The 144,179-nt window shown below is 37.5% G+C and overlaps 2 protein-coding genes across 2 annotated transcripts; both read right to left on the bottom strand.

The window, feature by feature from the left end:
• Nucleotides 1-38,733: 38,733 nt before the first annotated feature.
• ublcp1 (ubiquitin-like domain containing CTD phosphatase 1) lies at nt 38,734-89,281 on the bottom strand. Its single transcript, XM_042719551.1, has 11 exons — nt 89,152-89,281; nt 88,443-88,609; nt 88,250-88,341; nt 88,044-88,129; nt 87,729-87,844; nt 51,886-51,984; nt 51,757-51,794; nt 51,437-51,535; nt 50,389-50,505; nt 39,763-39,890; nt 38,734-39,006 (listed from the first exon to the last, which is right to left on the bottom strand). Exons 2-11 carry the CDS (start codon nt 88,594-88,596, stop codon nt 38,979-38,981), a joined length of 957 nt encoding a protein of 318 aa, XP_042575485.1. The 5' UTR covers nt 88,597-88,609; nt 89,152-89,281; the 3' UTR covers nt 38,734-38,978.
• A 12,480-nt stretch (nt 89,282-101,761) lies between these two features.
• adrb2b (adrenoceptor beta 2, surface b) lies at nt 101,762-104,943 on the bottom strand. Its single transcript, XM_042719550.1, is given in 1 exon segment — nt 101,762-104,943. A coding segment is annotated over 1 exon segment (1,362 nt). The 3' UTR covers nt 101,762-103,581.
• Nucleotides 104,944-144,179: the final 39,236 nt, after the last annotated feature.

Raw genomic sequence — 144,179 nt, 5'->3', positions numbered from 1 at the left:
AAGACTCTTGGAGCAATATCCGAAACCCAACAGGAAGTCGGTTATTTTTAATTTTATGAGCAAATTTTGCATCATTTTTGTCATTTGGATGCCTTGTATTTTAACGAACTCCTCCTAGAGATTTTTTCAGATCAACACAAAATTTGGTATGCCTAATCTAAAGGCCTTTGCGATGTTAAATTGCGAAGATCTTGAGTTTTCGTTGAAGGGCGTGTCCGTGGCGGCCTGACGAATTTCGATGATTCGCCATGAAAAATGAAGTTGCTATAACTCAGACATACAATGTCCAATCTGCCACAAACTTCACATGTTTGATAAGACTCCTGACCTGCAAAGACTGACATGCCCATATTCAGTTATAGTCATAGCGCCACCTACTGGCAACAGGAAGTGACATATTTTACACTGTAACAAACTACCCCGAGAAATTTTATGACATCAATTTTTTTTTTTCAGTCACTCTATTCTAAAGGCCTGTGCGATGTTAAATTGTTGAAGATCTTGAGTTTTCGTTAAAGGGCGTGTCCATGGCACCGTCACAAAGTTCGATGTCTCGCCATGGGAAAAAAAGTTATTGTAACTCAGGCATAAAATGTCCGATCTTGCCCAAACTTCACATGTTCGATAAGAGTCCTGGCCTGAACAAATCTGAAGGCCAATATTCCATTGGGTGTGGAAAAATGGCTCGATAGCGCCACCTATACATTTTCAACGGAGTGCCCCTCGAGCTACGTTTCACGTACATGTACAAAAATCGGTACACACATGTAACACACCAATACCTACAAAAAAGTCTCTTGGTACGAAATTCGAATCCCAACAGGAAATCAGTTATTTTGAATTTTCTCTGCAAAATTTGTGTCGTTTTTTGCCATTTTCAGGGGTTGTACTTTAACGAACTCCTCCTAGAGATTTATTCAGATCAACACCAAACTTTGTCTGTGTAATCTAAATGCCTTTGCGATGTTAAATTGCGAAGATCTTGAGGTTTCGTTTAAGGGCGTGTCTGTGGCGGCCTTACAAATTTCGATGTTTCGCCATGAGAAAGGAAGTTGCTATAACTCAGACATACAATGTCCAATCTGCCCCAAACTTCACATGTTTGAGAAGACTCCTGACCTGAATATATCTACATGCCAATATTCAGATATCGCTATAGCGCCACCTGCTGGCAACAGGAAGTGACATGTTTTACGCCGTAACAAACTACTCCTAGATATTTTATGACATTTTATAATTTTTTTTTGGTCAGTCTAATCTAAAGGCCTTTGCGATGTTAAATTGTGAACATCTTGAGGGTTCATTAAAGGGTGTGGCCATGGCGCCGTGACAAAGTTTGATGTCTCGCCATGGGAATAAAAGTTGTTGTAACTCAGGCATAAGATGTCCGATCTTCCCCAAACTTCACATGTTCGAAAAGAGTCTTGGCCTGAACACATCTGAAGGTCATTATTCCACTATAATCATAGCACCACCTGCTGGCAACAGGAAATGTCTTGTTTTGCACTAACTTAAACATGCAATGTCCAATCTGCACCAAACTTCAAATATTTGGAAAGAGTCATGGCCTGAAGATATCTAAAGGCCATTATTCAGTTATAATCATAGCGCCACCTGTTGTCAATAGGACACCTCATGCCTTATACTAACCTCAAACATTCCATGTTCAATCTGCACTAAATTTCATATGCTTGATAAAAGTGCTGGACTGAAGAAATGTACATGTCGAAATCCAGTTATAGTCATAGCGCCACCAGCTGGCAGCTGGAAGATTGGCACATATAAATGACTTTGACATATTTCTCTTATATTTACCACATAAAACGCATATATCTTGCCGTTCGCTGTTTTACAAAAGCCACCCGCTGGCGGTGAGCCCGGGTGCGAGGGCCCGTTCATCGCTGCTTGCAGCTTTAATTATTCTTCTTCTTCTTCTTCTTCTCCGCAATGAGTCGCATTTTTGAGGGCCTAAACATGCTCCAAAACTCACGAAACTTTGCACACGCATCAGTACTGGCGAAAATTTACATCTGATATAGGTTTCAGAAGTGGGTGTAGCAAAATGGCTCGGTAGCGCCACCTAAAAAACCAAAACGGAGTGCGCCTCGAGCTACGTTTCACGTACATGCATGAAAATCGATACATATGTGTAACACACCATTACCTACAAAAAAGTCTCTTGGTACAAAATCCAAAACCCAACAGGAAGTAAGTTATTTTGAATTTCCTGTACGATTTTTGTGCAGTTTTTGCCATTTCCATGCCTCGTACTTTGACGAACTCCTCCTACAGTTTTAATCGGATTGTCTTCAAATTTGATGAGGGTCATCATAAGACCTTTGTGATGTTAAATTGCGAAGGTTTTGAGTTTTCGTCAAGGGGTGTGTCCCTGGCGGCCTGACAAAATTTGATGTTTGATGTTTCTCCGTGAAACAGGAAGTTGCTGTAACTCAGGCAAGCAATGTCCGATCTGCCCCAAACTTCACATGTGTGATAGGTGTTCTGTCCTGAACAAACACTCATGACCAAATTCAGTTATAGTCATAGCGCCACCTGCTGGCAACAGGAAGTGACATGGTTAAAACTGTTATGGACTCCTAGGAATATATTAAAAAGTGTCAACAAGTGTTAAATAGGCTGGCAACATGTTAAAAACATACTAAAACATGCTAGTAGCACTTAGCTAAGTGCTAAAGCATGCTACTAATGCAGTGAAAAAGGAAGTTGCTGTAACTCAGGCTAGCAATATCCAATCTGCCCCAAACTTCACACATTTCACAAGAGTCCTGTCCTGAACACATCAACATGCCTGTATTTGATCATAGTCATAGCGCCACCTGCTGGCAACAGTAAGTGTCATGTTTAACACTGTTATAAACTCCTTGCAAAATAATAAAAAGCATCAACAAGTGTTAAATAGGCTGGCAAAATTGTAGAAGCATGCTTAAACATGCTAGCAACACTTAGCTCAGTGTTAAAGCATGCTATTAATGCAGTGAAGTAGAACATTACTGTAACTCGTGCACACTATGTCCAATCTGCCTCAAGCTTTACAAGTTTGATTAGAGTCCTGGCCTGAAGATATCTACATGCTCATATTTGGTTATAGTTATAGTGCCACCTACTGACAACAGGAAGTGACATGTTTTAATACTTTTATGCACTATTCGCAAAACCGTAAAATATGCCATTGTGTGCTTATCATGCTAGAAATATTCTCAAACATGCTAGCAACACTTACTATGTGCTAAATGATGCTATTAATACTATGAAACAGGAAGTTGTTGTAACTCTTGCATACAATGCCCAGTCTGCCCCAAATTTCACACGTTTTATAAGAGTCCTGGCCTGAACACATCTAAAGGCAAATATTCAATTATAATTATAGCGCCACCTGCTGGCAACAGGAAATGGCTTATTTTAAACTAACTTAAACATGAAATGTCTGATCTGCCCTAAACTTCACATGTTTGATAAGATTCCTAGTCTCAACAGATTTTAAGGCCAATATTTCAGTTATAATCATACCGCCACCTGCTGCTGACAGGAAATTACTTGTTTTAAACTAACATAAACATGCAATATCTGGTCTGCCCAAAGTTCTTGTGTTTGATATGGGTCCTGGCCTGAACTCATCTTTAGGTCAATATTTGTTTATAGTCTTAGCGCCACCTGCTGGCAACAGGAAATTACTTCTTTTACACTAACTTAAACATGCAATGTCTGATCTGCCCGAAACTTTGCATGTTTGGTAAGAGTCCTGGCTTGAAGACATTTACATGCCGATATTCAGTTATAATCATAGCGCCACCAGTTGGCAGCAGGAAATGTGGCACAAATATTTACCTTTTTATAAGCATATGGCCCATCGTTCGCTGATCTCCTATGGCCACCGGTTGGTGGTGAGCCCGGGTGCGAGGGCCCTTTCATCGCTGCTTGCAGCTTTAATTAATGTTTATCATGCGATGTAGGCTTTAGTGTGAACGTTATGTTGTTCATATGCCCAGGCAGTCAGTAACAGTGGCAGAATTCAGGAAACGCTGTTTTGTTGAATATGTGCTGCTGTTTTCTGCCGGTTGCCACAGAGATAGACCAAGAGAAAAACGAGCTGCATCGGCAAAGCAAAATCTTACGCTCGCGGAGGCTGTACCGGTGTTCAAATTGTCCTACCCTGTCAGATTTTCCTACCGCAGGGCAACATTTATTATAATCTGAAATTAAACACTTGAACAATGTTTTGTGGTGTGGCAACCATGGTATAAGAGAAATAATTGGCTCCTGTCCGTTCAATTATACTTAAAATGCACACTCGATGTGCGTCGTGGCAGCATTACCTCGAGTGTGCATTATATGAGTATAATTGAATGGCTCGTCATCAATTATTCCTTACTTATGCCATGGTCTCTCTGAATACTCTATTCTAATTGGCTGGAAGAAGTCCACCAGCTTCCAGTGAGTCTACATTGACTTGCATTGTAGTTTCCTTTTCTACAATGGAGGTCAATGTAGACTCGCTGTCACCGGAAGCTGCTGATTTGTGTTTGTAACTTTTGAAATATGAATATTTTTATTCCAAAAACCCAACGATTCGCTTCGTCCTGCTTTCATGCTCATCCTCATCTGTGTAAGAGGAGAAACAACAGTATAATTACCATACATAGTATCACAACATATATTATGCTCCAGCACCAAAAACTAGGGCCCTGTCAAAATGAGCAAGTATTCTGTACCTAAAATAAACCCTGGGTATATTTTTGTCTTTGATACAGGACCACATTCTTCCTCACTGAGCTCTGCAGTACTTGTTTGGTCGAAGACTTCACACACTTCCTGATTATCTGAAGTAAATAGAAAACAAACAAGCTTTTAATACCTTCATTGATTTGATTAGTGGAAAAAACAATTTCGCTTTTAAAAATGGATGTTAACTCACTTGACTTGAATTTGATTTTCAGCAGTGGAAACATTTTCCAGCTACTTGTTGGTGTTCGCATCTCTTTAGCTGCTTTAGTTACATTAGCCCCTGGTGGCCAGTGTACCATGTTGTCCTTCACCCAAACCTCTGGGATGACTCCCTCATCTTCTCCATTTGGCTCTGTCCAAACCGCCCTGACCCACATCATGTACCTATACAAAAATCAAAACAAATCAGTAGTAAATGAGACAGTATATTGAGTAGTATATTACATTGCATTATCCTATACATTTATACATAGGTATGTGCAATCACCTGAGATTGAACCCACAACCTTTCGTTGTTAATGCAATGCTCTTACCACTAAGCTACAGGAAAGCTATATTATTGCATTTGTAACAACTGGTCAGCTTAACCATTCTCTGAAGATGCTGCATGCAATCTATATAAGGGCAGCATTTTCCCCTCCACTCTCAGAACAAGCATCATATACAACCTCCACAACCTCACAAAGATAATGGAAGAGCAGTTAAAAATATTAGTTGATACCAGTGATATACTTACAATTCAGTTACGTTCTATTTCATGCAACATGGGGAACAAAATGAATCCTGTGTCAGCTTCACCAGGGTTGGCTGGCAGACAGACAACTTTACGAATCAACTGCTGTTTGCTGATCAGTCTACGTGTAGTTCTACTGATATCTCTAACACGGACAATATTGAGCAGTTTAGAATCACAAGGATCAGTGAAGAAACTCTCTGTGTTGCAAAGCTCTCTTTGGTAAAAGGCCTAGATTTTGTAGAATTTTCTAGTTCTGCTAGATGCTTGGCAACTTGGGCTATAGGATTGCGAGATTGGCTGACCATTTTCTTTAGAGTCTGCAGGTAGTTCTCAAATGGAAAGCATGAAATCCTATTCAGTGAACAGTTGAAGTGTTCCACATCATCTGGTAAGTGAATTAGTGAATGAACATTGTATAAAGCGAAGGTGTTTCCATATATAGCCTCACACTTCTTCACATAGTACATGAGTAGCTCTCGGGCATAGTCTAAGTGTTCCTTACGGTCTGCATCATCCGAATTCAAAAGGACGGACACCGCAACCATCAAGGAAAGAAAGTGTTTGTATACAGCATGTGAAACCACTTTTCTTAGAACCACTGGTCCAGTATAAAGAAGAAACTGTCTAAGTTCTGTAGCCTTCCATCTGTCCAATTCCAGTAAAGTCCTAGGTTGCCGTGCAAACTCACTAGGTAGTTCTCCATTCAATACCTTTAGTTTATCTGAAATGTCACTCCTTTGCTGAAATGACAGTCTGCATGTGTGGGGTCCTCTCTGCATGTAGTGAAGCATTCTCCTAACTACACCCAAACACACCAAGTGCATGTAGTCCAATGCAAATTGCCGAACACATGGAATTCCAGCTAGTGTCAGTGGGGATTTCTCAATTTGATGGTCTTTGTAGGCAAGTCTACTGAAATCTGCTTCAGACCTTGCAACAACACCAGGCGATGTAGCACCAAGAACAACTCGTCCCACATAGGTGCCTTTAACTGTGCAGCGCTCACATTCGAAATAGCTATTGTGATTCTTTATGCATTTCAGGAATTATCGAGCTGGTGCATCACAAACAAAGGATTTTACAGTCACTTGCAGTGCTTTCTCTCCATGGACTATGCCATCTTGCATAAGTTGCTGCAACTCCTGTAGAAAATCAGAGAGGTAATCTTTAACTGGGCTCGGTTTTGCTTTTCCACAATAGAGTGCCACAATGAAGGGTGCAAAATCATAGAAACTGCACAGGATTGGACACATTTGCAGACTTGATGATTTTAATAATGGAATGCCATCAATGTTAAAGCACAGATCTATTCAGTCTTTATGGAAAACAGGATTCTGGGATAAAACCTTCAGTACTCCTGATGCAATACCAAAGTAGGCATATTGTCCACCACACAGATCAACTACTTCCACTCTTTTAGGGGTTTTCACCAGGGTTCTGGCATCCTTGGGGAGGCGATGTCCTTGGTGCCTTAGAATATCTAGTAGTTCATTTAGTCCAGATCGCTTGCATTTGTTGGTAGCTGCCCATGCTGCAATTTCCTCTCCCAGATCAGGAGCAGTTTCCTCTGCAGAATTATCACACAAATAGTCAGCAACCTCAGAGTCAGTGTCAGAAGACAGCACTAACGCATCAGAGTCATAATCTGAAATATTGCCATCGGCTGAAGGTGGCAAAGAGTCAGCTTCATCCTCACTGAACCGAGCCCTCAGTAACCCATCTGTATCACTGCTAATTGAAACCATCTGCAAGAGACAGCACTTCAGCATTATCTCCCCCACATTCTCTGCTATACCACAATATATAGCCACAAAAATATCCAAAAAAAAAGAAGACCACATATATATCTAAAAAATTTACAAAAAATAACAAAAAAGATGTTGAAGAATAATGACAATGCATGGGCCTTTGTTATATTTAACATCATTCATTAACAGACAAACAAATAATAAATAAAATCTATACTGAACTTTTTGCTTCAACCTCAGTCAAAACCAGATACTTCCTTGTTAGTATTTTAATACGTTAGTTGTATTATCCATCTATAGACACTTAAACGATAAATTTTAATTTAGCTTATAGAGGTTGCTAAAATAAATATTTTTATGATGCATTGCAATGCAAACATGGACACTTCAGCAGTAATAGACCATAATCGATTATAGCCTACTGCTGGTTTTCTGATGGCATTCATCAATATATTGCTGTTGTTTTTTGGTGTTTACAAAAAAATAATTTACATAAAAAAAAAAAATCTGAACGCACTGCCTATGTAGCTCTGCCCTAAGTCAAGAGCGGGACTCATGCATTACTTTGGTACATGTATTATTATCAAATATCAATATGTAATTAGTCACATAAAATAATGTAAGATCTGTTGCAGCCGCATTGTGAAATCGAATCGAATACATGAGAATCGTAATCGTATTTATGTTTTTGGTGAGGGGAAAGATGTGGAACTCGGTCCATTGTTACACCAAACAGCACATAGGCTATATAGGCTGATCACATTGGATCTGTGTTTTATGTGTTTTTATTTTTTGCGATAACTGTCTGTGCTGTTTAGCTTTTTGCGTTTTATGGGAAATAACAGTAGACATTATGAGGCGGAGGTGGTGTCATCCTGATCTTGACTTGTACACCGTACCTTTAAAGGAGCCATGTGTAATGTCTGGCAAAAATATCTAGTCATACTCCACATTCCATACCAGATGGGGGCAGTATGCCTCAATAAAGTGAAGTTGGTCTACTCTAGAGTAACAAACGAGAAACGGAATAGTCTCTATGCTCCGCCCCTACCTTCACAACAACCCTAGAGCCATACCCGAAGCCTAAGAGGACGTTGGGTGATGTCAAGTGATTTTTAAAACATGACATCTTCAAGCTACTCCCCTTCACCTTTACCAGTGAATATGTTCAATATTCGTTTTGTTCATATTAAATTTTGAGTTGTATATACACATTATTTGAATTAAATTAATTTGACAGACAGCATTCTGTCAACATCATTGGTCAACATCAGACAGCTGATGTTGACCAAGCTAGCGCCAACCAACGTAACCAGAGCTGCCAACTCTCAAGCATTCACCGTGAGACACGCAATTGACTCTTTTCACACGCTTTCAAAAACTTGACCGCTCTGAATATAGTGAGTGAGTGCGCGCGCGGGCCGGGGTGCTCTCTCGCTCTCTCTCGGGTTCATTATCATCGAAGACATTTCAAGCTTCTTAGGTAATGTTACATTTTAGCATCAGCTTGGTAGAGACGGGCTTTGGTAGATAACAGGTGAAAACCGGATCGGATCTGTGGGTAAGTTATAGCTAGCTAATTATCAAACGCAGCTACGGTTAGCCATCGCTAACATTAGCACGTTTATCGAACAGCCTTCGATACATTTCTATGTTATAACTTCCCGAAAAAAAAACAAAAAACAAACTTCTAGCGAAATACTAACAGCATCTTACTTACCAATCCAAAAGAAATGTTGCAAATTCGGAGTCGAACCTCATTTCTTTCAAGTCCATCAGTTGTCTCCAGCGATGGAAAGCAGTGCCTATGTTTACTCTGGTTCGGCTCCTTTTCTTATCGGATTTGATTTGTGATTCCGAGCGCGGTTGGTTCCCTGTGTTTTCCCATCCTTCCGCTCTCTTCCCTGAACTGAAATGAAGTAGTGGGCTGTACTTTCCACTCGATTGACATCAGGTTCAAGTACGCCCACAAGCCGTGCGAGTTATTCGTGTATTGCAGGTTGGCTGGTGGTTATGTTGCCCGCCATACCGCCTCCCATGGCTGAAACTGGTATTACGACACCTGTCGGGCCGTGGCTAGTAATGCTAATGCTAATTAAGGTTCATATCTCTGCAGCACTATAACTTGACATTTTTTTAATGACATCATCGCCCTTATTTCTTCTCATTCTTTTGATGCGTGTAGGTCATTTTTTGGATATTTTTACCTCAATTTTTACACATGGCACCTTTAAGTGGCTTAACCAAAGTGACTTCAACTTATTATTATATCTAATAAAATTAGATGAAAATTACTATTATTAAGTTATAAGTTATATAAAACATTACTTATTCAACCAAACAGGATTTTTTTTATTTTTTAATCAAATAAAGCTTTTATCATCTTCAACTAACTTTTCAGCCCACAATGGCCAACTGAATTAACCGGTCTTACTAATGATCAAAGCTCATTCACATCTTGCATTCTCTTTGGTTCATTTTAAATGATTCAATGATCTCTTATATTCCCCATAGTGACTGAAAAGTTCAACAGCTTAAATGAAGCGGTTCAAATGAGTTATTCGTGTGCAAGTCGTCGTTCTGAACGCAATGTGTTACTGGCGAACTCGTTGTGTACAGTATACGGACGATTCAACGATCCAACTGCACTGATAAAGACATAACAATGATGTACGTCATGTTAATTTCGCATATAGTTGACACAATTTTGAATGTCGAATCGCATCGGGAAAGAGATTCAAACGTTAGGGCATTTTTATAGTACGAACAAAAATTGTAAAACTAACAGTACTCGTGACATTTCAAAATAGACATTTTAAAAAAAACAATAGTTACCTGTGTAATGGATCTAACTCTGTTAAATTACGTTACCTCAGAATCCTTCACAGTAACAACTGGCGGGAAATTTAAATTCACCAAAAATAACAAAATACTCATTGCAACGTCAAATATTTAATCAAAACGCAATCTTCTAAGTTTTCAAAGTTACCCAATTATGTTTTTTTAATGAGATGTTTATTACTCACCTGATAAAAGCACCAACCTTGTCGAGCTGCTTCGACTTGACGACTTCACCGCACAGCGTGCACTGCCACTACCCTCTATGTTGTACGCAAGACGTGATGACGTACATTTCAACGGTCATCAACGTCGTAAATCCTCCAAATATTTTTTCTTGTCTTTTTTTTTCCGTGTATACATGTATAACATTATGTCATACTAGGTTTGCATCAAATTGTACACAAAAATAAATTAATTAATTGTAGTCCATTCTTCAGCTGCAGAACAACCCGAGAATGTGAAAAAGGTGCCATCTACAGGTGGTATTAGGAATAGAGAATATGAATGGGCATTGTAGGCCCTACATTTTTCATAAAAAAAAAGAAAATAGAATTTCTGAAAAATAAATATGATTTTTTTAAGAACCCTAGCATTGCATCTATCAGTTGAAGACAAGAAAATCGAAATAATTTTAAAATATGTAGCCTGTTCACTATGAAAAATTTTAATGAAAAATGTAAATTTTCCATAAATGAACATGTAGTTGTAATACTGTATATACTTGGTATTACAATTTCATTATCAATTATGAAAAATGTATTTTAATTATAAAGTATATAAAAAAATAAGGATATACACATACTTAATGTGGGGTTACAGCAAAAATGCTGCATATTATTTTTTTTTATTTGTAATTAAGCAAATCAGTATATTTTTTGTAAAATATTTATATTCACCTCTTTCATTATCAGTAATTTATACACTGTAAAAAATGACCGTGAAATTTACAGAAAAACTATGTAAATCCATACAGAAAAGTATTGTAAACCCCAAAACATATTTTTTTTGTTTAATTCACAGTGGAATTTTGTAAACTATTAAACATAATATTTTGTTATATTTACAATAACAATATGTGATTGTAATCAAAATTATTTGTTAAAATTACAAATTATTGGTATCAAAAACAGAGAAATACTGTAATACTCATAACAAAACAATTTTGTTAATTTGACATGCAAATATTGTAAAAACTAAAGTTTTTAGTCTGTTGTTTTTAAAAATAAAAATAAAGTATGTATGTCACTTTACAAGTTTATGCTGTAGACAAATTTTAGCATGATTGATGAAACGATGCAAATTGAGGTAATACATTGTTTTTCCACAAAAAAATAAAAATAATTGTGAACCTGAGAGGTTGCCCATCTATATATATAAAAATATGGCTACAATTATAATAATATTGTTTTTATAATTTAGGCTATTTGTTTGTAGCATATTGTACCACTGTAAAAAATAAGTGTCATTTTAACTGTACAATTTTGTAAAAAACGCTACAAAAAAAAGTGTTAATAGGTTAACAGTAAGTTCCTGTACTATATACAGGGAAAAACTGTAAAAGATCTAACCAGACATTTCATGTAATTTTACAGTAAAATGCTGTTAATTTTACAGTTTTTAGAAATAAAAAAAGAACAAATCAATGTATAATTTACAGTCAAAAACTGTAAACTGATATTCCCAGAATTCCCTGTGTGAAGCTCCTCATTTGAAAGTATTTTGTTTAAATAATCATGTTTTTTAATAGTTTTTTTGTTATCAGTTGTACATTTGGGCTTTATGTTACATCTTCTGCTGGTTTAATGAAAGTTTATTGAATTGTTTAAGTATCGTGTGTCACCATGATGGTGTTTTGTGTTTGCATGAATGACTTTGTGCACCTTCTATATATTAATATAAACTTCTGCTTGTGGCGAAGCTACTTGTGATGAACTTCGATTCTTCATGTGGCTTTCTCTTTTACCACCTGCATTATTATGGTGGTTGTCAGTATGTTAAAGGTACAAAGACAGATTTTAATAGCAGTGTGCGTTGTTGAATTTACTGGTTTACATTCAAATTTTCTTGTTTGTAAATAACAGTTTTATACTGTAAAATTTACAGTTTTTGGCCGTAATTGTGTTTACATTTTTTCTGTATTTTTTACAAAAAGTATTCTGGCAACCACAGCTGCCAAAATTATTTTGTAAAAACTACAGACTTTTTTTTACAGTGTACTGTAAAATTTACAGTTTTTGGCCGTAATTGTGTTTACAGTTTTTCTGTATTTTTTACAAAAGTATTCTGGCAACCACAGCTGCCAAAATTATTTTGTAAAAACTACAGACTTTTTTTTACAGTGTACCTACATGTTTATTTTATAAATTGTTTTTTGTTGTTGTTGTTTATATGTTTTTAACCACAGAAGTTACTGAAGTCCACTTTCATGCAGAAATCAAACAACATATGATTCAAAACATATGCCGAATGGATGCATTTTGAAAAAAAAAAAATGCTATTTACATTGATATCAATGTGATGTCAATATGACACCAACTGAACTCCTATAACACAACGTTGATTTGACGTCAACTGAATGTCAAACATGTTGGCCCATATACTTACATAATCAATTTCAGTATGGGATGAACCTAATATTTTCACCAATTAACCACTCAAAGGACTTGATGTATAATCTGACTTTGAAATTATGTTTTGCAGCATCTTGATCAAATCTTGTCTTGTCAGGACCTTCTCATTGTCGAAATCATACTCTAGATCTAATACTCTCACATGGAATTGATGTTGATGGTGTTGAAATTATGCAGCCAAGCGATGATATCTCAGATCATTATTTGGTGTTGAGCAAACTTCATATAGCTAAAAACTGTAAATTCTACTTCTTGTTACAAGTTCTACCACAAAAGACTGCTTTGTAAGTAGTCTTCCAGATTTATCCCAATTCCTTAGCATATCCAAAACCTCAGAACAACTTGATGATGTAACAGAAACTATGGATTCGCTCTTTTCTAGCATTTTAAATACAGTTGCTCCTTTACGCTTAAGGAAAATTAAGGAAAACATTCTGACACCATGGTATAATGAGCACACTCGCACCCTAAAGAGAGCAGCCCGGAAAAAAGGAGCACAGCTGGAGGAAAGCAAAACTAGAGGTATTTCATATTGCTTGGCGGGAAAGTAACCTGTCCTACAGAAAAGCATTAAAAACTGCTAGATCTGATTACTTTTCATCTCTTTTTAGAAGAAAACAAACATAACCCCAGGTATTTATTCAATACAGTGGCTAAATTAACAAAAAATAAAGCATCAACAAGTGTTGACATTCCCCAACAGTACAGCAGTAATGACATTATGAACTACTTCTAAGATTGATACTATTAGGGATTAAACTGTAATCATGCAGCGCCGTCAGCTATAGTATCGCATCAGATGCTATAGATAGCCTGAGGAACAATTCAACTCATTCTCTACTATAGTAGAGAAAGAATTGTATAAACTTGTTAAATCATCTAAACCAACAACATGCATGATAGACCCTATTCCATCTAAGCTCCTAAAAGAGGTGCTTCCTGAAGTCATAGATCCTCTTCTGGCTGTTATTAATTCATCATTGTCATTAGGATATGTCCCCAAAACCTTCAAAACTGGCTGTTGAGCCTCTCTCATCAAAAAAACCACAACTTGACCCCCAAAGAACTAGTTAATTACAGACGGATCTAGAATCTCCCTTTTCTGTCCAAGATACTAGAAAATGTAGTATCCTCACAATTATATTCCTTCTTAGAGAAAATGGTATCTGTGAGGATTTCCAGTCAGGATTTAGACCGTATCATAGTACTGAGACTGCTCTAATTAGAGTTACAAATGACCTGCTCTTATCATCTGATCGTGGTTGTATCTCTCTATTAGTGCTATTGGATCTTAGCACTGTGTTCGACACTATTGACCACAACATTCTTTTGTATAGACTAGAAACCTTTGTTGGTATTAATGGAAGTGCATTAGCATGGTTTAAATCATACTTTATATGACCACTATCAATTCATAGCAATGAATGAAGAAGTATCATATCGATCACAAGTGCAGTATGGAGTACCTCAAGGCTCAGTACTAGGGCCATTACACTTCACAATTTACATGTTACCCTTGGGAGATATCATCAGGAAAACATGGTGTTAGCTTTCACTGTTATGCTGATGATACTCAGCTCTATATTTCTTTGCGGCCTGGCGAAACATACCAATTTGAAAAACTAGCAGATGCATAGTCGATATAAAAAACTGGATGATGAGTTATTTTTTTCCTGCTAAATTCTGAAAAAACAACAGAGGTGTTAATTATAGGACCTAAAAACCCTGAACACAAAAGAATAAACAAAACCAAAACTTTACAAAATCCATCACAAATATTCCTCACCAGAAACAAAACTAGTTGTGCTATTTGATAGCAATCTTTCCCTAGAAAGCCATGTTTTTTTTCTTTTCCATTATCAAGTAATAAAAAAAAAAAAAAAAGCTACAATCAACCAAAAACCAAACAAAGAACAAACAACATATATATATAAAATTTATGACCTATGCTCTCAATGTCAAATGCAGAAATGTTAATCCATGCGTTTATGACCTCATACTGGAGAACCCGACAATACAATACTGCAATCTGTCCTTCCTCTCAGGTTAAAAGTTTGGGTGTCATCATGGATAGCACACTATCTTTTAAAGCTCAGATTAATAATATCACACGGATTGCATAGCAATATTAATCGTCTATGTCCATTTTCTTTCAAAATAATAATACTGCAGTTCTCATTCTCGCACTAGTCACCTCACGTATAGACTACTGCAATGCTGTTCTCACATGTATTCCCTCCAAATTGCTGCATAAGCTTCAATTGGTTCAGAATTCTGCAGCTCGTGTTCTCTCTAGAACACCGTATACTGAACACATTTCTCCGGTTCTCCAGCAATTGCACTGGCTTCCAGTAAAATATAGAGTTGAATTCAAAATCTTGCTACTCCCTTATAAGGCACTTCATAATCTTGCACCACAATACCTTACTCAACTTCTCCAGGTTTACACTCCTTCATGTGCACTTATATCTTCATCTTCAATTTCTCTTGCGGTACCTCGGATTGAGTGCTTGTTGACTTTTAAAACGCATCTTAAGACATAACTTCTTATACACTCTTAAAAATTCTTCCCCTTGATGTTCGCAATAGTGAGTGCTTGTTGACTTTTAAAACGCATCTTAAGACATATCTTTTTATACAGGCTTTTTTATAACATGTTTTATTGAGACTTAAATGCACTTTATATAGCTGTTTGTTTGTTGTTTGTGTTTTGTCTTATGCAGTGACCTGTATATTGCTTGTAAGGTGACCTTGGTTGTTCTGAAAGGCGCCATGAAATAAAATGCATTATTATTATTATTAGATTATTGTAATGCTTTATTGGGTGGTTGCTCTGCACACTTAATAAAACAAACTCCAGCTGGTTCAAAATGCAGCAGCTAGAGTTCTAACTAGGACCAGGAAGTATGACCATATTAGCCCGGTCCTGTCAACACTGCACTGGCTCCCTATCAAAACATTGCATAGATTTTAAAATCTTGCTTATTACTTATAAAGCCTTGAATGGTTTAGCACCTCAGTATTTGAACGAGCTCTTGTTACATTATAATCCTCCATGTCTGCTGCGTTCTCAAAACTCTGGCAATTTGATAATACCTAGAAAAAACAAAATCAACTGTGGGCGGCAGATCCTTTTCCTATTTAGCGCTTAAACTCTGGAATAACCTACCTAAAATTGTTCAGGAGGCAGACACACTCTTACAGTTTAAATCTAGATTAAAGACCCATCTCTTTAACCTGGCTTACACATAAAAAACTAATATGCTTCTACTACCCAAATCCATTAAAGGATTTTTAGGCTGCATTAATTAGGTAAACCGGAACCGGGAACACTTCCCCATAACACCCAGTGTACTTGTATGTTTTGGTACAATGTAATCCGTGAACCATTTGCCCTTCAATCCGGTAAAGTCGTCCTGTACCCTTAGCAGAAAACAGCCCCAAAGCATGTTTCCACCTCCGTGCTTGACTGTAGGGATGGTGTTCTTGGGGTCATAGTCAGCGTTTTTTTTTCCCTCCCTCCAACACGGCGAGTCAAGTGAATGCCAAAGAGCTAAATTTTGGTATCTGACCACAGCACTTTCTCCCAAGCATTCCTCTGAATCATTTAGATGTTCATTGGCAAATTTTAAATGGGCCTGTACATCTGCCTACTTCAGTCCTGGGACCTTCCACATAACACACAATGTACTTGCTACATCATTAGAAGAATGGCATCTACGCTAATATTATCTGTTTCTTTCTTATTCCGAGGTACACCATAGCCTGCAGATCCAGTCTATATCCAGATCAGATGTTCACTGCAGTCAACCGGATCCAGTACGTATCCAGCCTAGATGGTGGATCAGCACCTAGAGATGACCTCGACGGCCCTGAATGTCAGCGGAGACCAGGACAACTAGATGAGCCCCAGAGACAGATCCCCAGTAAAGACCTTGTCTCCTAGACGGCCACCGGGACAAGACCACAAGAACCAGTTGAGTTCTCTGCACAATATGACTTTGCTGGAGCCTGGAATTGAACAGCTGGTTTCGTCTGGCCAGAGGAGAACTGGCCCTCCGACTGAGCCTAGTTCCTCCCAAGGTTTTTTCTCCTCCATTCTGTCACCAATGGAGTTTTGGTTCCTTGCCCGCTATCGCCTCTGGCTTGCATAGTTGGGGACACATAATATCCAGCGATAGTGTCAACATGATTGCACAGACAGTATTTAAACTGAACTAATCCTTAAACCGGCAGATCCTTCTCCTATTTAGCGCCCAAACTCTGGAATAATCTACCTAACATTGTTCGGGAGGCAGACACACTCTTTGCAGTTTAAATCTAGATTAAAGACCCATCTCTTTAACCTGGTTTACACATATCATACTAATACACTTCTACTAATATCCAAATCCGTTAAAAGATTTTTAGGCTGCATTTTCTACCACATCTTTTCCTTCCCTTCGCCTCTCTATTAATGTGCTTTGGACACAGAGCTCTGTGAACAGCCAGCCTCTTTGCAATGACCTTTTGTGTCTTGCCCTCCTTGTGCAAGGTGTCAATGGTCGTCTTTTGGACAACTGTCAAGTCAGCAGTCTTCCCTATGATTGTGTAGCCTAGAGGACTAAACTGAGAGACCATTTAAAGGCCTTTGCAGGTGTTTTGAGTTAATTAGCTGATTAGAGTGTGGCACCAGGTGTCTTCAATACTGGACCTTTTCACAATATTCTAATTTTCTGAGATACCGAATTTGGGATTTTCCTTAGTTGTCAGTTATAATCATCAAAATTAAAAGAAATAAACATTTGAAATATATCAGTATGTGTGTAAAGAATTAATATAATATACAAGTTTCACTTTTTGAATAGAATTAGTGAAATAAATCAACTTTTTGATGATATTCTAATTATATGACCAGCACCTGTATATATCAGAAGAATGAGCTTTATTGCCAGGTATGTTTACACATATGAGGAATTTGTTTTCATGACAGAAGCTTCTGCAGTGCGTATGGTTAAAGTGTTCAACTGAATGACAGTGACAGGACAAAAAAATAGAAAATAAAAAATAGAACAAGTAAATAAGGAATAATAATATACAAATTGACAGTTGTATGTTGAGGTATATTACAATAGTTTTGTATGTACAGGTATATTATGTGCAAATTTAAAGTGTAGACTAAGTACAGTATGTGTGTTAGATAAATAAGTGTATTAGTGTATAAATAATGTTGTGTGTTCCACAGTTATTGTCAAGTGTTCATGAGATGGATTGCCAGGGGGAAGAAACTGTTCCTCTGTCTGACCGTTCTGGTGCTCAGAGCTCTGTAGCGTCAACCAGATGGCAACATTTCAAAGAGGGAGTGTGCTGGATGTGAGGGGTCCAGTGTGATTTTGCTAGTCCTTTTGCTCAATCTGGTTGAGTACAGTTCTTGGAGAGAAGGGAGGGTTGTACCAGTGATTCACTCAGGAGTCCGGTCTATCTTCTGTAGTCTTCTGAGATCAAATTTGGAGCTGAGCTGAACCAGGCAGTTATTGAAGTGCAGATGACGGATTCAATGATGGTGGAGTAGAACTGTTTCAGCAGCTCCTGTAGCAGGTTGAACTTCCTCAGCTGGCGAAGGTAGTACAACCTCTGCTGGGCCTTTTTAACAATGGACTCAATGTGATTGTCCCCCACTTCAGGTCCTGAGAGATAGTGGTGCCCAGGAACCTGAATGACTCCACTGCAGTCACAGTGCTGTTCATGATGGTGAGTTTAGGGGAGTGCAAGGTTTTTTTTTTTTGTGAAGTCCACGATCATCTCCACAGTTTTGAGCGTGTTAAGGTCCAGGTTGTTAAGACTGCACCAGACAGCCAGCTCTTTAACCTCCTGTCTGTAGGTAGACTCGTTGCCATCCTGAATGGGGCCAATGAATGTGGTGTTGTCTGCAAACCTCAGGAGCTTGACAGAGGGTCTTTAGATGTGCAGTTGTTTGTGTAGAGGGAGAAGAGCAGTGGGGAGAGAACACAACCCTGAGGAGCTCCTGTGCTGATTATATGGGTGCTGGATGTGAGTTTTCCCAGCCTCACTAGCTGCTGCCTCTCTGTCAGGAAGCTGTTGATCCACTGACAGACAAAGGTGGGCACGGAGAGCTGAGTTAGTTTGGGCAGGAGAAGGTTTGGGATAATAGTGTTGAAAGCTGAGCTGAATGACTTCATGACCAAAGACATTAGAGCCACAGGCCTGTAGTCATTAAGTCCTGTAATTTTGGATTTCTTTGGGATGGGGATGATGGTGGAGCATTTGAAGCAGGAAGGGACTTCGCACAGCTCCAGTGATCTGTTGAAGATCTGTGTGAAGATGGGGGCCAGCTGGTCAGCACAGGATTTCAGACAGGCTGGTGTAACACCGTAGTCCTGGTAGGAATGGACGTCTTCACAGAAACTGATATAAGATGTTACAGTCTCTGTGAGCTCGTCCAGATCGGTGGCAGCAGCTTCAAAAACACTCCAATCAGTGAGGTCAAAACAAGATTGTAAATCCTACTCTGCTTCATTAGTCCATCTTTTTACAGTCCTTAATACATGTTTAGCTGATTTCAGTTTCTGCCTGTAGGTCAGTATAAGATGAACCAAACAGTTATCAGAGAGCCCCAAAGCTGCCCGTGGAACAGAGTGATAAGCATTCTTAATTGTGGTGATCCAATATATTACTGTCTCTGGTGGGACATGTGATGTGCTGTCTGTATTTTGTCAGTTCATGGGAGAGATTCGCTTTATTAAAGTCCCCAAGAATGATTAAAACAAAGTCCGGTTATTGTAATTCTGTCTCTGTGAACTAATCAGCGAAATTCTGTAAAGCTGAGCTCACATGCGCTTCCGGAGGAATGTAAACACTAACGAGAATGAACGAGCAAAACTCCCGGAGTGAATAGAACGGCTTGTAGTTAACGAAGAGCGCATCTAGATCGGGACAGCACATCTTCTTGAACACTGTTACATCTGTACACCACCTTTCGTTGATGTAAAAACGTCCTGCCGCCGCGCGATTTCCCCGTTGATTCTGCATCGCGATCTGGAAACTTTGCAGATTTAACGCGCTGTTCAGTATGGCGTCATTCAGTCAGGTTTCCATGAAACACAGAGCAGCAGAGTGTGAGAAATCCTTATTTGTCCGGGAGAGCAGAAGTTTGTCCATTTTGTTGTATAGAGAGCGGAGGTTCGCCAGATGGATGCTAGGCAACGGCGTTTGAAATCTGCACTGCCTGAGCTTCATGAGGGCATTGGTTCGCTTCTCTCGTCTGCGCGTCCTGAAGCGCTTGATCAGCGCTGCTGCACCGCCAATTACTATGTCCAGCAAAAAACATCAGAATAGTCGAAAACTGGTAATATATCGGGTGATGTGTAGTGGCGAATGTCCAACAATTTGTCTCTGGTGAAACTAATTGCAGGGATATAACTAAAGACAGGACAAACTAATAAAAACCCCAAAACAACTGCGGAGCATGCCACGGACATCAACATTAGCACTATATTAATGATATATATATATATATATATATATATATATATATATATATATATATATTACTTTCAATAATTTTAAGAAGGTAACGATCATCCTTATCAGCCAAATTACATGAATTTAAAATGGGGTCTGATTAAACTGTGTGAAGGATTTGAGTGTTTAAAAAGATGAGTCAATCAACGTTAAAAGTGAAAATCAAATATGTATTTACAATGTTCACAAGAGGCTGTTAAAAGCACGGAGTCTTTCCTTTTCATACCATTAAAACATTCCAGCGTGCTGTAAATCCCAATGTGAATGTGAGAAGTGTCCACCAGTGTATATACAATCCAAAGATGGTGATAATCCAATAAAGTGAGATTCTGGAATGGTAAATCCACAACGGTAACTACTCAGTCCAGCCTTTGTTCAAAGACCCTGTCTGCTTGTCATGCCGCCTCCTTTATACTGTTCAGTTCCTATTTCCTGTCATGTGATGAGTCACATGACAGGCAGACCCAGAGTCACTTTAAGACATACACACAAAAAAATGGTTAAGAGGAATATAATATATTGAGCAGGTTAAAACATGTTTCCTGTGTGACTGTCACAAACTAAAAATATAGATTCTGTTATTTTAAGATTATATTATTAGTATTAGTAGTATTTTTTGTATATTATGTATATGTTAATATATTATTGTATATTATTCTTTCTTTTATATGCATTTTACCTTTGCTCTAACTTGTTTCCTTCTAATAAACATGGAACTCTATACTAAATGTTGTTGGCTCTGTGACAGATTGCATGTTTTGTTCCTATATACTTCAATGCTGATGGCCTGCTGCATGTTTCTTGAGCAGCAAATCAGGATATCAGAATGATTTCTGAAGGGTCATGTGACACTGAAGACTGGAGTAATAAACATTCAGCTTAGATCACAGGAATAAATTACATTTCACAATATATTCACACAGAAAACTGTTGTGTTAAATTGTAATAATATTTCACAATATTACTGTTTTTCCTTAATTTTGATCAAATAAATTTCTTGCTGAGCGGAATAGACTTCTTTCAAAGATATAAAAAACTTTTGAACGGTAGTGTAAATAATAGTTATGATGTTCCACTCACTTAAATGATACTGCCTGTTCCCCAAATAATGAGGACAAATTTACTAAGGGATCACATGAAACACTTCATCAATAAATTGATTTTTGAGAGCATAAGTGGCAGTGTGCCGTTTTTGTTTACTGATAGTCAAGTCATCTTTATTTATATAGCGCTTTATACAAAACAGATTGTGTCAAAGCAACTGAACAACATTAATTAGGAAAACTGTTAAAGTCAGTTCATCATTGAATTCAGTGATGTCATCATTCAGCTCAGTTCAGTTTAGTGAAAGTCATGACATTTCCCAAGTATAGTAACCCATACTCTGAATTGGTGCTCTGCATTTATCCCTCTGAAGTCGATTAACGCGTATACGCGTTATGAGGCATTTTCTCCTGATAAGCCCGAAAAGAACTTAAATTACACTTTCACTTTTGATTGTACAGATAAGAGCAATACATTAATCGAATCTGTAAAGGGTCTACTTTTTTTGTATACAGACATAATAACAACAAAACTTAGTGCACTTATAAAATAAAGATAACAAACAAGGTGTGCTGTCTGGAGCCTTTGTCTGCGCTGATCTTCATTTACAAACGCGTCATTAAAATGAACTCTAACTCCGTGAATACTCAACGAAGAGACATGAGAGATATAAGAGTAATAAGACAATTCACCCCAAGAAGATGCGCTGAGGATTACCTCAGGATTTGAGTTTTGGGTTTCCTCAGAAAAAAGAATGAAGCGCTTTATCCAGCAGAGATCATAAACATGAGTAAGTATTATATATATTTATATTCATATATATATATATATATATATATATATATATATATATATATATATATATATATATATATATATATATATACAGTAGGTAGACAACCAAACCGCCGCAGGGCCGCGAACGTTAACTGCAAGTCAGTCACGTGTTAAATTAATTCGCGAAACTACCGCCAGGTGGCGCAAAGGGACGGATTGCGAACTGAATGTAATTGTAAAATGAGATAAAAGGAGGAAGTAAAACAACAATAACATTATGATATAACATTGTAACATCTTTTAAAACCATTAAAAAATGTACAGTGAGTTAATTCCAAAATTTAGGATAGTCTTAGGCTACAGTCTACTCATCAAAAATTAAAAGAAAGACCTTTACACAAAGGATCTTATGCATGCTATTGTTATTAAGCAGTCATTAAATATAAGGCCTATATATACGGATAAAAGCTAAATGTTTTCATTTCGGTTCATTCTTTGTTTTAAAAAAAATCCTTCAGGTTCCATTTGCAGATAGAAATGAGAACGGTCCAGCATTTAGCAATAATTATTATTAATTCTGTTATTATTCTTGATTTTTCTAACTGCTAACACTTTGCATTTTTGAATTATGCCTTTACTGTGTGACCAAAAATTGAGTATTTTCTGTTTCAGCTGTTTGATCACGGTGGTGCCTCGCGCACATTCTTTGGAAACAGTAGCCGTTCACTGTGCCATTCGGTGCGAGCAGCGGTCCACTTTGGCATACTTTTGGTAATTATGATTTTTTTTTTTTTTGTCGATACTAAAACACGCGTGAACTACAAACCCTATTTTACCTAATGAATAATAGTTAAGCTTCAAATGGGAAACATCACGAATATGGAAACGTTTGGATTTCTCCTGAATGAGAGCCCAACCTTACCTTATGGTTCGCTTTAAATTATTATTCATTTATTTTTTTGTTTGTTTATAGCTAAGCCTATATTATTATATACTGCAATTTTATTTATCCATTAGAATGATATATTTTTAGTTCCTGTTGGCACATTATAACATTATTAGGCCAGCCGTTATTATTTCTGAATGTAATAAAATGCAACTTATCCATGACTTATATATTTTTTTTCCTCTCACAAACTTAATTTATTTTTTAGCCTGTTAAAAAAAAAAAAAAAAAAAAAAAAAAAAAAAAAAAAAAAAACATGCAGCAAACGAAAATAGGCGATTAATCGGTTAAAATTTGTTACTGTGGGGTAACAGTAATTATAATTATTATATACTTAGGAACAGAGTCTGGGCTTAATCTAGGCTATCCAGGGTTTTTTATTTTTATTTTCATTGCATCTGAAAATGACTTTGTGCAGCACATTCACTTCGTCTCGCGCATTGCTCAGCTGTGGACGATTTCAAAATGTTTGATATAAAGGTTGATGTCCCATTTTATACAGGAATCGTTCATTTAAAAAAAAAATCGAATTATATTGTTAGTTCTAATTATATTGTTAACACAAGTTCATTAGGCTATTTAACATGCACTGTGACATTTTACCCGTTTTAACTTATAAACTCCTTGAGATTTTAAAGTCAGTTTAATAGTATTGAAGTTCAAGTTAAAAAAAAAAAAAAAGTTTTAATTGCTTAAATTATTTCTATGAATTAATAATATGTTATCATGTTTATTCTTGTAGAAAATAAGTGTTTATTCTTTAAGAAAATAAGGGAAAAAATAAGGGGCGATCCAAATATTATTCATATTTGTTTTGCTTCACTTATTTATGTAGGCTACAATTATTCTAAAATAATAATAATAATAATAATAATAATAATAATAATGTCATTAATAGTGCCTTAGTAAATTTGACCATTATAGAATTGTGACTTTAAAGATTAATGATTTAGGAGGTGAAAATACTGTGAATTTACAAATGGCATGGGATTTTAAAGCATTACAACTGAAGGTCTATGAAACGTTAGCCAATAAAGCATTTTTTTAAACAATGGCACTTAAAGTTTTGAACTAAAATATTATTTCAACCATATAGCCTGTGAATAAATAAAAAACATACTTTTCAATAAAATAATACTGAGAGAGTAGGCTGCTTCTGGTGTTTGGATTTGTACTTCAATATAATGAGCTCCAAGTTTAGGAATAGCCTACACGTTTTTTTTTTTTTATTATTATTTCTCTCTCTCTCTCTCTCTCTCTCTCTATTTAACTGTCTATTTAACAGCATTAACTTGCAATGAAATACGTCTTCCTTCAGGTAGACTGAATGTTTTCCTGCCTTGCTAAATGTTGGGTCAGTGAGCGTGAGTCGTGCGCTGTGAAGCGGGAGCAGCTGATGGAGGACTCCGCTTGGTCTTAAAGCCTTCCGCAAACGCTACGTTCACAAATAATGATTTTCATAAAATAATGATTAATTATGAATTGATAATTTGTTATTATTATGGTCTTGTGAAAATAATAATATGGGCTGCGGGAAAATAATGAATAAAAAGAGTAGGGCTGCTTGTGAGTGCAGGCCTGTTTCAACCCAGTAACATGAGAACACACCGTTCCTCACAGTCCAAAAAACAGACTGAGTTCAGTTCAGCTGGAGGGGGTTGGGGGGTAGTTCTGTATAGCTTGTGGGGGTTGATAGAAATGTGTGAATCTCTTGGTCTTTCATATGGACAGTGTCTTATGAGGGTATCAAACTTTAGATAGGACGATTGCATTGTCATTTTGGTTTTAGGGCAACTTTGAAGAAAGGTTTTAATCCACTTCAAATGTTGACTAATGTATAGCGCAATATAATTTATTGGTTATTATAACTTAATTTCAGAGGTAGTTGCCTTAACTCAAAAAAAAAAAAAAAATTAAAAAAAAAATTTCGCAAACTGTTGCGTTAATTTTATTTTGTTTCGTCTAATATTTTTTAGACTATGAAAAATAAATTCTCACAGAATGTAGCCTTTTCATAACCAATATATTGAACCATCTCTTTATGTTTTTCTAAATCCCAAACAGAGTCCAGACATCAGTATGATCTGTCTATGATGTTTTATAGGCTTTTTTAGATTTGGGAATACACATGTGTTACAGATATGACAAAAAACATTTTGGAGTTTTTGGAGACATTATTATTATTATTATTATTATTATTTTTTGTTTTGTTTTGTTTGTTTGTTTTATTATATATATATATATATATATATATATATATATATATATATATATATATATATATATATATGTGTTAAAGCATCTATCCACAACACACAAACCAGAAACAACAATATCTGCAGAGAAGGGTTGGCCATTCTCAAAACATAAAATATCAATTTTATTTAAATTTTAATTTTTGTGTTTCAGAGGAAAAATCAGTGTTAAGCCATCTCTCCATTATAGACCGTTCTGAAAGCAGAATTTATGCAAATGCGTATAAAATGTTTTCAAAACTTTAACAGAGATGTCTAAAGGTTATTTAATAGATCTGCCTCCCATGTAAAATTTTTCTAGTTACTAGTCGTTCATTTGTCATTATTACTAATCAGAGGTTTATATGAAATTAATATCTATAATCCATAATGAGCTTTAATATATTCCGTGCTCAAGCACATGCATTAAGTTTGTCAAAAAGCACAGGCAGAAGTAGCCCAATAATTGTGAAAAAGGAGACATTTTAATTATTTATTAATAAACAAATGTTTTCTTGTCGGCTGCAAGATGAAATTCACGGTGCTGGCTCTCTCTCTAATTTTCGCACAAACACTTGAATATGAATAATAATTCACATTTTAAATATGCATTACAATGTAAATTATTTTTTACATGCAATTATCCAAAATAAAACCAAACAAGATTTGTAATGAAGATAAAACAAATATAAATACATCGTGCGTGTGCACTCAGCATCACTCGCGCCGCGCAAATCTTGCACGCAAACATTTTACACACCTGCATTTAAATGCGGCTGCAATTTTATTTTTTTACTTAAATTCTATGAAAGCAAGTAAAGAAGGCCCCCTTTAAAATCACTGAAGTTGTCTATTAATGAAGCTCTTTTTTTTTTTTTTTTTAACATAATTTGCTCTTTGTTGATTATAATGAGAGAACTTGAGTTTAATCATGAGGACGTTTTATTAATCAGTCCATTCTTTAGAGTTTCAATGATTTAGTTAAATCGTGCAGGTTTAATTTATTAGTTTCTTGTTTTAATTAGGCCTAAATAATGGGAACGAAATTATACAGTGCCTCACGTTTTACTACAAAATAATTTATAAAACATGCAACAATTTCTTAATCAGTGTACAGACAAATATATTTACCCAAGAAGTTGTCTGTCAAAATAAAGGACAGGTAACGAATAACAAAACGTAGAACCAACGTTGTGGATGGCCACCTACTGTATATATATATATATATATATATATATATATATATATATATATATATATATATATATATGTATATATATATAATATATATATATATATATATATATATATATATATATATATATATATATATATATATATATATATATATATAGTGACGCGTGTCCCGAGCTCTCATCAGTGTCGCCCTGGAAACAGAGCAGGCACACCTGCACCTGCTCATTATGGGCTGAGCGGTCACACGGGCTTTATAAGTGGCGCCGACGAACACAGAGGTGAGATATGTCTCCAGAAGACTCAGCTAACAGTTCTCTGTGTTTTCTCCGGACAGCAGCGTGTGACCGCCAGCCCTCACAGGACACGGACTTCACGGACCCAACCACAGCACTGCACCTTATAGGAGAAGATAAGGCCGAGCACTGAGCACCGGAAACCCCTCACGTTGGCTATTTCCCCTTCACGTCTGTCAATAAAAAATCCACCCTTCGGGGACCTTACCTTGATCCTCGTGTCATGTGCTTCTTCACCCCATAAAACTGGTGGAGAATGCGGGCATTGCAGTGAAGAAGTCACCGACCAGGATCCCACTACATCCACTATCACTGGGTTTGTTGACGGACTTTTTTTTCCAGATTGTTTTGCTCACGTCCCCTTCCTGTTTCCCCAGGTGGCGCTCCTCCCCCCCACGATGGAAGATCTGCTGAAGCACCTCACCGAGGTGAGCATCCGCCAGCAACAGATCATGGAGCACATGGCCTCCCCGACAAGGGGAAACGGAACGAGAGCTCGCCGCCCTCCGCATGGCTGCCACCTCGCGAACTCCGCTACCTGACCCCTTCCTTCAGATGTTCGAGGCGATCGCTGCCCGGGAGGCGTGGCCCAGGGACAAGTGGGCGCGGATCGTGGCGCCGTTGCTGACGGGAGAGGCGCAACGGGCATACTTTATGCTTGGCCTCGAGCGAAGCGGTTTGTATGAAGAGTTGAAAAAGGAGATCTTGGGACGGGTTGGACTGTCGCCCATTAGCGCCGCCCAACTGTTCCATGACTGGTCCTACAATCCAAGGCGGCCCGCCCGTGCGCAAGTGACCGACCTCTCCCGCCTTGCCCAACATTGGCTACTGGCTGGGGGTCCCACCGCACACCAGGTAGCGAAGCGCGTAGTAGTGGACCGCCTCCTTCGGGCCCTTCCCCGCCCTCTACGGCAGGCGGCCGGTATGCGGAACCCCACCAATGTCGACGAGCTGGTGGAGGCCATCGAGCTGGCGGAAGCCACCCAACACCGGGAGGCTGGGGAGCGAGCGCCACCCTTTCCCCGAAGGGTGGTCCAGGAGCGACGCGTGCCGGAGGGCACCCAGCGACCAGTCGGCAGGCCGGCGGTTCCCGGGCCACAGGATGAGCCCATGCCTACCGAAGCTCCCCATTCCCCTGGACGTGCTTGGCTGGCAGGCTGTACCGTACACGCGGAACCTCCAAAGCAGGCCCCACGAGCGGAAAAGTGACGGTAAATGGCCGACCGGTCCTCGCCCTCCTCGATTCTGGCAGCGGGGTCACCCTGATCAGGCCGACAGTCCTTCCTCCACGGCCGGAACCCAAACCCAGACTGTCCATCACCTGCGTCCACGGCGACACCAGGGAAGTACCGGCGCGTCACTATCACGGCACCCCCGGGTGCCTGGCCAGTGGAAGTTGGGATCGTCAAGGATCTGCCTGTACCGGTCCTCCTCGGCAGGGATTGGCCGGGGTTCGACCGCCTCTTCGCCTCCGCTAGCCAGCCTGTCAGCCCCGCCGGGAACCGCTCCCAGTGCCGGACGACTACGAAGCCCCGACGGCGCCCCGTGCTGCTGGCCTCGGACAGCCCCAGGGAGGGTGAGTCTTCCCGTCATAGCCCTAACCTCTTTTATGACCTCTTCCAGCAGGTGGCTGAGGCCTTTGCCCGGGAGCAGCACGAGGATGACCGCCTCAAACACTGCTGGGCCCAAGTGAGGGTCGCCAAAGGGAAGGATCTCCAACCGGCACCCCACCCAACACTGCACCTCGTGGTCAAAGATGGCCTGCTGTACTGTGTCGCACAGCGAAGGGGGGAGGAAAAAACCTTGCTGGTAGTCCCAAGGACCAAGACAGGAGCGGTGATGGAGCTGGCGCATGCCCATCCCATGGCCGGCCACTTGGGAGCTCAAAACACCATCCAACGCATCCGCGACCGTTTCCACTGTCCAGGCCTGGAGGCCGAAGTGAAGCGCTTCTGCATGGCCTGTCCCACCTGTCAACGGACGTCTCCACGCACCCCTCCCCCCAGCCCGCTGATTCCGCTGCCCATCATTGAGGTGCCCTTCGAGTGGATCGGAATGGACCTGGTAGGGCCGCTGCCGAAGTCCGCCCGGGGTCATGAACACATCCTGGTCATCCTGGACTACGCCAACCCGCTACCCTGAGGCCATTCCCCTTCGCAAAGCCACCGCAAAAGCCATCGCCCAGGAGCTCTTCCTGCTGAGTAGTTGGGTCGGCCTACCATCCCAGATACTGACTGACCAGGGCACCCCCTTCATGTCCCGGGTGATGGCTGACCTCTGCAAGCTCCTCAAAATCAAGCAGCTCCGCACCACCGTATACCATCCGCAGACGGACGGCCTGGTCGAACGCTTCAATCAAACACTGAAGCAGATGCTGCGGCGAGTGGCTGAGGAGGACAAGCGCGACTGGGACAAGATGCTGCCCTACGTGTTGTTCGGCATTCGGGAGGTGCCCCAGGCTTCCACGGGATTTACCCCCTTCGAGCTCCTCTTCGGCCTGCTAGATGTCGCCCGAGAAGCCTGGGAACAGCAGCCAGCCGTCCACAGCTCCACGATTGAGCATGTCCGGGAGATGCGGGAGAGGATCGACAGGGTCATGCCCATTGTCCGGGAGCACATGGCCAAAGCCCAGCAGGCCCAGCAACGACATTATAACAGGGCGGCCCAGCCACGGGAGTTTCAGCCAGGGAACACGTCATGGTCCTCGTCCCCACCGCCGCCTGTAAATTCTTGGCCAGCTGGCAAGGTCCCTACAGCATCACGGAAAAGATCGGCCCAGTCACCTACCGAGTCCGGCAGCCCGGAAGACGCAGAGAGGACCAACTGTACCACGTAAACCTTCTGAAGCGCTGGGTCGGGACTGGGCCTCAGCTGGCATCCCTTGCTCATCGACTTTCCGTGGCTGTGGACATGGACCCCCACCTCTCGGCCGCCCAAAAGTCGGAGCTGCAACACCTGGTCAGGCAGTTCACCGATGTGTTCTCTCCCCAGCCAGGGCGGACCCACGTACTTAAGCACGATATCCGCACAGCACCCGGAGTGATCGTCCGGCAGCGGCCCTATCGTGTTCCGGAGGTTTGGCGACACGCCATTGAGGAGGAGGTACAGGAGATGTTGAGGTTAGGGACCATCGAACCATCACGCAGCCCCTGGTCCAGCCCCATCGTCATGGTTCCAAAGCCCGATGGCACCTTCCGCTTTTGCAATGAATTCCGCCGCCTAAACGAAGTCTCGGAGTTTGATGGCTACCCCATGCCACGGGTCGATGAACTCTTGGACCGCCTTGGGAGGGCCCGGTACATTTCAACCCTCGACCTCACCAAGGGCTACTGGCAGGTCCCCCTAACCGAGCAGGCCAAGCCGAAGACGGCCTTCTCGACCCCCAGTGGCCACTGGCAGTACCGGGTCCTACCCTTCGGCCTGCATGGGGCTCCCGCCACCTTCCAGCGGCTCATGGACATCCTCCTGCGGCCCCACCAGGCCTACGCGGCCGCCTACCTGGACGATGTAGTCATATATTCCGAGACTTGGGAGGAGCACCTGGAGCGGCTGCGGAAGGTGCTATCGGAACTCCGCGGGGCTGGACTAACCGGCAACCCCCGTAAGTGTCACCTGGCCCTCACCGAAGCCAAGTACCTCGGCTACCGAGTGGGCCGCGGCCTCATTTGACCCCAGGAGAAGAAAGTGGCGGTGATCCTCTCCGCGCCGCGGCCCACCACCAAAACGCAGGTACGGGCCTTTTTGGGGTTGGCGGGATGTTACCGCTGTTTCATCCCTAACTTCTCCTCCTTAGCCTCTCCCCTGACAGACCTGACCAGGAAGGGGCAACCAGAGAAGGTCCCGTGGAACCCAGAGACGGAGAGCGCGTTCCATCGGGTGAAGGCCGCCCTCACCTCCGAGCCCGTGCTCAGGGCCCCCGACTTCAATCGCCCCTTCCTGGTGCAAACGGATGCATCCGATACCGGGTTGGGAGCCGTCCTCTCCCAGGTCATCAACAGCGAGGAACACCCGGTGATCTATATCAGCCGGAAGCTGACCTCAGCGGAACGACGGTATGCGGCCGTCGAGAAGGAGGCACTGGCCGTCAAGTGGGCAGTCCTGGAGCTCCGCTACTACCTTCTCGGCCGCCAGTTCACCCTGATCACGGACCACGCCCCCCTACAGATGGCCCGGGCGAAGGACACCAACGCCAGGGTGACTCGGTGGTTCCTCGCGCTCCAGGACTTCCACTTCACCGTACAACACCGGGCGGGGACGGCCAATGCAAATGCCGATGGACTCTCGAGGATATGGTCAGCTTTCGCAGGTCTGTCAGGCTCCACTCCCCGCCCTCCCCCAATCTCCCCACTTCTCCACAGGGACAGGACGACGCTTGGGGGGGGGAGTGTGACGTGTGTCCCGAGCTCTCATCAGCGTCGCCTTGGAAACAGAGCAGGCACACCTGCACCTGCTCATTATGGGCTGAGTGGTCACACTACACACTACCATTACAGACGGGCTTTATAAGCGGCGCCGAAGAACACAGAGGTGAGATATGTCTCCAGAAGACTCGGCTAACAGTTCTCTGTGTTTTCTCCAGACAGCAGCGTGTGACCGCCAGCCCTCACAGGACACGGACTTCACGGACCCACACAGCACTGCACCTTATAGGAGAAGAGAAGGCCGAGCACTGAGCACCGGAAACCCCTCACGTTGGCTATTTCCCCTTCACGTCTGTCAATAAAATTCCACCCTTCGGGGACCTTACCTTGATCCTCATGTCGTGTGCTTCTTCACCCCGTCAAAATATATATATATATATATATATATATATATATATATATATATATATATATATATATATATATATATATATACACTTGTATTAGTTTTCACATAATGTGTACACATTTTACTAGTTAGACTTTTTCCAAACTATAATTCTGACTAAATGTATAATCAAGTGAAATATTATGAAGCAATCCCCGAACCCGGTGGTGGACACCGGAAGTAAGGGATGCTGTCAAGCTGAAGAAGGAGTCCTAACAGGCCTGGCTGGCTTGCAGGACTCCTGAGGCAGCTGGCGGGTACCTGCAGGCCAAGCGGGCTGCAGCTCAGGTGGTTGTGGAGGCAAAAACTCGGGTCTGGGAGGAGATTGGTGAGGCCATGGAGAAAGACTATCAGTTGGCCTTGAAGAGATTCTGGCAAACTGTATGGCACCTCAGGAAGGGGAAGCAGTGCCCTGCCAACGCTGTTTACAGTGGAGGTGGGCAACTGTTGACCTCAACTGGGGATTTCGTTGGACAGTGGAAGGAATACTTTGAGGACCTCCTCAACCCCACCGACATGCCTTCCGTTGAGGAAGCAGATGCAGAGGGCTCAGAGGTGGACTTGTCTATCACCCAAGCTGAAGTCACCGAGGTAGTTAACAAGCTTCTTGGTGGCAAGGCACCAGGGGTGGATGAGATCCGCCCTGAGTACCTCAAGTCCCTGGATGTTGTGGGGCTGTCTTGGCTGACACGTCTCTGCAGCATCGCGTGGCGGTCGGGGACAGTGCCTCTGGAATGGCAGACCGGGGTGGTGGTCCCTCTTTTCAAGAAGGGGGAACAGAGGGTGTGTTTCAACTACAGGGGGATCACACTCTTCAACCTTCCTGGGAAAGTCTATGTCAGGGTACTGGAGAAGAGAATTCGGCCGATAGTCAAAACTTGGATTCAGGAGGAATAATGCGGTTTTCATCCCGGTCGTGGAACACTGGACCAGCTTTATACCCTCACTAGGGTGCTGGAGATGGGAGTTTGCCCAACCAATTCACATGTGTTTTGTGGATTTGGAGAAGGCATTCGACCGTGTCCCTCGCGGCCTGCTGTGGGGGGTGCTCCGGGAGTATGGGGTACGGGGCCCTCTGTTAAGGGCTGTCCGGTCCCTTTATGACCGGAGCAGGAGCTTGGTTTGCATTGCCGACAGTAAGTCAGACTTGTTCCCGGTACATGTTGGACTCCGGCAGGGCTGCCCTTTATCACTGGTCCTGTTCATTACTTTTATGGACAGGATTTCTAGGCACAGCCAGGGGCCGGAGTGTGTCCGGATTGGGGACCACATGATCCGCTGGGACGGTTTGCAGCTGAGTGTGAAGCGGCTGGGATGAGAATTAGCACCTCCAAGTCCGAGGCCATGGTTCCCAGCTGGAAAAGGGTGGCATGTCCCCTTCAGTTTGGTGGAGAGCTCCTGCCTCAAGTGGAGGAGTTCAAGTATCTTGCGGTCCTGTTCACGAGTGAGGGAAGGATGGAGCGGGAGATTGACAGGCGGATAGGTGCAGCTTCTGCAGTGAAGCGGTCGATGTACCTGTCTGTCGTGGTAAAGAGGGAGCTGAGCTGCAAGGTGAAGCTCTTTATTTACAGGTCGAGCTATGTTCCTAGTATCACCTATGGTCACAACCGAAAGGACAAGATCCCAGATACAGGCGGCAGAAATTAGCTTTCTCCGTAGGGTGGCTGGGCGCTCCCTTAGGGTGAGGAGCTCGGTCACTCGGGAAGAACTCAGAGTAGAGCTGCTGCTCCTCCACATCGAGATGAGCCAGCTGAGGTGGCTTGAGCATCTGTTCCGGATGCCTCCTAGACGCCTTCCTAGGGTGGTGTTCCGGGCAGATCCCACCGGGAGGAGGCCCCGGGGAAGACCGAGGACATGCTGGAGGGACTATGTCTCTCAGCTGGCCTGGGAACGCCTCGGTATCCCCCCGGAAGAGCTGGAGGAAGTGTCTGGGGAGAGGGAAGTCTGGGGGTCTCTGCTTAGACTGCTGCCCCCGCGACCCGGCCCCGGATAAGCAGAAGATGATGGATAGACTTTTCAAAAGCTTGGAGTCAGTATATATAGAAATTTAAACTTTTATTTAGCACACACGTGATGATAAATAAAAACAATTAATACAATAAATGTTACAAACAATGCTGTTCTTTCAATTTATCAAAAAAAAAAACTGAAAAAATATTCTCAGCTCTCTTCAACATTAGTAACAATAATAATAACAATAAAAAAATTGAGTAAAAAAAACTGAATATTAGAAGGATTTCTGAAGGATCGTGTGACTGGAGTAATGATGCTAAAAATTCAGCTTTGAAAGTCAGCTTTGATTGTTCCTAATAAAATGTTTAACCGCACTTGCAAGTGAATCTCAAATTATTTTGTGGGATAATTAAATAAATTATAAATAAACTACAAACATAAAAATATATACATTTATTTTGTCCTCAAATTCTTTATTGTAATTCTTCCCTCTTGGTCACACACCTGGCTGAAAGGCTCATTATGCAGCTCATTATGAGGGCCTTTGTCTTCTCAGGTGTGAATCACATAAATATTCACAGTCAAACACGCCTGCTCGCATATGCCCTTTCTTTTGAATTTACCTTTAATAATGTTGAAGGATAGTGTTTAACTAAACACATGTATAGAGACTTGTTTAGTAAGTTTTTATCTGAAGAGACTTTAGATTTTTTATCATGCAATTTAAAGCATTTTAACTGCTTAATTATTGTTTGTCTGGTTTTTATCTTGTGTTTATGTAACTCTATTACTGTAACTCAGTTTGCAACGATGAGCAAAATGCCAGTGAACCGTGCCCACACAGAGCGGCCGAGATTAACAGCTGCATCGTCCAAACATCGGCCGGAGAGCATTTGTGATTAGATGCAGACATCGCGGTGACATATTCCCAATTATACAACAGTTCGTTCTGGTTCTTAAATCTGATTGGTTGAGAACTGTGAGCCATACTGATATCGCCACAGGAACGCCCTTTCACCATTTGTTTCACTCCACTTCCAGTATTTCTCACAGCGTGTGTCATGGTGGACACCCAAACCCACTAAAATTTCACAGAATCTAGTTTTTTAATCACAGAATGTAGTTTTCAGAGTTTTTTTAGGCAAGGAATGTACTTGTTTAGTCTTAAAATATACAGTGTGTTAATAAAGAACATCTATTTGAAAATTTGCTTCAACGTTTTTGGAGACGTTAACTCTAGGGTGTCAGCTGCCGTTCAGCGCTCATGAACCGCCGAGAGCAGCCTCACCTCGTCCAGATCTTCTGGGGGGTATTCCAGAAAGCAGGTTATGTGACATACCCGGGTATGTTTAAGAGTAAGTAAGTGGATAACCTCAACTTTCGGTTCCAAAAACGGAGGTAACTTTCAGGGTATGTTAGAAGTCATAGCAACTCACTCTCTGAACCGCTCTGGAGCAGGTTATGTTCCAGGGTTAGTTCACTTCAGCGAGCATTATCTCACACATGGAGCGCCATTTTCTATAATGTCTAAATTCTAAATCAAAATACATATCTGATATGACTTAATATATAATTAGCATAAAACAAACAATATAATTCACATTCTCAAGGATTAAAGATTAAATGGAAAAAAATAAAAATGATTGCACAGCCATCAATTAGGTGGCGATATGCACTAAGCATGTAAACAACTAATGAACAAAAGAAGAAGAAAGAAACAGCTTGGCACGCTTTTTCTTAGCGTCCATTTCCATAGTGACTCATCGATTCGTCGCTCTGTTGAGAATGTCTTGAGTCTTAACCAGGAACATACTCTAAGTTGAATGAACTTACTCCCGGATGCGTTTTTGGAACCACATACCTCGAGTAAGCAAGGCTTGGGGTTAATCAACCGAGAGTTCAGGGTTTAGTTCACGGTAAGTTAACCCTGCTTTCTGGAATACACCCCTGGAATTTGCCACTGGCAATGATGCCTCTATAGTGGTTAAACATGAGATATAATTCATTTGGGGTAAATCTGTCAGGCAGTCTTTGGTCTCATTAATCTATTATTTGCTTCAGAGCAAATAGTTTTAGCTGAGGGCAAAATCTATATATCAATATATTTTATGTAACTTTAATGCTGTATATTAGAGCAGTGCTTCCCAAACCTGTCCTGGAGGCCCCCCTGCCCTGCACCTTTTGTATGTGTCTCTTATCTAACACACCCGATTCCACTCATCAGCTTGTTAGTAGAGACTGCATGAACTAAACTGGGTGTGTCTGATAAGGGAGACGTACAAAATGTGCAGGGCAGGGGGTCCTCCAGGAGAGGTTTGGGAAGCACTGTATTAGAGCATGGCTTTTATGATGGCTGTTGTTGTTGTTTATTATTCAATAAATAATATTATATATTAATATTATATACTTAGTATTGGGAAACAGTGTATGTATTCATGATGGTGATTTTTGTGACATTGTTCCACCATTAGATGGCAACAAGAGACTGTTTTATGAGTCAGCAGTAAAGACTTTTTAAAGACACTTCATTTCCAGCGATATTGTTGACTTGATTGCACAGTTACTAGGAACTAGTTCCGACTATTCTCAAGCTTGTGGTCATCCCTGTTGCTTGTGCACCTTTTCCTACCCAATTTCTTCCTTCCAGTCAACTTTGCATTTAATATGCTTTGGTACAGCACTCTGTAAACATATTTAAATGTTTTTTTCTTGTGACAAAAATTCTCATGCCTTAAAATAGCTTAAATGTCTCTACACCCTTGCCTCATTTACTATATGCCAGGGGTGTCAAACTCAGAGCCCTGCAGAGTTTTGTTCCAACCCTGCTCCAATACACATACCATGTAGTTTTCAAATAAGCCTGAATGACTTTGATTAGTTGGATCAGGTGTGATTAATTAGAGTTAATTAATTAATTAGAGTGGATACTGTAACAGTTGTTGAAGTTACTTACTTGACGATGTTGTGTCCTCAAAATGCCTTGAAAACTTGAATACAGCCAAGTTTGTGATTCTTATTCGTGCCCACGAGCAAATGCGAGTGAAGTGCGGCCGCCAATGCAGGAGAGGTGGGTCTGACTCCGGGCTACTTTTACACTGTTGCCGTGGGTTATTATTCAAGTTAATGTTTCTAAATTTATGTTAAACCATGGCTTCATGGGTGTTTTGCTCTATTTTATTTTTGGTTTTGTGCAGGTAATCCTATTGGGATATTTTAGATGTGATCTCTATGCTATGATTTCAATGCACGCAATGTTTGTGTAAATGGAGGGAGGGATATGCTAGGAATCGATCCCTTAATGTGATTGATTATTGAATTTTTTTTGAAAAAAAAAAAAAAACCTTACACGATATTCACATTTTTTGAGTTGTACCTGTAGATAACCTTAAAGCTAACATATTCATACTAAAAGCCAAAAAACTTTGAATTTCATTGGGACTTTAAATCACAACATGATGGTTCCATCTTCCAACTTTCAAACGTTAAGCATGTACCTTTCATTTAAAAGAAGAATTTAATGTTAATGTATGTAAGGATCAATGTCAAGGGCTGATGTGTAACAAACACACTACTGTAAAACCATTTTGTTTAAATTACAAATAGATTACATCCATAAATCTGATGCCCACATTTAAATACCGTCTGAAATGCAGTTAGACAAAATGCAATACTGTTCACATAAGTAATATCTACTGTCTTTGATGACAACACATATTTTCAAAAACTGAAGGGGGAGAAATATTAACAAGCTTGATGCTATGACCTGGGGGGTATTCCAGAAAGCAGGTTATGTGACATACCCGGGTATGTTTAAGAGTAAGTAAGTGGATAACCTCAACTTTCGGTTCCAAAAACGGAGGTAACTTTCAGGGTATGTTAGTAGTCATAGCAACTCACTCTCTGAACTTAAACTGCTCCGGAGCAGATTATGTTCCAGGGTTAGTTCACTTCAGCTAGCCTTCAGTGGGCGTGACAGATAGCGCACAGCATTATATAATATTACAATATGTAATATAGCTTATTATATATATATATTTTTTTTTTGATATGTTAATGAGGAAGCACTAATATAAGTAATAAATAAGGTAACATTATTCTAATATGATTATTTCTTTTATTGCCATATATAAGAGTTATCTGTATAAATTATAAAACATTATGACAAGGTAATGTTTAACTTATAAATATTTATTTATTTTATTTATTACATGTTATATTATCTCACACATGGAATTTCTATAATGTCTAAATTCTAAATCAAAATACATATCTGATATGACTTAATATATAATTAGCATAAAACAAAAAATATAATTCACATTCTCAAGGATTAAAGATTACATGGAAAAAAATAAAAATGATTGCACAGCCATCAATTAGGTGGCGATATGCACTAACCATGTAAACAACTAATGAACAAAAGAAGAAGAAAGAAACAGCTTGGCGCGCTTTTTCTTAGCGTCCATTTCCATAGTGACTCGTCGATTCGTCGCTCTGTTGAGAATGTCTTGAGTCTTAACCAGGAACATACTCTGAGTTGAATGAACTTACTCCCGGACGCATTTTTGGAACCACATACCTCGAGTAAGCAAGGTTTGGGGTTAATCAACCGAGAGTTCAGGGTTTAGTTCACTATAATTTAACCAAAATTTCTGGAATACACCCCTGGTAGATAAATAATTAATTAATAAATAATAATAATAATAATAATCATCTGCCAGGCTATTTTGATATGACTTCTATCTCCCTAAAATAATGTGACTGCTCTAGAGAAAGAGAGAGAGAAAGAGAGAGAAAACACCAAACTAACCATTTAACATTAGTTTTGTATTTAAAAAAAGTGCATGTAAACATGACAAATATTCATTGTTGTTCATTTGGAGAACTGTTTTTATCTGCTGCTAAAGATGCAAATGCATGTTCATCTATTTAAACCTCTTTTTTGGAATTTAGAGCCATTCAGTCAGAATCACGTTGTCCAGAATTATTGCTTCTTTCAGACAGACATGATCAGTTATACTGGTCATACTGAAAACACGGATCTATTACACCTTCCTTTAGCATTCAAGTTGTATGAGATCTCACTCACACACACACTCTCACAGCTTAGCATGGACTAAGATTTTGCAAAAACAATTACATACGCATCATATGCTCTTTCAATCAGATGTTACCAATCAAGTTACCACCTATTATAGTTGACATTAATTATAAGAAGTAGAATGTGTCAGACAGGAAGACAAATAAGAGAAGCATCATGCTTGTTTTAAATGTAGTCAGTGCTATTATTTTGTTGAATGCATTTATTGACCGGTTGAGGTAAACAGTGTTCTGAGAAATACTAGAATCACATTTGTCCTGCAGTAATGACCACTATAAAGAGATGCAAGATGAACAAACGCAAGTTACAGAGAAGCTGATCTTTGGGCCAGCAGTTGTTTCATAAGGATGGAATCTCCAGCACCAAATCTTTCTAGACAGCAGATTCTCCTCAGTGCTGAAGATGTTATTGATTCTGCTTCTTTGAAAGGTACCTATTTGACAAGGAGACAGAATTATTAGGGTTGTAAAAATAATTTATTACACATGTATTGAATTAATTACAACACATGCTTATTAGAATTAACCACAATTAGTCACATATCTTAATTTGGGAGACTTTTTCAAAAGAAAAGTTCTTGTGAGAGACAATGGTATTGAAGAGACAAAAAGTGTTAAGTGTTAATTCATTCATAGCTGCACACAGTTCATAACGGCGTTATTTTAGTACCACTGATATACCATTATAGTAGTTTTTGTTACTATATTGGCCTCTACAGTTCTCCTAAGGATTTTTTAATTTCAAAGTCTCAAAGCATTTTGGTGTCTTTAACATGCTTAAAAAACTCTTGAAACTTTGCACACATGTTGGAATTGTTGACCATTAGGGCTGGGAAAAAGCAGGAAGTGAGTCACAGTCGTAGTGCCACCAACTGACAGCAGAAATTGTGTACTTACAACTACTTTTAAAATTGTCCTCTTACATTTACCCAAACTGCTTCAAGCCAGATCAGAACAATTTCAAGACTGCTGCCTTGACATCTAGCTAAAGTAAAACCTTTATATATATATATATATATATATATATATATATATATATATATATATATATATATATATATATATATATATATATATATATATAATTCAGTTATTAATTGTTGTATTTCAAGAAGCTTTATAATCAGCACTCTACATCCCTCTTCATCTCTCCTCATATTAAAGTGAATATAGTATATTATTCACTTTACCTTTCCCAGTGCTTGTGGTTGAGACCTGAAAAGTCATCAAGTTTAGCAATCTCCTTCAGATACAGAGACAGCTTATGGAGTTCTTTGTCTTTCTCACGGTTTAAGTGTGCCTTCATGAACGGTCTGATCTATGACAAATACAGAATGACAGAAACAATTAACATGAGTGGAGGGAGAAGAGAGAACAAATGTTCTGAAGCATCATGATTTTTATGTCTTTAACAATTCTAAAATGGTTTGGAATAATCCATTTGTTAAGATCTTCACCACAGCTGGCACTTACATATGCACAATACTCTGCTTGCTGTCAATTATCTTGTGAACAAGAATTTAAACTTCCATAAAGTTAGGCAAGGTTGAAGCAAATTACTGTGGGTTCATTGCACAGGATACATAATGCGATAAACTTGTGGTTTTGCTCAATATCGCAATGATCGTCAATTTTGAAGCTACACTATCTACACTATCAAACAAAAGTATGGGGATAGTAAGATATATATATATATATATATATATATATATATATATATATATATATATATATATATATATATATATATATATCTCACACACACAGAGAGAGAGAGTGGGGAAAATATATTGATCCATTTATTTGATCCCCTGCTGATTTTGTAAGTTTGCCCACTTACAAAAAAAAGGGTCTGTAATTTTTATGGTAGGTTTATTTTAATGTATAGAGACAGAATACCAACCAAAAAATCCAGCAAAAACACATTATATAAAGGTTAGAAATTGATTTGCATTTGCCAAATTGCAAATCACATAACCAGTCTGTGTTTCCAGCTACGTGAGGGATCAGACCCGAACTACACGGGAGGAGCTTGTTAATGATTTTAAGGAAGTTGGGACCACAGTCACCAAGCAAAACTGAGCTCTTTGGCATTAACTCGACTTGCCATGTTTGGAGGGAGAGAAATGCTGACAAGAACACCATACCTACAGTCAAGCACAGAGGTGGAAGCATTATGCTTTGGGGCTGTTTTTCTGCTAAGGGTACAGGATGACTTCACCACATTGAGGGGCAAATGAACGGGCCCATGCACTGTAAAATCTTGGACGAGAACCTCTTTCCCTCAGCCAGAACACTGAAAATGGGTCATGGATAAGTCTTAAAGAATTACAATCCTTGTCCTTATGCACTTTATTCATTTGCTGCTTGAAAAAAAAAAAAAAAAAAAAAAAAAAAAGCTTTCTAATCTTTTTGTAATCTGTTTTCTTTTCATTTATTATACAATTAACAAAAATAAAAAGACCTCTAACACTAGCTTGCTCTATTCCTTTTTTTTTTTTTTTTTTTTTTGAAATTTTCTTCTGCGAGCAGTAATATAAAACAAAAAGCAACTGTGCAAATTTAGAACCCACCCCCGGGTAGACTTCAAAATAAAAAGAGAGAAAAAAGGAATAAATAAATACATACAATAAACAATAATAATAAAAATAAATTAAGTAATATTAATACATGACAATAAAATAATTTTTACAAAGATTTTAGAAAAGATGACAACATTAACAGCTGAAAGCCATAAATTTACAGTTTTTACATAAGAACCATGTATACGAGAAGTTGAGTGTTCCATCGAGATAATGTCCAACAAATACACAGTCCAGGTTTGTCTGTCCATTGTGTGAGGAGGATTCCAATGGTTGATTATCAACTTTTTTGCTGCCGTGAGTCATTTGGTGGTTAGGGTTTTAAGATTAAATTGTCTTCTAAAAACTCTAACGACCAAATGATTCATTGGATAAAACATGTACCTCCCCATTAAGATCCTTAGCCCAAACGGTTGTAATAGATAAAGGTTTGTATGAATGCTCAAGAAGAAAGAGATAGATAACTGAAGCAGAGGAGGGAGATTTCTCAAAAGGAAGGATTAGTTTGCGCAAAGGGTCAATAGGCAGTTGAGAGTTCCAGGGCACCCCATATGCCCGTAGGGCTGATCTAATGCCTCTCATCAAAAAACCATAACTTGACCCCAAAGAACTAGTTAACTACAGACCGATCTCAAATCTTTCTGTACTGATACTAGAAAATGTAGTATCCTCACAATTATATTCTTTCTTAGAAAAAAATGTTATCTGTGAGGATTTCTAGTCAGGATTTAGACCGTATCATAGTACTGAGACTGCTCTCCTTAGAGTTACAAATGAACTGCTCTTAACATCTGATCGTGGTTGTATCTCTCTATTAGTACTATTGGATCTAAGCGCTGCGTTCGACACTACTGACCACAACATTCTTTTGCAATGATTAGAAAACTTTGTTGTTATTAATGGAAGTGCATTAGCATGGTTTAAATCGTACCTATATGACTGCCATCAATTTGTAGCAGTGAATGAAGAGGTATCATATCGATCACAAGTGCAGTATGGAGTACCTCAAGGCTCAGTACTAGGGCCGTTACTCTTCACGCTTTACATGTTACCCTTGAGAGATATCATAAGGAAACATGGTGTTAGCTTTCACTGTTATGCTGATGATACTCAGCTCTATATTTCTTCACGGCCCGGCGAAACATACCAATTTGAAAAACTAACGGAACGCATAGTCGATATAAAAAAAAACTGGATGACGAGTAATTTCTTACTACCAAATTCTGAGGTGTTAATTATAAAGACCTAAAAACTCTGCATGTAACATCCGAGAACGCTGTCTAAGACTTGATGGCTGCTCTGTCAATTCTTCGTCATCAGTTAGGAACCTAGGTGTGCTATTTGACAGCAATCTTTCCTTAGAAAAACAAGTTTCTAGCATTTGTAAAACTGCATTTTTCCATCTCAAAAATATATCTAAATTACGACCTATGCTCTCAATGTCAAATGCAGAAATGTTAATTTATGACCTCAAGGTTAGATTATTGTAATGCTTTATTGGGTGGTTGTTCTGCACACTTAATAAACAAACTCCAGTTGGTCCAAAAAGCAGCAGCTAGAGTTCTTACCAGAACCAGGAAGTATGACCATATTAGCCCGGTTCTGTCAACACTGCACTGGCTACCTATTAAACATCGTAAAGATTTTAAAATCTTGCTTATTACTTAAAGCCCAGAATGGTTTAGCACCTCAGTATTTGAATGGGTTCTTGTTACATTATAGTCCTTCACGTCCGCTGCGTTCTCAAAACTCTGGCAATTTGATAATACCTTGAATATCAAAGTCAACTGCAGGCGTCAGATCCTTTTCCTATTTAGCGCCTAAACTCTGGAATAACCTACCTAACATTGTTCGGGAGGCAGACACACTCTTGCAGTTTAAATCTAGATTAAAGATCTATCTCTTAACACATAACACACTAATACGCTTTTTAATATCTAAATCTGTTAAAGGATTTTTAGGCTGCATTAATTAGGTAAACCGGAACCGGGAACACTTCCCATAACACCCGATGTACTTGCTACTTTGTTAGAAGAATGGCATCTACGCTAATGTTGTTCAGTTTCTTTGACACAATCTGTTTTGTATAAAGCGCTATATAAATAAAGGTGACTTGACTTGACAATGCGCATATACATAAAAATGGAGGTACCTGGCAGATTATATTGAGTTTTGAGATTCTGGAAGGATTGTAAACCACGATCATCATAGATATCTTCCAGAGTGTTTACTTTATTATGAGTCCACTGCGGACAATGAAATGGAGTACTGCCTGACAAAAGATTATTATTGTGGAAAATAGGCAAATGCCTATGCCATATTGTAACTAATTGTGAACGTCTTTCCACATCCCTCCATGTGGAGAGGAGGTGGGTTACAATGGGACCAAACTGAGATTTACACTAAGCAGAACCCCCGAAAAAATAAGATGCTTCAATTTATATGGATAAACAATTGATTCCTCAATTGCTCTCCAAGACACAGAAGCCTCAGGAACAAACCAAACTGATAAAGGTCGGAGGGAAAAGGCTTGAGCATACAGTCTAAAGATGGGAAAAGAAAGACCTCCATGTAATCTACTTCATTTTAGGGTAGTCAGTTTAATACGAGGGCGTTTCCCATCCCATATACCCTGAAACACATGCATCAAGTTTGTTCCAGTAGCCAACCGGTGGAGCAAGAGGAATCATGGAAGTAAAGAAATTAATTCGCTGGAGAACATTTATTTTAATCACCGATATATGAGCCTGAAGAGAAGTAGGAAGACTAGACCAATTTTCCAAATCTGTGGATACTTTGGCTAGAATACTATTATAGTTTTTTTTGAGGGAATTTCCTGCAAGTAAGGAAAAACATCTATCCCCAAGTACTTAAAGTTTTGAACCAATGGAATAGATACAGGAAGGGAAATGGGATGAATTTTAGAATTAAGGGGAAGTAGACATGACTTACTTCTATTGATTTTAAACCCAGAGAGAGATCCAAAATGGTCAAATAAATTCAACACATGAGGAATAGAATGTGACAGCTTCTCCAAAAACAATAAGATATCATCCACAAACAAATAAATGATGATGATGAGTATTCTGTATAATTATTGGAGAAATAGTTTCAGATTGTCGGACCACTTGAGCTAAGGGTTCCAAGGACAGGGCAAATAACAGAGGAGAAAGCGGGCAACCCTGACGAGTACCTCAATGTATAAAGAATGGGTTAGAGCAAACAGAACCTGTGAGAACACTGGCTGCTGGATTGGTGTACAGAACTTTTACCATATTTATGAAACTCGATCCTAGACCCAGATGCTTGTAGAACCGCCCATAAATAGTTTCATTCTAGCTTTCATCACATCTAGAGATAATACTGCGCAAGGGGAGGATGAACTATTCATGAATTAATAATACGATATAACCTGTGTAAGTTATCTGAAGCCGAGCGAGATTTGATTAATCCTGTTTGGTCATGATGAACTAGCCTGTTCATAAAGTTCTCTAATCGGCGAGATAGTACTTTAGCATATAATTTAACATCAGTCCCTATCAAAGAAAGTGGCCTGTAACTAGAACAAGAAGTCAGATCTTTATCTTTTTTAACAAAAAAGAAAGGACAGCTATATTAATAGATGGATGAAATGAGCCTTGAGTAACTAAAAAATGTATCATATCTAACATGAGGGGGCCTAAATCCGACCCAAAAAGTATTATACAATTTGATTGGAATACCATCTATGCCCGGGGACTTCCCCTTGTTCATAGATCGGATTGGTGACTCCAGCTCCTGAAGAGTGATCAGTTCAGCTAGGTAATCCAAATCTGAATCTGACAGCCTAGGTAAATCAAGGTTGGACAGAAAAGATGCAAAAGAGTCAGGGTCACCATCAGTAGAAGAGGTATAAAAGTTAGAATAAAAAGTGTGGAAGGGTATATTAATGTCTTTTGAGTCTGTCATAATGAAATAGTATTAGCAAAACTTTTCATTGTTGCGTAATCTTAGAGCAAAAAGGTGGCTTGGTCTACTTCCTTGAAAACAGTAATTCTGCCTGGATCTTTGAATCAGGATTCCTGCCCTGGATCTCTGTAACTAACAGAGTTCAGACCTAACCGCCATGTGTATTGTCTGAGAAACGACGTTGATTATCTCTAGTCAGATTCTGGAGCTGTGATTCCAGTTCAACTATCTTTTTGTGTCAGTTTTTCTGAAGTAAAGAGGCATCTGAAAAGGACTTATTCCTTATAAATCCTTTAACTGCATTCCAAAGTGTTTGCGGATCATTTACTGAACCTTGGTTAATTTCAATGAACTCAGCAAATTTATTTCTGAATTGACTGCAAAAGTTTTCACCCTGCAACAATATAGGGTTAAATCGCAATCTAGTGGCATGAGATATACCTGAGGGATCAATGATAATCTGTACAAATTTCCATCATGATCCGACAAAGATAAGGAACAGATATCGGCATCACAAACAGCTGAAGATAAAGAAGTAGAAATGAAAATATAGTCTTTTCGCGAATAGGATTTATGAATAGCAGAGAAAAAGGTGAAATACTTAGCAGAAGGATTTAATAAATGCAAACTATTCACCAATGAGGATGAGGTTATACATTGCCAAAGTTTGTCAGAACAAAAAGCTTGAGAGTGTTATTCTTTTAGTTCAGATCTATCTAGGATATGCAACATTACAGAATTCATATCTGTGCCCAATACAATTTCAAAATCCGAAAATTTCAAGAGATAGGTTGACAAAACAGCAAAAAGTAGGGTCAGGAGTGCAAGGGGCATAAACTGAAAGAAATACAACATTCCTATTCTCCACTATTGTTTTTATATGTGTTATTCTACCATCTGTATCACAACCTTTATCTAAAATAGTAATATTTAAAGTCCTCCACACCGATATTAGGACACCTTTGGTTTTAGTATCCGAAGATGAATGAGATACCACTTCATAAAACTTATTACACCTGTGTACATCCTCCTCTTTCAAATGGGATTCTTGAACTAACACTATATCAATCTTTCTTCTTCACCAAAACTCCAGAAAACCTGTACGTTTCTGCGGGCCATTTAGGCCATTAAAATTACAACTCAAAATATTAAGGTCAGTCATAGGTGTCAAACAGAATTACTACACAATAAAACAAAATACAAATTTGAAAATAAAACCAGTTGAGTCTACCAATAAACCCTATTCAAAAAAACAGAAACAAATTCCCATGAACTATGGCAGATCAAACCAAGAACAAACCTTGATCTGCCAGCACCCCTTAATATGATCTGTGGTGTCAACAAAAACCTGCACATTTCTGAGGCACCAACATTGGCCCCATTGTCACATATTGACTAGGTAGTATCTCTATTACAAAAAAAGGGGGGGGGGGTACTACTAAAACAAATAAAATAACAAAATCAGTAAGCGATACTGTATGCGCAATGAAAGCTTCTAGTAACTATGAATTTAGAAGTAAACATTAAAGTGAACAGAACGGTTAGACAGCAAATGTCCAACTGAAGTGGATAAATGGGATCTGAGAAAAACTCTTCTTCTGGGGAGTATAGCATTGTAGGTTCATCTTAAATGAGAATGACCTTCAGCGTTGCAGAATAAAGAAGAAAATTCTGGATGCCAGGTTCTCTCATTTCCTTCCTAACTGGCGCAAATGCACTACTTCTTTTTGCGGTGGCCGGAGAAAAATCTGGAAAGAAAGACTCTGCCGGATGTTTTCACCACGGCATGAAGTCTGGCCCATAGGGTTGTCCTTTTCAGAATCTTCAGGCAATCCAACCAAATGCAGATTGCAGCGCCTATTGTGATCTAAGTCCACAACCTGTTGCGTGAGTGCAGCTACTATCGCCTATCGTGATCTGCGACAACTTTCTTTTGTTCTCTCATCTACCCTGTAAGAAGATCCAATTTAGAGCATAGCGATTGAACAACTGACATGTGAGAAGCGAACTCGTTCTGCATTGCCGTTAACTCAGTTCTGAGAATGTCCTCAAAGTGCGCCACAGTGTTCGCAATCTTGTCCACCATATAGCCCGTGGTCGGTGGCTTGGATTTCTTCTTAATCGGAGTAGCTGACATGGACGACAACTGCTGTTTCCGTATAGAGCTCTACTCAAATACGACTAGGTTCATGAGCATGTCACGTGACTCCCTTGCTCTATTCTTTTTCTATTCTATCTGTTTTCTTTTTATTTATTATATCATTTAATTTATTTAATTTATTATAGCACAATTCTGCTATTCTTTATCACCCACCACACCTCATCCCCCCCCCCGGACCTCACTAATTTTCAAAGCCTGGCTATGCCCATGCTTGTGTCACTTGCAGTTAAAGTCTTTCCCTGATTTTATTGTTACTTGCAGCGTTACTTGGCAATACTTTAAAGACATTATTTTTGGTATATTGCACGGTCTGTCATTGGAGTAGTGTCACCCGAGTGAGAGTTTTAACTTCTATTCACTTGGAATAATAAATGCAGACACTTATATACCGGGGGAATCCCCCATCTCACCACCCCTCTGAATAATAATTACGTATCATAACATAACTTTGTGTAATCATTATTTGGCAGTTTTTACTTGGAAAAGGAGCTATACTTTTTTCTAGCATTCAAATAACAATGGATAAACCTGAAATGATAGAAGTAGTATTGGTGATGAATTTCATTGACAAATAAGGTAGGAAATGTGGATACTTTTAAATTGACAACCGGCCACGTTTTTTCCCTCTTTGAGTGTCGTAAAAGCCAATGAGAAGGGGGGTCTTAATCTTAGCACTCAGCATACCTGGTTAAAAAGTCACTGCTCGCCACTGATATAGTGCCATTATTACAATTTAAAACAACTCTTTTAATTTTTAATGTATTTTAAAATATTTAATTTATTCCTCTGATGAAAAGCTGAATTTTCAGCAACCATTACTTCAGTCTTTGGCATCCCAATGATAACTCAGAAATCATTCTAATATGCTCATTTTGTTTTCAAGTAACATTTCTTCTTTTCAATTTTAAAAGCAGTTTTGTTGCTTCATATTTTTTGTGAAAACTTTTTTGGATTCTCTGATTATTATAAAGTTCAAAAACAAACAAACAAAACAAAACAAATTAAAAACAGCAACATTTATTTGAAATACATTTTTTTAAAACAATGTTAAATGTACTGCCTCCTTGCTCAGTAAAAAATACTAATTTATTTAATATTTAATTCAGAATGAATAATAATAATAATAATAATATAATAATAATAATAATAATAATAATAATAATAAGTAGATTAAAGCTGCAAACTTTTTTGGGGTTAAAAATGATTCAAAAGAAATTTTTGAGTTCAAAACCATCTCCTTATCTTAGCCCAATTCACAACGGTAAGCTTATAATAATGTTTTCTAATTTGAGTGGTACTGGTAGGAATTTGCGGGACATTCAAGCATGCTATCGTGTCATTACATCATGTCTGTGAACAAAGGCGGTGTCCCAGCTAGTAGGCTATAATGCATGCGAGGATGCTGCAGGTGGCAGATCATTAATAGCCTTTTCTCACAGCAGCTAGAATAATGAAATTTATCATTTTGATGTCAGATTTTAGTTAATCCATAAAGGATTATGTGTTTATGAAACACATGTGACTGAAATTAGATTACATTCTAATTTTGCATGTATCTGATTACAGATAGAACAAGATTATACAAGATTTGTATTTTAAAGAGAACCAGTTCTAAGAAAGAATGATTAGCTTTTTGGGTTAAAAGAATTTCTTTATATGAAATTCGAATGGTATGATAATTAGAGATTATACTGTACAGAAATTGAAATCTACATGCTAATACACACCACATACCCATAGTAATGCAATGCTGATGTTGTGTTAATAAGGAGGTCTCCCTCAAAGCTGAGCATCAACCCAATGAACTGCCTCTCACACTCTCCACCTCAGATGTTTACTCCACTCTATGTAAGGTAAATGCAAGGAAGGCAGTTGGCCCTGACTGAATACCTGGTCGTGTGCTTAAAGCCTGTGCGGAACAGCTGGCTGAGGTCTTCACGGACATTTTCAATCTGTCCCTGGCCCAGACAACTGTCCCCACTAGTTTCCCTCCACTAGCTCGGCCCTTAACGACTTCCGTCCTGTCACACTCATCCCCATCATTGCCAAGTGCTTTGAGAGGCTGGTTGTAACCCATTTAAAATCCTGTCTCCCTGCTACACTAGACCCATACCAGTTTGCCTATCGCCGCAACAGGTCAACAGAGGATGCCATCTCTACGGCACTTCACTCTGCAATCCCCTCCAAGATGATTTCCAAGCTCAGCCAGCTTGGAATCAGCACATCCCTCTGCAACTTGATTCTAGATTTCCTGACTAACAGCCCTCGGTCTGTTAAGTTAGATAACCTATCCTCCTCCATCATCACCCTGAACACTGGTGTTCCACAGGGCTGCGTACTGAGCCCTCGTTTGTACTCCTTATTCACCCATGACTGTGTTCCTGTTTATGGCTCCAACACCATAATCAAATTCGCAGATGACACCACGGTGGTAGGTCTGATCAATGATGATGATGAGTCAGCCTACAGGGATGAAGTGCAGCACCTGGCTGTGTGGTGTGCCACCAACAAATACTGCATTTCATTAGCTCTGTACTTGTACTCTGCATAATGACAATAAAGTTGAATCTAATCTAATCTTAACATTAATAATTTGAGAACAGTATAAAGTATAACAATAATTATAATTTGCATGGTTTGATGTGATATGAGCTAACCGACAGTTAGATTTAATCACCATTGGTAGCACAATTTATTGTAATGCTTTTTTCCTTAGTTGGTCAGAACAAAAATGCCAAACTTGTTATTTGTTCAGATGACAATATCCGGTGAAAATTCTTATTTGGGTCATATACTCGAAGACACAGGATGGAATCTGATGAACAGTATCCACACCAGTGCAGTGACTGACATCCACACATACTCCTCAAAACTTTAGATTCATCTGCGCTAGAGCCATGCTGGTGCACAACCCACACAAAGAAGATAATTCCGCAAATAAATGCAATTGCAGGTTTCAAACAGAGATGGTGACAAAGAGGCAAAACTTACAGACTGCAGCTTTAAGAATCCATTTAAAATTGTATTGTGATTCCCAGAATCAGAACGGATTAGAGGCACCAAAAGATTCCCTATTAATTACCTATTAAATCAGATACTATGTGTAAACATCGACTCTAGCATACCTTCAGTCCATTCTGTGGATTCATGAGAAAGTTTCTTCCGATGTCATCAAACATAATTGTGTTCTTCCTGTTGTAGAACTCACTATATTTACCCCATATGACTCCTAAAGGCTTCACCTGAAACATTATAAGTACACATTATGCACTCGATGAGACTATTGCCTTCTGTAAAGCTGCTTATTGTTGAAATAAAATACATTTCATAATCAATTAATTTTGCAACATGGACGGTGTAAAAACTTAAAGGGATACTCCACCCCAAAATTAAAATTTTGTCATTAATCACTTACCTCCATGTCGTTCCAAACCCATAAAAGGTACGTTCATCTTCGGAACACAATTTAAGATATTTTGGATGAAAACCGGGAGGCTTGAGCCTGTCCCATAGATGGCCAAGTGAAATGACACTGTCAAAGTCCAGAAAAGTAAGAAAAGCATTGTCAGAATAGTCCATCTGCCATCAATGGTTCATCCGTGGCACTACGCTGATGTGGGGAGAGACAGAGGAGAGGAATTGTTGAATAAAGTTGTTGTTTTTGTTTTCTTCGTGTACAAAAAGTATTCTTGTCACTTTATAATGTTACAGTTGAACCACTGATGACAGACGGACTATTCTGACGATGCTTTACATACTTTTCTGGACCTTGACAGTGTATTTTACTTGGCAGTCTATGGGACAGTTTCAAGCCTCCCGGTTTTCATCCAAAATATCTTAAATTGTGTTCCGAAGACGAATGAAGCTTTTACGGGTTTGGAAAAATGTGGGGGTAGGTGATTTATGACAAAATTTTCATTTTGGGGTGGAGGTATCCCTTTAACTAAATTGAGCTGAATAATGACACTGTTAGGGTCTTTGTAGAGCTGCATTAGAGTTGAAATTGAATTTGTTTTATAATTGATGAATTTTATATCATTGTTATTTTCCTGTTTATTAATGTGATGTTTGAAACAACTTATACTTTATAAACATATATGCTATAACTCTAAATGAATATGACTTGGCAGAGACAATGATGCGTTGTTTTTTTATTACTAGAATATGTCTGACCTCTACGACTCCTCTTTTAGGTGTGTGCACAGTGATCATAGCTGCACTGTCCAACATGAAGGTGATCTTATAGTTTGGGTTGTCCATCACACCCAGTTCCTAAACAAAAACAAACAAACAACAACAAAAACAGATCCAGTATGTTAATGCAAGTAAAGGGGTCCTAAACAGTACCATCATAACCTGAGGCACATTTGAGGCTTGTGGGAAAACTGCACATTTCAGTGAAAAACTCTTTTAGCGCATCATAATATTTATATGAATTATGGTTAAAGCCTTCCATTATAATGCGGAAAAGAAAAATATATAATTTGACCTACTTTAATTTTAGCATCAATCCACTTCATACTTGTTGCAGCTGAAAAGACATGAAAGAGAAACAAAAGATCTGAGTTCTTGAGAATCAGGAAAAAATTCTGCAAACCTTGATCTTCTAGATAGATACTTACACCAGATGACAATATCATAGTCCTCATATGCTGATGTAAGAAATTCATGTAAGTATGGTCTCATCAGCTCCTGGCCTGTTTCTGCACATGACTTATGATCTACATTTAAATATAAAAAAAAAAAAAAAGAAACATTAACAATATACTTGGGATGCACCGATACCATTTAAAGACCGACTACGAGTACCGATATTTTTTTCCTGGTACTCGCGGATGCCTGTTTTTGGGATGTGGCAGTTTTCCAAGTACTGACACAGTGAGAGTAATAATTTTAGGACAGATTCTCTTCCTAACAATTTTTTTTTTCTGCTTGTCACAAGGTTGTCAAAGTACAATCAATTTCAACAATATCTAATAATTTCCACAACCAAACCAAGGGCATAATAAAATAATAATAATAATAATAAAACATCTATCAACCTGTCACAAAGTTGTCAAAAAGCTACAAACTAATTTCAATGAACAAATGTTTATAACACTTTGTAAATGTTCAGTGTTGTGAGACAATCAAAAGTGTACAGTGAAATATAATAGTGAAATGTCTAATCAAGTAAGCAACTTAATGATTGTAAGTGTAAGTGTTCATAAGCCATTACTTAAGGATGTTCCTCAGAGCATTTGCACAGTATGTTTTTTGCTTTTGCAATAATTTTTACAAGATGAAAAGTACAAAAGGCAGTCAACAGTTCGCATTTTTCTAGTGACAGTTTTATTTTTTTTTAAGGAACAGAAGCATCTCTGCATGATCAGCTACAAGCCTGCTTCTGTTGTTAGTCAGAATGTGTGACACTGAGCTGAACAGTCTTTCGGTTTCCACAATGCTGCATGGGGCTGAAAGATATTTTTGTGCCATTCGAACCAGAGCAGGAAATCACAGATTATTGACTGCCCAGTACATAAAGGGTTTCTCTGAACGATGCACAGTGGTCTCTCCAAGGTATGCTTCCAGTTGTATGGTAGTGGCTGTTGGAGGTCTGCTCTCAGATGTATATGCACATCCATCTGCAATTTCTTCAAAAACACTGTCCAGACTACTACATGCCTTGTCACTGTGAGACCTTTTATCAGCTGATGTGCCGTGTGTCTCAGGTGTGGCTGTCGCTCCCACAATTTTTTTGCAACCCCAGTATCAACATTTCTTGTGCCTGCCTGACAGTGTCTGTGTTGGAGAAAAATCAATCTTTATATTAAACAAAAAACAATGATGACATTTGCATTTGTTCTGTGCAGTTAATATAAGATGAAGAAATGTTAATTACTCTTGCATTTTTGAATCTATTTCCCTTTCACCCGAACATTTAATATTTTATATTTTATTATTATGAGTAAATTAATAAATTAATTAAAATTGAGCACAAAAATAGGCCTATTATTTACCTCAGATCAAGTAAACTTGCAATGCAGTAAAGCGGGTTTTGCTCCATGTTGGAAAAGCGCCTCTGCAAAGCATCAAGCGAAGTGCTCTTCATTGTTTTGATTCTGTGGTCCTCATCCATTTGTTTCAGCAACAGTCTTTGTAGCACAGTGACAGCAGGAATTATATCTGAGGCTAAAGCATCTGAAGAACTCACTTGACGAGTCATTTCCTCAAAGGGAGCCAAGGCATTTATCATCTTCTCGATAAGATCCCACTGCAGGGAGCTTGTTTTCAGACACATTTACTCCAATCACCCTTTTTTGCTCAGTCAGAGACTGCACCATGTAGAATGTGCTATTCCAACGAGTCTGCTCATCTTGCTGAAGCCTTTTTATTGGTTGACCGAGCTGTGTCTGAATATCCTGTAACAGAGAGTATGCCAAGTTTGAGTATTTAAAGTGGCAAACTATTTAGTGCCCGATTCCCACAGCCTGCGAAACACTGTGCTGTGATAACAGACCCTCTGTGACGATCAGCTGCAGGGTATGTGCCACACACAGAAGACTAGAAACTCTGGCCTCCTCCATGCATTTTACCATTGTCACGGACCACAACATGGACAGAACTTTTGGGAGTTGCCCAAGTTGCAAGCATTTTCCCAAATACGCCCACTGTTGGTCGACCTGGACGTGAGCCCCGAAAATGCTTTGCATGAAGCCTGATTTTTGGTAGAGTAAAACTGCCATCTATCCATTGTGCTGTTAAGCTGATGAGAGACACTGGATTTGCACTACAACTTCAAAGGTCAGTGGTAAAGCTAATTGCTTTTATGTCATGCAACATGCTCACAGCATGCTTTTTCACTGCGTCATGTATTTTTTTTTTTTAATGAATATTTGGGTTGAACTGTTCTGGAACAGTGTTGTAAATACAACTTAACCACTGATTTCTAGTCGTGTCCTCTTTTGGAAGGCCAAACAAAGTATTTTCGCTTTCACAACGAAACACACACGTCTCCATAACATGGTGGCAGCAACAGTATTACAGCGATTAAAAATAAAAGGGTAACACTTTATAATAATGTCCCCTTATAAGTAATTTATAAATTATTAGCTAATGATGAACTAATCATTTACAAAACATGACTATAAATTCATAAATGATTAATAAGTGATAAGTTAAAATTTTAGTAATGTTTTATTAATTCAGTTATTAAGTCACTTATAAATTATTAGTTAATTATGAACGAATCATTTACTAAAAACATGACTATGTTCATAAGTGATTAATGAGTGGTATGCTAACGATTTACAAATGTGTTGTAAGTTATCTTAAAAAAAAGTTTAAATCATGAAAATAATCAAACAGATAATTAGTAAATGTTTTATAAGTTATTAGATGCTACATTATTTATCAATTATAAATCACCAAAGTATTTATGTCAAAAATTGTTTTGTATAATTATCTCAATAAACACTTGTTAATCATGAACAAATGATGAATAAACCATTAGTAAATGATCAATATATGATTTATTGCCGAAGTTGTAAGCTGGTCTGTGTTCAAAAGCAAAAACATGCAGGTATGTGTCACAGGTTATACTGTGAGGAACACTGAGCGAGAAACGAGGAGACGCAGATTCCATGGCAAACTTAGTCTTTAATAATGTCCAAGGAAACAGGAAAACACACGTAGCAAGGAGTGAACATGAACAATTCCAGACAAGGGAGAACAGAACGGGCTAGAACTCAAATAGGGCAGATAACAAGTGGCAGACAGGTGATAAGGATAACTAATAACAAGGAACAGGTGATTACTAATAATGGGAAAAGGAACTGGAAGAACCAAATAAGGAAACAGGAGCTAAACAGGAACATACAAGTGACAGTATGCTATAAAGCACTATTTTAAGAAGAGTAATTCATATGTTTTGAAGTGGATAAACATTTATAAATGCCTTAGTCAGGTGATTCCAGTGGCTTGTGTTAAATCAATTCTCTCATCAGCACAGACTTGTGTTCTGTGTGGATCTAGTGATAAAGTGAACCTCTCAACCGCTTTTACCTTTCACTGAAGCTCACATTAGGTGCACATGATTGTGTTTTTGAGAAAACAACGTTTATGCATGGTTAGTAAAAAACTACAATTTTGAAGTCACTGAAGGTCATAAAACACCTAGAGCACATTTGTTCACAAGACTTTCAAACCTGGAGCTTGTAGCCTAGATTTTTTGCTTCCAAAATGATGTGAAAATCATCTTGTTTACTCACTCACAGAAAACAACAGATTAATTAAAAATTTCTAAGACACTTAATGTTTCAAAAGGGACCGAGAAGGAAGAGTTACAAGAAAGAATGTGAGGACAAAATAAATGTATATATTTTTAGGTTTGTAGTTTATTTAGAATATATTTAATTATCCTACAAAATAACTTGAGATTCACTTGCGAGTGCAGTTAAACAGTTTATTAGGAACAATCAAAGCTGAATTTTTAGCATTACTCCAGTCACACGATCCTTCAGAAATCATTCTAATATTCTGATTTGCTACTAAAAAAAAAAAACATTTATTATTATTATTATTATTAATAATAATTTTAAAAAGAGATTTTTTTTTATTAATTGAAAGAACAGCATCGTTTCGAACATGATTATTGTATTTATCATCACTTGTGTGCTAAATAAAGTTTATATATATATATATATATATATATATATATATATTTATATATATATATATATATATATATATATATATATATATATATATATATATATATATTTATACACACACACACACTCACACACAGACTCTAAGCTTTTAAATGGTATAGTGTATATTGTTACACTTGGAGTAAGACTGGAGTAAAGATGCTGAACATTTAGCTTTGATCACAGGAATAAATTAAATTTTTAAATATATTCAAATAGAAAGCAGTTATTTTAAATAGTAAAAATACTTCACAATATTACTGCTTTAGCAAATGCAACTTTCTGTATTTTGGATCAAATAAATGCAGTCTCATGTGTCATGTTGAAATATATAAATGAACATCACATACCTGGCATTTCCAAAATGTATATTGTTTATGTGCTCTTAAGGACATACTTTTTTGAAGAGACTTTGAAGAGATGGGAGTGTGTGCCTCGCTTGGTCTTAGCTGTGTTCCAGGTTCCTGAGTGGGCTGCTTATTTGCATTGGCTCGCTTTGCAACAGGTTATTACTTATCTGAAATAAAGTAAGCATGCTGTTTTACGCAAATAAACTGCATTATTAACATTATTGTGATGGTCACTGATACTATTAGTAATTTATAGGGAAAAAAAAAGAACACAATTACCACATAGCACATTTATTGTCAGTGATATTTACAGCTTACTTGATAACACCAGTGACGGGGTATAACACATTAAAAATATTTACACAAGAGCAGATATTGATGAACAGAAGCTTAGTTACATTCTTGAAAACACAAGCATGCTTTGTATGAAGGCCTTTACAATATATATAGTTATAAACATATGTGGCTATATTCGTGAACAGAGAATAGCCTATCACAGTTTAATCATTTTACTGACATTAAGCTAGCAATATTATAACTCATATTACTTTTATATTGTATTGGTGTCTATGTTATAGAACATTAAAAAACAAAACAAAAAAAAAAACATCCTGGCATCGTGAAACATTGAGATGATATAAATGAAACTTCATAATGTTTCACCTGATTATACATTTAGTCAGGAATTATAGTCTGGAAAAAGTCTAACTAGTAAAATGTGTACAAGTTATATGAAAACTAATACAAGTAGATTAATAATAAAAAAGACTTACTCATGTTTATCTCTTCTGGGTCAAGCCGCTTCGTTCTTCTTTCTGAGGTAATCGAAATCTTATTTCTCTCAGCGTTCTTATTAATGTGAATTATGTCTTATTCCTCTCAGTGCAAAGCGAACAGTAACATTTAAAAAACGTCAAGTTCAGTCTCGCTGCTTTGTTTGCTCTGATGAGGGCGGTTACTTGCTGCGAGCTTCACGTGGATGCTTATAATAACAATAGCGTGCTCGGCGCGTGGGCGTGGTCGCATTAGATATAATGAAGGGAGGCGTGAAAGACGAAAGACAGTCTTCATGTGGATTACTTCATCACAGAATATTTGTTTTTGGTAGCGCTTGCTTAGTTTAAAAGTAGACATGTCAAGCTTTCTATAGATATATCTCTCATGTCTCTGTGTTGAGTATTTGCTGAGTTACAATTCATTTTAATGACGCGTTTCTAAATAAAGATCACCCCAGGCCAAGGCTGCAGACAGCGCACTCTGTTTGTTTTCTTTATTTTATAAATGCACAAAGTTTTGTTGTTATCGTGTGTAAACAAATAAAAGTAGACCCTTTACAGATTCTATTTACGAACAAAACTTAAAATTAAAATCAAAACCAGAATATCAATATAATTTCCCTCAGGTCTTATCAGGAGAATTTGCCTCAAAACGCGTATCCGCGTTAGCCTACTTCAGAGGGTTAATCACAAGTCATTAACATAAAGCATATTGACAGCTTCTATAGACATGGAGATTATGGACAGACTGAGCTATAACTTGGTTAATAGCACATATCTGGGTAAGCGCCTGGGTAAAAGTATGTCTTATAAATAAAAAAAAGTAAACAAAAAAAACGTATTAAAAGCACGTTCTATATTTGAGTCTGACTGTAACACTGGAGCTGTTTTTGTTGTTTACCGTTCACACGTGAATCCACGTTTTAACAAATTTACTAGACTTCAAAACATTCAAGTTTATGACAGACCAACCTAAAGACAAATTTATAGTTGTCTTTGTAAAGGAATATGTAGCTTTGGAGCCGCTGCTGTAACGCTGTACTTCCGGTATCTTGTCAAACGCTTCCAGTGTGAATACTCTGGCACATCTGCAGCTGTAGTGACACTGTAGTTACACTCACGCGCCACTCAAGCTTGCAGTGTGAAACAAGCATTAGGCTATATGCATTATATGTAGCTTATTGTGAATATAAACCATCAGTTTCTGACATGGGAAAGCTAAACTGCACCTGTTTTTAGAGATTTGCATTTCGACATGTTCACGCAGACAGAGACTGCAGAAAGCGCATCCGGTTTATTTTCTCTGTTTTACAGAAGCACAACGTTTTGTTGATATTCATGTGAGTGTACACAAAAATAAGGGTACACCATTTACAGTCCGAATGAAATATTAGTCTTATCTGTATGAGCAAAAATGACGGCGTACTTCAAGTTGTTTCCACTGTTATGAAGAACAGATTGAAGGGATCGCACTGGTGCCTCCGCACATTAACTTCCACTCTCTGCACAAACACTTATATATACGCCATTATATCTGCACAACAATGCATGTTTAAACTAACATTGTTATATGCTTTAAGTGTTCTATATTTACAGAAGTCAAAATTATTTGAGAAGGCTAAATTGATCAAACGTGATCAACTCAGAATTAAAAATAAATAAAAAAGTTCCAAACATTTTTCAATTAATAATGAAACAATAAGAAATATAACTTTTCAATTAAAAACAAAATGGAACTATTTTAATGGCAAGAGAGATAAGAGACATGGGCTCCAGTTGGAATTGGGCCGAAAATGCTGGTAAGCTGTCAGCCAAGGGCTGCTACAGGGCTTAGGCTTGTGGCCCGTGCAGGGCTCTACCTGATTTCTGTGTTTGGAAACAGGGTTGTGAATCAGGGGTTGTTTTCTAATTAAATGAGAAAATTCTTAAGCTGTATTGTATTGTCTAATACATTTATTTAGTTATTTTTACATTTTATGGATTCCCCCAATCTCCTGCACGGTTAAATTCTGTATATGAAACTGTATTATTTACTTTTTTAAATGAATTATTATTTAAACATGTTTTAATTAATATAAAGGAACAATAAAGGACAGATAACAAATATATGTGATCTGCTGAAATAAATAAGCTAATTATTAAATGTAAGTTTCAAGCCTTTCATAATTTGTGACATTAATGTGACTATAGTGCCAAAAATATGTGTTAGAACTAGGCCTAGCCTATAACAATAAGCAACCTTTTCAATCATTTTATTTTTTATGGCATAGCCTAATGCACTTATCCTTAAATGTAATCTATATATTCCAAGTTAATATTCCATTTTTTGTACAATTTCTAGTTTTTCATGTCGCAGGTTTAGCCTATTATTCTTGATTTCTCACAACTTATTTTGTTCAAGTTTTTTTTTTATTATTATTATCATTTATTTATTTTTTAATGGTATGAGTCTGAAAAAATAGTGCCGCGAATAAAGTCTCATGAACGTGCAGCCTTGTACACATTGATATGTATGCTTGTACAGTGGACCAATGGCCAAGGTCAGGATTTTTCGTTCAAAAACTTTCATTAGCCTGTAGAGCGAAATGAAACCCCTTTATTCAACATAAGGAAATTGTGTAGTTTTAACATGCAGTAAGGGCCTTTGTGTAAATTACTTCTTTTTTTTTTTTTTTTGATTCATTAGGCTGCAGCCTATACGACTATCTCACGTTTTAAAATTAACTTTCTAAAAATAAATTATAAATGTTCTAATGAGTTTTAAGGATGTTATAATGTTATTATACCGAATATAACTTATAATATTAAACTGGTGGTAGTTTCGTGAACGACTTTAACACCCGACTGACCTGCAGTAAACGCCATGGCCCTGTGGCAGCGGTACATGCGGCGGTATTAGGCATTTTGGTTGGCCACCTACTGTATGGCTGTGTAAATCCAATTTAAAGGGTTAGTTCACCCCAAAATGAAATTTAGCCTGTGTTTTACTCACCCTCGAGGCATCCTAGGTGTATATGACTTTCTTCTTTCAGACGAATCCAGTCGGAGTTATATTAAAAATTGTCCTGGCTTTTCCAAGTTCTATCATTGCAGTCAGAGGGTGTTGTAGTTGAATAGTCCACAAATCGTCAAATAAAGCACACGCTTTATAATAAATCATGCCTCACATGGCTCCGGGGGGAGAAAAAAGGCCTCCTGTAGTGAATCCATGTGTTTTTGTATGCATGTTTTGTTTTTGATTAGTGACGAATGCGGAGAGAGAACAAAACACGGGTCACGAATTAGATGCACAAACCGAGGATTTGTAAAGAAAAATGTCTGAGGATTTCAACATAAAGTAAGGAAACTTTGCTTCATTTGCTCCTATAAACAAACTTGTGAGGCTAGCATATCTCAAGATGCCCGCTCTGCGCATACGTCCTGCATAGTCCACCGGAACACCTTCCACCTATGACAGATACCAGAAGTGATAGAAAAGTGTTTATTACGTTTGAAATATGGATATTTTTCTTACAAAAACACATGGATTCACCACAGGAGGCCCTTTTTCACACCCCGACCCATGTGAGGCAAATTTTATTATGGATACGCGCACTTTATTTGATGAGTTGTGGACTGTTGAACTGCAACACCCGCTGACTGCAATCATAGAGCTTGGGATAGCCAGTACAATTTTATATATAACTATGACTGAATTTGTCTGAAAGAAGAAAGTCATATACACCTAGGATGCTTCTAGGGTGAGTAAAATACAGTTTAATTTTCATTTTTGGGTGAACTAACCCTTTAAGCTGCTAGACTGAGAATCCTTTCAGGTTGTAGCGGTATTTGGCAGTTGAGAGAGTCAGCAGCTTTCCTGCGAATGGGCATGGTTTCACCACCGACAGTGAACAAGCCCCTAGTGCTTGAGAACAGAGAATACTGTTTTTTTTTTTTTTTTTTCAAGATTTTTATAACTTATTTTCTTTACTTGTTTATCATTAAAATTTGGCTGGGTGGTTAATAACAAATTTTCCTGAGTGTGACAAACTCAGAACACATTTAATATTGTTTTACACAGACTTTATAAATTATCAGACCACTGTGGGCAGTTTTGAAGAGAAGAGAAGCAGATTCCATTCTCAAACATCTCTGAAAGTACTGGCAGATGTTCTTATAGACAACATTCTGATAGACACAAACAGAAAAAGCTGAAGAGACCAAAAATGATGCTGGTTTACCAGAGGTGGACAGTAGTGAAGTATTTTTACTTTACTCAAGTAAATTTAAAAAGTATCTGTAGTTTATCAGAGTGTTTTTCTTTGGAAAACGTTACTTCACTACATTCCAAAGCATGTCATACTTTTTACTGCACTTCATTTCATAAATTAAAGTTGTTGTTGTTTACCTTTAATACTTAAGAACATTAAAAAATGTAGTACATTCTTGTACTCAAGTTAATCTTTGAATGACTTTTACTTGAGTAAAAGAAAGAAATTAATAGATTTATCATGTAATTAAGTATTAAATGATATTTAATATGACACATAGTGAAGTAAGAAGTACAATATTATGCTTTGAATTAAAGTTTTCTAAAGAAAAACACTGATAAATTACTGACACTTCAAAAGTACTTTTAATACAGAGTAAAAATACTTCACTACTGTCCGTCTCTGCTTTCTACAAACAGGTGCAGAATGTCATTTAGTGAAGTGCCTCATCATAATGTCACTGTGCTTTACGGAGATGTCAAAGCAAAAATCAGGGCCAGTCGGCAGGGAAATGTCTGCTTCTGTTCTGCAACACAAATGGCCTCTGCATTGGGAACCCTTTTTTTTGTATACAAACATAACACACAAGAAGACCTGGGGCCATTTTCAATAAGGAGGTTCAATAAATAAATGACAAGGTATTTAGTCTTGTTTCCATGGGGGAAAATATTGTTTAAGTGCATTTTTCTTATTTTGAAAATTATCTGCCAATGGGGTAAGAAATTAAAATAATCTTGTTTCCGTTTGCTAAGATTATTTGTCTTACCCTATATGGCAGACAGTTGTACATGTTTAACGTAAAATGCATTGGACTAAATGTCTTATATCATTTTTCATTAGATACATATAATTTTTCAATTATAGAAAATGCATGTTAACTTCAGAATTAATAATTAATAATTCATATTTGTACTTGAAATAAGACAAAAATACTCCGTAAGAAAAGCATTTTTGCAGCGTGAATGAATGAATTAGGTATTTAAACATCGCTTACGCTTTAAAAAGGAGGAGGACACTGAAATAAACTCTGGGTTTACCAAAGAAAACCTGCTCCCGACAAGGTTACATTCACAGAGTAAGTTACCACAGTAACTCGTCTCGTCTATTGTCTTATACTTTGAGAGATTCTCTCTGCACTGCTCTCCAAACTGAAATCATGGATCTGATCAACTGGTCTCTCAACGCAATTGACACCATCGACGAGAAGCTTGGGTTCGGGGGAACCTGACTGCCCTGCCGGAACGTTCGCAGCTGGCTACACAATGGACGCGTGGGATAGGTGGCGGGTCGTGTGTCTGGCGGCTCTTTCCGTGGAGGACATTGAAGATATCTACCTATTCGGAACCATGATAACAGGTCTTCTGCTGATTGGATTAGGCTTTGCCCTGGGTTATCGAAGAATTCAGAAAACGGGAACAGCTGTCCAAAGCCTCACAGGGCTGCCTGTTGTGATTGAAGCAGTGGGCAGAGCAGTCAGCACTGAGACTGAGACTATTAACTGCAATATGGATAACACCATGGAGAAGCTCACGGCTTTGCAAAGGCAAATGGATCGATTTGAAGACCAGAATGGACTAAGAGAGTAGCCGTGTTAATTGGAATGCGGCTAATTGCCCCAAGACCAAACAACCCCAATATCATATGCTTTAGGCTCCATAGACACCTGCTGATTGTTGACTCTGTCTGGGACCTGATCAAGGCTGTCTCCATGGCAACTTGCTGTGTATCGCTATAACAATCCTGCGGACTGAGGCACCTAGATTTGATGCCAGGAATAGCAACTCTCCAGGCCTACATACAAGAACTTTTACATACATACACTCACACATACGCACATATTGATTTACCCTGCTTTCTCGGGTTTGACAAACCTCCCATTCTGAAACAGAAAACCCAGAGAGGCCACTCATCTGTCCAAGCCGTGTAGGACCACCTAAGCTATCGCAGCACGCTCTTACACTTCAGCTGGACAGGCGGCTTCGGCTCTTCATTCTATGGTGGTCCTCCAGATCTTTCAGGCCAAGATCCTTGCATCCACTGACAAGTCTGGCTTAGACCACGCTAACCTCAGGGATCTGAGAAACGCTACTGACCTGGCTCTGTGTGCCACCCAGACCACCGCCCAGGCAATCGGGAGATCGATGGCCAGCCTTGTGGTGCTCGAGTGCCACTTGTGGCTGACTGTGATCAAGGACGCAGATAAGATCCCCTTCCTCGATGCTCCAATCTCTCCCAAGGGTCTCTTTGGCCCAGCGGTCGAAAAATTTGCAAAGCACTTCACTGAGGCACAAAAATAGTCCCAGGCTATGCGACATTTCTTGCCCAAGTGCTCCTGCTCTGCTGCTGCCCCTGCTCGAAAGTCTACACCGACTCAACAGCCCGCAAAGCCAGCACCTACTGCCCCCGTTGTTCAGCCCGTTGGCAGCAGACGGTGGACGCTCTCACTCGGCCAAGCGCTACCCTCTTCGAAGCACCAGGCACCCCGACCAAAGATTGTGTTGGACCCAGCACCTCAGACATCATCCTGATCTGCGGGACAGCAAGAGGACGGGGTCAGATCTCGATACGGTCGGACCATCCCTCAAGCAGCCTCTCTTAGACCTCTTGGCACAAAGGGGAAATGTGTTTTGTGTGAACAACAGGTCCGTTCATGCGCCCAAGCATTCAGCCACTGTGATAACAGGAAAAATAAAACAAACATTTTCAAAAAGAGAGCAAACTTCCTCTTCAATTACTCACAAATGTTCTGCCCCTATGCTGCCAGTCACTCGAGTTAATTCAACCCCTCTCCACACAGACTGAGGCCTGGCAGGCCATCCCCGGAGTGTTGGGCTAGGTTATGGGGATGATAAAACAAGGATATTCACTCCAATTTGCTCGAAGACCCCCGCATGGTCTTCACCTCAGTGCAAAGCAAGGATGCCCACGTCTTGCACTCAGAAGAACCTGCTGTCAAAGGGTGCTGTAGAAACAGTTCCTCCAGCACAGAGCGAGTCAGGCTTTTACAAAAAGGATGGTGGCCTCCAGCCCATCCTCGTTCTCAGACGCCTGAATCACGCCCTCATGAAAAGGTCGTTCAGGATGATCACACTGAAACAGATCCCTGAGCAAATATGCCCAGGAGACTGGTTCTGTTCTCTGGACCTGAAGGATGCATACTTTCACATCCAGATAGCCCCCCGTCACTGGCAATTCTTGAGAATTCGCCTTCAAGGGAGTGGCATATCAATACACGGTCCTTCCCTTTGGGCTGTCCCTGGCCCCCCACACTTTTACAAAGTGCATGGACCAGGCGATCTGTGAGGAGCATCTCATCAACGGCGGCTCTTTCCCCTCTGAGAAAAATGGGTATCCGCATTCTCAACTACCTCAACGACTGGCTCGTTATGGCCCAGTCAGAGACAGAATTAATTTCACACAAGACCCTCCTCCTCAGCCCCCTGGAGTGCCTCAGACTCAGGATGAATTTTGCCAAGAGCACGTTGTTCCCCAGCCAGCAAATATTGTTCCTGGGAATAATTTTTGACTCAGCCCATATGAGAGCTAAAGTCGCGCTGGATCGGGCTCTGGCTATACGGAGGCTGGTGACCTCCTTTAAGATCGCTTCCGCTTGCCCTCTCAAAGCTTTTCAGAGGATGCTGGGCCTTATGGCAGTTGGGTCTGCTTCGTATGCGCCCCTTTCAGCACTGGTTGAAACCACGAGTTCCATGACATGGTGTCACGGACTACTGCACATCAGGGTGAGTCAGGCCCCCAGACAAACTCCTGTTTGATGGAACAGGGCGTGGCCATGGGAATGGTTTACAGGAGAACAGTTGCCTTTCGGCCACTAGTCGAAAGCGGAAAAAGGCTGTGTTAGCCCACGATTGGCCCAATCTCCTCCTTTATGCTTTTCCTCTGATCTCCCTCATCCCACAGGTAATCAGGCGAGTAAGGGAACAGAAACACAGGGTTCTACTGGTAGCCCCCCTTTGGATGAACCAGCTGTGGCTATCAGAGCTATCTCAGCTATTGATAGCGGCCCCTTGGCCTGTTCCACTGAGAAGGAATCTCCTTTCACAAGTGAACGGGACAATATGGCACCTTCGGCACGACCTATGGGCCCTGCACCTCTGGCCGCTTGACGGGAGCCTTCCAGCCTCCCAGAGCGTGTTTTGAAGACAATTTCAGAGGCTAGAGCCCCGTCTATGAGATGCCTCTATGTCTTAAAGTGGTCTTTCTTCTCTGCATGGTGCCTAAACCGCGGCAAAGACCTCCAGACTACCAATTTGACAGAGATGTTGTCATTTTTGCAAGAGCTGTTGGATAAGCTGTAAGTCTATGTGGCGGCCATAGCGGCTTCTCACGCCCCTATCGAGGGCCAATTGCTGGGCAGACACAGTGCGGTCATCCACTTTTTAAGGGGTGCCAGGAGGCTGAATCGCTTCGTCCCCCTATTGTCCCTTCGTGGGATCTGCCCACGGTGCTGCATTCGAGCCGCTACAGTCTGCCAGCATTCGGTCGCTATCGCTGAAAACTGCCTTGCTCCTAGCACTGGCATCAGTAAAGCGAATAGGGGACCTGCAGGCGCTCTCTGTTAGCCCTGCCTGCCTGGAATATGGGTCTAAAAACATTAAAGTCGTCACATTAACATTACACACAACATTAAAGAATCTATATTGAGCACTCCGCTCCCTATAGGCAGTCGGAACAGCTCTTTGTCTGCTTCGGTAACCGCACCAAAGGGCTCCTGGTTACGAAGCAAAGACTTTATATATGTATAATACACCACATCACAATACCACACTCCCCCTTGCCCCCAAAACCCCACATTAGAACACGCCCACTACACTACAAGAATCACCTCCCCCCCCTGGGCATGGTTCAGTGGTGTGTCCATCCAATCGGCTGGGCCTCACAGTCCACATTTCAAGGTTTTATGACCTGGAAGTCCTTTCCTCTTGACGTGACATGCACTGCATAAACAAATCCGACAGGGATCCCTTGACCATATCTCGCTCAAGCTCTCTGGGATCAGGTCACCTGTTAGCTCTTAACCCCTTGGTGTTGAAGCTACAGGAGTACTTTGGAATGATTAACCAGGCCAGGTGTGACCTCAGGAAGCTCAACCCGTTTTAGCCTTGGATTGTTGTTAACTTCTTAGGGGCAATGATTGCTTATGGAAGTTGATATCTTAGTCGTTCCACTACATAGCATGGCGTGATTGTACTAAGTTCCCATATGCGTCTAGCAAGATGCAGTACGAGTGTAGCATTGAAAGGGAACGTACTCTGTTACTTAACATAGCAAGATGCAGTACGAGTGTAGTATCGAAAGGGAACGTACTCTGTTACTTAACTCTCTGAGGTCTGGGATTTTGGGGGCCTGGAGAAGTTTTGACACCCCCTGACTTTTGTGCTTTTTTAAGTTGCTTATGAATAGATACATGGCTAAAGTCTGAAACTGGGCTACAATAATATGTAAATAGCATGTATGTACATGATTGTGTTTTTGAGAAAACAATGTTTATGCGTGGTCAGTAAAAAAACTACAATTTTGAAGTCACTGAAATAAGGTCATAAAACACATACAAAACATTTGTTCACAAGACTGTCAAACCTGGAGCTTGTAGCCTAGAATTTTTACTTCATCTTGTTTACTCACTCACAGAAAACAATAGATTGATTTAAATTTTCTAAGACACTTTTTGTTTCAAAAGGGCATATGCAAGTAGGCGTCAACTATCATGAATATTAGTGTGATTCACACCTGAGAAGACAAAGACCCACATAATGAGCTGCATAATGAGCCTTTCAGCCAGGTGTGTGACAGAGGGAAGAGTTACAAGAAAGAATACAAAATACAAAATAAATGTATATATTTTTAGGTTTGTAGTTTATTTAGAATATTTAATTATCCCACAAAATAACTTGAGATTCACTTGCGAGTGCAGTTAAACAGTTTATTAGGAACAATCAAAGCTGACTTTCAAGGCTGAATTTTTAGCATCATTACTCCAGTCACACGATCCTTCAGAGATCATTCTAATATTCTGATTTGTTACTCAAAAAAAAATTATTATTATTATTAATAATTTTGAAAAGAGATGATTTATTTTTATTAATTGAAAGAACAGCATCGTTAGTAGTCTCTAACATACACCAAATGTCAAAATTGATTGATGGCTTTGACCTTTGTGAAACCATGTAGCACACCCACGTTGTGTTGACCCCGTGACCTATCCAAATGTGACCCCGTGACCTGTTAAGGATATCCAGATTTGAAAACCGGCATATGTGAAATTCCGATGTCAACCTTTGACCTCCTGGGATGACATATGATGTTTGTTCAGATGTTTGACTGTTTCAGAGAGGTGACAGGTGATGAATGAACTCCTGAGGAATGCTTTGGAGATTTTATGGTCCGTCCTGAGGAATGTTTTTGAAGATTTTAATGGTCTGTTCTGACATCCGGGGATTTGCCCCAATCTGGTGTCCGGTTGCGTTCCAAGTCACGCTTAGATAATAGACACAGGGTCTTCTGTGGAAAATCAGAAAAGCGCTTTCTCTCGCTCTATGGGAGATGTGAGGTCGATAATAAATAAACAATTCTATCAGATCATGAGATCACAATATGTGTGTACTCACATTTATAATCTAATGGTTGTAAAAAGTAATTTAAATAAAATATGTAACATGACAATTAATAAATTGGTGATAAAACAATAAATAAAATTACCCTTACATTTTTTCCTCCTAACATAGGTATGACAATTCTTCAAATCAAATGTTTAAGTTGGAAAAGCTCTCTTTCTCACCCTCTCTCTCTCTCTCTTATCACCCACGAATCCAATCCCATTCAATCGCAACCAAGAAAACAAATAAACTATTAATTTAAAAATAAATAAATTATGTGATCGCACATGATATAAAACCAATCAAAACAGTTTTTGTCATCACTAAAAATATAAAAAGTTTTACATTTTACCAGGATCGGGAAACAATATATATTTTAACAGGCCAAATGGTAAGGGTTATCCCCCGACATGTCCGGACATGTCAAATGTTTTATGGAGGCTTTACACTGACATAATTCAGTTTTTTTTTTTTTAATAACAGTTTTATATGAACATAAAATAAGACTCACAAAATGTATACATTGAGAAATATACACCTTAAACAAAGACATACCTAATCAAATACATACAAAACATTAAAGATTAAAGATGGAGTGAAGGAATAAAACAATAAAACAATGAGCAATCAATTCAACCCTTAAAAAGATAGCTAAGGAAGGGGCCCCAGATTTTATAAAATTTTTTAGAAGCATCAATCTTGGAAAAACGAATCCTTTCGAGCTTGAGGGCGGCAACCATCTCCGCCAACCATTTATGAAAACTGGGCGGTAAAGTGGACTTCCAATCCATCAAAATCACCCTTTTCGCTACCACCATACCAAACATAAGAGACAATTGCTGAGAATGTGTTAATGCTAATGTAGGGTCAGAACATCCAAGCAAAGCTAATTCAAGATCTGGACTAATATCTTCCCCAAAAACATTTGAATACCACCGAAAAATATTCTTCCAAAACTCAGAAATCTCAGGGCAAAACCAAAAAGAATGAGCATGTGTGCCATCTGAGCTTTTACATCTATCACATAATGGGGAAACTGAAGAGTAAAAATTTATTGAGTTTAGTTTTGGTATAGTGTAACCTATGCAATACTTTAAACTGTATAAGTTGTAATCTAGAATTAATAGAGCAGGTATGAATTCGTTTCAGTCCCTCTTCCCAAATCTCGTTTGAGATATTAATTCCGGTATCATTTTCCCATGCTACTTTAAGGTGATCTGAAGACACTTCAAAATGAGAAACAAACAAAGAAACAAACCGTGTCACCAAATGTTTGTCCATAGGAGGTTGACCCCAAAGATCATACATATCATGATCCTGAGGTAAATCCTGAAACTCGTTAAAATAATATTTTATGTAGTGACGCACCTGTAAATATCTGAAAAAATGTGATTGGGAAAGATCAAAGGTTTTATACAAGTGTTTAAAAGTGGCAAATTTTCCATCTATATAAAAGTCCTTGACTGTGGTTAGTCCTTTGCCTCTCCACAATGAAAATACCTTATCCGACTGGCCAGGCAAAAAATTTTGATTATTGCAAATGGGCAGGTGCACAGAAGGACATGTGATGTTCAACTCCATCTTCATTTGTTTTAAAATTCTAATGGAACTGAGCACAACAAAAATTATTACATTGTAACTTCCTTAAAGATACAGGATTAGAAAAAAGAATAGCAGCTAGGGAGCTACCAACAACCGACCGAGCCTCAATATATAGCCACTTTGGATGTGTATCCATCAAGTTATCGGCAGCTTGATCGCTAATCCTCCAGAACATCATAGTCCTGGCATTAGCAGCCCAATAATAGTGACGGAAAACAGGTAGCGCTAAACCACCAAACTCTTTCGGTTTTCTGCAAATGGGCCTTAGAAATTCTATGTGCTTTAAAGCCCCAAATGAATGGCAAAATGACAGAATCTAATTGTTTAAAAAAAGAATGTGGCAAATATATAGGTAAGTTCTGAAACAGATAGATAAAGCGAGGCAGAGAGACCATTTTAATGGCATTGACCCGACCAATTAAAGATAACGGAAGAACCCTCCATTTATCTATAGAGATTTTTAACTTATTTATGGCTTCAGTGAAATTTAAACTGAAAATATTTTTACAGTTTTTTGGGAATGACTAATCCTAAATAAGTAAAGTGATCCTCTGTTATTCTAAAGGGTAAAGACCTCAAAAAGTCAGCATCCAGCCCTTGACCCAAAGGCATGAATACACTCTTCTCCCAATTAACAGAATAACCAGAAAAAGAGCCAAAAGCCTCTAGTGATTCCATTAAAAGTGGCAAAGCAGAGGAAGGATCACTCAAATATAAAAGCAGATCGTCTGCATATAAGGACAGCTTAACCTCAGCATGACCACATGATATACCCCTAATCTCAGAATGATTGCGAAGATGGATGGCCAGGGGTTCTAAAGCTAAATCAAATAACAGTGGGCTTAAACAACAGCCCTGTCGTGTACCACGCTGAAGAGGAAAGAAAACAGACCTATCTGAATTAGTAAGTACTGCAGATTTGGGGGAAGAATAAAGGCATTTTTATCAATAGTTTAAAATTCTCACCAAAGCCAAACCGATCCAGAACTGAAAACATATAACTCCATTCAATACGGTCAAAGGCCTTTTCGGCGTCTAACGAAAGAACAGCCGCCTTGGAACTCTTACTCTGATTACTATACAAAATATTTAGCAGGCGACGTGAATTAAAAAAAGAAAATCTTCCTGGGACAAAGCCAGTTTGGTCTGTGTGAATTAACGAGGCCACATGTTTATTCAAGCGCGTGGCCAAAATTTTGGTAATCAATTTTTGATTGCAATTGAGAAGACTTATTGGCCTGTAACTAGAGGGCTCTGTAACATCTCTATCTTTTTTCTTCAAGAGGCATATATGTGCCTCATAAAAAGAATCAGGAAATTTGTTCTTTTCAATCGAATGATTTACCATTCTAAGCAACAAAGGAGCAACTGCATTTGCATTAGCCTTATAGAATTCCACACCAAACCCGTCAGGGCCTGTGGCTTTCCCATTAGAGAAGGAGTTAATTGCCTCCAAAATTTCACAGAGAGTAAACGGTTCCTCTAATTCCTCTCTGGCACAATCATTAAGTTTTGGAAAATCCACCGAATCAAGAAATCGATGCCCTATAGTGCTCAGCTCAGGACAGCTGGAGGAATAAAGATGCTTGTTGTAAAATTCAGCAAAACGATTATTAATTTCTTTAGGATGTGTTAATAAAGTACCATTCTGAGATTTTATTTGATGAATAGCCCTACTAGCCTGCACACCCCTTAATTGCGCGGCAAGAAGCTTATCTGCCTTGTCTCCCAATTCAAACTGTTTTTGTTTAAGTTTTATTAACAAATTAGAAACCTGATCACTCAAAATAGAGTTATATTCATATTTCAACTTAAGAATAGCGTTAAGGTCACTCTGAGCTTTAGAAGAACGAAACGTTTGTTCTAAAGATGGAAGTATGGATTCTATCTCAGACAAGCGTCTACGCTTCTCCCTCCTCAACGAAGATTCATATGCAATAATATGACCTCTTAACACTACTTTACAGGTTTCCCACAGACAAGAGTCTGAAACATCCCCCTTATCATTGGTCTCCAAAAATTGACTTAAACACTCAGACAGATAGGACTGAAACTGTTTATCCATTAATAATTGAGGATTGAAGCGCCAACAATACTGCACCTTTGGTAGCAAAATTTTTAAACCCATAGAAATAGGGCTATGATCAGAGATGAGAATATTGTGATATTTGGATTGAGTCACCCCCTCAATGAGTTTAGAATCAATTATAAAGTAATCAATACGTGTATAGGATTTATGAACACGAGAAAAAAAAGAATAATCACGAGCAGTCGGGTTAAGTAATCTCCATATATCCACAAGATTCATGGATTTTATCAAATTATTTAAAACACCTACAGACTGAATAGAAGGAGGAACTTGTGAGGAGTGACGATCGAGATGAGGATCCAAATAGCAATTAAAGTCTCCAGCAATTATCAGATTGGTTGAGTTAGTATCTGGAATGAACCTGAATAATTTCCTAAAAAAAACAGAATCATCTATATTTGGCCCATACACATTAACACATGTAATCGGGAAATTATTAATGAATCCGGATACAATAATATATCTTCCTGCAGGGTCGGACACCACAGAGTGCAATCGAAAAGGAACTGATTTCCGAAAAAGTATAGCCACACCTCTAGCTTTAGAGGAAAAAGTGGCTTGATAAACTTGCGAAATCCAATTTGCCCTAAGCCGCATCTGTTCATTTGGTCTAATATGCGTTTCCTGAAGAAAAATAATGTCAGCCAACAATGACTTTAAATGTGCAAACACTTTCCCCCTCTTAATCGGGTGCCCCATTCCTCTTACATTCCAACTAACAAATGTAATATTCACTCCAGCATTGCTATTATTATTAAGACTAGTGCCAATCATTCAGTATCTTCAAAAACATAGCAAACACAAAATCAATAGCAACGGCAGCAAGAATAAACATGATCTGGTGCAACAAAAAACAAAGAACAACTCACAAACTCCCCACAGCTGCCACATGAACCGAAGCAGCAAGTATTCCCCATCGTCTCGGAGACAACAAGAGTGCAGGACTAACTTAGCTTACCTTAGCCAAAAAAAAGGATCAGAAATAATGAAAAACACACAAGGAATAGAGAAAAAAAAAAACTTCTGTTCTCCACTGCACAAATAGTCAGTAATCTGAATCATGTACCACAGTGAGAAATAACAGAATGTTCCAAAAATAGTCCACTTCTATTAGTCAAGGTCCATACTCAGACCAAGCGGAGTAGGCTATGCTGAATCATTCGACAAGTTATCCACAAACGTCTTGGCCTCTACCGGAGATTCGAAAGAAAGCTTCCGACCGTTGTAATGCACCATCAATTTTGCCGGGAAACGCAGAGACCATTTCAACCCAGCCTCCCGTAGAGCTTTCGTGATCGAACTAAACGCACGTCGCCGCGCTGTCACCTCCGGTGTATAATCAGGGAAGATATGAATCCGCTTTCCTTTATATTCCAGAGGAAATTTATCCCGGCTCAGGCGAAGGATCAAGTCTTTATCCCGATCATTGTGGATCCGTGCGATAATGGTGCGCGGTCTCTGGCCTTCAGATGGCTTGGGTAATAGCGCCCGATGAGCTCGGTCAATCTTCACAGGTTTGGGGAAGTTGTCTCGGCCGAAAAGTTCGGTAATCAAGTCAGAAATGAACACCGAAGGGCGCGCCCCCGCTCCTCACCGTCGCTTATTCCCACAAATTTGAGATTCAGCCTTCGAGAACGTCCTTCCAAATCATTCAGTTTAGCCCAGAGAGATTTGTTTTCCGCACGCAAGTCTTCACACACCTTATTCAACCTCTCCGAGGCGTAAATCGGTACCGTTCAGAGCACATTCTATCTCCACCATTTTTTGTTTTAACGCCTGCCTGTTCTGACTGCAGGTTAACCCAGCGTAGCATCCAACGTATCCAAGCGAGCACTTAATGCTGTCATCTTGTCCTCTATCAGCTTTTTTCAAATCATCCCCTTGGGCACCGATTGCAGCAAGTATCGCATTCACATTTCCCTGTGAGATAGAGTCACCTGGATTGGCGTCCTCCTTAGTTGCAACAGTTTTTGAAGATTTCTTAGACGCCATTTTTTCGACGAGTCAGCGAAATAATGAAAATCGCCCTTAGCGCACTTAAATCTCGCTAAATACTCAAAACAACTGACTAAAGTTAACTCTCAACAAGTTATTATCGATTGTGAAGTGGATTGACGGTACTTAAATTAAAACAAATATTAAAAATGTATTGTCAGCGGAGAGCTCAGAAAAATACGACTACTCCATGATCCGCGCACGTGCGCCCCCCCGACATAATTCAGTTCAATTGAAATTGTTGCAAAGCAGTTTCTACGTTATATTTATATTTGCATTATATTAATGAATTTTATACACTATCATCCCCTAAAGCTACCCATCACAGTAAACTTTCTAATTTTCAGAAACATCATGTTTTATAATTTCTAATTTAGAAAAGCATACTCATGGTGACAAAAAATGGAGTATTACTACATTCCATTATGACATTCCATAGACATAATGATTTTTTACTATACAAACTGTACACCTACCCATCACACAAATTCTGCATACAAACATTTTTAATAAAATATTGTTTTTTAAGTGATCTGAATTATGAGAACTCAAGAAATTTTATAAATTAGATTTACCTTTATTATATCAATGTTAAACTCAGGTCATTATACAAATTGTTGCGCTGATAAATCATATAAACAAGCACACACATATGTAAATATTACAGGCTAAAAGAGACTTATCCACATTTTAAAGAATATGACAGCATGTTACTAAAGCAAATCATTTTCAACATTTCAACTCAACATTTATTTAATTTTATTGAACTTATAAAACACATTTTAAATGAACATTTTAATTTTTCACTAACTAAGCATAAACGTTGTGTTTACAAAAACACAAACATGTACAATCATGTCAAAACATATCCAGTGCACCAGTGATTATACATAGCATACTTTAATAAAATAAACATTTACTATAGTTTCATTTGTCAATAAAAATGCTTTACATTATTTAGCCAATGACGTTCATACCCTCGAGTAAAATGTTTTACAAAATGTACATAAGTTGGAAAATTAAATCCTACTTTGAGCTCTTCTCACTAACAGAAGTGAATTGCCAGTCTGAGGCGGTCATACTGACACACGCGCACGCACGTGCGCGCACACACACACACACACCCTCTGTTTTTGTTTTCTGGGGACGTTCCATAGGTGTAATGATTTTGTTTCTGTAAACACCTACCATCACACAAAAAAAATTCTGCATATGCTTACATTTTGAATGTAATATTGTTTGTAAGTAATCTTAATTATGAGGACTCAAAATTCAGAAATTTTAGCATAAACCAAATTTACGTTATTATATCAGTGTAATAGCCATGTCATTATACAAATTTGTGTCCTGATAAGTCATTATGAACAAGCACGCACATACATAAACATTTCGAGTTAAAGTGAGGCCTATCTCTATTTTAAATAATAAAATATATTTGACATCATAGTAACGTTACTGAAGCAAAATCATACAGTTAAACATATATTCAACATTTATTTAAGCTTATTGATATTGATAGCTGACTATACTTTTTTCATTGTTTGTTTTTAGATGAAGACTATTCTCAGATTTTGGTCAAACATGCGGCGAGTGTTCACTGGAAAAACGAGAACAAACACAGTATACAAGAATTAAATGAAAGTTGAGAGAGTGTTTAAACCGAGATTGTACTTTTAGAGCATTTAGAGATTGTACTTTTATGGTAACCCATACTAGTAAGTGATATACAAATGCACAATACTTGATTTTGGGGGAAAAAATTTAAAACTTAAGATATGACGATCTTCTTGAATGGTGTCATTGAGTGTGTGTGGAGCTGTTTGGAATATTTTTTAAAGAATCCAATTTTAAATACACTGCAACAACCACATTTGTCAAAATGATACTTTTGTAATATCATGTTTTGGCCTCATATTAGCTAGGAATGAATTTAATCTTTGTAAAAATAAGAAAAGTAAAGTCATAGACACGAAACACAGTTCACCTTAAAATGTAACATTGTATATAGGTTTTAACGGTGTAGGTATTTTCTACCACAGGACATCAGGAGTCTAGTGTGGTGTGCACTTTTTCATTAAGCTTGACAATTAAATATTCTCAGGAGCCCCTGTGACCCCAGAAGTCCCTCACATGTGTTCTTTCATTCAAGCACAGTTTACGACTCAACAGGTATGCAAAGAATGCGTGTCACTGTGACATGGACATTTTTGGAAAGTCTTTTCAGATGTCTGTAGTTGGCTTAAATGTTTTCAATGAACCGGAACTTTATGGGGGTTGGTGCCTACAAAAGTCATAATCTCTCTCTTCAAAGTCCAGCATAAAAAAGACCAGCATACAAAGTGGATACATCACATATTGTAACTTTCTACATACAGGTCCTTCTCAAAAAATTAGCATATTGTGAAAAAGTTCATTATTTTCCATAATGTAATGATAAAAATTAAACTTTCATATATTTTAGATTCATTGCACACCAACTGAAATATTTCAGGTCTTTTATTGTTTTAATACTGATGATTTTGGCATACAGCTCATGAAAACCCAAAATTCCTATCTCAAAAAATTAGCATATTTCATCCGACCAATAAAAGAAAAGTGTTTTTAATACAAAAAAAGTCAACCTTCAAATAATTATGTTCAGTTATGCACTCAATACTTGGTCGGGAATCCTTTTGCAGAAATGACTGCTTCAATGTAGCATGGAGGCAATCAGCCTGTGGCACTGCTGAGGTGTTATGGAGGCCCAGGATGCTTTGATAGCGGCCTTAAGCTCATCCAGAGTGTTGGGTCTTGCGTCTCTCAACTTTCTCTTCACAATATCCCAAAGATTCTCTATGGGGTTCAGGTCAGGAGAGTTGACAGGCCAATTGAGCACAGTAATACCATGGTCAGTAAACCATTTACCAGTGGTTTTGGCACTGTGAGCAGGTGCCAGGTCGTGCTGAAAAACGAAATCGTCATCTCCATAAAGCTTTTCAGCAGATGGAAGCATGAAGTGCTCCAAAATCTCCTGATAGCTAGCTGCATTGACCCTGCCCTTGATAAAACACAGTGGACCAACACAAGCAGCTGACATGGCACCCCAGACCATCACTGACTGTGGGTACTTGACACTGGACTTCAAGCATTTTGGCATTTCCTTCTCCCCAGTCTTCCTCCAGACTCTGGCACCTTGATTTCCGAATGACATGCAAAATTTGCTTTCATCCGAAAAAAAAAGTACTTTGGACCACTGAGCAACAGTCCAGTGCTGCTTCTCTGTAGCCCAGGTCAGGCGCTTCTGCCACTGTTTCTGGTTCAAAAGCACACGCCTGTGCACGGTGGCTCTGGATGTTTCTACTCCAGACTCAGTCCACTGCTTCCGCAGGTCCCCCAAGGTCTGGAATCGGTCCTTCTCCACAATCTTCCTCAGGGTCCGGTCACCTCTTCTCGTTGTGCAGCGTTTTTTTGCCACACTTTTTCCTTCCCACAGACTTCCCACTGAGGTGCCTTGATACAGCACTCTGGGAACAGCCTATTCGTTCAGAAATTTCTTTCTGTGTCTTACCCTCTCGCTTGAGGGTGTCAATGATAGCCTTCTGGACAGCAGTCAGGTCGGCAGTCTTACCCATGATTGCGGTTTTGAGTAATGAACCAGGCTGGGAGTTTTTAAAAGCCTCAGGAATCTTTTGCAGGTGTTTAGAGTTAATTAGTTGATTCAGATGATTAGGTTAATAGCTCGTTTAGAGAACCTTTTCATGATATGCTAATTTTTTGAGATAGGAATTTTGGGGTTTTCATGAGCTGTATGCCAAAATAATCAGTATTAAAACAATAAAAGACCTGAAATATTTCAGTTGGTGTGCAATGAATCTAAAATATATGAAAGTTTATTTTTTTATCATTACATTATGGAAAATAATGAACTTTTTCACAATATGCTAATTTTTTGAGAAGGACCTGTATATTTTCAGTAGATAACCAATAGTATATTGATAGTATACGATATTTATCACGCTGATAAAGGACTGTTCAGAAAAGTCTGATATAGAACAATTAGTTAAGAAATAGATCAGCATGTCAGATTTTGAGTAGGAGAACATTACAGGACACTAGGAAAATTCTAAAATATGGTCACTTTTTTATTTAGGCTTTTAAGCGGGAAAATGATTTAAAATAAACCTAAGTACAAGTTTCCTTTAAAATTATAAACTAAGATTTAAAGAGGTACTGTTGAATAAAAATCATAATTTAGGTTAAATTTGAAAGTAAATAAGTAAAATATTTTATTTAAAACATTTAAGATTTCATCTAAACAATCTTTTAATTTTGAAACACCTAATATAAAAACATAAAATCTTAAAAATCAATAATAAAAAACATCACAAAACAACAACTCATACCACAAGGTCTAACTCCGCCCTCACCAACCCGTCTCTGAGTGGGCCCATCAGTTTTACATTGGGACTACCCCAGGGGGGACCTGTGAGGTTTTGGTTATGATTCAAATTAAACTTTTTATTTTGTAATTCACTCAACCTTGTTTTCGACGTCGTTGCGTAATGTTCTTTCACTTAGCACTCTTAAAAAATGTAAGGTATCATTTTTCATATTTATTGTGACCTAAAACCATATTAAATGTCTATTTTATACAGCGTGTTATATATAATTACAGTTTTATTTGCTACTATCTTCTTTAAAAGAAGAGAATAGTGTGTTTTATAAAGATCAATAAGCTTAAATAAATGTTGAATATATGTTCAACTTTATGATTTTGCTTCAGTAACGTACTATGATGTCAAATATATTTTATTATTTAAAATAGAGATAAGCCTCACTTTAACTCGAAATGTTTATGTATGTGCGTGCTTGTTCATAATGACTTATCAGGACACAAATTTGTATAATGACATGGCTATTACATTGATATAATAACGTAAATTTGGTTTATGCTAAAATTTCTGAATTTTGAGTCCTCATAATTAAGATTACTTACAAACAATATTACATTAAAAATGTAAGCATATGCAGAATTTTTTTGTGTGATGGTAGGTGTTTATACAGAACAAAATCATTACACCTATGGAACGTCCCCAAAAAAAAACAAAAACAGAGGGTGTGTGTGTGTGTGTGTGTGTGCGTGCACGTGCGTGCGCGTGTGTCAGTATGACCGCCTCAGACTGGCAATTCACTTCTGTTAGTGAGAAGAGCTCAAAGTAGGATTTAATTTTCCAACTTATGTACATTTTGTAAAACATTTTACTCGAGGGTATGAACGTCATTGGCTAAATAATGTAAAGCATTTTTATTGACAAATGAAACTATAGTAAATGTTTATTTTATAAAGTATGCTATGTATAATCACTGGTGCACTGGATATGTTTTGACATGATTGTACATGTTTGTGTTTTTGTAAACACAACGTTTATGCTTAGTTAGTGAAAAACTAAAATGTTCATTTAAAATGTGTTTTATAAGTTCAATAAAATTAAATAAATGTTGAGTTGAAATGTTGAAAATGATTTGCTTTAGTAACATGCTGTCATATTCTTTAAAATGTGGATAAGTCTCTTTTAGCCTGTAATGTTTACATATGTGTGTGCTTGTTTATATGATTTATCAGAGCAACAATTTGTATAATGACATGAGTTTAACACTGATATAATAAAGGTAAATGTAGTTTATAAAATTTCTTGAGTTCTCATAATTCAGATCACTTAAAAACAATATTTTATTAAAAATGTTTGTATGCAGAATTTGTGTGATGGGTAGGTGTACAGTTTGTATAGTAAAAAATATATATTGTTTCCCGATCCTGGTAAAATGTACAACTTTTTATATTTTTAATGATGACAAAAACTAGCGTAAATGTTTTGATTGGTTTTATATCATGTGCGATCACATAATTTATTTATTTTTAAATTAAAAGAAGAGAATAAGACTCGGGGGCGATTGAATGCGCATGCATGCATGCATGAAAGATAGAGCGAGAGGGTGAGAAAGGGGGGAGAAAGAGAGCTTTTCCAACTAAACATTTCGTTTGAAGAATTGTCATACCTATGTTAGGAGGAAGAATTTCTCCTGAAAAAAATGTAAGGGTAATTTTATTTATTTATTTACTGTTTTATCACCAATTTATTAATTGTCATGTTACATATTTTATTTAAATTATTTTATACAACCATTAGATTATAAATGTGAGCACACACATATTGTGATCTCATGATCTGATAGAATTATTTATTATCGACCTTAAAACCAATATCTTTCTCACATCCTATAGAGCGAGAGAGAGAGCTCTTTTCTGATTTTCCACAGAAGACCCTGTATTTATCTAAGCGTGACTTTGAACGCAACCGGACACCAGATTGGGGCAAATCCCCTGATGTCGGAACAGACCATTAAAATCTTCAAAAGCATTCCTCAGGAGTTCATTCATCACCTATCACCTCTCTGAAACAGTCAAACATCTGAACAAACATCATATGTCATCCTTGGAGGTCAAAGGTTGACGTCGGAATTTCACATATGCCGGTTTTCACATCTGGATATCATTAACAGGTCACGGGATCACATCTGGATAGGTCACAGGGTCAACACAACGTGGGTGGGATACATGGGGGGAGGGGAAAGGTCACAAAGGTCAAAGCCATCAATCAATTTTGACATTTGCTGTATATATATATATATATATATATATATATATATATATATATATATATATATATATATATATACACACACACACACACACACACACACACAAACACACACACACACAGTCATGCCCAAAAATAAGGGCACCCTTGGTAAATATGATCAAAGAAGGCTGTAAAAATTTATCTGCATTGTTAATCCTTTTGATCTTTTATTTAAAAAATTCACAAAAATCTAAACCTTCATTGGATAATAATAATTTAAAATGGGGGAAATATCATTATGAAATAAATGATTTTCTCTAACACAAATTGGCCACAATTAAGGACACCCCTAGATTTTCTTATGAATAAAATAACTCTTAAGTATATACCCATTCATATTCATAATTTTGAGTACTCCAGGGTGATTATGGACATGAAATTATCCAGCCATTGCTTCCTGTTTCACAGAAATAGGGGGGGAAACAAACCCCAAATGCCCTTAATCATCCATCACAATGAGAAAAACCAAAGAATATATTTCTGATGTGAAGCAAAAGATAACTGAGCTTCACAAATTAGTGAAGTGGCTATAAGAAAAGAGCTAGAGCAGTGAAATTTCCCATTTCCACCATCAGGCCAATAATCAAGAATTTCCAATCAACAGAAAATGTTACGAAACTGCCTGGAAGAGGACGTGTGTCTATATCGTCCTAATGCATGGTGAGGAGGTCAGTTTGAGTGGCTAAAGACTCTCCAAGGACCGCAGCTGGAGAACTGCAGAAAATAGTTGAGTCTCGGGGTCAGAAAACCTTAAAAAAAAATGTCAAATAGCACCTACATCACCACATGTTGTTTAGGAGGGTTTCAAGAAAAATTATCCTAGCTCATCCAGAAACAAAACTCCAGCATATTCATTTATCAGACATGACTGGAACTTCAAATGGGACTGGCTTCTATGGTCAGATGAAACTAAAAAATGAGCTTTGTAGCAGCAAACACTCAAGATGGGTTTGGTGAAAACAGGGATAAAAAGCACCCCATGTGTACAATGAAATATACTGCTGTATTTTTGATGTTGTGGGCCTATATTTCTGCTTGAGGTCCTGGACATCTTGTTTAGATGCATGGCATTATGGATTCTATCAAATGCCAACAGATAAAAAAAAATCAAAAAGTGACTGACTCTGTTAGAAATCTTATAATGGGCCATGTTTAGATCATCCAACCGTACAATAATCCAAACATAAACCTCAAAAACAACACAAAAATGGGTCACTGGGCACAAAACCAAGCTTCTGCTATGGCCATTCCAGTTCCCTGACCTGCACCCTATAGAAAATGAGTGTGGTGAACTGAAGAGCAGCACCACCATCATGGAGCTGGGAATCTAAAGGGTCTGAAGTGATTCTGGATGAAGGAATGGTCTCTGATCTCTTGTCTAACCTCATCAGACATTATAGGATAAAATTTAGAGCTGTTAAACTGGCAAATGGAGATTTAAAAAAAGAATTCAATAAAAGGGTGTCCTTAATTGTGGCCAATGTGTATTGAAAAAACATTTCATAATGATATTTCCCCCCATTGTAAATTCTTATTATCCAATGAAAGTTTAGATTTTTGAATTTTTTAAATAAAAGATCAAAAGGATTAACAATGCAGATTAATTTTCACAGCCTTCTTTGATCATATTTAACAAGGGTGCTCTTATTTTTGGGCATGACTCTATATATATACTGAATCCCAGCTTTTAAATAGTATAGTGTATATTGTTACACTTGGAGTAAGACTGGAGTAAAGATGCTGAAAATTTAGCTTTGATCACAGGAATAAAATAAATTTAAAAATATATTCAAATAGGAAGTAGTTATTTTAAATAGTAAAAATATTTCACAATATTACTGCTTTAGCAAATGCAACTTTCTGTATTTTGGATCAAAATAAATGCAGGCTCATGTGTCATGTTGAAATATATAAATGAACGTCACATACCTGGCATTTCCAAAATGTATATTGTTTATGTGCTCTGAAGGACATACTTTTTTGAAGAGACGTTGAAGAGATGGGAGTGTGTGCCTCGCTTGGTCATAGCTGTGTTCGAATGTTTCTGAGTGGGCTGCTTATTTGCATTGGCTCGCTTTGCAACAGGTTATTATTTATCTGAAATAAAAAAGTAAGCATGCTGTTTACGCAAATAAACTGCATTATTGTGATGGTCACTGATACTAGTAGTAATTTATAGGAAAAAAAAGAACACATAGCACATTTAGTGTCAGTGATATTTACAGCTTACGTGATAGATTTTTTTTTTTTTTTTTTGTTACCTCAGACGCCTGCAAACACCAATGACGGGGTATAACACATACACCAGAGCAGATATTCATGAACAGAAGCTTAGTTACATTCTTGAAAACACAAGCATGCTTTGTTTGAAGGCCTATACAATATATATAGTTATAAATATATATGGCTATATTCGTGAACAGAGAATACCCTATCACAGTAAAGTTTTGTCTAATCATTCTTACTGACATTAAGCTAGCAACATTATAACTCATATTACTTTTATATCTTATTTTTTTTTGTCTATGTTATAGAACATAAAAAATAAAAAATAAAAAAACATCCTGGCATGGTGAAACATTGAGATGATGTAAATGAAACTTCATAATGCTTCACCTGATTAAACATTTAGTCAGGAATTATAGTCTGGAAAAAGTCTAACTAGTAAAATGTGTACAAGTTATATGAAAACTAATACAAGTAGATTAATAATAAAAAAAAGACTTACTCCTGTTTATCTCTGCTGGGTCAAGCCACTTCGTTCTTCTTTCTGAGGTAATCCAAATCTTATTCCTCTCAGTGGTCTTATTGAGGTGAATTATGTCTTATTCTTCTCAGCGCAAAGCAAACAGTAAGATTTAAAAAAATGTGAAGTAAAGTCTCGCTGCTTTGTTTGCTCTGATGAGGGCGGTTACCCGCTGCGAGCTTCAAGTGGATGATTATAATCTCAATAGTGCACTCGGCGCGTAGGCGTGGTCGCATTAGATATAATGAAGGGAGACGTGAAAGACGGACATTGCGTTGTTTTCATATGGATTACTTTATCACAGAATATTTGTTTTTGGGCGGGCATTGACTTCAGAGGGTTAACGTAACCTTGGTTCTCTGAGATATGTGAATTATTACTGCGTTGCTAGCCGTGCTATGTAGCTGCACGACTCGGTCGTCGCTTCAGTCGAAGTAACCTGAGAATCCTGTGGTGAGCGCCCGCTTATATAGCCAGATGCCCCGCCCATTCTGGCAGGCTTTGGAAGGACTTGGTGGGCTTCGTCGCCATAGGCTCGTGCAGACTTTTCCCCATATGGGTCCAGCAAGACGCAGTATTCGTTCCCGTATCTCAGGGAACCGAGGTTATGTTAAGTATTCATTTCAGGGTTTACAGAGTTTTCACTTAACCTCCTTTCTGAAACAGGCCCCTGGGGGCTGTTTCATTAAACAAGTTTACCAAACAAGCCAGGCTTATTTCAGTTTGTCTGACTTATTTTGAACCAAATTAACTGACAATAAATCAGACTTAGTGAAATAAACCTGGCTTATTTGGTAAACTTGTTTTATGAAACAGGCCCCTGGTGTAAACCACATGGGTTAATCAGCAACAAGATTGACTACATCTGCATTTGCAGCCATTACTTTGCAGATCAGCAATTCAGGACATGCGTGTCTACCTTGGTGCTGACTTCTGTTCGGACCACCACCTTCTAATGGCAGTGCTAAGGTCGTGACTGAATAGACAACAAGCACCCAACCCAAAAAGTTTGATGTGGACAAGCTGATGAACGATGTAGTAAATCACCAATGCCAGCAGTGCCTTGCAAATGTGCTTCAAACTCCTGAGAATGGTGCAGTGGAAGATCAATGTTCATCATTCAAACATATGGTGATATCTTGTGCCAGAACTATAGTTGGCAGGTGAAGGTGGAACACAATGTGAATGCTGGATCCAGGAAGATACCTGGAAAGTGACTGATAAACATAGAACCCCCTAAACAGATAAAGGAACAAGCAAGGCCCGATTAAGACTGAAGAATTTCTGTTGAAGATACTTTGCAGATGATACTGCTCTACTAGCAGAGTCATGGGAGAAGCTACAGCAACTTACTACCAGGCTAGAAAGATTTACACTTAAGACAGGTTTTTGAATCAACATTAAAATGACACAAGTGGTGCAAATGAGTCGGGAAGATGAAGATCTACTGATGCCTATCACCACTGACAACGAGCCGCTCACTGATACAGACCAGTTCACAAACTTGGGCAGTATGATCACACAAGATGGCGACTTAAAGATGGATGTAAACCAATGCATTGGCAAGACAACTAATGTGTTTCAATGGATGCATAACATCTGGATGTCTCCCAGCATTAGCACGTCACTCAAGATCTGCCTCTATATGTCCATTGTGTTACTGATGGCAGTGAGACCTGGAGAAACAAAAAGAGCACATTGCCCACAAGCTGGACGTGTTCCACCAACAGTGCCTTAGATGCATTCTCTGCATGAAGAGATTCTGTGCAGAGAAATTCATAGTCTTGCCGTCGCTGTGTCTGTGTCACATGAAACTGGCAGGTCACAATCTGTGGCAATCGGAAAAAACGTCTAGTAAAAACTAGCAAAAAAGACCTGGCGAAGCACATCCAAAAAGGATTTAAAGTCGATTTTAAATGTGGAAAAAGCTGGGTCCCATGCAGCCAATTGCAACAACTGGAATACACTTGTAGCACAAAAGGACCTAGAGCTTAAAATAAATTGGCCTAGCTACTAAAAGCAAACAAAAAAATAACATTCATCATAGAGATCGACCGATATGGGTTTTTCTATAGCCGATGCCGATGCCGATGTTTAGAGGTCAGGGTCAGGGTCAGGGTCAGTCAGATGGCCGATATGTGCTGCCGATTTTTAGGGGCGATATCTTGAAGTTTTCCCCCTCATTTGCATGCTAAAATGTCACACTAATAATAAGAGGATGCACAACATTTCTAAACTTATCATCATTTATTGAGCACTGACTTGAACCATCTCTCGAATCTTTATTTTGTGCACTGCACGGTATTACAAATAAAAATAAAAAAAATATCTAAAGTTAACCAAACAAATCAATAAACTGACCAAGTATTAAATATATAAAGAGGTAATATATATATATATATATATATATATATATATAATATATATATATAGATATATATATATATATATAATATATATATATATAAAAGTCAATCATATACCATAAAAATTTTAGAGCATTTATCAAGCAGAATTTTTCAAGTTTGTTGGAATATAAATGTAAACTTAAATATACATTTAAATAAAAGAAATACAATTTTATAAATAAAAATCAATTAAACTGAAAAATATAAAAAATAATATATCTAAAAAATAAATAATAGTAGTGCTATTAGCAACCAGCAACATTTGTGTTTGGTATATATGACACAGAACATCTAAAGTGCATTCTAACTTCAAACTTACATCGCAGTCTGTTCATTATTAAGATTAAGTACAGTCAACCAAACATATAAAAGGTTACACTGGTCAGTTTAAATAGACCGTAGTATACCGGTCCAGTCTGCTGTTATGCCAATGACGTTTTTGCTCATGTGAAGAGGATGATCTTTTCCGTCTAGTTTACATTAAAAAAAATTAAAAATACTATAGTTTAACATTCAGATACATTGCGAATATGGAAACTTTGTGATATGTGCAGAACGAGACATGCGCAATAACCTCCAAATACATCTAGCCAAACCCGCGCGCGCTCAAGTCGTCCTCGTCTGCACGCACACACCCACTGTCATGATCTAATGCACTGTAAATGCAGGATTTTTTAAAACAAATATGCCTACCGGAATGCAAAAATTCAAAATCGAAAATTTTGCAGAACAGGATCAAATAAAGTACTGGTCATTAATACTCGCATAAAATGTTTAATGTGAAAAAAGAGGTTCACTGACTGCGCAGCACAGCCACAAGCGCCACAGTTACGTTTGGGATAATTTTATTTTTAATACTATAGTGTCATTTTAAAACATTGCAATTGCGTTTTAAAATACAACAACTAGCACCACAAAACCATTTAAAGAGCCGCATTCAGCGGTCTCCTTGACGAGAAACAGTCAACTAAGTAAAATGATCTCAAACGTACTGCGCGCTCCCTTCATTTTATCAAATTATCATAATCACATATTCATTTTACAGTCCTGATACTAGCATTTTATTCAGACTAAAACCCCTTTAATTCGGGTGAGAAAGCTTTTTTTCCGAGTGGCTTTTGCACACATAATAATACCCCGCTGCAGACGCATTTTGCAGCATTAAGCTTATTCATTGATTGTTAATTTAAACGACGATCGATCATGGAAATGATCAAATATTGACATCCCTAAATGCAAATGAGTTGGATGGAAACCTGGCTATTGTCTGCATCAAACCATGCTTCCGAACAAATGTCATTCACCGTTCTGTGCTGTTCCAGGACAACTGTCTCTCTGAGCACGGTGCTGTATGTGAGCTGGGCGGAGTAACGTAACCCTCAATCACGCTGCAGTGTTTGTGAGAGCTGCCACCTTCTCCACCCCATTTACAGAGTGAAATTCTCTGATTACCTTTATCTCCCAGGACTGTTGTTGAATCTTCCAAAAGTTTTGGCTTGGGGTCCTTCACATGCGGCAGCAGCACTTTCCCACCTTATCCACCGCACCAATAACACGGGGCTGGCCCGCCGACGTGCCTGAATTTAAATCGGCGCTACTAAACACGGATTTTGTTTGATTTCTCCACGAGATTCTCTCACAGAAGGCTGTCCCAACATAAACTCACACAAACATATCTTTATACATCCAACACAACATAGATAGAAAACGAAATTAACTACTAATTTCCAAGTTTAAGTTGTCTTTCCTTGTCAGCTATGAATACTTTTCCCAATTATTAGTTTATTATATAAATATAGACAAAAAACGATCTTGTCACAAATCTGGTTCATTTGAATGGTCAGAGTATGAAATAAAGTTAATTGTATTTGTTGCATTCTCTATTTCTGCAGTCTTTTAGTTATTGATCTATTTTGCTGCTCACAGTGTTTTTGAGACTGCTATTAAAATTGTTGCACTTTCCATCTTTAATGGGAGAAAATTAACATGAACAGAGCACATAAGGGCTTGAATAAAAGGTGTTTGTTTCTAGATAGAAATATTAGAAAATATAACATAGAAAGACCAAACAACCTTCAAGGCTTGTGGTGTGTACAGCTCTGCTATTTTGACACACTGCTGACTTTAAAATGTAGAAATGGTAAAATGGTGATACCGTTGTCAGATGTACAACTTCCAGTTGGATTTTAGAATGCCTGGGCTAGACAGATTTACTCATAGCTACAAATATAATCAGAAGCATGTGTCTGGGTTTTAAACACTCACCAAAGAGCGTATAGTCAATATCTAGAACGAGCAATCTTTTTCCTGGTCTTGGGGGATTTAACTCCTCAACTTTATAGTCTTTCACCCGACGAGCTATCTTAGCCAAATTCTCCTCTCTGTATGAAAAGAAAACAAATACTTTGATGTACAGAAAGTAAAAAAAAAAAAGTAAAAAAAACTTTGCAATATTATAAATGTCTTTTGGTCAACGTAATGCATCCTTACTGAACAAAAGCATTAATTTATTTAACAAAAACTGACCCAAACTTTTGAAAGTAAAATAAATGAATGAATGAATAACTGGGTGTCACTGGCCTGTTTTCAGCCTCTGTTACTTCCTCTTCAATGTCAAAATCATTAACCACATCATCATTTTCTGGTGGAGGCGCCAATACATCTTCCTAAGAAAAGCGAAATAAGGTTATGAGCATTTGTATTTTATAAAATAAAATCTAACCATGTTCAAAATTCTAATATATTTTCAGAAATATAATATTATTAAAATCAATAGCATTACCTACCAGACTTTCTTCTCTGGTGCCCATCATTATAATTTTGGTATTGGACTTCAACTTCAAGTCACCCAGTTTGACATCATTATCTGCGGGTTTACCTGACAAGATAAGAGAATTAAACAATAACCTGTTTTTTTCTTCTTCTTCTTCTTCTTTGCATATTGTGTATCAGACAGTATCTGTTGTTAATGCTGCTCACCTTTCACTTTCAATCCCAGGAGCTTCTGTCGTTCTGGGAGAACTCCTGTGAGAGATTTAATGGACTGTTTCAGATCCAACACGGTGTCCTCCTCAGACAGTGTGCTAATGGAGTACTCCTGTCCACCCCACTTTATAATAACGGAAACAGACATGCTGGTGGGCAAGCTGTGAAAGATTTTTTTGTGTGTTTTTGTGTTATTTTTTCGTTATTGGGGTGATTAAATTATCTGTCAGCTTGTCAGAAAAAACAATGAAAACTTGTAGTACACTAGCATATAGGTATCATTTTGCCACTGTTACACCATCAGAATAGTTCCACTTGTCAAAACACAACAAAATTAATGGGTCAGGTGCTACATTACGGTAAAAAAAAAAAAAAAAAAACATACCTTAAAACACAAGCTTATGTCATTAACAACGTAGACTAAACATTACTACATTTCTGTGCTTGTAAAAAAATTATATATATATATATATATATATAGACGAGTGATGATCGGATCTGGCTGGCATATTGCTTTAGTAAACAAGCATGCATTAGCCAGTTAGCTTACAACTCATTAAGCTCTTTTTCTATGTAATGCATTTCTCAAAATTTATCTGACTAATCGTGACCACACCCCTAACTTCTCGATTAATTTCATCCAAGTCATCTATATCGGACATACAAAAATAACAGGTAAATCCTCTAAAGGTTTCTCACTTACATAAGATACAATTCATTCAAAGCTCAAGCTGACTGCTGCAAGTCGCGTACACACGAGATTTGTTCTTCTTCTTCTTCTTCCTTCCGTTTTATGGCCGTTCACTCCTTAGGAGTATTACCGCCACCTATTGTATACCTTGCACACATGAATAATGGATCTGAATTGCAGGAAGAGAGAAAAAAAAAAAAAACTTTAACATCCCAGTGGATCAGATACCAAGCTTCAGCTGACGCTGCATGTTCAGCTCCTCCAGCTTCCACACTGATCTCCTCAACCTCCAGGATGGTCAGAGCCACTTGCTCCTTCTCCTCAGGCTCTAGATCTGGTGATCTAGTCCTGTAAGCTCTAAAAATGTTATCACGTGCTTAAACCTCTGTCTATCACTCAAACCCTTTCCCAATAAATCCATTATACTCACTGACCTGTTCTTTATATTTTTAAAAATCTCACTACGCTGTTCTTCATATTTACTACACTTAAAAACACGTTCTACTGTTTCAACCACACCACATTCATCACACATACCATTTCCATGTTTTTCCATTAATGCCAGTGTTGAGTTTAATCCTGTATGCCCCATCCTTAGTCTAGAAATCATTACTTCTTCTTTTCTATGTTTTCCATAGCACAATTTTTTTTCCTCTACTGACTTAACAATACTATAATACCACCTACCTGTACTGCTACTTTCCCATCTTTGTTGCCATATTTTTGTTATTTCTCTATTAATTATTGATCTAACTTAATTTCTTCCTAAAGGTATCTTAATATCTATCAAGTCTTTCCTTAACGCTTCTTTTGCTAACTTATCCGCTATTTTGTTTGCTACTATCCCAATATGTGCCGGCACCCACCAAAAGTATACAATTATACCCTCTATGTTCAACCTATTTAATAATGTGTAAATTTCTACTAGCAGATCTTCTCTGTCAGTTTTTGTTGACAATATACTTTTAAGTGCTGATGCAGAATCTGTCCAAATTACAGTTGGCATCCTATTTGGTTTAGTCCCCTCTAACCACTGCAATCCTACTATTATAGCAGTTAGTTCTGTTAAATATACAGACATTTTATCACTCAACCTTAAACTTATTTTTGTCTCAAATTTTGGAATATATACTCCTTGTCCCACTTTTTGTTTAACTGGGTCTTTAGATCCATCTGTATAAATCTGTATACAAGAATAAAAAAATTCTCTCATAAAACCATTAATTTCATAACTATTACAATATCTATCTTCTGCTTTCTCTCGATCCTCCAGAAATCTCATTTCAACATTAGGTTCAGGAATATTCCACACCGATACCCCTTTTAATAGCATATTGGAACAAATATCTACATTTTCCAGACCACATTCCTTAACCCATTGTTTATACTTCCATCCAAAACTATTCCCATTATTCTTTTTATATTCCCAACAGTCATTTAAAATTTCTCGTGTGCAATGACTCTTATTGCAACCCTGCAAATTAACCCAGTACATCATTGTAAGCTTTTTCCTTCTTAAGTCTAGTGGCATCTCTCCCATTTCAACCCTAATGGCATCTAGAGGGGTTGATCTTATTGCTCCATAGCAAATTCTAAGTGCCCTAGCCTGTATGTTATCCAACTTCTTTAGCTCTGATTTTGCTGCAGCACCATACACTTAACATCTGTAATCTAAACTTGACCGTATTAAGGCTTGATATACATTTAGTAGTATGCTTTTCCTTGCTCCCCACTCATATTTGGCTATTGAAGTCATGCAATTTATTACTCCTTTACACTTATTCTCAATTTTCTTAATATGTCTATTCCATATTAATTTTCCATCAAATATTAACCCAAGGTATTTAAATTCTGTCACTCTTTCTAATAATTGACCATATAATTTCAAAGTCATTTGTTCCACTTTCCTTTTCTTTGTAAAAACCATATATTGGGTCTTTAATACTGAGAACTTCAGTCCCCATTCCACTGACCACCTTTCAACTTCATTTATTGATTCTTGTATTCCTTTGACTACATTCCCTAAGTTCCTACCTCTTTTCCACACTGCACCATCATCTGCATATAGTGACTTCCCCATACTTGGTTTAACTCTTTCATAAATATCATTAATCATTATATTAAATAAAATTGGACTAATTACACTTCCTTGTGGAGTCCCATTCAGAATATCATGCAGTGTTGACATTTCTTCTCCTATTCTAACCTGAAATGTACGCTTAAACATGAAATCCAATTTCCAGTTGTACATCCTTCCCCCTACTCCGATTTTATCTAGCTTAATTAATAGTCCCTCCCTCCATTAAGTGGCGTATGCCTTTTCAATATCAAAGAAAACAGCAACAAGAAATTATTTCATTGTTAAAGCTTTTTTAACCTCATTTTCAAATAATAGCAAAGCATCCATTGTAGATCTTTTCCTCCTAAACCCACTTTGGGCTGATGATAAAATCCAATTTTTCTCCAAAAAATAATTTAATCTTCTTACTATCATTTTTTTACTATCATTACTATCACACCTTACATAATGTAGATGTGAGAGCAATTGGCCTATAGCTACTTGATTTTGTTGCATCTTTACCTGGTTTTGCTACTGGAATCACTATTGCATTTTTCCAATCTTTGGGTAAAGTACCTTCATTCCATATCTGATTATATACATCCAATATTATCTTAATGGCTACGTCCGGCAAGTTTTTTAACATACTATAGCTGATCCTATCTCTTCCTGGTGTTGTATCCTTTGAATTGCTAATAGCAATTTTTAGTTCAAAAAGATTAAAATCATCATCCATGTTACTATCAACTTCTTGTTTTTTCATGCAGACTTTCTCATACATTTTATTTAACTCTTGTCTTCTTTTTAATAACTTATCACTCAAGTTTTCAATACTATGGACTTTAGCAAATGTTTTGGCCAATGTTTCTATCTTTTCTTTATCTGTACTGGCCACCTTTCCATCTTCCTCAATTACGGGAATTTGTTTATGAGTATTAATACTATTAATTTTCCTTATCATTCTCCATACCACATGCATTCCAGTCTCTCTCCCAATTGTGTTACAGAACTCCTGCCATGCTTTTCTCTTTGCACTTTTAATTACCCTTCTTGCAGCTGCCCTTTTTTTCAGATAATCTATTACTGTATCTTGAGTTATTAACCTTTTTAAGACCCGGAATGCCTTATTCCTTTCTTTAATTGCCATTGTGCAGTCTTCGGACCACCATGGAACAATTTTCTTTCTTTTCCCCATTTCCCATCTTATTAATGGTATAGATAGGTTCGCTGCTAAAATAATTCCATTTACTACTTTTGTATATCTCTCCTCAATATTCCCTTCTAGCTTCATATTTTTGACATTTTCTTCACACAGCACATAAAACTCCTCCCACCTTGCCTGTTTAAATCCCCACCTTGCACACTGGTTGACACTTTGCTTTTGTACTGCACTCTGAATCTCACAAACTATAGGCCAGTGATCACTACCCAAATTATCTTCTTGTACGCTCCAAGTGCACTTACCTGCTAATGCAGCTGATGTTATTGTGAGATCTAAACATGACAATCCGCCTTTAACTATATCCATTCTTGTTGATTTCCCATAATTCAAACATACTAATGAGTGTTCTTCTATAAATTCTTCTACAACCAACCCATTATTGTCTGTATTCTTACTACCCCATTGACCATTATGTGCATTAAAATCCCCACATATAATAATTTTACCCTTTGAATCACCCATCACATCTTCTAGAATACTATTATTTATTTCTTTGCATGGGTTATAATAGTTTGCAATTCTAATTTCTTCATGCCTCCCCATTACTTCTATACTTACACACTCTATATTATTATTTGTATTTATTCTCTTATACACTATACCGTCTTTAATAAATGTTGCACACCCTCCCCCTCTTCCAGTTACTCTGTCTTTCCTCTCTACTACATATCCATTGATCTTAAAGTCCAAAGAATTATTTAACCATGTCTCTTGGATGCACATGATGTCTGGTGCCTTTTCCATTTCTGAGATATGTTTTTTAAATTCTTGACCATTTGCTATTAAACTCCTAGCATTCCAATGTAGTAGTAGGAAAGGCATCTTACAGTGAAGGATTATTACTCTGAGTCATATCCATGGCAGTAGTTCCTTCTTCCGCTGTCAAAATCCCATGCACCTCCTCAGCTGAGACTTCTGTTAACTTGAGAAATTTATTAGCACATCCTACAATAATCCTTAATTTGTCAGATTTCTTTTCCACTTGTGAGGTACCATTCACCACCGCACAAATGAATGCCACAAAGTCAATTTTGTTTACTGTGATATGTAGATCTGGCTCATTCTTCTCATGATTTAATTCTCTCTGAGAATAGGATTCCAACCTATTTCCTTGCACATTATTTACCTTCGGTTCAGCTTTACCTTTGTCTTTTATCTTGTCTTTTATTTTGTTTAATCTTCGCAGGCTTCTTGTTGTACAGGACATCCTGCGTATGCTGCGCTATGTCCACCGCCACAGTTACAGCATTTAATCACTACACCCTCCTCACACTTGCCATATTCATGCACCCCCCCCACCCCACCCCACCCCACCCCACATTTTGCACACCACATTTTCCCTTTACAGACATTTTCAGTATGTCCCATCCGTTGGCACTTAAAGCATCTCAGATGTGGAGGTATGAACTCTCGCACCAAGAAGCTAACAAATCCTAGCTTCACTCTTGTGGGCAAGTTACTCCCTTCAAACTGAATCATCACACTCATACTCTCACATCTTTTGTTGTCTTTCCACATCTGCAGTCTTCTAATAGAGATAACTGTGCCTCCACTTAGATTTCCTTTAATATCATCCATACTTACATTAAGAGGTACTCCTGAAATAACCCCTCTGATTCCATTACCTATTTCTGTGCATGAAATCTTTCCTCCTGCCAACGTTTTCATTTTCAGAATTTTTTGTTTTTGCTTTTCATCCTTACATTTAATCATTATTCTTCCATTGTTTAGACAAGCTACAGCTTTCACTACTCCTATCTCTTTCTCAATTGCTTTCGATAATTTAACAGGATGAGTTTGTTGTTCTGACTGCTTAGCAAAAGTAATTAGGACCTTGATTTCTCTTTCCTCCTCTTTATCATCTCCACTGCTCATTTGTTTTACTTTATTAATTGTTCGTTCACAATCAGATCCATCACCCATGCTGCTCTTTTTCTTCCTTTTATTGTATATTACTTCCTGATAATCCATTTCTTGCTCATTATCGTCATATGCTGTTTCTCCCCAAACTTTCCTCCCTTCCATCGCCATTTTCCTCTCCGATCCAACTTCCGCTCCGGATCGAAGGGCCAAATCCACGAGATTTGTTCGTTCTTCTTCTCTCTGCTTATGATGGCCTGACTACTGTGCCTACTGCCACCTGCTGTTGAAAAAGTAGATAAAATATTTTTTTTTTTTTGGGAGTTTTTTTTTTTTTTTTTCAAGTGTCAGAGTGTCAGAGTAAGAGCGAATCGGTGGATAATTCAAGAAAACAAAAGACACAGTAACAAATCACAAAGTTACAAGTAAGTCTCAAGTCTCAACCCTCAACCCTCAAGCAACAACAAATCAAAAATCCACATAATCAAAAAACAAAAAAAAACAAATAAACACACTGCTTTATGTCAAGCAATCCAAGTCAAGTCATAGCTTGGGTCAAGCAAGTCACTGTCAAGTCATACAAGTGTTTGATGATTTAATGAAATGTATATATTAAAATAAGTGAAACCTACAGTAGTACAAAAAATTGTAATATGCATTTTGTCTACATACAGTTGAGTCGTTTAAAAATTTAAACTACATAGCCTAAAATGTAAGTGTAACTGAAATTAGCCCAACATAAAAGCATGAAAAGTATTTAGGTACAGCTGTTTCATTATGCCTCAAACATTGCAGAAAACCATGAAAAAGTATTAAACAATTCAAGTATAATGGTTTCTATGCCACCAATTGGCATTCAAACAGGGATCACCTTTACATGGACACTTGAGGAATTAAGTTAGATCCTTCCGTTTTAACAAAAGAATAACAACAGGAAAAATTATTAATAACTGAATCACACAAATATTGCACCCATTTATCAGGTGGATTAACTATTGTACATTATTAATCTGTGTGTGTGTGTGTGTGTGAGGGGGGGGGGGGGTGTTGAGTGAGTGTGATTTATTTATATTTGTATATTTATAAGAGTAAGTGTGTGTGTGTGTATAAGTGAAAAGTGTATTGCTTGTTTGCATGTGCATGGTTGTTTTGTTTTAGTGTATGCATGGTTGATTCCGCAAGTCTGTATTGATTTTTTTTCTTTGTGTCTGTGTGTGTGTGTGTGTGTGTGTGTGTGTATACAATATATTTATATGCATCCCCATAAACTATCCATAGGCTTTTCACACTGAAAACCGATGATTAGACACTCTACACATGCAAATACTAAGAGTTATTGCAAATATATATAAACAGTGAATAACCATTTACGATGAAAAAAAAAATAAAAAAATAAAAAAATAATAATAATAATTGAATAGTGCTCACAAACTGTATTTTAAATTCTCAATAAAGCTGTTTTCACTGATATATTTCTCTGTTTCTGTTGTAACACAATGGGATGAATATGAAATAGTGACTGAAAAGCGGCCCATTCCTTATGTTAATCTGCACAAAAATCCAGATTCATAATCACAACATCATCTAATGAAATCAAATACACATAAGATAAAGAAAATGGCTGTGCTGTGATTTCGACTATATTTGAATTTAAAATAGAGTTAAAGTGTCAGGGTTTTGCACTGACACTCTGTTTGTTTTGTGTCTTGTTTCTTGTGTCTATGTCTTGTGTCAGCACATGTCCTTGTTGATTGTTTTCTCGGCCGTGTGCTCCTTTAGCCCCTCCTCACTGTCACCGTCAGGGGCGTTGCACAAGATCCCGGGCCGTATGCATAGGCAGTCCTGATGGGCCCCCATGCCCCCCCCCCCCCCGAAAATATCCAGGTAAAATAAAATATATTCCGGACTTTTCAAGGGCCCTCTCTACCTTTGGGGCCCTGGTAATCAGTACTGGTTTTACCCCCAGTCCGACGCTCCTGGTCACCGTCTTTGTTGCTGTCTGTGGATGTGGCTGAGTATGTGTCCGTGTCTCACTGCCTGATTGGTCCTGTGCCCTTGTTTTGTCTAGTCCTTTGTAGTTCCATGTTCTTGTCTTGCGCCTTGTTTTAGCAATCTGTTTGTTCTTGCTTTTTTGCTTTTACTTTTAATTTATTAGTTCTTCTTATCCTGATTTTTGGTCTTGTATTTTGTTTGATATTCTTAAAGTTGGTGTGTGGTTAGATTGGTAATTATTTCTTATTTTGTTTCTGTACTCTTTATCAGTTCTTTGTTTTGTTTTCCCTTGTCTTGGGTTTAATTTGTGTTTTTGTGGAGCTTTGTCCTGTCTAGTCTTGTGTTAGAGTTCCTGACCTGTTCCTGTGTGTCCTGCCACTGGTTCTACCTGCCTGGGACTTGGTCTGCTTCAGAGTCGGCAGGTCAGCAATTATCTGAGCACTGTTCTATGGTGCCTTGTGTGGTCTTCTCCATCAGCCTAGTATTCTGCCAGTTGATGTCTGAAGCTGTTCCAGTGGCCTTCCCTAGCTGTTTCTGTTTACTGTGTTCCTGTTGTTGTATCACTTGTGCACTTCACTACCATCTTGTATCGGTCTGTTTTGTCAATAAACCCTTTTGTCAATAAACACTCACTGCAACTGGGTCCTCCTTCTGAGATCCCTGACAAAGTGACAATAGGTTTTTTGTTTGTTTGTTTTTTTTTTCTTAACTGAAAGCACTGCTCCTCTCAGGCCCTTGCTGAACAGATCAGATGCAGAGAGAGGTGTGTGCGTGCTGGGAAAACAAAACCTCATGCAGCAGTACCAGCGAGTCTCAGAAACTAAATAAGGTTTGTTTCCAAGAAGTCGCTAGATTTGTCTCTAGGTGCTTTTTTGGAGAAAAAAGTTGCTAAAGGGGTTTGAAAAGTTGCTAAATCTGGCGACAAAGTTGCTAAATTGGCAACACTGTAAGCTCTCTCTGCATTTTTCCATCTCAAAAATATATCTAAATTACGGTCTATGCTCTCAATGTCAAATGCAGAAATGTTAATCCATGCGTTTATGACCTCAAGGTTAGACTATTGTAATGCTCTATTGGGTGGTTGTTCTGCACGCTTAGTAAACAAACTCCAGTTAGTCCAAAATGCAGCAGCTAGAGTTCTTACTAGAACCAGGAAGTATGATCATATTAGCCCGGTCCTGTCAACACTGCACTGGCTCCCTATCAAACATCGTATAGATTTAAAAATCTTGCTTAATACTTATAAAGCCCTGAATGGATTAGCACCTCAGTATTTGAACAAGCTCTTGTTACATTATAGTCCTCCATGTCCACTGCGTTCTCAAAACTCTGGCAATTTGATAATACCTAGAACATCAAAATCAACTGCGGGCGGCAGATCCTTTTCCTATTTAGCGCCTAAACTCTGGAACTAACCTACCTTACATTGTTTGGGAGGCAGACACACTCTTGCAGTTTAAATCTAGATTAAAGACTCATCTCTTTATCCTGGCTTAACCATTACACACTAATACACTTCTAATATCCATATCCGTTAACGGATTTTTAGGCTGCATTAATTAGGTAAACCGGAACTGGGAACACTTCCCATAACACCCGATGTACTTGATACATTGTTAGAAGAATGGCATCTATGCTAATATTAATCTGTTTATCTCTTATTCCGAGGTCTCCGTAGCCACCAGATCCAGTCTGTATCCAGATCAGATGGTCACTGCAGTCACCCGGGTCCAGTACGTATCCAGACCAGATGGTGGATCAGCACCTAGACAGGACCTCTACAGCCCTAAAAGACAGCGGAGACCAGGACAACTAGATGAGCCCCAGATACAGATCCCCTGTAAAGACCTTGTCTCAGACGACCACTGGGACAAGACCACAGGAACCAGAATTGAACTCCTGGTTTCGTCTGGCCAGAGGAAAACTGGCCCCTCGACTGAGCCTGGTTTCTCCCAAGGTTTTTTCTCCATTTAGTCACCGATGGAGTTTTTGTTCCTTGCCGCTGTCGCCTCTGGCTTGCATGGTCGGGGACACTTCATTTACAGCGATATCGTTGACTTGATTGCAAATGATTACAAAGATACTATTTAAACTGGACTGAGCTGGATCATGACATCACTGAATTCAATGATGAACTGCCTTTAACTCTTCGGACCCGTTACTGGGTCCAAAACCACGTAAAAAATGTCTTTCAAAATCTTTCAAACGAGACCATTTTCACGTTTCTGTGTTCTAGCATTGGTGAGAAATCCACTGTTTTGTCGCAGGGGTGCGCCTATGGAAAAGAGACGCTCTTTTGTCAAACATGCGCTCTTCAAATCATATCACCTCCTGCACACGCTTCTTTTGTTCTAAAGATCTGATGTGGTCTGGGCTGCTCAGTGGGTGACAACTGGTCAGATTAAACGCCCCTCAGAGGTCTCCGCCACTCAGATCCGTGGAATTTGACACCTCTGGGTCACTAGGCAGGATGGACACAGAGAGGATCCAGTTCAGCGCTCAGCTGGTTTGAGCGTGGGTCATGTAGTTTTTTTTGTAACTGTTTTGAAGGTGATAATGTGCGCTGGAAGGCTAACGCTTTGGTGGCACGGATAAGATTGATATTTGACAGTAAATAATTTATAATTTATATAATAGAGTCTTGTGTCTCCTGAAAGAAAAAAACTGTATAAAACACAAAATTTGATATTTGGTATAATTCGTTTATGCCATTTTGTATTTTACTACTAAGACAAACATGAAAATGAAACATAATTCAGTCAATAATCAAGAAAAGTGCTATGGCACATAGTAAAATAGGATTCTGGGAGGCAATATGCTTTATAAAACCTGTTTTTCAGAAGGATACTCACAAAGACACTATTAGATGCAAAAAAGGGACAATTTCACTCCCTTCAGTTATAATTAAAAAACTCCTCTTTAGAAGCTGTTATTTGAAGATTTTTCTGACACATCTTGGCACCTAGTGGAATTAAACAAAGTAAGTTGCACCTGAATTACAGACTTTCAAAAAAAAAAAAAAATCTGAAAAAAAATCTAAAAGTGCCTATGTTTTTTTGTGTTTATTGTAATATTTAAAACATATATAATGTTATTTATGAAGAATTACCATCATATTCTGTAGTTCAAATGGTTTTCTATACAATGACACCATTTTTTTATTTCCTCCATTGTATGTGTGTAGGGTAAACATTTAAATTAGGGTAGGTCAAATTTAGGTAAAAAAAAACAAAAATATTTTTTTTTTTATTCCAAGCTTAAGGGGTTTTAACTGTTATTTTGCATTATTGACACTGTTTTCCTGATTAATTTTGTTCAGTTGCATTGACACAATTTGTTTTGTTTAAAGCGCTATATAAATAAAAGTTACTTGACTTAACTCTCGGGTTACACGCACCAGATCAACCCTTTGATCCAGAACCCATTCTCCCTCCAGCCCTCATTGTCAGCCCTATTCAACGGTAACTCACTGAACGCATCCGTGACGCCACCCAAACTGAGCCAGTTCCGCAGAGAGGCCAAGAAGGGAAGACATGCGTCCCATCCACCCAGCGAATATCCCTTCTGGGCTCAGTACAGGAAATCCCAGCAGACCCTCTCGCTCCTTAGGGCTCGGTACTGGTAGCCTGGTATGGCCGAGGGTGTCATCAAGTACATCCGCAGCTGCTCAGTCTGTGCCATGTAAAAATCCCCTTGCCACCTACCATCTGGCAAAGTGGTTCCCCTGCCTGTACCACAAAAACCCTAGTCACACATCGGAGTAGACTTTATCACAGATCCCCCTAACTCTGAAGGCCACAGGTGTGTTCATATTGTTGTGGACCGCTTCTCCTAAGCATGACAATTGATCTCTCAGAAAAGCCTGCCCACAGCACTCGAGACCGTGGAATCTATTTCACCATGTGTTCCGAAATTACAGTCTACACGAAGACATTGTCTCAGACCGGGGTCCTCAGTTCATCTTGCACGTATGGACTGCCTTTTTTCGGCTCCTATGAGTCACCATCAGCTTATCCTCCAGCTATCATCACCAGACAAATGGCCACACTGAGCACAAGATCCAAGAGCTCGGACGTTACCTTTGGTCATACTGCTCAGACGATCAGCATAACTGGAGCCACTTCCTCCCCTGGGCCGAGTATGCCCAGAATTGCCTCAGACAGTCCACCACCTTACCTCTTTTCAAAGCATCTGTTACCAGTCTTTACTCTTCCCATGGACAGAAGAGCCCTCTGAGGTTCCAGCTGTGGACTACTGGTTCTGGGTGAGCGAGTGGGCATGGGACTCAGCACACATCCACCTTCAGAGTGCTGTGCGGAGGCATAAGTTCTTTGCGGATGCCCGTCGATCAGACCCTCGTCAATTCCAGCCAGGCAGTCGGGTCTGGCTGTTGACCCGGGATCTCCACCTGCCCTGCAAAAAGCTGAGTCCCCGCTACATAGGTCCTTTCCAATCCAGAGGCAGGTCAACAATGTCACGTATCAGCTTCAACTCCCTACAAGGTACAGAATTCATCCCACATTCTATGTCTCGCTTCTAAAACCTGTCTTCCCTTCCACCACAGGATTCACAGAACCGGATGCACCTCCTCCCCCAGAGTGCTTAGAAGAGGTGGTGGTCTATCAGGTCTGTGATATTCTGGACTCACGGCGACGGGCGGCCAGCTCGAGTACCAGGTGGATTGGGAAGGATACGGAACGGAGGAAAGATCCTGGGTGGCCCGGGACCAAATCCTAGACCCCTTATTACTGGAGGAATTCTATCAAAACCACCTGAATCGTCCCACAGCCAGGGGCTGTGGTCGTCCCCGTGTTAGGACATCAGGAGCATGCATGCATATATATATATATATATATATATATATGGATAATAGAATTGTGTAACAAAAAAAAAACCTTGAAACATCCCCAGTCTTCCTTTTATGTTTTGTGTCAAACAAGATGGTGTAAAGAGTGCAAAATTTTAATACAAGACCAGGACCTTAATTACTGCTTTACAGACATGTTTATTTTGTCACTTTGTACAGTAAGCAGCTGGTTGTACAACAGTAACAACAATAATAATTTTTTTTTGTGTGTGTGGTAAAAGTAGCATAGATAAAAACTTACAAACAATATAATCTTTTTAATGGAATGAAACATAAATTTATACAAGTAAATACCATTTCAGAAATGCGCAGTCAAAACTCAGTAACATATTATTCTGTACCCACTTACTGATTTGTCCATCACTGTGTTAAATACTTCAGTTACTTACACATAAGGCATGACGTGTTGATTAATACAGTACCCACAACAAAGAACCCTAATTGCTTTATGTAATTAAAACGATTCAACGATTTTAGAGAGAGAGAGAGAGAGAGAGAGAGAGAGAGAGAGAGAGAGAGAGGGTGATTGATAGATAGATAGATAGATAGATAGATAGATAGATAGATAGATAGATAGATAGATAGATAGATAGATAGATAGATAGATAGATAGATAGATAGTATTTGATTAATTATAAATTATTGTAAAGTATAATATTTTTTACATTTATATAATTGATATTTCCATAATTGTTTTTATAGTTTACACACATTAACACACACATTCCATAGTATTTCCTACACAGTGCATTTTCTACCACCTTACCCTAAACATACCCCTTACACACAAACAAAAAGAAAAGAAAAGAAAAGAAAAGAAAAGAAAAGAAAAGAAAAGAAAAGAAAAGAAAAGAAAAGAAAAGAAAAGAAAAGAAAAGAAAAGAAAAATACACACAAGATCAAAATTTACTCATATTACTATCATTGTGTGGACATTTGGTTCCCATAATGTAGGGAGTACCAGGTACACACACATTTTCTGAGTATTTCAAACATCTATGTATATTAACATCAAAATGTTTTATTTTCTTTCTTTCTAACAGTGTAGACACCATATCGAATTTTATGTAGATGAAAATGAGGCTGTAAATATTTGCAATAGCACAATAGCCTGTACTATATAAAAGGTTCTAGATTGTATAGGTCATAATATTCAAAACTCACAACTTTCAATCAAGTTTTTATGTACTAAAAGTTTTGGTTACTGTTTACTATGTATACTGTATTTACTCTAACAATAACAGTAAATAATGCATAATTACATGCAACTAACCCTAAACCAAATCCTGATTCTAACTGCAACCCTATAGTAATATAGTACAGTAATATTATATTACTCAGTTCCTAATTGTATAATTACACTGTAAGAAGGACAACATAAAACAAATTGTACCCAATATTTATTTTGAAAAATATTTTCTAAGCTAAAAAAATAAAAATAATAATAACATTAGTTGCTATGTAACACAATTATTTTACAATTCTTAAAATTAAATATGGCGCTACCCTGACTAAGGTATACAGCCACATAAGCTGTCTAATATGTCTTTCTCCATTGCCCATGACATACACTGTATTAGTAAATATGTACACACATACAGATGAAGGGGGCTGTGTATGTGAGTGAACATGCCAGTGACATCAGCGGTAGGCATGTAAGCATACATTTGTCATTTATTAAGATACAGATATTTTGTTATTATTTTGTTAAGATTTACAAACTCAGCTTTTAAATATTGTGTTAAACAATGAGAATAACTTGGCATCTTCCTTGCAAAAAGTGACATGTTAAATACACCATCATTATTGTGCCACCCAGCCTGTGGCACACCTTATATAAATATGAACCTTTATAGATAAAACTTCAGCTGTAACCTTAAAATAGTTTTCCAGTGGAAATGGGGAAGGTTGAAGTGCAGTGTTTGGAGAGAACTACATGTCTCTCTCGCTTTTTTCGTTTCAACAAGAACAGCTGGTTATAGCACAGACAGCAATGTGCACCTGTTGTCCCGCATCAGAAGGTTATATTTCCTCTCTCTGGAGGAGTGCTCAGAGATATTGAAGACCCTGGCTTTCAGAGAGCCAAAGCTCTTAATGGAATGTAACAAGTCTGTCTAGTACGAGACGACCCTCTGACTCTCTTTAAGTATGTAATGCACATTTTACAAATTTTTAATATTTTATAAATCCAGAGTCTCTGTTTTTAAGTTGAGGCATTTTTTGATTAATTATGAATTAAGTATCCTCGCAGGTTTTAGCTTGAAAACTGAAACATGAAGACTGAGACTTAAAAACTGTCCCGAGGTAGTAATTCAGAGGTAGACTGTTTAGCCTTTCCAACTCTGTCTTAGATTTCTTGCACACATTTTCTTTGTTGTCCAGAAACATAAGTTAATTCAGTTTCAGTAGTTCTGACTCAGTCAATAAAAGTGTGAGCATATGTCAACAGAACATATTAAATACTGTGTATATATAGGCAAATGTTTTTGGTTCAAGGACTACAAAATCTAAAAACCATGTTTTGTCACAGACAAAAGTGGACTCAAACAGAAAGATCTCTAGTGCTTTAAAATGACGTACTGGGATTATGAACGTTAAGGTTTTTACATTGTTTTTGGTACCTGCAGTTAAACAGTCAGCACCCATTTCTGTTTCGCAAGCTGGTGAGGACTCTCGTTGTCTGGTGGTCTTCATGTTGACTTATGGCCAGATGTGGCTGCTATAGTTATATCACTTCTTATTCTTTGTGGAAGGTAGTTGAGAAGTTCTTCAGCACAGGATCTCCTGAAATGCACATCTAAACTCAGGACTCCTGCAGTAGATCAAGGGGTTGAAGGCGGAGTTGGCATAGCCGATCCAGTTCAATATCCTGAATGGCAACATGATGTTGTCCATCTTCCAAATGGCTGCCACCACGTTAAGCACAAAAAATGGGAGCCAGCAGAGGGTGAAGGTTCCCATGATCATTCCTAAAGTCTTCAGCGCTTTGTGGTCCTTCATGCAGAACTTGGTCTTCCGGTTCTTTACCACATTTCCCTCCTGGGTGCTGAAGCTCTGTGTGCGTATGTGCCCTTCAGTGCGGTCAATTTTCTGAAGCTGTCTACGGGCCTCCTGGAAGACCCGGCTGTACACAAACACCATGATGACCAGCGGGATGTAAAAGGAGATGATGGAGGAGGTCACGGCATAGGCGGCATTAGTGTTGAAGTCACAGCAGGTTGGGTTCTCCAAGCAGCTCAGTGCCTCAGGTTCATCTGACACCCACCACTGCATGTGGATGGGCAGGAAAGAAATGAGGGCTGCCACTGCCCACACCCCTAGGAGCACCCCACAGGCCTTCCGCTTCGTAAGCACTGACTGATAGCGCAAAGGCCACATAATTGCCACATACCGGTCCAGGGCAATCACGCACAATGTCTCGATGCTAGCGGTCACACACAATACATCTGTAGCCGTCCAAAACTCGCAAAAGAATTTTCCGAAGTGCCACTTGTTTAAGAGAATGTAGCATGCACCAAATGGCACTACCATGAGGCCCATAACCAGATCTGCGCAGGCCAAGGAGCTGATGAAGTAGTTGGTGACCGTCTGCAAACGCTGGAATTTTACAATAGCACTGATGACCACCACATTGCCGAAGACAATGCCTACAATCAGAATCACCATTAAGATGCTAATTAAGATCACCTCTCCTTCGCTGTACTCCAAGCCAGGCAAGGACACTGGAGAGGAATTGTTTAGCCATGCTGAAATATTCATGTGCAGGGAGGTGTTCTCCATGATCAGTGTATGCCGTCACTCCATGAGCTTTGTCCTGGGAAAGGAAAATCATCATAACATTTGGTGAGAGCAATATTAGCCTCAAAAGAAATACTCAAGTACAAGTGAACAGAAAGTACATACAATGTAAATCAGAAAGCAAAGTATGAGAATTATCATGATTATGATCGTGGATGTTATTTATTATCTTGAGAATGATAAAACAAACAAACAAACAAATAAAGAATAAAAACATAAAAAGGAACAAATTGTATGTTCAATCTACTTACTAAAATCAGGAAAGTGTTTTAGAGTCCTCCAACTTATTTCCACTCTTCATGGACTCCCATAAGATATCCAAAAAGGAAAAAAAAAAATAATCCTTTTGAACTGTGTTTCTCTCAGAAAGTGTTCTGCTCTCACACAGTGTTTTCACATCGTTTCACCTCTTAATCTTCCGGTCATTTAGTCTGAACAGTGTTTCTTTAACATGCTCACAGCACTCTCAGCTAAACACTTTGACTAAATGTGCTTTCAGTTGGACTCTTGTAGCAGCTAGTGATGACATCACAGTTCATCAGCAGCCAATTGGAGCACTGCTTCTTTACACTGCAGAGCACTCTGCTGTTGCAAATGAAAATGCTGCTATTTTTTACAAGCAAAGTCAGAATTTGATGTTACTTTCAGAATTCATTTTTTAAATTTAATTCAGAGCAATACACAATGGAAATTAAAAGTAAAAAGGCTTTGGCTTTACTATAATTTATTATGAATGTCTTTTATAACCAAACTTTAACAAAATGACACTTTGTAATTATGCTTAAGTGATCAAGAATATTTTAATTTACAAATAAGCTTTTCTTTGATTTCTCAGTCCTCAATTTATTTCCTTGCATGCTTCCCTCACATCCTGGGAAGGGTTGGATGCAAGGAAAGGAAACAAGAATATTCACACTTTCCTAAGCACTTGCCCTTGGGGGAATCCCTACTGCCATTATGAAGAGTGTTCCCCTTTGTAAAGTGGACAAGGGAAGTTTATTTGGACAGACCTTCGACAAATGTTCCCTCTAATTTTAGTTTTCTTGCTCAGCAAAACTTTTCGCTATTGGTCAGAAATGTAGGCCACCTGAGCAAAAACATTCTTTATACCAGACCTGTACAGCATACACACACTAAAAGTGTGCAACCTTTAACTTTTATATGCTATTTATATTTGATTTGTCCCTTAACATCCCTTGTCAAAAAGAAGTGTGCTTAATTGTATTAAAAGTTTACTTTTTGTGTACTTTAAATCTTAAAAGTATACTTTGTAAAAAGTGCACTTGCAGATAATATAATATAATTAAAATTAAAGGCCACTTAAGTCTACTTAAAAAAAAAAAAAAAAAAAAAAAAAATTGACAATATCTTAAAAATTTAAAAATGCACTTTATAATAATGTCTAATTATTTAATACTTATTTTGATATATTTATCAATATACTAAAGTACATGTAAAATAATTGATTTAATTTCAACTTAAGTGTGTTCTCCAAAAAAAATTAATTTGTTAATGTATTTAGTCTATAATATATACTATGTGCATAATGCACTTGAAATGTATTTTACTTCTAAACTTCAATACATTTTCTTATAAAGTATACTCCAATAAAACTTGTTGAAATTTTTATGACCAGCTCCTGCGCTATGAGATTAAATTTATGAGAGTTTTGTATTTGCATGTAATAGTACTGTACTTTACATCTGTGTACAGAATACTTTCAATATCATTATGTTGTTCTTAAGTCACTTAAACACACATTTAATTTCATTAATTGCATGCAAATCTTTAATATATCTTAACAAAATTTATTTGCATTCAAATACATTTAATTTTAATTAGACTAGGCTACACTGCACTGTAAAAAAAAAAAAAATACTTGTTTTTCAGATAGGTGACTGAGTCATGAATGAGTTTTACCATAGTCTTTGGTTTAACTACACAATGAATTAGAACAACTTGAACGTGTACAGAAATGGAAAGTTTGAAATAATAAAAATTAAACAAAAATGGTGTGTCATGATGGTGCACCACTTCAGCAGAGTTTGAAAAAAAAATTGCACTGTCAGCCATGTTTGTGTAATCGTGATGAGTGAGGGAACAAACAGGAAGAAAACAATAGAGTGCCACGTTTGGATGATTACAAATGAAACTTAAAGGGTTAGTTCACCCAAAAATGAAAATTAGCCCATAAATTACTCACCCTCATGTCATCCTAGGTGTATATGACTTTCTTCTTTCAGACGAATACAGTCGGAGTTATATTAAAAATTGTCTTTGCTCTTTCAAGCTGTTTCATGCCACTTAGCGGTTGTTGCATGCATCAGTTCAAAATAAATTAAATAAAAATCGCCAGTTCATTTAAAAAAAGTGTCTCACACAGCTCCGTGGGGTGAACAAAGGCCTTCTGTAGTGAATCAATGCATTTTTGTAAGAAAAAAATCCATATTCAAAACGTAATAATCACTTTAATGTAGCTTGCGCCAACAGTTGTACACATAAGCAATTCCGGAAGCATTTTTTGTTTTGCTCTCTCCCCTGCGCTTCCGCGTGCATCACTTCTGTGCGGCGCATGTGCAAAGCCGACCTCCATACGTCATCTGCCCGGACATGTTTCTGTGTGCAACAGTGAGCGCAAGCTACATTAAAGTGATGTGATTATTACATTTTGAATATGGATATTTTCTTAGAAAAACACATCGATTCACTACAGAAGGCCTTTGTTCACCCCACGGAGCCGTGTGAGACAGTTTTTTTTAATGGATTGGTGATTTTTATTTAACTTCTTTTGGACTGATGCATGCAACACCCACTGAGTGGCATGGAACAGCTTGAAAGATCAAAGACAATTTTTAATATAACTTCGACTGGATATTCTGTCCTAGATGCGTCTTCAATCTAAACAAAATCTTCAAAGGTGAGTAATTTATGGGCTAATTTAAATTTTTTGGGTGAACTAACCCTTTAATGTACTGCATAATGAATATAATTATATCTTGATATAAGCTTTCTTTATTCTTAATTTAGTCTTGCCATTCGTGCGGCTTTCACTGTAACACGGCAGTTCTTGCAATATGGACTTGGGAAGCGAATTAATCGTGTCCTATAATTTATGTATGACTGCACTATAATAATTACTTATATCGGAATGTGATCGCGTGTCTGGATCATAAATTTGGCTGCTGAAAATACAATATTTTATTTTAACTAAAAGTTACAATTGAATTTAACATAACTATATATATATACATATATATACAGTAATATATACATATATACATACATATATACATATACATATATACAGTGGGTATGGAAAGTATTCAGACCCCCTTACATTTTTCACTCTTTGTTATATTGCAGCCATTTGCTAAAATCATTTAAGTTCATTTTTTCCCTCATTAATGTACACACAGCACCCCATAGCACCCCCATATTGACAGAAAAACACAGAATTGTGGACATTTTTGCAGATTTATTAAAAAAGAAAAACTGAAATATCACATGGTCCTAAGTATTCAGACCCTTTGCTGTGACACTCATATATTTAAATCAGGTGCTGTCCATTTCTTCTGATCATCCTTGAGTTGGTTCTGCACCTTCATTTGAGTCCAGCTAAGTTTGATTATACTGATTGGACTTGATTAGGAAAGCCACACACCTGTCTAAATAAGACCTTACAGCTCACAGTGCATGTCAGCAAATGAGAATCATGAGGTCAAAGGAACTGCCTGAAGAGCTCAGAGACAGAATTGTGGCAAGGCACAGATCTGGCCAAGGTTAGAAAAAAAATTCTGCTGCACTTAAGGTTCCTAAGAGCACAGTGGCCTCCATAATCCTTAAATGGAAGATGTTTGGGACGACCAGAACCCTTCCTAGAGCTGGCCGTCCGGCCAAACTGAGCTATCGGGGGAGAAGAGCCTTGGTGACAGAGGTAAAGAAGAACCCAAAGATCATTGTGGCTGAGCTCCAGAGATGCAGTCGGGAGATGGGAGAAAGTTGTAGAATGTCAACCATCACTGCAGCCCTCCACCAGTTGGGGCTTTATGGCAGAGTGGCCCGATGGAAGCCTCTCCTCAGTGCAAGACACATGAAAGCCCGCATGGAGTTTGCTAAAAAAAACACCTTAAGGACTCTAAGATGGTGAGAAATAAGATTCTCTGGTCTGATGAGATCAAGATAGAACTTTTTGGCCTTAATTCTAAGTGGTATGTGTGGAGAAAACCAGGCATTGCTCATGACCTGTCCAATACAGTGCCAACAGTGAAGCATGGTGGTGGCAGCATCATCCTGTGGGGGTGTTTTTCAGCTGCAGGGACAGGACGACTGGTTGCAATCGAGGGAAAGATGAATGCGGCCAAGTACAGGGATATCCTGGATGAAAAACTCCTCCAGAGTGCTCAGGACCTCAGACTGGGCGAAGGTTCACCTTCCAACAAGACAATGACCCTAAGCACACAGCTAAAATAACGAAGGAGTGGCTTCACAACAACTCCGTGACTGTTCTTGAATGGCCCAGACAGAGCCCTGACTTAAACCCAATTGAGCATCTCTGGAGAGACCTGAAAATGGCTGTCCCACCAACGTTTACCATCCAACCTGACAGAACTGGAGAGGATCTGCAAGGAGGAATGACAGAGGATCCCCAAATCCAGGTGTGAAAAACTTGTTGCATCTTTCCCCAAAAGACTCATGGCTGTATTAGATCAAAAGGGTGCTTCTACTAAATACTGAGCAAAGGGTCTGAATACTTAGGACCATGTGATATTTCAGTTTTTCTTTTTAAATAAATCTGCAAAAATGTCAACAATTCTGTGTTTTTTCTGTCAATATGGGGTGCTGTGTGTACATTAATGAGGAAAAAAAATGAACTTAAATGATTTTAGCAAATGGCTGCAATATAACAAAGAGTAAAAATTTAAGGGGTCTGAATACTTTCCCTACCCACTGTATATATATATATATACATATATATATATATATATATATATATATATATATATATATATATATATATATATATATATATTGGCATTTGAAAAGTGAGATGTTCTGTTACTGCTTGTGTTTGTAATATGTAATATTTTTGTACTAGTCTGGAGTTATTCATTCATTTTGCAGGATCCAGGAACACAGACCAGTACTGAAGAGGTGATGTTAGAAGGTTTTTGTTGTTGTTGTTGTTGTTGTTGTTTTTTAATTAATTATTGCCCAGTCAGCTTACCCTGATGACACATTACAAGCTAAAAATGACATTATGTCTCTATCCCTATGGATTTTAAATTGAGTGCTCTCTTCTCACTTTCATTAAAAGACACATCCCCTTACTGCTTATTAGCTACAAGTGTGTTTTGGGGTCCGAAGCTGTGGTCAAAAGCGTTTTTCAAAAATCACTTAGTGCACCTTTAACTCACTTAGAAAGAGTCTGGAGAACAATGCAAAATAATTTTGTCCCTTACTTACAAAAGTAAAGAATCTCACCATTAGAGAAAACATCATTCTGTATGATTTAAAAGCCTGTTTCCTCATTGGGGACTTAAAAATGTCCACAAGGTCCAAATTTACTGGTATTACTATCCTTGTGGAGTCATTTGGTCCCCATAATGTATAGGATTACTAACACACACACACACACACACACACACTTAATACAAAAAAAGACCTTATTGTAAAACATTACCAAACTGAGTTACTTGTACCCCCCAGTTTCACAAAAAATGTTTAGGCCTAGCCCCAGACTAAAATGTAGCCTAATTCTGAGCTTTTTCAACTGAAAGAAACTTGCACTGACTGATCTTTAAAAATATTAGTGCCTTTGTTTTGTCTCGAGACGCACACCGGTAATGTTTTTTTTTTTCTTCTTCTTTTTATTTCAAAGGCAGGTTAATGAAAATTACTTAAATGTCCTAATTGAACTATGGTCTAATCCATGCTTAATCTAAGCCCTGTCTGGGAAACCAGGCCATAAGTTCTCAAACCTTTACTAGCACCAACATTAAACAGGACCGAAAGGTTTCTTTTAAAGTTTTACTCCAGCATTACTGAATGCAAGTTTGACTAAATAAATAGAACAAATGAACTTGCTGGGAAGTGCTGTTTGTCAGTGTCCCAGAACCTGTCCATCTGCAGTAAACTTCCAATTTTATGAAGCTGCACACAATCTCTCACAGTATGCGTGAACGGAAATGTTCAAAAGAGGCAGGTAAGTCAGAAAAAAAGGTAACGCTTTAGATTACAGCCTGCAACGTACTGTGCAAGTAAGCAGAATTTACAGCGTAACTTTTTTGTAATTTTAGTGTACCTATTCAGTACCTCAATGTAGGTATAGGGAAATAATATGCTAAGTTTGGAAAATAACGTGGTAATAACCTGTAAAATTACAAATGATTTCTACTGTAAGTAATTTGAAACTAAGGGGTACCTATCTAATATTTAATATTACGTGGTATATATGGCCTAACTGTCAGGGTTTTGCATTGTCACTCTGTTTTGTGTTTTGTTTCTTGTTTATGTCTTGTGTCAGCACATGTCCTTGTTAATTGTTTTCTCGGCCATGTGCTCCATTAGCCCCTCCTCGTTTCCTTTCTACCTCACCCTCTTGTTAGCTTTGTTAGTCTAATTGTGCTCACCTGTTCCTCATGTGTTTTCCTCCCTATTTATAGTGCCCCTTACCCTTTTGTGTTTGCTGGTTTGTGGTCATTTTCACCCCCTCTGTCACTGTCTTTGTTGCTGGCTGTGGATGTGGCTGAATATGTGTCCGTGTCTCCCTGTCTGGTTGGTCTTGTGCCCTTGTTTTGTCTAGTCCTTGTAGGTCCATGTTCTTGTCTTTCTCCTTAGGTTAGTAATCTGTTTGTTCTTGCTTTTGCTTTTACTTGTAATATTTATTTAGTTTTTTTTAGTCCTGATTCTTGGTTTTGTTTGATATTCTTTAAGTTGGTTAAATTGGTAATTATTTCTTATTTTGTTACTTTACCCTTTATTAGATCATTGGTTTATATTTTAGCTTGTCTTGGGTTTAATTTGTGTTTCTGTGGAGCTTTGTCCTGTCAGTTCCTAACCTGTTCCCGTGTGTCCTGCTCTGGTTCTACCTGCCTGGCACTTGGTCAGCTTCAGAGTCGGCGGTCACCAAATGTCTGAGCTCTGCTCTATGGTGCCTTGTATGGTCTTCTCCATCAGCCTGGTCTTGCCGCCCCCCTCTGTTGCCAATGTATTCTGCGAGTTGTTTTCTGAAGCTGACCTAGATTCCTTGACCCTAACAACAATCTTATATTTGCAAGCGATTTAGCAAAAACACACTGTGTAGGCTACTTTTTTGATTTCACCAAATTTGGGTTGATATCAGTAATAAGTAACCCGACACCTCTGGGTTAAGAATGTGGAGGATGTGAAAGCGCATGCAGCAATTTTCGTGAGTGGGCGGTTCTGTGTGCGATGAAATCAGTGTCTGCGGTGCTTAAGATGGGAACTTGTGGAAAATAGAAGAAAACTAACTGAAGCGCAGACAAGGGACAACTTTGAATCTGTCTGGATTGTGTTCATTTAAAACTGAGCAGTGAATGTGTTGAGCACGAACAGAAAACGTGAAAATGGCGCTTGAGACGAGTCTATGCATGTTTGTGGCACTCATGACAGGAATATGTGTTGAAAATAAAAGAAAACTAATCGAAGAGGAGAGAGATTTTTGAAAATGAGTGAATGTGTTCTTTTAAAACTGGAGGGTTTTGTCCGAGTATGTTCTCACAATATTAAGTAGTGACTTATGAGTGACTAGCTGAACTAGTCAAAATGGTTTTTGAGGACGTGGATCAAAACTGTAAAATCAAAGACGGTAAAATCCTGTCAGTTTGCTATAATACAGTTTAATCTTGACTTTCAATGTTTATTACTTTGTGTTTATTGGCGTGATGGTTTGGCCATAATTTAAAGGGGGGCTACAATGGTGTTTCATGTATTCAGAGTTGTTCACAGTGTTAAAGAGATGGATTCTCATTTTAAACATGGCCAAAGTTTTAAAAAATAATTTGGACAAATGATGGAGAATTTCTGTGCCGAAAATCTTACTTCCGGGTTGGTACAAGTGTTGGATGTTTTTTTTTTCGATTGTGGATTTAATGACGTAGACAATGGTGGAACTCCTTATATGAGCATTTCTCTCGGAAAAACGCGCCCACGCACACGTCGACCAGAGGAGAGCGAGACCGCGCTCATCAACGCGCTTCTTCGGGAAATCGTCGGCAGCGCTGCATAGGATTTGTTCAAGAATGTCTCCAAATAAGTGTGTTTTTGGATGTGAGGGAAAGTTTACCATGTTCAGCTTCCCAAAGAACCCAGCGTTACACAAACAGTGGATGCAGTTTGTTTTTCCGGGGCAGCAATGGAGTGTAGCAAATGTATTTGTGTGTTCTCGTCATTTCAGTGACAAATGTTTTATAAACAAGGCCTAGGTCGGCTGGATTTGCACATCATTTGCTATTAAAACATGGAGCGGTCCCAGTGATAAAAGACCCCATCCATGTAAGTACAACTGCATCAGATTTCTGTCTTTTGTTGGAAATCCGCATATAAGTGAATATATGTCAATGGAAACAACACGAAACATCAGTATTATAGCTCCGCCCACGACACGCCTCCAGGAGCTCGGCTTTTTCCTGAGAGAATCGGAGAGCTGTATTTATATTTCATAAATATGATTAAACTAAAGACTTTTTGGAGATATGAAGGATGCAGGAGAAGGGTCTGGCTGCAGACTTGCACTTGCATTCTCAGACTTGCACTCTCAGACACTTGTTACTTCCGCTAGTGACTTCACTTGCAGTCTTTTTTTTTTTTTTTATTTTGTTCTATTTATTAAAAACTTTTTGTTTGAATCTCTCAACATTTTACAACAGTAGCCAGGTGGTGAAGACAAGAAAAAAGAAACTAAATTACAAAGTCACTTGCAATCGCTACTTGCACTCTCCGCTACCTGTGACGTCACTTGCAATCAACCATAGACAGTAAAAGAAATGGACACAGCGACCCCGTTGGAAGTGAAGTCAATTAGAAGCACGCACTTCCTGGGGGTCGAGCGTACTGCGCAGACTCAAACTGAGCTTGATGACGTAAATGTCACATGAGCAACCTGTCTGACAATTGTAAGTCTTCTAATCGCTGCGCCAAGAGAAATCTGAATCACCCACCAAATCTTGCAGACGTTGTTGAATAATTTTGTACCGTGTCTTTTATGGACTCTCTATGGGCTTCTCCCTTGACTTCATGCCTCCACGTCCCCCCGATAGCCTCATAGACAGTTAAAAGATTGGCTGCGAGCTTCTCCTCCTGTCCATACGGTAATTTTCTCTACTGTGCGACAGAGAGTCGCAGGTTATGACGCAATCGTTAGCCTATACAAAAACTGCTTCTACGGGGCCATAACGTAAGATACAAGGTAATTAATCCTTCCATACATACATACAAACAAATTCATTAAACCAAACGCCTCAGATGTAAAGTTATTCGCTGTCAAAGTGACGCCAAAATGAACGGGAGTCAATGGAATGCTAACAGCAGGTGGGGGTCCGCTAGCCAATAGCGGCGCCCAGGGATGCTTCAATAAAATATGAAACCCTGCCCCCCTGCAATCAACACAAATCGTGCATGTTGCCAATGGAGACAAGACGCTATGGTGGTGATTAAACGATTAAAACTAATTTAGTACTATAACGTGCAGGGTCCTGCAAGAAAAAGACAAGACCAGCAAATCCGTGGCCACAGAACAGCAGATTATGAACGCAATGCAAAAAGTCTTTCGTTAGGCGTTTTCCTCCTGTAGAAAACAACAAACACTTAATATGGCATAATGTATTAAGATACATTAAATTCAATTAAAAGACCAAATTCGATATATAGTTATTATTTAATGTACTACAAGGCAAGCAGATGGCTATGAACACAATGCGCAGACTTTGTCCTCCCATACAGCAAAACGCTTAATGTGGCCTAATAACAGACTAAGATGTAAACAGAACGCAGTGCGTTAAATTGTACATTAAACGTTTTCCTCCTATAGAAAATCATATCATAAATAAAACACATAATGTAGCTTAATGGACAAAGACAGTGATATAAACGAGTTGTAGACAGTTTATTCTATATGGAAAAATGCTTAACGCGAAACTTTGCATGTTGCGTTTATTCTGAGCTCACCTGCTTGCCTGTACAAATTAGTTATGTATTTTAATAATGTAGAGAAGCATATTGAGTTTGGCCTTTCTCATCTTAGTTATGCCACATTTTGCGGTATGTGAGGAAAATACTTTATACATATTCATTATATTAATGAACTGTATATTTAATTTGATATTTTAATAGCATCTTAATACATTAAGCCATGTTAAGTGTTTATGTTTTCTACAGGAGGAAAACACTTAACGAAAGACTTTTTGCATTGCGTTCATATTCTGCTGTTCTGCCGCGGATTTGCGGGTCTTGTCTTTTTCTTGCAGGACCCTGTACGTTATAGTACTAAATTAGTTTTAATCGTTTAATCACCACCACAACGTCTTGTCTCCATTGGCAACATGCACGATTTGTGTTGATTGCAAGTGACGTCACAGGTAGCGGAGAGTGCAAGTAGCGATTGCAAGTGACATTGTAATTTAGTTTCTTTTCTCTTCTCCTCCACACCTCTACACTTATAAAAAATTTTCAGATACAAAAAAAAAAAAAAAAAAAAAACAAAAAAAAAAAAAAAAAAAAATACAACAAATGACGCCACTAGCGGAAGCGCAAGTGTCTGAGAGTGCAAGTCTGAGAATACAAGTCTGAGAATGCAAGTGCAAGTCTGCAGCCAGACCCTCTTGTGGGATGCAGTACTACTCTATAGGTACTCAAGATTAACATGAGATTAGGTGAAACTGTGTTTGTTATGTACCCTTTACCTTCGTCAGTGGATGAAAAACATGAACAAAATCTTAAATTCAAGCTTTTCAAAAGAATTTGGTTTAACTATGTGCTGTATAAATATGGAGTTGCTTTGCTTTTTTCTGAACTGGTGTAATAAATTTTAATATTTTATTATATGTTGCCTGTGTTGTTACCCTGTTACTACATGGAACAAGGCGGGAACAAGCACCACTTTAAAATACAGCCCGCAAATTTTGAATTTACCCTATAACTAACACAGCCCCACATGTCTATGTCACTATGTAGAAATATTTGCATAATGCTGCCCAAATGTTCACGCAAAGAAAGAAGGCATGGTTTCTGTAACCGCAGTTAGTGTTGATGCAGCCATGTCAGGGAGATGCTTTGTATATCTATGCTATAGACTGTTCAAGTGTGTGTGTGTGTGTGTGTGTGAGAGAGAGAGAGAGAGAGAGATTTTTTTTTTTTTACACTCCTTTATTAACAGTTTTTCTTACAATTTCATATCACTTTGTATTCTTTTCCTTCTATAAATATTAATTATTTACATAAAATAAATTACACAAGAAATATTAAAATTTCCTCCTCATCAACAACACACAAAAAATTTTCAATTCCCCACATTCCATTAAAACCCATTAAATTATTCGTCATTTTATAAAAAGCAAATTCTGCCCTGATTCTTGCAGTTATCAGAGCTTTAAAAGTCAATTCAGGATCCACTGAACATTCACCTTTTATTTTCCGCTTTCTTGTCAACCATATTGCTAGCTTTGCTTCACCCACTATAAAGTTTATCAAAGACATTGTTTTCTTCTTTGCAGCAACATATTTAAGACCAAATATAAAATTTGCTGGACTAAACACTTCTCCTAATTTTCTAAACCAGTCTTCCAAGGTCTGAAAATTTTTTCTTAATCTAAAACAATACAAAAACACATGATCTACTGTCTCCTCAGCATTGCAAAATACACATTCCTTTACCACATTGGGATCAAAATGTGCCACATGTTTATTTATGGCTATTGCCCAGTGAACAACTCTCCACTGGAGATCTGCAGTCCGTTTCTCTGTAGGAGGTTTATATAAAGACCTCCAAAATCCCTTAGGTGAAGATTCTGGCCCAAAAATATCTGTCCATTTTGACTCCTTTACTTTCTTTAGAGAGGAGTAATGGGTCACTTTCACACATGTTGCATAAATTGCTTTCTTTGATGTTTCTTCAAATGTTATTAGTTGTGGAGTTTTAAAATTAAGAATAGAGTCCTTTTCTGGTTCTTCTTCAATGGCTGCAGAAATTATAATTTTCATCATTGTCCTGTAAAGTCAGCTCATTTTCTTCTTGAAGCTGTCTTAATGTAGAAGGTAAGAACGAAAAAATTCTATTTAATATTATCTTCATGAACCTAACAGACCTGATGCCTGTCAGACAACACATCTCTTCAGGGCTTTTCCATTTGTTGCCATTTCTCAAATCTGATACTTTGATGCAACCAACTTTTGCCATTACAGACCTTAAACTCCTCAGACTTAGTTCTTTGACTTCAATCAGAGGGTTATTAAAAAGAGGTTCATGTCGTATCCAGCTTCCAAGATCTGAAGAAACTCTCTCCACTTTGAAAATCGATCTCCATGCTCTTAAAACTGACTGATAATAAGATGAGGTACCACTCAAATCAATGTCCATCAACCTTATTAAGAACAACTGTTTATCATATTTAAAAACATCCACATTTTGCAACAAGGCCCAAGCTGTGTCAGTCCACATAGATTGTCCAGAATACAATAGTCTTTGCACTGCTTGGATTCTGAAGGTCATAATTCGACTTTGTATATCCATTAATCCATGTCCACCTTCACTAACTGGTAAAAAGAGCACAGCAGCCTTTGTCCAGTGGTATCCAGAGCAAAAAAAATTAATTACATTTCTTTGAATTTCACCAATAACATTATTTGGTGGGTTCAGTACAATCATTTTATGCCAGATCATAGAGGCTACTAGATTATTAACAACCAGGGCCCTTCCCCTGTATGATAGTTTGGGTAACACCCACTTCCATTTGGACAGTTTTCCACACACTTTTTCTATCATACCCTCCCAGTTCTTTTCCTGATATCCTTCCTTCCCTAGATATACCCCTAAACATTTTAAGCCTTCTTTACCCCATTTAACTCCACCTGGGAGTACTGGAGGGGGTTCCTCTTGCCAATTCCCCATAATAAAACCTTCACTTTTACTCCAGTTGACCTTTGCAGATGAGGCCTTTTCATAAATATTTAAACTTTCTTTCAATGCTTCAACATCATTTTTATTTCTTATAAAAACAGTGATATCATCTGCATAAGCAGATACTTTTATAAGCATATTTTCAGAACCTTTAACTGCAAAACCTTTTAGATTTTTTCTCAACTGACAAAGTAGGGGTTCAATTGCTAAAGAAAAAAGTTGTCCTGACAAAGGACATCCCTGCCTTATTCCTCTTTTCATTAAAACTGGCTGACTAAGTCCACCTCCCACCTTTAACATAACAGATGCCCCATTATATAAAAGTTTTATTCTTGATAAAAAACAATCTCCAATTCCAAAAGCTTTGAGAGCATTGAACAAATAACAATGGTCAACTCTATCAAAAGCTTTTTCTTGGTCAACTGAGAATATACCTAAATTTACATTATCCATGTAAGCTAAATCAATTACATCTCTTCAAAGAAAAAGGTTATCCATTATAGTTCGATTTTGTATACAATAAGTCTGATTCCTTTCTATCAAAGACCCAAGGTGTTTTTTTAATCTATTTGAAACACACTTTGCAAGGATTTTATAATCTGTACATAACAATGCCACTGGTCTCCAATTTTTTAAAAGACCAAGATCACCTTTCTTAGGTAACAACAAAAGCACAGCCCTTTTACAACTAGTTGGTAATTCATTTTTTTTAAAAGATACTTTAAAAACCTCCAACATATCTTCTTTAATCACATGCCAAAAATACTTATAAAATTCTGCTGGGAGTCCGTCAATACAAGGGGCTTTAGCAACAGACATTTGTTGAACTGCTTCTGACAGTTCATTTATCATTATATCAGAGTCCAACTCCTTTTGTTGTTCAGTATTCAATTTAGGTAAATCTTTAAATAAAAAGTCCATACTTGAAACATCACACTTTTACTCTCCAAACAAATCCTTATAAAAATTCATTGCGATCATCCTCATTTCCTTTGGATCAGATGTCAAAGTTCCATTAGCACGTTTCAGATGTAACATCTGTTTCCTTTCCATCTCTTTCTTTTCCAGATTAAAAAAGAATGAACTAGGAGCATCCATGTCCTTTAATAAAGAAAATCGAGCTCTAATTAAAGCCCCTTTTGCATTTTCATGGAGAAGAGTTCCTAAAGATTTTTTTTTTTCCAACCTATTTGCATCTGTTAAATTATTGTTGACTACATTTACTTCCAGTTGTTCAATATCTCTCTCAAGTTCTCTAATTGTCTTTTTAATCAAACTATTAGTATGAGCAGTATAATCTTGGCAAAACATTCTTATTTGTGTTTTTCCCACCTCCCACCATTGTAGAATATTTTCATAATAATTTTTTCTTTCTTTCCATTTATTCCACAATAATACAAAATTCTCACAAAATTTTACATCATGCAATAACTTAACATTAAAATGCCAATAAGAACTAAAACTTTTAGATTTTTTTAAACTTAATTCAATTAAGCACAAATGGTGGTCTGTAAAACCATTTGGGGAAATAACAGATTTTTTAACACTATTATTCTTACTTCTACTAATATAAAACCTATCCAGCCTTGCTGAACTAATGTGATCACTAGCAACTTTTACCCATGTATACTGTCTTGTCATTGGATGATGTTCTCTCCACACATCAATTAAATCATAATCCCTAATAATATTTCTTAAAACAGTAGCTGAAGGTGGACAAGGTTCCTCTCCATTCCTATCTAGAGTGAAATCTAATGTACAGTTCCAATCACCACCTAAAACATAAATTGTACCCTTATCAAAATCTTTTAAACTTTCACTCACCTTCCTAAAGAACCTTATTCTCTCTGCACCATTATTTGGGGCATATATATTAATAAAAACAAAACTTAAACCCATTATCTCTACCTGAAGAGCTAAAGCCCTACCTTTTTCTATCTCAAATGTAGAAACAACCGTTATGTTTATATTTTTCCCAAAAAGGATTGCAATACCGCCACTTAAATTAGAGCCATGACTAAAGAAAAATATTTCCATCCCACCACATTCTCCAATCTATCTCATCTATCTGATCACTATGAGTTTCTTGGATAAAAAGCAATATTAATGTTTTTGGTTTGTATATATTTAGATAGAACTGCCCTTTTATTTTTTTCCCTCCCTCCATTTATATTAATGGTTCCTATTTTTAAGCTCTCCATATAAAGAGGGAAAAAAAGGAAGAAAGAAAACAGAAAACCACAAAGGAGAAACAATTTCAGATGGAAAAGAAAATTCACCCTTCGTGACATTAAACAGTCTTATTTAATCTTGTAGCCGGACATTTTCCTCTCCTTAAATTTGTTACGATTTTCTTCAGTCTAAACCTTTTCCTTCTACTAAGTTCCTCAAAACCTACTGATTTCTGCAATTTTATTACAGAAATTAAAAACTTGTTTACATCTGGAAAGAACTCTCTTACTTCAAACTTTCTGCCAAAAGTTTCATCCAGAAAATCATTAATTTCTTTTACAGTATACAACTGTTCATCACCACACTGAGAAGGAATGTCAGACATTTCAGACATATTATCATCCTCATCACCTTCCTCTATTCCATGATCAATTTCCTCTTCCTCTATCTGTGAGACAACAGAGTGAGCTTCACCTCGATGTCCTTCCATTTCAAAAGTACAGTTTACATTAGACCTTTCTTCTTCAACACTTCTTCCACTGTTTTCCTCAACTCCGTCACTTACTATAGGCCTGCTTTCACTTTCCTGCACAGCACCACAGTTTGAATCCTCGTTTTTTTTCGTATCAGCCTGATTTTTCCCTGATTTCCCTGCACTTCTTCTGTTGGTAAAACAACTTCAGTTTCATTTGCATTTTCATTTATTTCAATTTGCTTCTTATGTGGACAAACATTTTTCTTATGTCCGATATCCCCACACTCATAACATTTTAAACTGCCAGTATTCACATAAATCATGTAGGACTTTCCTTCATGCTGTACGCGAAAATAAATATCCAAAGACGATGATTCCAAAAACATAAAAACTTGGCGTCTAAATGACGGCACGTGTTTTAATGCTTGATTCTTACAACCTAGCGGAATCATTTTTATTCCGCTAGCAAGTTTCCCAAACCGGAGTAATTCTCGCTCAATTTCACAGTTAGGTGTGAACGGTGGCACATTCGAGATTGGGACTTTTGTTGAAAGCGAAACCAGCGGTGAAATGACACAGAAAACGCCACTTACCCACACTCCACTCTCAATCAGAAGCGACCCCAACCAAACCCACACTGCTCCTTCACGAAGATCACAATGGCCTTATTCATGCGCGAGGCAGAAACAATTTTATCAAATCCAATTTGTTCACCAACCGCAACGAGTACATCTTCCACTGATGCATTGGCTACAGGCACACACCTTACTCCGTGACGGAGTGAAAGAGAGGAATCCCACCCGCTCGGGTGAGCCTCCATTCTCACACCCCGCCACAAGACCAAACAAACAAAAAAATAAAATAAAAAAATAAATATTAACAATAAACAAAGAAACTAGCAAAGATAACACAAACAAAAACAAAAAAAAAGAAAAAAACTAAACAATTTCCCAAGAAAAAGAGGAAATCAGTTGCTCTTCTCCCCCGTGAAAAACTCACGCACCCCACATTCCTCGACAGTGTAAAGCGATCGAGAGAGAGGAGAGAGAGAGATTTTTTGATTTGGAATCACTTTATTTTATTAAAAGAATTACCATTAGTGGTAATTATAAACCACACATGCTAAAAAACCCAAAATAAAAATAAATAGGATATATATATATAAAAATTACACAACACAAAATATACTCAAACCAATAGATTTTCCAAAAGCACAAAACCATTTGTCCACAACCGAGCACAAGACATTTTTCGTAAACACCAAAATGTGCGAGGATTTCCTCCCACATTATTTGTGTGCTGTAAAAATTCAAAAATCAATCTTACAATCTGGCTTTTTTTGGAACATTCTCACAAAAATTGTATTTGCATCAGAGTCCAAAGACCCCTCTGTCTTATTTCTTCGGCTAAGTAAATGGCCCAATTTTTGCTTGTCCAAAGAGAAAGTTAAACCAATTGGCATTTCATTCTACCCTTTTGATTGTACCTGAAGCCAAAGCTGAAGTTGGTTTAGAAAAAAAACTTCTCCAAACAATTGGAACATTTGCTGTAACAGCTCAAATAAAAAAAAAGACAATCTATCACACTCCAAAAAGCAATGAAAGACTGTTTTCTCTGTTTCAAGCAAAAGGGACAGTTATCGTTAAACATTAGGGGTTAATAACAGAAACAAAAGCATTTACTAGCCAAACAGCCATGCAATACTTTCCCACTGTAAATCTCCAATCTTTTTTTTGTCAACGGTGGTTTTATTAAGATCGTTCTCCACACAGGTCTGATGTTCACTGTTAACCTTTAAATGAGCTCTCCAAGGAGTATCAGCTGACCATTGTAGTTGTGTTTTGTGTTCAAATAATTTTAATCAAGTATGTTATACACATTGTTTTGTGGTGGCCCTCCATAACATTCCAACTCATTAGTGAGAGTTCTCACTGAGCTTCAACAGATTGTCCAGTACAGTTTTGCAAAATCAGGAGGGAAAGTGACAAAAACAGGAAAAAGGGTCTTCAACATTTTGATTGACAAAAATCAGTACAGGGACTCTTTCATAAAGAGAGTTCAATTTTCTGTGAGTTCACAATTCATAGCCTTAAGCATCTGATTCAAAAGCCTGGTGGATCTAACTCTCACATGAGAAGCCAGACCATCAGAATCAGTTAAATTGGGTCCACATATGTTAACTACATGTCCCGCAGAGTCTACTACCCCAGAAGACCGGAAAAAGCTGTAGCACAGAATGTCCTGTTGTACGCTCACACATTGAAAGCGGGATCCATATATAATTGGCTCTTATCAGCCAGCCACGAAAAGGGAAGTGCAGTTTTCTGCTCTCTGTTTAATAAACAGCCCCCACACTGTGAATGGTCCAAGATAGATTTAGGGAGATTGCCTTATTTTCGAGGCATTTAAGTCCCATCAAAAACAAAGATCTCAGCGAGACCCAGATCTCCTCCTCGGCCCAGTATTGTCCGGAGCCAAAGGTCTCCAAAAATGTGGTGCAGGGTCCAGTAAGGAATCTTTGAATAAACTGGGTCGAAAGGCAGCCCCTCATACTTGCAGATGAATGTAAGACCCTTGTCCTCCATCTCCGTTGGACAGAAAAGAACACTTGGAGGGACCCAGTGCAGACGATCCCAGAAGAAGTCCCTGGCACATTCGAGATTGGGACTTTTGTTGAAAGCGAAACCAGCGGTGAAATGACACAGAAAACGCCACTTACCCACACTCCACTCTCAATCAGCCGACCAACCAAACACTGCTCCTTCACGAAGATCACAACGGCCTTATTCATGCGCGAGGCAGAAACAATTTTATCAAATCCAATTTGTTCACCAACCGCAACGAGTACATCTTCCACTGATGCATCGGCTACAGGCACACACCTTACTCCGTGACGGAGTGAAAGAGAGGAATCCCACCCGCTCGGGAGAGCCTCCATTCTCACACCCCGCCACAAGACCAAACAAACAAAAAAAAAAAAAAAAAAATTATTAACAATAAACAAAGAAACTAGCAAAGATAACACAAACAAAAACAAAAAAAAGAAAAAAACTAAACAATTTCCCAACAAAAGAGGAAATCAGTTGCTCTTCTCACCCGTGAAAAACTCACGCACCCCACATTCCCGACAGGCAAAGCGAGAGAGAGAGAGAGAGAGAGATTTTTTGATTTTGAATCACTTTATTTTATTAAAAGAATACCATTAGTGGTAATTATAAACCACACATGCTAAAAAACAAAAATAAAATAAATAAATATATATATATAAAAATACACAACACAAAATATACTCAAACCAATAGATTTCCAAAACATAAAACATTTTCCACAACCGAGCACGTAACCCCAAATGTGCAGGAATTCCTCCACATTATTTGTGATGCTGTAAAAATCAAAATCAATCTTCAATCTGGCTTTTAACATTCTCACAAAAAATTGTATTTGCATCAGAGTCCAAAGACCCCTCTGTCTTATTTCTTCGGCTAATGTTAAATGGCCATTTTTTGCTTGTCCAAAGAGAAAGTTAAACAATTGGCATTTCATTCTACCCTTTTGATTGTACCTGAAGCCAAAGATGAAGTCTTGTTTAGAAAAAACTTCTCCAAACAATTGGAACATTTGCTGTAACAGCTCAAATAAAAAAGACAATCTATCACACTCCAAAAAGCAATGAAAGACTGTTTCTCTGTTTAAGCAAAAGGGACAGTTATCGTTAACATTAGGGTTAATAACAGAAACAAAAGCATTTACAGCCAAACAGCCATGCAATACTTTCCACTGTAAATCTCCAATCTTTTTTGTCAACGGTGGTTTATAGATCGTTCTCCACACAGGTCTGATTTCACTGTTAACCTTTAAATGAGCTCTCCAAGGAGTATCAGCTCGACCATTTAGTTTGTTTTTGTTCAAAATTTTAACAAGTATGTTATACATTGTTTTACCCTCCATAACATCCAACTCATTAGTGAGAGTCTCACTGAGCTTCAACAGTTGTCCAGTACAGTTTTTAAAATCAGGAGAAAGTGACAAAACAGGAAAAGGGTCTTCAACATTTGATTGACAAAAATCATTACAGGGACTCTTTAATAAAGAGAGTTCAATTTCTGTGAGTTCACAATTCATAGCCTTAAGCATCTGATTCAAAAGCCTGGTGGATCTAACTCTCACATGAGAAGCCAGACCATCAGAATCAGTTAAAATTGTGTCCACATATGTTAACTACATGTCCCAGAGTCACTACCCCAGCAGAACGGAAAAGCTGTAGCACAGAATGTCCTGTTGTACGCTCAACATTAAAGCGGGATCCATATATAATTGGCTCTTTCAGCAGCCACGAAAGGGAAGTGCAGTTTTCTGCTCTCTGTTTAATAAACAGCCCCCACACTGTGAATAGTCCAAGATAGAATTTAGGGAGATTGCTTATTTTCGAGGCATTTAAGTCCATCAAACACAAAGACTCAGCGAGACCCAGATCTCCCTCCTCGGCCCAGTATTGTCCGAGCCAAAGGTCTCCAAACAAGGTGTGCAGGTCCAGTAAGGAATCTTTGAATAAACTGGAGTCGAAAGGCAGCCCCTCTACTTGCAAGATGAATAAGACCTTGTCCTCCATCTTCCTTTGACAGAAAAAGAACACTTTGAGGGACCCAGTGCAGACGATCCCAGAAGAAGTCTACAAGTACTGACTGTATTTTATTAAGCAGTTGTGTTGGAGGTTCCACACAAGTCAGACGGTGCCACAACATAGAGGCCACCAAGTTGTTTATGATTAAAGTCCGTCCTCTAAAGGACATGTGTGGCAAAAGCCATTTCCATTTTCTTAAGCGTCCTTAAACTTTCTCAAAAACATTTTCCCAATTTTTACACACAAATGAGTTATCACCAAGATAGACACCTAGGTATTTTAAACCATCTTTTTTTCCACACTAACCCACCAGGTAAGACAAGCTCTTTGCTCAGCTCATCACCCACGGCTAGTGCTTCACTTTTTCCCCAGTTAATTTTTGCTGACGACAAAACACCAAAGTCATTAATAGCTTTTTTAAGGGAATTAACATCATTTTGTTGATTAACAATGACAATGACATCATCAGCATATGCCGATAGTTTAAAACTTGACTCACAACCAGGAAAAATAACACCAGAAAGGGACTGTCTTAATTTATGCAAAAGAGGCTCTATAGCAATAGAGTACAGCATTCCAGAAAGTGAGCAACCTTGTCTGATCCCTCTTTGGACCTTAAAAGGAGCGCTTAAACCACAATATAAAACCTTGATCATGGCTATAAGATTAGAGTCGAAACCAAAGGCTTCGAGTGTTTGCCACAGATATTGGTGTTCGACTCTATCGAAAGCCTTTTCTTGGTCTATTGAAATCAGACCAATTTCATAGCCTAATGAACTGGAGAGGTCCAAAATATCCCGAATTAGGAAAATATTATCAGATATCAATCTGTTTGGGAATACAGTAGGTTTGATCAACATGAATAATATCTTCCATCACTTTTTTTAAGTCTCATGGCCAACACCTTAGACAAGAGTTTATAATCGGTGCAGAGCAGAGCCACGGGTCGCCAGTTCTTAATTTCTTGTAAGTCCCCTTTTTTAGGGAGGAGTGTAAGAATTCCTCTCCTGCAGCTGAGTGGTAAGTGTCCTTTGGTTAAACTGTCTCTAAGAACAACCAACAAGTCCTTGCCTATGATAGGCCAAAAAACTTTGTAAAAGTCCACAGGAAGGCCCATCGAGGCCTGGAGCCTTTCCATTTTCTAGGCTTTGTAGTGCAGTATGTAGCTCCTCAGCCGAGATCCTTGCCCTCAGCTCTGCGTTGGCTTCCTCAGTGACCTTAGGCAAGTTCTCGTAAAAGCACTGTGCCACCTCTGGATTTTCTTGATATTCTTTTTTAAACAGCTTTTCATAAAAAGTCACTGCGCACTTACGGATTTCTTCAGACTCCTTTAGCAGCTGTCCATTGCTGGACCGCAGAGAGTGTATAAGTCTTTTCTGTCCATTTTTGGCGTTCTAAGCCAAAAAAGAAATGGGAGGGTGCATCCATTTTAATCACGTTTTGAAAACGGGAACGTACAAGGGCACCTTTAGCAGAAAAACCCAACAGATTTGACAGAGCTGATTTTTTCTTTTTGAGAGCTTTAATATGTTCTCCATTTCCTGTGAAATCTGCCAAATCTTGCAGCATCACTATTTCATTCTCCAGGGCTTCCATTGATTTAGTCATATCCTTTGTGACATTTAGAGAATACTGTATACACAGCTGTTTAATCTGAATTTTTCCTATGTCCCACCATTGTTGTAAAGATGTATACTCAGACTTTGTCTTTGAATAATTGTTCCAGAAAAAATTAAAGGCCTCTTTAAAAACTTTATCAGAAAGTAATGTTACATTAAAGTGCCAATAAGCGCTCTTACATTTCACATCTTTGATGAAAATTGAGACTTGTACAAGAAAATGATCAGAAATTCCCACTGGATGTATTGAGCAACTTTTAAGAATATTAATTTGATGCTTGAAACAATAAAATCTATCAAGCCTAGCCATAGACAGGACATTATCTTTGACATGAGTCCAAGTATATTGACGCTGAGTAGGATGAAAAACTCTCCAAACATCACTCAGATCATGCATCTCAATTAAACTAGTTAAAACTCTCTTACTAGGTCCATGAGGTTCTTGATGGTTTCTATCTAAGGATGCATTGACCGTGCAATTAAAATCACCACCCAGAAAATGTAACCATCATTGTTACAGTTATTAATAGCAGTGTTAAGAGTGTTGAAAAAAATAGCTCTTTCTGTGCCTAAAGTTGGAGCATAAACATTGAAGAAAGTTATTTTAACATTTTCAAACACAGCTTGTATTTTTAACAAACGGCCTTCAATTATTTCATCAATATCACAAGAGATAGGTGTAAAGTCTCTAGAAAACAAGATGCCAACACCAACACTGTTACTACTCTTGTGACTGAGGAAAATTTCCCCATCCCATTCTTTTCTCCAAACAGCTTCATTGTCCTGTGTACTATGTGTTTCTTGCAAAAAGATTACATTTAGCCTCTTACTCTTGAACAGATTGAAAAGAGAAACTCTCTTAGCATCCTCCCTAGCACCATTAATGTTTAAAGAGCCCAGTTTGAAATCACACATTTTGAAAGTAAAGCTGCTTTTCAAATAACACTTGAAAATAAACAAAAAGGAAAATAATAAAAAAAAATCTCTTAAACATCATTCTCTTTAACCTCACTCAATTGTGCTCTTACTTTTACAAGCAATTTTTTTAGACGGTAAATTTCTTGATCAGTAAAAATGCATTGATCACTTTGTGCAGGGTTTTTCATAAGCAGTCTGACAGAATCAAGGAACAACTTTAGATCAGGGAAAAAATCCTCAACTTTAACAGATCTCATTCCTTTTGTGCTTTGTAAAAAGGAACGAATCTTAGAGAAAGGGTAAGCACAATCCATATCCACCTTCGTGTCACTACTTCCCTCATATTCACTTTCTTGCCTTTCCATCAAACCATCCTCAGACTGAGAGGAAGCACACATTAGATTTAGCTTTGACACTTTTGTTACTTGTTGCAAATTTTCTTTGTTTTCACGATTTTTCCTCTTAGTTGACATTTTGCCAACTTCCCTGTCAATCATAGCATCAATATCATTACACAACACAGATTCCACCACTCCGGTTGCGGTTTCACCCACATTTAAATCTGCATTCAAATCACTGCATGCTTTCTGTTCACTTTTTTTACTCACTGTGTTTTCCAACACTTCGTTCTCCTGACTGTTAACTTCATTTCCTTCTCGCTGCACAATTTGTACATTTCCTGGTGGATCTTTCGGTAGAACATCACTAGTTTCAGCACTAACAGACGCCTGTTCCGCTACATTAGCGGCTAACTGGCTATTGTTTGTTTTGTCCGGACACGAACGAATTAGGTGACCCACAGATCCGCACCCAAAAACACTTCATTGTTTCTGAAGTAACATGCACGGTGTATTCAAAATCATCCACTTTAAACTTGAAAATCAAGTTTAATTCCTCATTACTCTTTTTAGGGATCATTAGTACTTGTCTCCGAAAAGACTTTGAGATGTGGAGATTTGGAACTGATAGGGATCATTTTAATTGGAGACACTAGTTTTCCGTGCCTTCCTAGCTCCTTCTCTAACATCTCATTCTTCAGAAAAGGTGGTACATTGGAAATCATTATCTTTTTTGCGGGACTTTACTAGAGACAGAACAGGTGTAAAAGTACCTTGAATCACTACTCCACTCTCAAGCAACTGGTTAGCTTTGTCCACACTATCCAAAAAAAATCACAACAGCACTATTCATTCTTGCAGCAGATTTAATACTCTCAAACCCAACAATTTCACTCACCGCTATACTACATTCTTCAACTGAACTCCCTCCAGGTGGGGACAAACGAACAGCATGCCTGCGCGTCAGCTTGTGAAAGCTAAAAGTCTCACCCGAAGCCATGGGAGCTAGTATACATAACATAACATAGCTAGTAAGTAGACTTGTGAATTATAAATCATAGCAGAAACTCATTAACTTATTTCGCTAGATGCCCAGTTTTGTTGTTCAGAAATCTCCATCATGTAACCTTTAATAAAAGGATATGTACCTCATGGTTAAAAAAATACCTAGGCCTATAATAATATACCAATATAAAACTAGATAGTAAAGTTTGTAGACAAACTTTAAGATGGCTTGAAAAAGCCTAGATAGAAAGTTTGAAGTAGTTTTAAAAGCTTAAAGTTTGAGGGTTTTCAGTTTTAACTAATTTGAAATAGTTTTAAAGTTTTGAAGGCAATACAACCTACCAGAAAAATACATAGATAAATAGATAGATAAATACATAGATAAGAAATTGTAAACTAGCATGTTGCTAGCATGATTAGCACGTTACTATCATGTCGTTAGCGTGTTTCCAGCATGGTTAACATGTCACTAGCATGTTGATAGCATGACTAGCAAGTGACTAGCATGTCATTAGCATGATTAGCATGTTGTTAAAATGATTAGCTAGTTACTACCATTTTGTTAGCATGTTTCTATGCTAATCCAGCTAAAACCAGTTGATTCAGTAAAAAAAAAAAAAAAAAAAAAAATCACTGCTAAAACCAGCGTGACCTGCTAAAACAGTGGCCAAAACCACATTAAAACCAGCGTAGGAGACCAGCCAAAGCAAGCAATCAGCTTAGGATGGTGGTTTTAGCTGTATTTTCAGTAGGGAGTAGACAGCTTAAGTACACCATCAATGAAAGTCTATGGGATTTTAGGTGGTTTGATAGTCTGGTTTATGAAAACCGTAAGCCGGATCAGTTAGAAAAGATATAGCAACCTGAGTCAGACCAGTCTGAAGGTCTGACCCGAGTTTGGTGGTTGTAGCTTTAAAACTCTAGGAGGAGATACATTTTAAAATTTGGTCGAAGAAAAAGAAGAAGAAGAAGGAGAAGAAGAAAGTAAAGTTTGTAGGCAATCTTTAAGTTGGCTTGAAGTAGCCTAGACAGAAAGTTTGAAGTAGTTTTAAAAGCTTAAAGTTTGAGGGTTTTCAGTTTTAACTAATTTGAAGTAGTTTTACATTTTTGAAGGAATTAAAATGATCAGAAAAATAGATAGATAAATAAATAAGAAACAGTAAACTAGCATGTTGCTAGCATGATTAACAAGTGAAAGAAAAAGTGAACGTGACTTGACATACAGCCAAGTATGGTGACGCATACTCAGAATTCGTGCTCTGCATTTAACCCATCCAAAGTGCACACACACAGCAGTGAACACACACACACACCGTTAACACACACCCAGAGCAGTGGGCACCCATTGTCGTGGTATTCACTTGTTAAGTCTGACATCACATGTCACCGCTTCCGTGTTCAATCGCTCTATCAAATACCACAAGTAAACAACAAAAGGTGCTAATATACACTCACTTTGTGATATAATACTACCAAAAAATATATATAATCCTAACCTTTAACTCCACACCAAAATTCCAGATAGCCAGACAACAGTGATGCGCGGGTCAATGTATAAAGAACCCGCAACCGACCGACGTTTTCAACTAACCCATCCACAACTCGGACCACAAAAAAAGAAAAAGAAAATTTTGTACCCGACCCGCTTCCTGAACCGCATTTTTTTCAAGTATTAAATGCTCATCGTAGCGCAGGGGCGTAGAATTAGGGGGGGGGGGGACGCCAGGACGTGTCCCTACCATTGTCCAGCGACTGCCAAACTGTCCCTAGCAATAATTCTGAAAAAACAATTAAATACAGAGCTGCCAACTCTCACGCTTTCGCCGTGTGACACACGGTTTTGCCTGTTTTCACACGCACTCACGCCACACATCACATTTCTCACGCAAAAAAAAAAACAAAATCTAATCTTGAGGCGAGAATCGCTCATTCCTTTTCAAACTCCCCGACCATAGATGGCGCTAATAAGCGTCACTGAACCCTATGCGCTGCACCCTGAAGCATAAGCTGTGTCCCAAAGTTGAGTGTGCACACTTCGAAGGCCACGGACTTCGAAGACCAGACCTCCGAAGTGCACGAAGGGTCCTCCAAAGTGCGTGAGATGCTCCGCCTTCACAGGATTTCCTAATTCCGTCACCAGGTGTTTCCGATTAGCGCTCTGTCGCATAGCAAGGAGAGGACAGTCCTGCTAGGATAGGTGGAGCCAGAATTGCTCGTTTTTGTTTTTATGATTTACTCATAATGGAGGAGACAGTGATGAACCTCAGGCTTAGCCAAGACCGAGGCCAGGTAAAATACACTGGTTTGCTGCGATCTTCGTCGGATTACAACTTTAAATCCAGGTACTGGCTTGGAGCTTACTTGAATAATGTAATGATACATATAAAAAAACTACAAAATACAAGTTCGGTAAAATTGGCAAGATATTCACAGATTCGACTTTTCCCGATCAATAACTCGCGAGCAAAACGTTTTTGGTACACGAATTATGCCTCTTTTTACTCGTAGTGATGTAGTAAACGAGCTACAAGTGAGATTGCCTGAAAACAAGCTTTCCTCCGCTCTATACAAAATACGTTGATCTCAATGCGCTGGCGTCTGAGCGACAAGTCCGAAGGGACCGTCTGTAAAGTGCGAAACGCGAAAAAAGTTACTAATAAAATACTCAATAACTTCACAGTAACACACTGTAGTGTCACCAAATTCAGTTCACACATCACTGCTCTCCTGCTGGTTATACTACAATGTTGGTTTTAAAAAATAGTTGCTTTTGCACAATTTTTATGATTTTTTTTATTATGAAAAACAGTTAGTAACTTTACTGTAACACACTGTACATTTACCAAATTCAGTTCACACATCACTGCTCTCCTACTGGTTATACTACAACACTTATATTGAAAATAGTTGCTTTTGCACAATTTTTATGATTTTTTATTATGAAAAACAGTTAATAACTTTACTGTAACACACTGTACTTTCACCAAATTCAGTTCACACATCACTGGTCTCCTGCTGGTTATTCTACAACACTCATTTTGAAATTAATTGATGTTGCACATTTTGTATTATGAAAAATAGTTAATAACTTCACCGTTATAGAACATAATAGTTAATAACTTTAATGTAACACACTGTACATTCATCAAATTCAGTTCACACATCACTGCTCTCCTGCTGGTTATACTACAACTTTCATTTTAAAAGTAATTGCTTTGGCACATTTTTTATGATTTTTTATTATGAAAAATAGTTAATGAATTCACCATTATTGGATATAATAGTTAATAACTTTACTGTAACACACTGTACTTCCATCAAATTCAGTTCACACATCACTGCTCTCCTGGTGGTTATACTACAACTTTCATTTTGAAAGTAATTGCTTTGGCACATTTTTTAGAATTTTTATTATGAAAAATAGGTAATAAATTCATTATTGGACATAATAGTTAATAACTTTAATGTAACACACTGTACTTTCATCAAAATCAGATCACACATCACTGCTCTCCTGCTGGTTTTACTACAACACTCATATTGAAAAGAATTGCTTTGGCACATTTTTTATGATTTTTTTATGAAAAATAGTTAATAACTTTACTGTAACACACTGTACCTCCACCAAATTCAGTTCACAAATCACTGCTTTCCTGCTGGTTATACTACAACTTTCATTTTGAATGTAATTGCTTTGGCTCAATTGTTATGATTTTTTTATTAAGAAAAATTGCTAATAATTTTACTGTAACACACTGTACTTCAACCAAATTCAGTTCACACATCACTGCTCTCCTGCTGGTTATACTACAACTTTAATTTTGAAAGTAATTGCTTTTGCAAATGTTTTATGATTATTTTTTATTATTAAAAATAGTTAATAACTTCACCGTTAATGAACATAATAGTTAATAACTTTACTGTAACAGACTGTACTTTCACCAAATTCAGTTCACACATCACTGCTCTCCTACTGGTTATACTACAACACTCATATTGAAATTATTTTTTTTGTGAATTTTTTATGATTTTTTATTATGTAAAACAGTTAATAACTTTACTGTAACAGACTGTACTTTCACCAAATTCAGTTCACACATCACTTCTCTCCTGCTGGTTATACTACAATGTTGGTTTTAAAAATAGTTGCTTTTGCACAATTTTTATGTTTTTTTTTATTATGAAAACGTTAATAACTTTACTGTAACACACTGTACTTTCACCAAATTCAGTTAACACATCACTGCTCTCCTGCTGGTTATACTACAACACTCATTTTGAAATTAATTGCTTTTGCACATTTTTTAGGATTTTTTATTATAAAAAATAGTTAATAAAGTCACTGTTATTGAACATAATACTTAATAACTTTACTGTAGCAGACTGTACTTTTACCAAATTCAGTTCACACATCACTGCTCTCCTGCTGGTTATACTACAACTTTCATTTTGAAAGTAATTGCTTTGGCACATTTTTTTGAATTTTTATTATGAACAATAGTTAATTACTTCACCGTTATTGAACATAATAGTTAATAACTTTACTGTAACACACCGTACTTCCACCAAATTTAGTTTACTCATCACTGCTCACCTGCTGTTTATACTACAACTTTGATTTTAAAAGGAATTGTTTTGGCAGATTTTTGATGATTTTTTTATTATGAACAATAGTTAATAAATGTACTGTAACACACTGTACTTTCATCAAAATCAGTTCACCCATCACTACTCTCCTGCTGGTTTTACTACAACACTCATATTGAAAATAATTGCTTTGGCACGTTTTTTATGATTTTTTATTATGCAAAATAGTTAATAACTGTACTATAATGCACTGTTTTTTCACCAAATTCTGTTCACACATCACTGCTCACCTGCTGGTTAGACTACAACTTTCATTTTGCAAGTAATTGCTTTGGCATATTTTTTAGAATTTTTATTATGAAAAATTTTTAATAAATTCATCATTATTGGACATAATAGTTAATAACTTTAATGTAACACACCAAATTCTGTTCACACATCACTGCTCTCCTGCTGGTTATACTACAATTTTCATATATTGTAAATATAATTGCTTTTGCATATTTTTTTAATGATTGTTCAGTATGGAAAAATAGGTAATATCTTTGTAACTACATAACTTCATGATGTAATAAAATTATATATTTTATGGACTTTGGTTCCACACAATACAAACACGTAATCTCAACTTAGATACCTAATGCAGTTTACTTTTCAGTTAACTGTAGGATGTACAGTAAAAGCACAAAAAGAAAAATGAGAATTCTTAACATAAATTATGTTGTTACCCACCTAACATAGATACTCTCACAGTGTCATTAAGTTTGGACTTTGTTTTGTGTCTGCACCTTTCCCTATCTGTGTTAATTGCCATGGTCACTGATTTTTTGTCATTTCATTTAGCTGTAGTGCAACTAATCACCTAGCTTGGATTGCCTGTGTGTTGGATTAAAAAACTTTTAAAACATGCATCTTTGTATATTTAGCATATTGTGACTGTAGCTTTTACACAAAAATAATTTTCCTTCTCTGTTTTGTACATTTCTAAATTTCTCTTCCTTTGCAGTCCTGAGCAGATAATGATTGGAAGTGTAAATCGTTGTATTTGCTTCTATAATAAAATGAAAAACAACACAAATACATGTAGTGTAAGCTCAAACGGATTAAGTAAACCAATTTATCATGATTAAATTAAGTTGTGCCAACATCATAAAATAATTGTGTTGTATGACCTTCTTGTATTTATTTACATGGAACTATATAAGTACTACAATAACAGCACACTCTAGACATCCATTTGCACAGAACTGTACATCTCTCTCTCTATCTATGTGTGTGTGTGTGTTATCCAGTTATGTTTGAAGTACATATTTTATTGTATTAAATTTAATTTATTGCTTAAATTTTGTTCTTTTGTGTGTGATATTCCATTTTTCATTGCCTATGTCTCTACTTTTGCAACACTGGAAGCACCTGTCACCAAGACAAAATTCTTGTATGTGCATTGTAAACATTCTTGGGAATAATTAGAGGCAAAATTAAGTAGTTAAATTTGAAATTTATTTTTTGAGTCCATGGTTGCTTTTTAAGACACTGTTTTCATTTTTACCAAATATTTGTATTCATGCTTTTGTCTGTCAAGATGAGATACACACAACCAAGGTTTTTTGTTTTTTTTTCATTATTATTAAAATAATTTTATTAATTCATTTATTAATTCATTTATTCTTTTATGTATTTTTTTCTTTGTTTATTGTAATTGTATGCACTCAAATAAATTTTGAGAAAATATGTATTATTGTTTGGAGAGAAAGATACAGTCACTGACAAACTTTTCCAAAAAAAAAACAAAAAAACAATAAACTAAATAAAAAAAAAAAAACATTATAATTGGAATGCTGTTAGATGATGAAATAGGTCTATCTTAATCTTTTTATTAATGTAATGTCGATTCTGAGCAAACTATCTTTTTTATGTAAATATATGAGAATAAAACTTTATTTTTATGTTCAGGTGGATCTCAATAAATTAGAATGTCGTGCAAAAGTATAATTTATTTCAGTAATTCAACTCAAATTGTGGAACTCGTGCATTAAATAAATTCAATGTATACAGACTAAAGTAGTTTAAGTCTTTGGTTCTTTTAATTGTGATGATTTTGGCTCACATTTAACATCACATCTCAACAAATCAGAATACTTCATAAGACCAATAATAATAATAAAACATTTTTAGTGAATTGTTGGCCTTCTGGAAAGTATGTTCATTTACTGTACATGTACACAGTACTTGGTAGGCACTCATTTTGCTTTAATTACTGCCTTAATTCGGCGTGGCATGGAGGTGATCAGTTTGTGACACTGCTGAGGTGGTATGGAATCAGGTTTCTTTGACAGTGGCCTTCAGCTCATCTGCATTTTTTGGTCTCTTGTTTCTCATTTTCCTCTTGACAATACCCCATAGATTCTCTGTGGGGTTCAGGTCTGGTGAGTTTACTGGCAGTCAAGCACACCAACACCATGGTCATTTAACCAACTTTTGGTGCTTTTGGCAGTGTGGGCAGGTGCCAAATCCTGCTGGAAAATGAAATCAGCATCTTCAAAAAGCTGGTCAGCAGAAGGAAGCATGAAGTGCTCCAAAATTTCTTGGTAAACGGGCAGTGCAGTGACTTTGGTTTTCAAAAAACCACAATGGACCAACACCAGAAGATGACATTGTACCCAAAATCATCACAGACTGTGGAAACGTAACACTGGACTTCAAGCAACTTGGGCTATGAGCTTCTACACCCTTCCTCCAGACTCTAGGACTTTGGTTTCCAAATGAAATACAAAACATGCTCTTATCTAAAAAGAGAACTTTGGACCATTGGGCAACAGTCCCATTCTTCTTCTCCTTAGCCCAGGTAAGACACCTCTGATGTTGTCTGTGCTTCAGGAGTGGCTTAACAAGAGGAATACGACAACCGTATCCAAATTCCCTCATGATGCCTTGACCCCAGCCTCAGTCCATTCTAATGTGAAGTTCACTCAAATAATTTAAACTACACTCAAATACATTAATCAAAATTCCACGACAATCCCCATAATGCTTCTGCATCCCTCCATTGGTTATGCATCTTTTTCTTTCACACTTTTTCCTTCCACTCAACTTTCTGTTAACATGCTTGGATACAGCACTCTGTGAACAGCCAGCTTCTTTGGCAATGGATGTTTGTGGCTAACCCTCCTTGTGAAGGGTGTAAATGGTTGTCTTCTGGACAACTGTCAGATCAGCAGTCTTCCCCATGATTGTGTAGCCTAGTGAACCAAACCGAGAGACCATTTTGAAGGCTCAGGAAACCTTTGCAGGTGTTTTGAGTTGATAAGCTGATTGGCATGTCACCATATTTTAATTTGTTGAGAGAGAGAATTGGTGGGTTATTGTTAAATGTGAGCCAAAATCATCACAATTAAAAGGAACCAAAGACTTAAACTACTTAGTCTGTGTGCATTGATTTAATACACAAGTTTCACAGTTTGAGTTGAATTACTGAAAGAAATGAAACTTTTCCATGACATTCTAATTTACTGAGATGCACCTGTGTATTTAAAATAGACGTAACTGTAACTGTAGTAGTACCCAATCAGAAGCAACTTTCAGTTAATCTCTACCTGCATCATTGCAAACAAAGACGAAAGTTGCTTCTCTGATTGGCAGGTAAAGTGTGGTAGAAATGCAGTTGTGATTTAATCTGTTAAAACGATTTTAAGTAATTACAGTGTGTTACGGTAAAGTTCTTAACTATTTTTCATAAGAAAAAATCGTAAAAAATGTGCCAAAGCAATTACTTTCAAAATAATGTTATAGTATAACCAGCAGGAGAGCAGTGATGTGTGAACTTAATTTGGTGAAAGTACAGTGTGTTACAGTAAAGTTATTAACTAATGTTCATAATAAAAAAATCATAATAAATGTGCCAAAGCAATTAATTTCAAAATGAAAGTTGTAGTATAACCAGCAGGAGAGCAGTTATGTGTGAACTGAATTTGGTTAAAGTACAGTGTGCTACAGTAAAGTTATTAAGTATTACGTTCAATAACGGTGACTTTATTAACTATTTTTTATAATAAAAAATCCTAAAAAATGTGCAAAACCAATTAATTTCGAAATGAGTGTTGTAGTATAACCAGCAGGAGAGCAGTGATGTGTGAACTGAATTTGGTGGAAGTACAGTGTGTTACAGTAAAAATATTAACTATTTTTCAAAATAAAAAATCCTAAAAAAATGTGCAAAAACAATTAATTTCAAAATGAAAGTTGTAGTAAAACCAGCAGGACAGCAGTGATGTGTGAACTGAATTTGGTGAAAGTACAGTGTGTTACAGTAAAGTTATTAGCAATTTTTCTTAATAAAAATTCATAACAAATGAGCCAAAGCAATTACATTCAAAATGAAAGTTGTAGTATAACCAGCAGGAAAGCAGTGATTTGTGAACTGAATTTGGTGGAAGTACAGTGTGTTACATTAAAGTTATTAACTATTATGTTCAATAATGGTGATTTATTACCTATTTTTCATAATAAAAATTCAAAAAAATGTGCCAAAGCAATTACTTTCAAAATGAAAGTTGTAGTATAACCAGCAGGAGAGCAGTGATGTGTGAACTGAATTTGGTGAATGTACAGTGTGTTACAGTAAAGTTATTAACTATTATATTCAATAATGGTGATTTATTACCTATTTTTCATAATAAAAATTCTAAAAAATCTGCCAAAGCAATTACTTTCAAAATGAAAGTTGTAGTAAAACCAGCAGGAGAGCAGTGATGTGTGAACTGAATTTGGTGGAAGTACAGTGTGTTACATTAAAGTTATTAACTATTATGTCCAATAATGATGAATCTATTACCTATTTTTCATAATAAAAATTCTAAAAAATGTGCCAAAGCAAATACTTACAAAATGAAAGTTGTAGTATAACCAGCAGGACAGCAGTGATGTGTGAACTGAATTTGGTGTAAGTACAGTGTGTTACAGTAAAGTTATTGACTATTTTTTCATAATAAAAAATCATAAAAAATGTACCAAAGCAATTATTTTCAATATGAGTGTTGTAGTAAAACCAGCAGGAGAGCAGTGATATGTGATCTGATTTTGATGAAAGTACAGTGTGTTACATTAAAGTTATTAACTATTATGTCCAATAATGATGAATTTATTAACTATTGTTCATAATAAAAATTCAAAAAAATGTGCCAAAGCAATTACTTTCAAAATGAAAGTTGTAGTATAACCAGCAGGAGAGCAGTGATGTGTGAACTGAATTTGGTAAAAGTACAGTCTGCTACAGTAAAGTTATTAAGTATTATGTTCAATAACAGTGACTTTATTAACTATTTTTTATAATAAAAAATCCTAAAAAATGTGCAAAAGCAATTAATTTCAAAATGAGTGTTGTAGTATAACCAGCAGGAGAGCAGTGATGTGTTAACTGAATTTGGTGAAAGTACAGTGTGTTACAGTAAATTTATTAACAATTTTTCCTTAATTAGTATTCATAAAAAAATGTGTTAAAGGAATTATTTGCAAAATTAAAGTTGTAGTAAAACCAGCAGGAGAGCAGTGATATGTGAACTGAATTTGGTGAAAGTACAGTGTGTTACAGTAAAGTTATTAACTATTTTTCAAAATAAAAAATCATAACAAATGTGCCAAAGCAATTACATTCAAAATGAAAGTTGTAGTATAACCAGCAGAAGAGCCGTGTTGTGTGAAACTGAATTTGTTGAAAGTACAGTGTGTTACAGTAAAGTTATTAATGTTTTCATAATAAAAAAAAAAAACATAAAAATTGTGCAAAAGCAACTATTTTTAAAACCAACATTGTAGTATAACCAGCAGGAGAGAAGTGATGTGTGAAATGAATTTGGTGAAAGTACAGTCTGTTACAGTAAAGTTATTAACTATTTTTCAAAATAAAAAATCACAACAAATGTGCCAAAGCAATTACATTCAAAATGAAAGTTGTAGTATAACCAGCAGAAGAGCCGTGTTGTGTGAACTGAATTTGTTGAAAGTACAGTGTGTTACAGTAAAGTTATTAATGTTTTCATAATAAAAAAAAAAAAACATAAAAATTGTGCAAAAGCAACTATTTTTTAAAACCAACATTGTATTATAACCAGCAGTAGAGCAGTGATGTGTGAACTGAATTTGGTGAAAGTACAGTCTGTTACAGTAAAGTTATTAACTGTTTTTCATAATAAAAAATCATAAAAAATTCACAAAAAAAAAAAATTTCAATATGAGTGTTGTAGTATAACCAGTAGGAGAGCAGTGATGTGTGAACTGAATTTGGTGAAAGTACAGTCTGTTACAGTAAAGTTATTAACTATTATGTTCAATAACGGTGAAGTTATTAACTATTTTTAATAATAAAAAAAATAATCATAAAAACATTTGCAAAAAGCAATTACTTTCAAAATTAAAGTTGTAGTATAACCAGCAGGAGGAGCAGTGATGTGTGAAACTGAATTTGGTTGAAGTACAGTGTGTTACAGTAAAGTTATTAGCAATTTTTTCTTAATAAAAAACCATAATAAATGAGCCAAAGCAATTACATTCAAAATTAAAGTTGTAGTATAACCAGCAGGAGAGCAGTGATGTGTGAAATGAATTTGGTGGAAGTACCGTGTGTTACATTAAAGTTATTAACTATTATGTTCAATAATGGTGATTTATTACCTATTTTTCATAATAAAAATTCTAAAAAATCTGCCAAAGCAATTACTTTCAAAATGAAAGTTGTCGTATAACCAGCAGGAGAGCAGTTATGTGTGAACTGAATTTGATGGAAGTACAGTGTGTTACAGTAAAGTTATTAACTATTATATCCAATAATGGTGAATTCATTAACTTTTTTTCATAATAAAAATTCTAAAAAAATGTGCCAAAGCAATTACTTTCAAAATGAAACTTGTAGTATAACCAGCAGGAGAGCAGTGATGTGTGAACTGAATCTGGTGAAAGTACACTGTGTTACAGCAAAGGTTATTAAACTATTTTTCATAAAAAAATCATAAAAAATGTGCCAAAGCAATTCTTTTCAATATGAGTGTTGTAGTAAATAAAACCAGCAGGAGAGCAGTGATGATTGTGTGATCTAATTTTGATGAAAGTACAGTGTGTTACATTAAAGTTTATTAACTATTATGTCCAATAATGAATTTATTACCTATTTTTCATAATAAAAATTCTAAAAAATGTGCCAAAGCAATTACTTTCAAAATGAAAGTTGTAGTATAACCACCAGGAGAGCAGTGATGTGTGAACTGAATTTGATGGACAGTACAGTGTGTTACAGTAAAGTTATTAACTATATATCAATAATGGTGAATTCATTAACTATTTTTTCATAATAAAAATTCTAAAAAAAAGTGTGCCAAAGCAATTACTTTCAAAATGAAAGTTGTAGTATAACCAGCAGGAGGGCAGTGATGTGTGAATGAATTGATGACGGTACAGTGTGTTACATTAAAGTTATTAACTATTATGTTCAATAATGGTGATTTATTACCTTTATTTTTCATAATAAAAATTCTAAAAAATGTGCCAAAAGCAATTACTTTCAAAATGAAAGTTGTCGTATAACCAGCAGGAGAGAGTTATGTACGGTGTGAACGCTGAAATTTGATGGAAGTACAGTGTATTACAGTAAAGTTATTAACTATTATATCCAATAATGGTGAATTTCATTAACTTTTTTTTGCATAATAAAAATTCTAAAAAATGTGCCAAAGCAATTACTTTCAAAATGAAACTTGTAGTATAACCAGCAGGAGAGCAGTGATGTGTGAACTGAATCTGGTGAAAGTACACTGTGTTACAGCAAAGTTATTAACTATTTTTCATAAAAAAATGATAAAAAATGTGCCAAAGCAATTCTTTTCAATATGAGTGTTGTAGTAAAACCAGCAGGGAGAGCAGTGATGTGTGATCTGATTTTGATGAAAGGTACAGTGTGTTACATTAAAGTTATTAACTATTATGTCCAATAATGAATTTCTTACCTATTTTCATAATAAAAAATCTAAAAAATGTGCCAAAGCAATTACTTTCAAAATGAAAGTTGTAGTATAACCACCAGGAGAGCAGCTGATGTGTGAAAATGAATTTGATGGACAGTACAGTGTGTTACAGTAAAGTTATTAACTATTATATCCAAAATGGTGAATTAATTAACTATTTTTCATAATAAAAATTCTAAAAAAATGTGCCAAAGCAATTACTTTCAAAATGAAAGTTGTAGTATAACCCAGCAGGAGAGGAGCAGTGATGTGTGAACTGAATTTGATGAAAGGGTACAGTGTGTTACATTAAAGTTATTAAATATTATGTTCATAATGGTGATTTATTACCTATTTTTCATAATAAAAATTCTAAAAAAATGTGCCAAGCAATTGACTTTCAAAATGAAAAGTTGTCGTATAACCCGCAGCAGGGAGAGACAGTGAGTATGTGTGAACTGAATTTGAGGGAAGTACAGTGTGTTTGACAGTAAATCAGTTATTAACATTATATCCAATAATGGTGAATTCATTAACTTTTTTTCATAATAAAAATTCTAAAAAAAAATGTGCAAAGCAAAGCAATTACTTTCAAAATGAAAAGCTTGTAGTATAAAGCCAGCAGGCAGAGCAGTGAGGGTGTGTGAACTGAATCTGGTGAAAGTACACTGTGTTACAGCAAAGTTATGTAACTATTTTTCATAAAAAAAATCATTAAAAAATGTGCCAAAGCAATTATTTTCAATATGAGTGTTGTAGTAAAACCAGCAGGAGAGCAGTGATGTGTGATCTGAATTTGATGAAAGTACAGTGTGTTACATTAAAGTTATTAACTATTATGTCCAATAATGAATTTATTAACCATTTTTCATGTAATAAAAATTCTAAAAAATGTGCCAAAGCAATTACTTTTCAAAATGAAAGTTGTAGTATAACCCGCAGGAGAGCAGTGAGTGTGTGAACTGAATTTGATGGAAGTACAGTGTATTACAGTAAAGTTATTAACTATTATATCCAATAATGGTGAATTCATTAACTATTTTTCATAATAAAAATTCTAAAAAATGTGCCAAAGCAATTACTTTCAAAATGAAAGTTGTAGTATAACCAGCAGGAGAGCAGTGATGTGTGAACTGAATTTGATGAATGTACAGTGTGTTACATTAAAGTTATTAACTATTATGTTCAATAATGGTGATTTATTACCTATTTTTCATAATAAAAATTCTAAAAAATGTGCCAAAGCAATTACTTTCAAAATGAAAAAGTTGTCGTATAACCAGCAGGAGAGAGCAGTTATGTGTGAACTGAATTTGATGGAAGTACAGTGTGTTACAGTAAAGTTATTAACTATATATCCAATAATGGTGAAATTCATTAACTTTTTTTCATAATAAAAATTCTAAAAAAATGTGCCAAAGCAATTACTTTCAAAATGAGAACTTGTAGTATAACCAGCAGGAGAGCAGTGATGTGTGAACTGAATCTGGTGAAAGTACACTGTGTTACAGCAAAGTTATTAACTATTTTTCATAAAAAAATCATAAAAAATGTGCCAAAGCAATTCTTTTCAATATGAGTGTTGTAGTAAAACCAGCAGGAGAGCAGTGATATGTGATCTGATTTTGATGAAAGTACAGTGGTGTTACATTAAAGTTATTAACTATTACTTACCAACAATGAATTTATTACCTATTTTTCATAATACAAATTCTAAAAAATGTGCCAAAGCAATTACTTTCAAAATGAAAGTTGTAGTATAACCAGCAGGAGGAGCAGAGTGATGTGTGAACTGAATTTGATGGAAGTACAGTGGTGTTACAGTAAAGTATTAACTATTATATCCAATAATGGTGAATTCATGTAACTATTTTTCATAATAAAAATTCTAAAAAAATGTGCCAAAGCAATTACTTTCAAAAAATGAAAGTTGTGATAGTATAACCCAGCAGGAGAGCAGTGATGTGTGAACTGAATTTGATGAATGTACAGTGTGTTACATTAAAGTTATTAACTATTATGTCCAAAAATGGTGAATTTATTAACTATTTTTCATAATAAAAATTATAAAAAATGTGCCAAAGCAATTACTTTTAAAATGAAAGTTGTAGTATAAGCAGCAGGAGAGCAGTGATGTGTGAACTGAATTTGATGAATGTACAGTGTGTTACATTAAAGTTATTAACTATTATGTTCTATAACGATGAAGTTACTATAGATTTTCATAATACAAAATGTGCAACATCAATTAATTTCAAAATGAGTGTTGTAGAATAACCAGCAGGAGACCAGTGATGTGTGAACTGAATTTGGGTGAAAGTACAGTGTGTTACAGTTAAAGTATGAAACTGTTTTCATTATAAAAAAAATCATAAAAAATTGTGTAA

This window comes from Cyprinus carpio, chromosome B3, assembly GCF_018340385.1.
Source record: "Cyprinus carpio isolate SPL01 chromosome B3, ASM1834038v1, whole genome shotgun sequence".
In the NCBI taxonomy this organism is placed as follows: domain Eukaryota; kingdom Metazoa; phylum Chordata; class Actinopteri; order Cypriniformes; family Cyprinidae; genus Cyprinus; species Cyprinus carpio.
This window is presented reverse-complemented; position numbering and strand designations above follow the sequence as displayed.

Coding starts and splice junctions, on each gene's coding strand:
- ublcp1 (XM_042719551.1), bottom strand. CDS start 88,596: ATGTCTGTTTCCGTTATTATAAAGTGGGGTGGACAGGAGTACTCCATT. Junction 50,506..51,436: donor CTAAAAGAGGAGTCGTAGAG/GTCAGACATATT, acceptor ATAATGTTTCAG/GTGAAGCCTTTAGGAGTCAT. Junction 39,891..50,388: donor ATCCACAGAATGGACTGAAG/GTATGCTAGAGT, acceptor TATTTGTCATAG/ATCAGACCGTTCATGAAGGC.